Source organism: Lates calcarifer, linkage group LG4 (assembly GCF_001640805.2).
Source record: "Lates calcarifer isolate ASB-BC8 linkage group LG4, TLL_Latcal_v3, whole genome shotgun sequence".
Taxonomy (NCBI): domain Eukaryota; kingdom Metazoa; phylum Chordata; class Actinopteri; family Centropomidae; genus Lates; species Lates calcarifer.
The window spans coordinates 17,847,999-17,988,303 of NC_066836.1; the positions used below are offsets into that span (position 1 = coordinate 17,847,999).

At 40.9% G+C, this 140,305-nt stretch overlaps 12 protein-coding genes across 20 annotated transcripts in view; 8 read left to right on the top strand and 4 right to left on the bottom strand.

Moving 5' to 3' along the window:
- Nucleotides 1-9,559: 9,559 nt before the first annotated feature.
- Nucleotides 9,560-25,442, top strand: LOC108883795 (carboxyl-terminal PDZ ligand of neuronal nitric oxide synthase protein). Its single transcript, XM_018677276.2, has 10 exons — nt 9,560-10,119; nt 10,980-11,051; nt 13,444-13,536; nt 13,638-13,696; nt 13,819-13,927; nt 17,877-18,006; nt 18,500-18,624; nt 21,496-21,657; nt 22,330-22,498; nt 22,986-25,442. The coding sequence occupies exons 1-10, from the start codon at nt 10,015-10,017 to the stop codon at nt 23,516-23,518; spliced, it is 1,557 nt and encodes a 518-aa protein (XP_018532792.1). The 5' UTR covers nt 9,560-10,014; the 3' UTR covers nt 23,519-25,442.
- A 4,072-nt stretch (nt 25,443-29,514) lies between these two features.
- LOC108883796 (discoidin domain-containing receptor 2) lies at nt 29,515-41,070 on the top strand. Its single transcript, XM_018677278.2, has 17 exons — nt 29,515-29,730; nt 30,638-30,745; nt 31,935-32,037; nt 33,015-33,252; nt 34,944-35,091; nt 35,290-35,392; nt 35,593-35,776; nt 36,273-36,513; nt 36,636-36,701; nt 37,204-37,340; nt 38,115-38,325; nt 38,422-38,645; nt 38,958-39,085; nt 39,208-39,426; nt 39,531-39,765; nt 39,935-40,084; nt 40,297-41,070. Exons 2-17 carry the CDS (start codon nt 30,661-30,663, stop codon nt 40,429-40,431), a joined length of 2,607 nt encoding a protein of 868 aa, XP_018532794.1. The 5' UTR covers nt 29,515-29,730; nt 30,638-30,660; the 3' UTR covers nt 40,432-41,070.
- A 192-nt stretch (nt 41,071-41,262) lies between these two features.
- LOC108883797 (3-keto-steroid reductase/17-beta-hydroxysteroid dehydrogenase 7) lies at nt 41,263-46,225 on the top strand. Its single transcript, XM_018677280.2, has 9 exons — nt 41,263-41,431; nt 42,254-42,457; nt 42,605-42,697; nt 42,844-42,958; nt 43,357-43,551; nt 44,098-44,202; nt 44,343-44,399; nt 44,512-44,610; nt 44,718-46,225. The coding sequence occupies exons 1-9, from the start codon at nt 41,397-41,399 to the stop codon at nt 44,850-44,852; spliced, it is 1,038 nt and encodes a 345-aa protein (XP_018532796.1). The 5' UTR covers nt 41,263-41,396; the 3' UTR covers nt 44,853-46,225.
- Nucleotides 46,226-48,107: 1,882 nt separating this feature from the next.
- On the top strand, nt 48,108-55,243 carry serbp1b (SERPINE1 mRNA binding protein 1b). 2 transcript variants are annotated; one of them, XM_018677284.2, is made up of 9 exons: nt 48,108-48,490; nt 49,240-49,420; nt 49,711-49,851; nt 50,297-50,368; nt 50,834-50,908; nt 51,224-51,401; nt 51,926-51,991; nt 52,294-52,482; nt 53,522-55,243. In XM_018677284.2, the coding sequence occupies exons 1-9, from the start codon at nt 48,235-48,237 to the stop codon at nt 53,579-53,581; spliced, it is 1,218 nt and encodes a 405-aa protein (XP_018532800.1). In that variant the 5' UTR covers nt 48,108-48,234; the 3' UTR covers nt 53,582-55,243. The 2 variants fall into 2 exon arrangements, with proteins under 2 accessions (XP_018532800.1, XP_018532799.1); XM_018677283.2 differs by having other exon boundaries at nt 48,211-48,490; nt 52,297-52,482.
- An 855-nt stretch (nt 55,244-56,098) lies between these two features.
- On the top strand, nt 56,099-59,196 carry LOC108883800 (UDP-N-acetylglucosamine/UDP-glucose/GDP-mannose transporter). Its single transcript, XM_018677285.2, has 13 exons — nt 56,099-56,368; nt 57,093-57,126; nt 57,207-57,293; nt 57,391-57,458; nt 57,546-57,617; nt 57,721-57,789; nt 57,886-57,988; nt 58,072-58,164; nt 58,251-58,318; nt 58,405-58,483; nt 58,572-58,654; nt 58,738-58,790; nt 58,897-59,196. The coding sequence occupies exons 1-13, from the start codon at nt 56,175-56,177 to the stop codon at nt 58,905-58,907; spliced, it is 1,014 nt and encodes a 337-aa protein (XP_018532801.1). The 5' UTR covers nt 56,099-56,174; the 3' UTR covers nt 58,908-59,196.
- Nucleotides 59,197-59,342: 146 nt separating this feature from the next.
- mier1b (mesoderm induction early response 1b, transcriptional regulator) lies at nt 59,343-67,512 on the bottom strand. 2 transcript variants are annotated; one of them, XM_018677282.2, is made up of 13 exons: nt 67,440-67,512; nt 66,606-66,630; nt 66,007-66,155; nt 65,488-65,673; nt 65,226-65,355; nt 65,027-65,094; nt 64,514-64,586; nt 64,249-64,400; nt 63,541-63,622; nt 63,298-63,392; nt 62,817-62,863; nt 61,824-61,951; nt 59,343-61,240 (listed from the first exon to the last, which is right to left on the bottom strand). In XM_018677282.2, the coding sequence occupies exons 1-13, from the start codon at nt 67,446-67,448 to the stop codon at nt 60,924-60,926; spliced, it is 1,461 nt and encodes a 486-aa protein (XP_018532798.1). In that variant the 5' UTR covers nt 67,449-67,512; the 3' UTR covers nt 59,343-60,923. The 2 variants fall into 2 exon arrangements, with proteins under 2 accessions (XP_018532798.1, XP_018532797.1); XM_018677281.2 differs by having other exon boundaries at nt 62,817-62,944.
- Nucleotides 67,513-69,689: 2,177 nt separating this feature from the next.
- On the bottom strand, nt 69,690-71,567 carry dynlt5 (dynein light chain Tctex-type family member 5). 3 transcript variants are annotated; one of them, XM_018677294.2, is made up of 5 exons: nt 71,489-71,567; nt 71,010-71,169; nt 70,741-70,829; nt 70,252-70,376; nt 69,690-70,156 (listed from the first exon to the last, which is right to left on the bottom strand). In XM_018677294.2, the coding sequence occupies exons 2-5, from the start codon at nt 71,120-71,122 to the stop codon at nt 69,953-69,955; spliced, it is 531 nt and encodes a 176-aa protein (XP_018532810.1). In that variant the 5' UTR covers nt 71,123-71,169; nt 71,489-71,567; the 3' UTR covers nt 69,690-69,952. The 3 variants fall into 3 exon arrangements, with proteins under 3 accessions (XP_018532810.1, XP_018532811.1, XP_018532809.1); XM_018677295.2 differs by having other exon boundaries at nt 70,252-70,340; nt 71,010-71,148; nt 71,489-71,552; XM_018677293.2 differs by having other exon boundaries at nt 71,010-71,148; nt 71,489-71,552.
- A 738-nt stretch (nt 71,568-72,305) lies between these two features.
- Nucleotides 72,306-92,488, bottom strand: sgip1b (SH3GL interacting endocytic adaptor 1b). 2 transcript variants are annotated; one of them, XM_018677288.2, is made up of 23 exons: nt 92,113-92,488; nt 87,022-87,085; nt 86,826-86,871; nt 86,037-86,093; nt 85,623-85,680; nt 84,822-84,997; nt 84,621-84,632; nt 84,042-84,053; nt 83,609-83,633; nt 83,435-83,498; nt 82,034-82,104; nt 81,862-81,936; nt 81,701-81,769; nt 80,843-81,607; nt 79,200-79,321; nt 78,872-79,022; nt 78,206-78,317; nt 77,355-77,510; nt 77,003-77,135; nt 76,725-76,927; nt 76,320-76,384; nt 75,784-75,948; nt 72,306-75,671 (listed from the first exon to the last, which is right to left on the bottom strand). In XM_018677288.2, the coding sequence occupies exons 1-23, from the start codon at nt 92,120-92,122 to the stop codon at nt 75,649-75,651; spliced, it is 2,634 nt and encodes an 877-aa protein (XP_018532804.1). In that variant the 5' UTR covers nt 92,123-92,488; the 3' UTR covers nt 72,306-75,648. The 2 variants fall into 2 exon arrangements, with proteins under 2 accessions (XP_018532804.1, XP_050926083.1); XM_051070126.1 differs by lacking the exons at nt 84,621-84,632; nt 84,822-84,997; nt 85,623-85,680; ... (2 more) ...; nt 87,022-87,085; nt 92,113-92,488 and having other exon boundaries at nt 75,784-75,942; nt 84,042-84,601.
- A 19,296-nt stretch (nt 92,489-111,784) lies between these two features.
- Nucleotides 111,785-117,885, top strand: LOC108883804 (phosphatidylinositol 3-kinase regulatory subunit gamma). The gene is made up of 10 exons (XM_018677291.2): nt 111,785-112,156; nt 114,154-114,265; nt 114,373-114,471; nt 114,596-114,776; nt 114,883-114,999; nt 115,140-115,282; nt 115,401-115,577; nt 115,711-115,785; nt 115,900-116,070; nt 116,187-117,885. Exons 1-10 carry the CDS (start codon nt 112,102-112,104, stop codon nt 116,458-116,460), a joined length of 1,404 nt encoding a protein of 467 aa, XP_018532807.1. The 5' UTR covers nt 111,785-112,101; the 3' UTR covers nt 116,461-117,885.
- Nucleotides 117,886-123,793: 5,908 nt separating this feature from the next.
- On the top strand, nt 123,794-128,970 carry ipp (intracisternal A particle-promoted polypeptide). Its single transcript, XM_018677290.2, has 10 exons — nt 123,794-123,878; nt 124,287-124,711; nt 124,815-125,026; nt 125,241-125,460; nt 125,611-125,766; nt 125,891-126,058; nt 126,149-126,286; nt 127,115-127,237; nt 127,387-127,607; nt 127,693-128,970. Exons 2-10 carry the CDS (start codon nt 124,369-124,371, stop codon nt 127,915-127,917), a joined length of 1,806 nt encoding a protein of 601 aa, XP_018532806.1. The 5' UTR covers nt 123,794-123,878; nt 124,287-124,368; the 3' UTR covers nt 127,918-128,970.
- A 1,084-nt stretch (nt 128,971-130,054) lies between these two features.
- Nucleotides 130,055-132,830, bottom strand: LOC108883807 (transmembrane protein 69). 4 transcript variants are annotated; one of them, XM_018677304.2, is made up of 3 exons: nt 131,952-132,830; nt 130,950-130,995; nt 130,055-130,818 (listed from the first exon to the last, which is right to left on the bottom strand). In XM_018677304.2, exons 2-3 carry the CDS (start codon nt 130,986-130,988, stop codon nt 130,111-130,113), a joined length of 747 nt encoding a protein of 248 aa, XP_018532820.1. In that variant the 5' UTR covers nt 130,989-130,995; nt 131,952-132,830; the 3' UTR covers nt 130,055-130,110. The 4 variants fall into 4 exon arrangements, with proteins under 4 accessions (XP_018532820.1, XP_018532819.1, XP_018532818.1 ...); XM_018677303.2 differs by lacking the exon at nt 131,952-132,830 and adding an exon at nt 131,193-131,378; XM_018677302.2 differs by lacking the exon at nt 131,952-132,830 and adding an exon at nt 131,182-131,378.
- The window catches only part of gpbp1l1 (GC-rich promoter binding protein 1-like 1), an 11,436-nt gene continuing 2,696 nt past the window's right edge, over nt 131,566-140,305 (top strand). The window contains exons 1-7 of the mRNA XM_018677296.2: nt 131,566-131,676; nt 133,491-134,874; nt 135,437-135,551; nt 137,854-137,983; nt 139,207-139,535; nt 139,932-140,007; nt 140,127-140,305. The exon at nt 140,127-140,305 is cut by the window's right edge and continues 18 nt beyond it. Coding sequence (XP_018532812.1) covers nt 135,492-135,551; nt 137,854-137,983; nt 139,207-139,535; nt 139,932-140,007; nt 140,127-140,305 — 774 coding nt within the window. The 5' untranslated portion in view covers nt 131,566-131,676; nt 133,491-134,874; nt 135,437-135,491. The remainder of the gene's footprint in view (nt 131,677-133,490; nt 134,875-135,436; nt 135,552-137,853; nt 137,984-139,206; nt 139,536-139,931; nt 140,008-140,126) is intronic.

Below are 140,305 nucleotides of genomic sequence, written 5' to 3' on the forward strand. Positions count from 1 at the left end.
TAAAATATAGTGTGTGTGTGTGTGTGTGTGTGTGCGTACATGCGTGCGTTTCTGTGTCTAAAAAATTAGTTGATTTTGCTGAGAAACCATCTGATTGTGAGGGCATGTTGCCGTGGAGACAGCAGCCACCTACTGAGCACCTCCACAGGCAGGTTTGTTTACTACCTTAGCAGCCACTCACAGTCTGTGAGTCACAGCAGCCCCCCCGTAAATCAGCCCCTTCCCTCCATTCTCATCACCACCTCCTCCCCTCTCTCCCCTTCCCACGCTCTCTTACCACAACTGATCAAACATTGAGTCTCTAAAGAGGTGAGGGCGCAGTCATTAAGGCTGACACTCACACATGGAAAATGGCAGAGGCTATCTCCCCACTCCTCATTCTCTCCGTCATTTTCACCCAGAAGTGATGTGTAATGAGGCCTCCTCTGACCTTGCACATACAGTAACTAAGATTAAGTGAAGAAACACTGATGTGTTTTTTTTTTTTTCTTTTTTTTTTTTGGCTCAGCAAACTGAAACTCTTTTCCTCAGGGAACAGATGGACTTGACTTTTAATTGTCACTCACTCTTTGCTAGAGCACCTGATGTTACACATACTGTGTATGTATGAGTCTGATTTTCACTTTGTGTACAGCCTTCTGTTTGGGCAGATGTTCGTGATTCATTTCCAAGTTAACATATCTAATTGTAAGATCATACTTTGGGGGGTGGGGGGTGGGGGCACGTAGAGACCTGACCAGGCTCAACTGCATGTGGGTGAGCAGAACTTGTGTAGACTTTTGTTTTGGTATAATTTAATATTGTGGTATCACAAGGGTGTAGTCTGGAACATTTTAAACTGATCTGATGATAAATGAAAACACAAATATCACAGAGCAACAGAGAGGAAAAAAAAACTGGATTAAATTAAATTATGTTTATGCCTGTAGAAAAATCAGTCAATCAGTTAATAACAACTTGGATTAACATAACAAATATGCCAATGTAAAAACTTCTGAACATTAATGTAACAGCTTCTGGCTGTAGTGTTCCTACTTTAATCAAATACAGGGAGGAAAATTTTTGTCTATTGTGACTCAAAGCTATACAACGTGTAACTACAAACAGATGGGTGGACAAAAGATCTCATACTTTGAAAAGTAAACTACAGGTAAATCACATTGAACTGAAATCCAGTCAGAGCGTGACTGGACTTTAAGCTCATTTCCTGTTTTTTTTTTTTGTTTTTTTGTTTTTTTGCTGTTTTTCATCACTTTCTACAGTTATAATGACACAAAGAGATGCTCTATGAGACATTCCACCCATGCCTTAGCACCATTTATGTGATAAATATCGTCATCCTTCCTCCTTTTTTTTAAAGTTACAAGTTAGTAGTAATAACAAGTAAAAGCTGCAATACCACAGGGTAAAAATACAAGTGTTGAATGTGAGTATTAGCATCAAAATATAATATAATATAAAGTACAATTTACAAAAGTAAAAATATAGTGCAGAAAGGCCCATAATACATATTATATTACTGGATTATCACTAGTGGATGCAATAATGTGTGAACATTGTTATTGTTACAGGTAACACTTGAAGTGCCCTATTAATAAATGAGTTAAGTGAGTGTTAAATGTAGTTGTAAGCAGATATAAGAATATTTTTCTGTGTTTATTAATGTACAGTATTTGTCAGCAATTACACACATGGAAAACGTTTTATTATGTTGTCATTCATTATCTCTGTATACAGCAGCCCCTTATAACTACATTGCAGAGCATCATATACCATTGTACTACTTATGAATAATAAATATGGAACTAGAAGTGAAGTGTTGCCATGTTGGGAAAGATGGAGCTAATTTCACTTACTTTATATACTGCTGGGTAAATTAATCCATATCATAATTCATTTGTTCAATCTGCAAAGTAGCATGTAACTAAAGCTGTGCAATAATTGCAAAATGAAACAAAAGCAAAAGTAAAAAGCAATAATTATGCATTAGCATTAACTGTTACAGAGCATCCAGTGAAGCTGGAAAAGCAATAGATACTGTATACATACAATTTAAAACAGGTGATGTTATCTAAATGGATCTGGATCAGGCAAAACACTTTAGGCAAACATAAGGAATAAAAACCATTGTCCTAGACATTATCACACCATTAACACAAGGAAAGGGAGAATGTAGAGGGATGTATCTGACAGTGTGTGCTTTGACTCTGATCACCACCAAATGTGTCCATTTCCATGCTCCAACTGGAAAAACTCTGACAACAGTGGTTGATTTCAGTGTTTTCCGACATTACAGTAAATCTTTAAGTCATTTTAACAGAAAATTACCCAACGTCAAACTTTTAAAATTGCATAAAAAAGATCAAGTAACATTATGGAAATCTGCACGCTTGGAGCTCAACTTTATTGGTCTATTGTCTATTTTTAACTTCTGGAGTTTCTTCTGGCAACAGAACAAGAAACAGCAGGCCAAACTAAACTATAACACGGAAAATCCACTCGGGGCTTCTGACAGCTACTTAAAGTAACATTGAGAAAATAATCAGGGACACATGCTGACAAGATCTAAGAGAAAATACTTTTTATGGAAGGCCTCTTTACAGTAACTCAATTAACAATAACGTAATTCTCAGGTATTACAAATTGATGATGCTGTAAGGCTGCAACTGGAAATATAAATCTTATTTTCCCCTTCCATAAAGCTACAGGTAATGCAACGTCTCTGAATAGAGTAAGCGAGGGACCTTTTTTGCCTGTCATCCCTCCCCTCTCTCTCTCTCTCTCTCTCTCTTTTCATTTCCTGGCATCACTATCTGCTATCAAAACACGGGGCCAAAATCTCCCCCATCAAAATATAAAAAGAAAATACAGATACTGTGCTGTAGAGTTGCTTATCTGAATAAATACAACAGCCCAGAAGCAAAACAAGACTCTGCTCCAAGATGAGATTTCATCCCATACAACGGCAAAATTACTGAGCAATTGTCCTACCAATTTCTGTGACAGACAGGATGTTCATTCTACCATAATATATTTTTTACTTGTTTGAAGACAGATGGATAATCATCATGTTCAAGTTTAAAATAGCTGTTCCACGCTGGCTAGCCAGGAATAACTGTAATGTGTTTGCATGTTGCATCTGCATGAAAAAAAATAAGATAAAGTTTTATTTCAGTGCAGTGTTTTCTACTCATTTAGGATCATGTATTTTATACTGTTAACACAGACAGGTCTACACGCCTGGATGAGCTGTCAGGGGAGAGGCTAAACCTGGTATTTTTGTTACATGAGTGTTTCTAAAGTGCGGATTAGGTTAACTAGACAGCTTTAAATGTCAGGAAGGTGGGAACATAATGTGGCCCAAAAGAGGTGGAGCTCTGTTGAAATGCCGGTTTGGCTCTAGTTCACTGGTAGAAATGAGTCAACATACTCATATTAAAGCATATTTGCAGTGTGAGTGGTGATTAATATCATTTCCAACGGTGCTTGAACTTGGTAGGGCGCTGTAAAAACAAAGAGCTGCAGTCATGGATACCGAGTTACCAAGGGAACAAACCCAGCACGGCTGAGTGGTCCCATCCCAACGTTCACTCTAAATACTCTATTATACTACAAGAGCTTAAACTCATTTTCACTTCATTTGGTTTGCAAAATAAAAAAAACAGGTCGCTGCAAATAAACTCCTTTGTGTCCACTTGTTGAAAATAGCCTCCTGTTGAGCCACATAAACACTTAACAACGTGTTTATAGGTGGTATTAAAACACAAGTGTGAGATATGAGAATATACTTCCTGGTCTTGTTAATTCAACATCTGCTGTGCATTATTTAATTTCATAATGCCACATGAAGCCAACAGGAAGAAGAGCCATGTACAGCAAATAATGACTCACCCCAGTGAGGTAAAGCCGCATGTGTTTGTCATTAGTGTAAACTTCCAGGAAAAGTGATGGATAGCTAGCGGAGATTTAGTCTGACTTTTCTCAGTGACGTTTCTATGGTGTTCATGTGTTAGTTCTGATTTCCTACAGTGTGAGGACAGGCAGGACACTTTAAACTGACCACAGGTATGAATGTAAGAGTGTGTGGTGTGGTTGTCTGTATGTTTAGGCCTGTTCAGGGTGTTTCCCTTCACTACCACCCAGTGTGGGCTGGAATAGTTAGACAGAAACATTAACAAAAACAAAAGTCATAAAAGCAGTCAAATACATGCAATGAATTTGAAAAATATACACATACTAAGCATTTAAGAATCACCTTTGTGGTGCTTACAGTGACTCAGGCACTTGCTTGATCTTTCTAATTTATGTGATAAATATTTCTTGCTGGAGTTTCAGGAAACCATCTCCTCAGGGAAATGAGCCAATTGTCTATTTTTCTATTAGCACACAAGTTACAATACCCCTTTTCCCACAATCCTTCTGAGAAATTTACTTCAAATTCACTGCAATTAATAAAGCAAGTAAATCTTACATTGGGTCTTGAAACAGCACTTCCCACCATGTATTTGTCTGTTTTGTTTACTATTCCTTTACTTATTATACATTAGTAGGACTTGACTTGAAACAGCATTGTGGAAATCATGAACCCTTTGATGCTTTATATCATCATGTTGGACAGTTCAGACATTAATCTGACACTGAGTACACAGCTATAACATCAGGATCAAAGTTCATGAAATCACCCTCTTAAGCAGATTATTTGAGTGGGAATTTAAATAAGTCCTGTGACCAAGTAACCAAGTAAATACATGCAAACAGTCAAACTGAGGCCAACATGCTCAATAACGGAACAGTTCCACATTTTTGGAAAATACATTTATTTCTCTCCTTACTACGAGTTAGATGAGAAGCCTGACACCACTCTCACATCTGTCTATTAAACATGAAGCTACAGCCAGAGGCCTGTAAGCTGCTTGCTGGCTCTCTACAAATGTAGCACAATCCACCTAAGAGCACTTCTAAAACTCAGTAGTGAACACATCATAGCCCATCTTTTAAACTGTACAAAAAATTGCAATCAGCTCATTAGTGACTGCACCCAACAAATAAGGATCTGAGTGTCACGTGACACATGACACCAGGAAAAGCCTAAGCAAAAACGAATAGCGCTGGTGCCGATTTCAAGCCCTCAGAGTTCACTTCACACTTTCACACGAGTGTTGAGGCAGAACTTCTCCTACGAAAGATTGTAGCAGTTCTAAACATAGGCTTTTTTAATCCCACATTTATTTTTGCGTTGTTTGTTGTTTGTTGTTTGTTGCTCTGTGTGTGCAACAAGTTAAAATCCATGTCCACCATGCATAGGTGTAAAATGCCTCTAATAAAATTGATCTATTAGAAATCATAACAAAAGCATGTAAAATAAACAAGATGGTAAAGTTAGGAAGAGTTGGAGGCTGAATGTTTTGATTTCTGTTTCCCCGTTTCAAGTATTTGTGCCAAGCTCAGATAGCCATCTCCTGACTGCATAGCTCAATATTTAGCTGATTAACATGACTGTGATATTGATCTTCTCAAGAAAACAAATAGGCATATTTCCCAAAATGTTGAACTATTCCTTTATTTTTTATAACTTCATTTAGATGAAATGTGCTTCTGTACACATTGTCAACGTCTCTGCACTTAATACAATATGTTGCACATTGTCAATACTTAAGTTTGTCTGCATCAAGTCAAGGGAAGCCTTGGTAATGTGATGACAAGCAGACAGAAGAGACAGTTGTCTGTTCAGGATGGAAAATAGCTCCCTTGCTGCCTCCCGCCCACTCCCTGTCACCACTATCGCCATACACTTGTCCATTCTTTTCACAAGGCCTGATTTCTCTTTCATCAAGCAGATACAGGTAGTGTCATAGTGTTTAGGTAATGTATGAGGTCAGAGTTCACTGTTAAGAATTCTGGGAAAAGCACTGATGAGCCAAGAGAGATTTTTGTAAAAAGGAATAAGGAGTTTATTTATTCCAATAATGCACTGATTGTTGCTTACTGTACTGGATGTTATGTGGTTTAGTGCTGCATCCATACAAATAATCCTTCAAATCCATTTTGTATGTGAAGCACAAAGAGGATGCAGGAAGCAGTGTGACATATGTCTACTGCATCCACATGTCTAAGTGAGAAATAATGGGAAGTGTGTGTGGCAATAACTGTGGATTCCACAGTGACAAGGTAATTAAAAATAAATGTTAGCTTTGTGCTGGGCCACTCTGACAAACACAGCAGGCTCCGTGTTTATTGACCTACAAAGAGCAATGAATGCCTCAAAGCAGCTGATCTCAAGTCAGTTTGTCCTCAATCGCGTGTCAGTTTGTAGATTTCAACACGTGATCTCTGTTATTATGTCAGCTATACAAACAGATTTATGCCTGGTTTTGTGATAAAGTGCAAATAAGAAAGACAACAATCAACATGGTGATACTGATTCAGCAGCTTGTCTACAACATGTGCTTTTTACTTTTACTTACTAGTTTTCTTCTTTTATACTTTCTGATCCTCTGAGTTTCTTAGCTCTATGAAGGGAAATGTCAGTGTGTTGGACAGTTCACCACTTTGGTCTACACTGAAATATCTCGACAACTAGTGGATGGATTGCTATGAAATTTGTTAAAGGCATTTGTAGTCCCCAGGAGATGTATCCTACTCAATTTGTTGATCCCCTGATTTTTACTCTAGTGCTACCATGAGGTTGACATCTGTGATGGTGAATGAAATGTCTCACCAACTATTGAATGGACTATTACTAACAATGCTATATGATAAGTTTTTGTTATAGCTATATAGCCAGTGTTTACATTAAGAGCTGTCTTCTTACCAGTTTAGAAGAAACATTGCAAGTTCTGCAAGCAACCAGAGATACTTTCCACTGTCACTTCTTTCCTTTTACTGAAGTTAGCATGCTAACCAGTTTGCGATTGAGAGTCCCTGTAGCATCCAGTCTGTCCTCAGTCCAACATGAGAGGATGAAGAGGTAGCGCTGCTATGAGGACATAGTCCAACTTCTTGTCTTGTAAATGCAACAATGGCTGAAGCTCTTGGTAAAGGAAACAGCTGTTAATGCTAACAATAGCAAAAACTTACTCATAACACCTTTTTGGTACACACATTCATGTTCCCCACAGGATGAACTATAAAAACTGTGGTGATCCTTCGATTAGTTTAAATCATCAGGTTGACATTCTAATTTGTCCAATACTTTGGTTTATGACCATATATCTCCAAAACTAATAACATCCTTGTCAGCCTCAGCTGTATTTTGTGTTTGATGCACACCACGACCAACACAGTCCCCTGCACTGGCTGGGCACCAGTGACGTACAGTCTTTTTCATCTTTTTGAAATACAATGAACAAATCAGTTAACAAATATAATGTGACAAAAGGAGATTTGCTGAAAGAAAATGAAGGTATGTCAGCCAAAATTGTCATTTATTCGCTTCAAAAACTAATTAAACATAAAATGGTGAGTCACAGTGGGAAGGTAAAGCCATTGTGTGTCTGTTGTAAATACTGTACAAATACACAGCAAGATAAAAACCACACAGCTTTCATTCCTCACGTGGCGAGTGGGAAGCTGAGAGCGCAATTAGAAAATACACTGAAGCCATTCTTGACCCTATTTACACATTCTCCACCAACTACCCCGCAAATGACTGAGTTACCTGACGCTGAGTGTCAAAATAACTGGAGCATCTGACGCACATGCTTCCATTCCCACTCATCCTGCAATAAATTAAGCCGGTAAAGTGTTACCATATGAGCTGTGTCACCAGCCACTGCAGTGGCTTGGACAAGCTGACATGTACAGACAATAAAAAGTCATTCAGGCAGCAGGAGCTGGAAGCACCAAACAAGACATCACCTACTTGAAACAAGGCGCTTTTCAGCAGAGGGCCTCCTCAAGCACCTGGTACAGTACCTCTGCTCTTTTCAAGTATGATTTCAGGGTACACTTTGTTCCCAGGAAACTGTGGCTCGACACTTCCAAAAAATAAAGGAGTGAATGGGGTGATTTTCTCAAGTGACAGAGCACTTTGTTCATTTGGACCTTAATGGAGTCTCTTTGTGCCTTACATTGAGACCAAGGGTACAACAATCACACCGAGTGCTTCCTGAGACAGGTCAACAAAAGACAAGTTGCACAAAAAGATAAAGAGGGATGTGTAGGAGCATCCTTAATGTATAAAGTGGACGTGTGACTGTCACCTCAGCTTGGTCTTGTGCTGTTACAAGCTTTACATCCTGTAAAATACAAAGAGCTCTGTTGCCACCTGCTGGGCAAAAAGCATAACTGATGTTTTATCAGAAACAAGAAATGTGTTATTATATTGATAGGCAAAGCAAATATTTAAAGATTTAGGGGAAAACAAAACTAAGATACTATGAGAACATTGAGAGTGAACCAAAATATAGTAGTTGCACTGAACAGCTAAACAATGAGCTGAGGAGCTGTGTGTTCAAGTGATAATTCTTACTGCTTCATCACTATAGCAATACTGTCACATTGTTCTCGCACTGTATTTGATACATATACACATGGATGACAAATTAAAGGAAAAACCAGCATACAGTGTCATAAGGTGCTGGGCCAACACAAACCACCAGAACAGCTCCAGTGATCCTTGGCATTGATTCTACAAGTCTCTGTACTCTACCTGCCTGATTTGGTGTTTTGATGATGGTGGTGGAGAGCGCTGTCTAACACGTTGGACCAACATCTCACTTATTTGTGTCAGCTTGGTTGAGATGTGGTGACTGAGAGGGCCATGACATAAGATTCACATAATTTTCATACTCATCAAACCATTCAGTGACCCCTCCCGCCTTGTGGATGGGGTCACTGTCTTTAAATTTCACCAATGTATATAGCCACTTTACTATGTCATAACATGCCAGAGAAAGAGGCTGCATTGTCTTGTAACTAAAGCCAGACAGAAAATAAAGTACAATTCAGTATTTCATCACTAAACCCGATTCTGTTTCTAAAACTGCAGAGCAGGGTAAAAATGTGCTAGACATTAAAAAAAATCAATGCCCATTCAGCAGCTTACAGTTCATCCTGTCTTTGTGTAGATTCCAAAAATATCTCAGGGCTGCTTTCATGTCATTTGACCTGAAATAAGTTGCTACGGTGTCCCAGCTCCACTTATAATGGAGCTACAGAAGCACACTGCAGCCGAGAGAATAAAGGTCACAACAGTCAGTGTGTCAACACTTAGAGAAAGATCCACTAACACCTCAGAGTGTGTCTGTATGTGATGGAGCTTCACCTGGTTGTGTTACTGTGTCAGCTCATTGTAAGACCACTAATGCTTCCTTCATTCAGTTTGTCAGAGAAATATCATCTCTGCTGTCTACCTCTACTGTAAGTGCTTCAGTTTCTCTGAAATTATTGGCAATATTAATCCTCATTTTGATGAAGGGAACTGAGAGCCCTTTCAAGACCCCTGGGGGGCTCCAGGAATCCAGTGGGAGAAAGTGATTTGGGGATTTGTTTGTTCCCTGTGGTGCCACTAGATGTCATACAACCAAACACCAGCTGTAGCCGCTGATAGAGTGTATACAAGCATAACCTGGCTTCATCTGTTAGATCTTACACCCAGTTTCAAAGCTAATAAGCACCCACTGCTCCTGAATATTGATCGCTCACTCAGAGAAATCAGTTCCTAGATTGATGGCACGGCGCTCCGAGGAAAAAATAATCGTCTTGAGATCCGTGCGTCATCGGGACCCCGGCGGCGACGGCGTCGGTGGCGGCGACGCGTACTGTCTCTCCGTCGCGCCTCAGACCGGAGCGAAGGGGTCAGCGAGCGCACACACCGATCACCGGTCAGCGCGTTAGTCTAAACAAACAATTCGTCGATAAGCGGGAGCGCCTCAACCCGGATGACCTCCGGAGTGACGCGTCTCTCCGGTGAGAGTGCGGAGGGGGGCAGCGGCGGAGGAGATGCGCATATCTGCAGGTCTCTAGCGCTGTCGTAAAACGAGAGTCGGGAGCGAGACAGTTATCATTAAAGCGATGCCAGGGGTAACCAAGTACAATTTAGTAGATGACGTGCACGATTTGAGGATCCCCATGCACAACGAGGAGGTGTTCAAGCATGGGGTCTGCTTCGAGGCAAAGGTAAGGACCCACTGCAACAGATAGTTTGTGGATGGCGGAAGGATTAAGGATCAGAATGTGTCAAATATTGAGACGGGAAGCGTTCAGTCACTGCTACTGGAACAACTATCACTACACTGTACATTTACCCATGGGTTTATGTAATGTTGATGGTGTTCACCGACCTTACGACACTTGGATTTTGTCTACTTCGCAAGACTTTAAAATGTTTATGCATTCAATTTTTTAGAGCTAATCAATTGGTTAATCGACAGAAATTCTGCAACTATTAATCAATAATGATAATCAATTAACCGTGTCAGGCAATTTTCAAGCCAAAATGTTTCACATTTGCTGGTTCCACCTTCTCACATGTGAGGCTTTGCTGCTTTTCTTCCTCGTAAATGATAGTAAATGGAACATTTAGGTTGTGGACTGAAATGAATGTGTCACTTTCTCTCTGGGAAATTGTGATGGATACTTTCACTATTTTCTGACATTTTATAGTCTGAACGATTAGTCAATTAGTTAATTGAGAAAATGATTATGACATGAATTTCTAATGAAGCCTTAAAATTGGACATTACTTGCATGGAGAAGTGTAAAATTGCTGACATGATTTATTTATTTTGTATAATTTATGGCAACACTGTGGAGTGCAGAAAGGCTGAAGATTTTTGTCAATTAAAGTTTTCATCTTTGGCCTCTGAGTGTGTTAAAACTCTCCTCATAGAGGGGAATATTTGCAGAAATGTATAAAAAAGCTGTTAAATCTAGTACATTAGGAATTAACAACCTGCCAGCCAAACACTCACCAAGTAATCAGTGGTATTCATTCCCTAAAATTGCCAGTCTTTGAACCTTTCTCTTACATTTTGCAGTACATTGGCAGTTTGGAGGTGGGTCGCCCCGGCAGTCGAATGGAGATAGTCGCTGCAATGAGGAGAATCAGAGTAAGATACTTAAATATGTGTAACATCCCTGAATCGGTTCACTGAACTTGACCCCTGTGACAATAGCAGCCCAAACATGTAAACAGTGACCCAGCGATTGATGATGGTGCATGCACATTAATCCTCTCTCTCCCTCTCTCATGCTTTATGTTTCACCTTGTGCACGGTGCTCAGAGGATCTTTACTCCCTTCAACAATCCTCCTTTCAGATATATCACCAGTCTGCATAAGAAACTACACACTCTGCAGATCCAGTGGGCTGTCAGGAGGAGTTTAAATCACGGCAAGGATTCACAGGGCAACTCAAATTTTATGGCTGAGGAGAGACACAACACACAGGTTTATATGTGATACCATTAGGAAAACCAACATCTCTCAAGCCCCCCCGTTATTTAGAACCAGACAAGGCCGCTGGAAACCCTGCAATGCCTTGTCATTACACATCACTGCAGAGGCGCTGGGGAGGAGGGGATTTAGCTGTTGGTCAGCTGCTATATCTAATCTAACATCCAAGTTATTGTGTCACTCTGACATTGGCCACATCCCCAGTGACACCCAGGAAGAACTTAATCCTGATCCTCTGAGTTTAGTGCAGGATAATGATTTACAGTAAGATTTAGTGAGTTTTATTTATTTATTTATTTTCAGATTTAAATTTTTTTTATTTTTTTATAATACATTCTAAATGCCTGCAGGTTTGAGTGGATGGCACACACACACACACGCACACACATACACACAATTCAGCAACTCAAACAGAGAAAATATACCCACACAGCACACAGGGTAGTCCAAAGGCCACGTGATTGCCTTGATGGTCTCCAAGTTTTTTGTATTGTGTACCCTTTGAGAATTTTCATAGAGTAATAAATTCAAAGTAAATATCTGTATTATGTAGCTCTTATCTAAAAGCTGAGTTATCAAAGTGCTCTTCTGTTAGGATATGAGGCAAAAATAATAAACTCTAAACTCAAAGAGATAAAAAAAAAATAGAGGAAAAGAAAATGTATTAAGAGACAAATAATGACATGAATAAAATAAACAGCATAGTATTAAATGTGGTTGAGAACAGATAACATAAAAGCAAGTCTGTAAAAGAGTCGGGGCTGTTCGGGAGCTCGGTAATGGCTCAGTGATTAAGAGTCTCTACATCTGGCGGAGACAGACTCTGAATATTCAAAAGCTGACTTGCCCTGAAAGTACTCACAGTGGCTTAAGAGATAAGACTAGAGGTGAGTTGACACAACCTGTGGCATTGGTTGTGCTTGGGGGCATTGTAAGTGTTAGTGAGTGGCTGAGGCTGATGTGCATGAAAATGCAGCATGAACACATCTTGTGTTCCACTTCATCTCCCTCTGACTCGTGAGTGTGTGTGTGGAAATGGATGGTCCGCTTGTCCCAGTTTACGTGGGGCTGCATTAACCTGGATAAGACACACGCTCATTAAGGGAGTTGTGTCCTTCACCTGAGCATCTACAGCCTTGGATGCATGTGAGGGAAAACTCCCACGCAACAATAGGACAGATGAACTGGATAAGAGCATATGACAGGGAATATTAAGTAGAGGGGCTCCAGTGAAGCGCTTCCCTGCTGAATGTGACACAGGTCACAGGCTTATAGACAAACTGCTCCACATTCATCAGCGCCAAAATCACCAGATATAACTTGTCATGTTGGTAATAACAACATCTCTCCTTTTTCTTTTATTCTGAAATGTCAGTAAAAGATTGAAAAGACAGCTCCAATCATGCTGAAAATAAAAGACAGCACCAGGCTGTTATTTTTACACAAACCAAAGGAAAGATGACAGAGAATATCCAAGTCTGCTACGCAGAGCGGGTGACGGTTCATCCGCCCAAGAAGACTGGTGATTTTAACAGAACTTCATCTGATCAATTAATCATCTGATGTTGGACCTTGTGTTTTTTAAAGCGAGAGCCGTGTTATTTCACATAAGTCCTGTTTGTTCTTAGATCTCTCGGTCCTGATATTTGGAGTCTGCGCCTGCAGTGGAGGCAGAGGGTACAGGCTCCAGCATTAATCATGGAGAGGGATGAAAGTGTCCCACACATGTCTGCCTCCCTCTGGGAAGCCTGCCTTTGAAAGCTTAAACAGCTTCCAGAAACAAACTGACAGTTTCTCAGTGTTTACTCAATCACTGATTCCCCCTGAGAAGAAGAAAGTCAAAAATATCTTCTATCTACATTATACCTTCTCTCTTTTCCCATGTATCACTTACCATGTATAAACAGCTGCTCTGCTCTGAGCTGTCTCAGTGAGACAATGCGATATTTAATGCTGGTCACACCTTGTAGCATAATAATCAGCCTGATTTAATTCAACCTTTGGACAGCCTTAAAATGTTAATATGGATATGATCCTTCCTCCACAGTATGAATTCAAACTGAAGAACATAAAGAAAAAGAAGGTCAACATTGTTGTATCCACCGACTGTGTCAAAGTGATTTTACGCAAAAAGAAGAAGGTCAGTAATGTACATTGTGATTTTATTTTATGAATTATATCTCTCGTCTTTTCAAAACCACCTTTGTCACTGTTAACCCATGTGTTCCTGTGTTGTAACAGAGAAAAGGGTGGTCATGGGATGAGAATACCATCTTGGTGACACAGGATCCTATTTACAGGTAGGCTCCTCCTGATTATATTAAATCACAGACGTCAAATAACCAGGCGTGTATCCTACTTGATGAAAATCCTAATCAGAAAACCCATCAACCTGATTTCATGTATTGTCTTGCCTCCACAGGATCTTTTATGTCTCACATGATGCTCAAGACTTGAAGATCTTCAGTTATATAGCGAGAGATGGACAGAGCAATGTTTTCCGCTGCAATGTGTTCAAGTCAAAGAGGAAGGTACGTTTCACTGGGAACCAAATACCTTAGCTAAAATCTGATAAACTGTAGCTTCTTCCTGTGTGACTGAGACCTCAACTGCTGTCCAAAAGCTATTGAACACACAACACTCAGTGCATTTTATCAGGATTACCACACTAACACTGTAGTCTTTCAAAGTAGTTCCTCATTTGCTCTCAAAACAGCCTTAGTTTTTCATGACATGGATGCCACAGGGTGTTGGAAATATTCCTGCATCACATCATTTATGCAGATTTGTCAGCTACACATTCATGCTGTCAATCTCCTGTTATCACACCCGAAAGGTGTTCTGTTGGATTCAGATCTGGTGTCTGGGGAGGCCACTGGAATTCACTGAACTCATTGTCATGTTCATGAAATCAGTTTGAGATGACATGGAGCATTGTCATGCTGGAAGTAGTCATTAGAAAATGGTAAACTGTGGTCATCACCAATGCACAGATAGGCTGTAGCATTAAAATGCTGATTGATTGGTCCAAAGCATGCCAAGAAAACATTTCCCACCTTTACACCATCACCACCAGCCTTGACACAAGGCAGGTTGGGTCCATGGATTCATGTTGTTCACATTAACTGAAGCTCCTGATCTGTGTGCTTTTATTTTATGCATTGCCCTGCTGCCACACAATTGGCTGATTGGATTATTGCAAACTTCTCATCCAACTCTGCAAGAAATTGAATGCATGTTTCACAAAATGTCAAAGTATTACTTTAAAATTGTACGTCCTGAGTAGGAATGACAGTCCTTAGAGCAACAGGATGGGGCAGCTGCAAAGTATTAAGAGAGAGACAACACATTGTTGGTTTTGGTCTTACTGTAAAATTTTTTGATTTTAACAAATGTATAGAATATCTCCGGCTTTATCCTGCAAACAAATATGAACAACAACAAGTCAGCTGTTGTGATTTTTTTTTCAGCTCCATGGCTTCTACATATACTGCAGCTTCTAATGGTGATATTTATGCCCAGTGCCTCAGTGATGTATTGCACTGTTGGACCCACACACATGGCCAGTTAATCTGACATGAAAATGAAAGGCATGTTCTTCTCCACATATCTGCATATCAAGCAGAGACCATTTTTCCCCTCTATGACAAAGACAGAGCATCAGTGAGGTTGACTCCCATCCCTTCACCATGGATACCAGACAGACAGTGACTTAGTGAAGCTGCATACTAATCATCCTGGTGGGAAGAGAAAAGAAGAGGGTTTTTTTCACTTCAACACCTAAGGACATTTTCACCAATGCTGAACAAAACACCCACCACACGGTCAGGGACACAGTCAGTGGTGCCTCAGTACTTCCCCGGGGCTGTGGAGCCTTATCTGGGTGTTGCAGACTAAGCATGTGTGCTGAGTAGGAGGAGATGGACCAGCTGATAAGAGGAGATTTGATTTATTTTCATCACGCCGTTTTGGAGCCCAGCAGGGCTCAGATGTCAGCTCCGTACATCAACAGAGCCTTTTGTGTTTGGCCTTGGGAGGCCTGGCTTTTTCACCCGACAGTTAAAAACAAAATTTAATTTTGTATTGATAGAGCAAAAATAATCCATTTTATGACTTTATCCCTGTGTTATTTTTCTGCTTTTTCACTTGATTGAACTACTTACCTTGACATATTGACTGAAAGCCTGGAGGCAGGATGATCCTCTAGAGGCAGATAGCAATAAATTTATTTCAATGCTGCAACTGCCACTATTCAATACAGAAAACACAAAAACTCACCTTTAGTGAGAGTGGGGAAGGACATGGTGGATAAAGTTTAATTCCAGAGGATTTAGTATGCTAGCACTTGGCTGCATATTAGGGCTTTAAGGAAAAAAAGAAACCTTGAAATCGATCAGGGAAGTGCTGGTGTCTCAAAGGCCACACTGAATTTTCTTGCCCGTGTGTTTCAGCTTAAGAAATACTGATACCCACATATAAGCCAGAACAAATTTTATACTGAATTTATTTTATAATGAAATACAACCTGAAAAGACTTTATGAAGACAATAGAACATTTAGGCACATAAGGGTAACAACAAAGAATTCTTTTCATTTTTGATTTTTCTGCCATCACTTTCAACGTCAGTAAATAATCAGAAAAAAATGGTGTATTAAATCTGTCAAGTCAGGAGTGGATTTTACAGGAGGTCTCTTAAGCCCAAGGCAATGTCTTTAAATTGCTTGTTTTGTCCGACCAATAACTTAAACCCCCAAAGATATTCAGATTACTAACTGATAAGACATAGCTAAGGGACAAGAACACATTTGGCATTTGTGCTTGACAATGGCTTAAATGATGAATCAGTTATCAGAATACTTGCCAAATAATTTTCTGTCAATCAACTAATCATTTCAGCTTTAAAACATTATAAGTTGAATAAAGCTATTCTACAATTTTAAGAGGCTTTTATTTAGACTATAATACCAATTTACCACATAACCTACAAAGAATCTTTACGGAGCTTTATAGTGAGTATCAGGTCATTGTTTATCTGTCAGGCCTACAACTTCAGTGTTTTGGTTCATTCTCACCGCTGTCAGAGCATTGTTTTAGGTAGTGTTCATTTTCTCAGCTGTTTTTAGATTTAAAAGTCAGTGTTATAGTCATACTTTATTTTTAGTCAGTTTTAGTCAACTAAACTCTGGACATTTTGGTCTCATTTTTGTCAAAGAAAACCATGAACATTTTAGTCTATTTGCTGTCCACAGAAACACTTGACATTTTAATCTTTGTTTAAGTCATAAGAAGATTAGTTGCCAACAATGTTTTGAACATTTATTCTAGTTTTAGTCAAGAATAAGAATAAGCATCTTAGTCAAACATCAGCAAACTGCTTTCAGATGAGATCTCATCCAACTGATTTAAGGCTAAAAGAAAATAAAAATGCAAATAAGCCACAAAATGACAGATTGTGTGATTAAGGATGCAGCTTTGCAGAGAGAGGGTGTCTGGTCTGATGTTATTAATTTAAGCAATACGCCCAGACATGAAAGAGAATAAGACAATGACATCTGGAAAGATGCAACAGCATTAGCAAATCTAATGCAGTTTTAACTCTTGCAATATAAGTCATCATTGCTGCGATTTAAACTTTCCGCTTGATGATACAAACTTTGTATCCAGACAAGAGGAAACCCTACCAAGTCAGTCAGAACCCTGAACAACAGCTTTACAATAAATCCTACTTGTATAATGTTCTTTCATACAGTCAGTGTTTATCTTACTTTAATACATTTGTAAGGTAAATATCTCTAATTGGCTGGCTCCAGTTGCTGAGTTTCAAGGCTCTATGTGACTCCTCATAGGAGTAAGAATCATGGGAATGATTTCTAACATTAAGTTCTTCAGACAAACAATTTACATAAAGCTTTACTTTGACAAACAGGATGTGTATGTGTGAGACATCCGTAGCTAATTTTTGAGTTATTGCAAATTAAACTATCCCTGATTGATGACCTGATGTTACAGACACACCTACCGAGCTTCCTCCAATAACAACAAACTTAATCTTCACTCCCTCTGCCATCAAAGCTACTTGCCTCTGAAATAGGCCGATCTATCACTGTGACAGCAGAATGTATGCAGAGCAGATAGACAAGGACAAACAGCCGAAGCTCTGCGCTTGTAATATCATCTGACTTTAATTTGGTCTCTGTCTTCCCTCCTGTTTCTTTCTGTCTTCATTTTTCACCTCCCATTTTGCCCCAACATACCCCATTTTCTTCCTGCCTCTGTTGTGTCTTGTTACCTGTGCACAATTGCATACACGCACACACTCAATCTGCCCATCCAATTTCCCTCCTGCGCAACTCCTCTGGCACATCGTTTTCTCCCCTACTGGGTTCCTTCATTTTTGCATCCTCCTTCACTGTACTCCTGCTGCTGCTTTCCCCCGCCCCTGCTTTCCCCAACACACACACGCACACACACACACACAGTCTCAGGCCATGAGGATCGTGCGGACGGTGGGTCAGGCGTTCGATGTGTGTCACCAGCTGACCCTGCAGCAGAAAAGCGATGACCAGGAGGATGAGGAGGGGAAGGCCGAGGAGTCTGAGGCAGTGCCAGGTGACTCATATGTACCTACACACACGCACATATACACACACAAAATTCCCCCCACCCCCGCCTCTCTCCTTCCCGTTCTTCTTCTGTCACACACACACAAACTCACTCTCCTTTTATTCTCCTCACACAACAACAACTCCCCAGGCCTCCTCTTCCTCTCTCCCTCTCGCCTTTTCTCTCTCACACAAAAAAAAAAACGCTGAGCGCCTGCAGAAACAAACAGGGGCAAGTGAGCTCACCTCTCCGAAAAAAAGATGTCATTATCCACCGCAGATAGTTTTTCTTAGCAGCTTGCCATGCTGCAGCTGCAGATTGGTTTTGGTAGATTGTGAAAGCCATTGATCAAAGACCTTGCTCGTGTGGGCTACAGCCAGCCCTTGGCCCACTGCTGCAGCTGCTGTCACCCCCTCTACATGTGTGGTAAACTATAAAGCACAAAGTAAAAACAGCATGAAAATCCCCACCACCATACATGTATCTGGTCTCTCCACAGCAAAGAAGAGGTTTGCATTATCAGAAGAGACAGACCTTGAAGCCACTACAGAAGAGAGCATTGAGTGTGTCTCATCAGACCTGGAGAAGAGCAAAAAGGACGAGGCCCTCGGTAACAATGGGAAGGTAGAGTACAGAAGTTGTCCTTGATCATTTCAGTGTCGCTCATACAAAGCCCTGCTATTTTCCCACTCCATTAGAAACCTGAGGTTTTTATAACCCTGCAGAGATGAAGCCAGGGCTGCAATGTGTGATTTATGGATGCTTCTGGCACCAGCACAGCAACTAAAATGCAGGGCAGCAACTAATTTTTATTATCAATTAATCTTCCATTCATTTACGTATTTAATCAATTAATCATTTTGTCTCATAGGATAGTGAAAAAATAACCCTTAGAAAACTATAAAGCTTTTTCAGGTCACCTTTTGTGCAACCAGTGGTCCAAAAGCCCAAAATCTTCCATTTACTTTCACAGAATAGTTTTTTAGAAGCAACAACCTGTGAATATTGCCATTTTTGCCTTTAAAAAATGACTTAAAGGGGCACTCCACCAAGTTTACACATCAAGTTTAATTTACTCATTAATATAAGCACCATCAAACTGTGTAAATGATTGTTTAATGCTCTCTGTGACCGTGGAAAAGACCTTGTAAAGCCAGAGAAAAAAAACTTGTCATAGTGATGTTATCAGGTTTAAAGCTTTGTAACAGAAAATCTACTTTAAAACTATGGGCGTGTAGTTTGAAAGACATGGGTGTTTACCAGGCAGGGATAGATGCTGTCAAGCTGCATTATGGGAAATGTAGGATGCCGTATTTGTGGAGTTTGACCCATACTTCGCTCCACAGGTTTTGTTATAGAGGTTCTTCTGAGTCCCCTAACTTTTTGAATGAGCTGTGCTAAAAAGCTGTAGAACTCATTAAAACCCCTTCTTCCTGTTGTTTGACTCATTGATTAATCCACTGTTTGTCTCAGCCCTACTAAAATGCAAAACAGTTCTCACACCTATAAGTCCAACTATTGATTTCAAGATTCAAGTTATAACTTGGCATGACACAACCAAGTTAAATAAATGCAACTAGGACAAACTGATTGATTTAATATGTTCAACCTACTGAAGAAACATCTGAGGACAAACAGGATGTATTTTGGCAGTGTATGTTTTCCTAATTAAATCCATAATTCTGTGAGACTCACAGCTTTCAGAGAGACATGATGAAAGTTTGGCCTCATAAAAACTTGTGTGAAGATCAGAAAACACCACTGAGGAATGTATAGTGAGTGCGCCACATCTTTAGGGGTTGTTTGTGAAGTAATGCTCCACAAGGCTTGTCAATATTGATGGGATCATATGGTTTACTGATGAAAGTACCTTTTCTAGTGCTGCTCTGCTAATCAGCTAATATCTGCACTCTGATATTTGTCAACCAACCAAGTCTATGTAGCGCTTTAATACTCCAGAGAGAAAACTAGTGTTGTTCCAGTGAGGAGTTAATTAGTTTGAATGGAATCGCTATTACATCCAATTACATGGTTACATGAGAACAAGGAAATTAGTTTTATAATTGCATTTTTTTAATGTAGTTCTTCCTAAATAAAACAGCAGTATTTCATATGTTCAGATCTCCCATGAGTACATAGAAGGTCAAGTGTTCTTCACAGTGTAGTAATAATGAGAAGAATGTCCACCATATTGATCTCCCATCTCAGATATGACAGATAAGTCGAGTCCTTCATAGCTGCTCTTCCAGCTGCAGCAGTCTAACATAATTGCGTGAGTCATAATTCACATATGGCCAAACCAACTAACAACAAATGAGTGTGGATGTTGTTAAATATGTGTTTGTTTAGTTAGTTTGCTAGCATGTTAGTCATATCAACGTAAAGGAAGGTGTGAGGTTAATTCAACATATTTCCATCCTCAGCTTATACAATGGCAGCAGAAAATGATGTAAAGGTCAGTAAATGTCAAGCTGTGGTGTCAGCCCCTAAAACTCAAACACCAAGCTCTTATTTCTAGTCTCATCTCACAGTTCATCTGTAATTCAAGTAGGAATCTATCACAGAAGCCGGCAGAGACACACAATCCTCCATCAACAGCAGCCTTAACAGAACAACCATGGCTTCTTTATCGATCCTCATTTGGTGTGAAAAATAGCTGCCTGTTTTTGTTTTGTTTTTGTTTTTTCTTTATGTATACAACTTGACATGGTAGATGTATCACCGATCTCTCTCTCTCTCTCTATCTAAAAGCAAACAACATTTCACCCTATGCACCTGCACTACAGCAGCACTGAACAGTGGGACCTCAGGCAAAGTGGAAACATGATATACATACATTTTAAGGTTTCAAAATTTCTTCTGGGGGCTGTGAACATCAAGCTGTAATGATGATATCTGGCAGTTCAAGTACCCATCCCTGGTTTTTTTTCCTGTCAGGATGAAAGCAGCCAGGCTCGTTGCTGCCAGTACAGCGTCTCTTTACAGTTCCCTCCCTGAGGAGCTCAGGCTGGCAGAGACTGTCAGCCTATTAAACCACTTCTTTAGTCCTGTTTCTACACACACATGCTTTTATATATTTTTCTTTCCACTTTTACTCTATTATTTAGGACCCTGTACTTTGCTTTAAATTCTGTCTACTGTACAGCCAACCCACAGTCATATGTACTCTTGCTTTGATATGTTGTCCTCTGTTTACTTTATTTAAAGTAGAAATGTGCAAGATTTATGTTGTTTGACAGCATTGCTCATGGCTGTGGAGGTTTTCCACTGCTTTTTCTTGTATTTCTTTTGATTGAGCTTGAATTTCTGTGGCTGGTGTTTACATTTCTGTGTGGATTCATGGTTGGCTGTGATCACTCCAGCCAGCAGCCTTTCCTCTGTTAATTGATGAACAAACATTTAAAGGGCTAAAAATATCACAGGCTTTCACAATACTGTAATTTGTTCATATTGTTAAAAGTAGTAAACCCTGTTTTGCTGTCATTCTTGCCATAGGTGTCTGATGACCCATCTTTTCTGCTGAGCTCTCCCGTCCTTGGGGCCTCTGTGTCGGGTCAGTCGGCAGCAGAGGCTTCCTGCTCTGCAGAGCACCAGGTCCAGTTCCTCCAGAAACAACTACAGCAGCAGGAACAGCAGGCACTAGCAGCCTCAGCACAGGTAGAGAGGACAAGAGATTTCTCTTTCTTAAACTGGAACCACTTCCCCAAACTTTGTGTTGCTTGATACAACACTTTCTGAGTGCATTATGAAACAGGAAAAAAAAAACCCACAGGAATCACAGTTTCATCTAATCTGGAGAATGATAATTGGAATGATTTGCTATTTCCATTTTCAGGCAGTGGTGTGTTAAATAGGATGTGACGAGATATTTTGGGTTACTTCCTGCTTCTCTCATTTCTATACAGTTTTACTTGGACTTTTGAACAGTTTCACATCGAATTAAATTTGCCTGAGCCATAGTTTCAAGGATGTTGAAGATTTGAAGTGAACTTTTTTTGAGTTTTAGAGTTTCTGGCTCACTTTAGCCAACCTCACTGATGGAAGTTGATTCTTAATCCTGACCAGCTGGTTTTCAGCCTGTCTCCTCCAATGTGGCTTCTGAAGAAAACCAACGCCTTTCCTCAGTCACAGTGAAACTCTTGACATAACAAAGCCAAAACTTAAGAGTCATTGTGGAACTTTATTAGCAGTTTCCCCTGAACAACAGAATGGATTTTCATAAGTTATTATGTAAAATGAATAAGAAGACTAATAATGAAACTTTTTGTGTTTGTACACACCAGTTTCTGTCTGTTTTATATGTGCAGCAGTGTGTTGTTGTGTGTTCAGGTTCATGTCCTCCAGGAGCAGCTGTCAGTGGAGGTGTGTGCGCGGACCGAAGCCCAAGCCCGAGTTCAGAGGCTGCTGCAGCAGAACACCGACCTGCTGCAACACATTTCCCTGCTGGTCAAACAGATCCAGGAACTGGAGCTCAAAGCTGCTGGCCAGTTGACATCTAGTGAGCAGAATATTCAACTTTATTCTCCACTTACCACTCAGCTTCCTTTTTCATTTACACTATATATGTATTTTGTTTGGTTGCCTTGAATCTCTCTTTGTTTCTTTGTTTTCTCCTTTATGAATTTCTGTCATAAAATCATTCTTTTCTCCCTGCATCTATTTTATCTTGATCAGTTTGCCCCTTTCTCCTTCCTCTCTTTGTGCTTCCTTTTCTCATCCACTTCTGGCACACACATTATCGTGTGGCAGCCCTCTCAGAGGATTCAGTGCTGCTCTCTGCTCTCCCCTCCCTGCATTTAGCCAGTGGCAATATGCTGCCATATAGTCATGAATTATCAAATCCTGTCAGCACAGACGTCATCCCTCTCTACACAATCTCATCTGCTTTGCTCAGACTTCTTACATGTTCTGTTTGCGTGTGATAACTAATTTTTTTCCCACATTATCTATTGCTCTTTCTTCTCATCTCCTTTTTTTGTCCTCAGTGGGCTCCCAGGACAGTCTCCTGGAGATCACTTTCCGTGCCAAGCCCTCCAGCGTGCCCCGTGATCCCCTTACCCCTTCGTCATCCACAGGCCCTTTAGCCGCTCAGTCCCAGCTCCAGATAAGCGACAGCCCCTGGGCCTCTGCCCTCCCCGGGCCCTGCTCCCCGGGCACCATGGGTGCTGACACCAGCCCGCTAGGGCTCAGCGGCAGCGGAGTTCGACTCGAGTGCTTCCGCTTCTCCTCCCGGGGGCCTGACAGCCAGGAGCAGGGCCAGGACACGGGGGAGACTCCCAGCGACGGCGCCCCGGATGAGAGTTCACTGCTGGGGGAGCAGGTCCTCGGAGCCCTAGAGCTGCTGCGCTTCAGGGAGTCAGGGATCGGGTCGGAGTACGAGTCAAACACAGATGAGAGTGATGATCGGGACAGCTGGGGACAGGGGGAGGGCGGGGGGGGCGACGGTGCAGCTAGACTCATGAACGTGCTGAATGCAGAGAGTCTGCCGGACTGCTTAGGGGATGAGATGGCTGTGTAGCGGTGCTCTGAAAGCTGCGCTAGGCAACTTTGCACTTATGCACCCACCCCAATGGGAAACTAGTAAAATTCAGAATCTGAAGGACTTCATCACAGAGAAATCCTGTATTGTAAACAGCATCATTTGCTGGTATAAATTATTTGTGGCTGATAGCTGGACAGAGTGCTCACTCGCCACTGGTCTGGCCTGGACTGGTCTAAATTTTACCTGATTCGTCTCTTCCTTTGCACAGAGAACTTATATCAGTGGTGGAGCTCATAAAAGTTAATAATAATAAAAATGCTAAAAATAGAATTAAAATGATACATCTTAGTCTAAAAATGTACAATGATTTGATAAAAACTAATTTGATTCATGAAATTTGCTAAATTATTATGTATGTATATTATATATCACCAACATAAAACATCATAAAACATAAAGATTTTTACCAAGTCAGGTTTATTTTAAAGCCTTAATGTCTTTATCAAATATGGTTAAACAAGACTAAGAGTCTACTGTCATGTTAATGGTATGTTAACATGCGCATATACCATCTTGCTTTAGCGTGTTAGCATGCTAACATTTTCCAAAAACAAAGTACAGCTGAGGTCCACATTCACTGTCAGTCTTAGAGGTTTGTGGTCACAAATTAAAATATCAGACTAAATTAACATTTTGACTTGAGAGTAAATTTATCAATCGAGTCAGCGATTAAAGCTTCACAAGCTCCACACATCGGACATTATTTGCTGTAACTGGGGAGAAAAGCCAAAAAAAAGGATACTCTAAGGTACTTCTAGATAAGAATTTGGCACAGTGCAGCTTTATTCAATCCTGTCAGATAGTTTAAACACTGTGGTGATTCAGGTTCTGTCTCTCTCTCTGCCATCTGTTAATATATATGTTACATACTGTGTGTGTGTGTGTGTCAGTCTGATGATTGTTGCTCCCTGACTCGGTGCTGTCGTCACTCGCTGGGCTTGTTACACTGTGGTTTTTGTCTGTGTGTTTATGGATTTGTGACACATCTGGCATGGACATGGTTGTTTTATCTGTTATCTAATGCAGATTTATGAAGAAAAAATTTCTTTGGCAAATCTGTCTTGACATGCTAACACTTTTTTTTTTGGAGTGTGAAAAATTAAAACCTTGCTGTGCTTGCTACGACTCTTAATCTGTAAATTACACATGGGTTTAAAAATGAGCATGTATCTGTCATAGTCTGATTTCTTCTCTTTTCAATACATTGTACAAAGTTTGATTAACTTTGATGCTTTGCCTACAGTACATGGCATGATTTTATTCACACTTTTCTTCATTCTTTTATAGTACTAAAGAACATTTCTGATTAAGTGTTGTGTAAGAGGGAAACATCTCACTGTGTGCAGGTGCTGCTACAATTGTATCTGTGCTGCTTAAAAATGTAGCCACCACGTACTGTAAGTATTATTTATTAATGCTGTACTGCGGCAGCGATAAACTGCTGCATCACTGTTGCTCCACCCTTCAGAGGAATTGTTTGGAAAGTCCTGAAGTACCAATTCAGGGAAAGATGGAGGCACATAGAAAACTTCTGGACCCTTTCATAAGCTTGCAGCCAGCTGTCGTACCAGCTCCACCACACTGACTGTGAGCCAACTCTGTGAATCACTGAATTGGGGACGTGTCTTTGAGCTCTTTCCAAAATCGATTAATCTCTTCCTGGCCCGCCTCTCCCCCTTTCCCTCTAACTCGCTCACCTTCCTCCCCTCTTTTCCCTGAAGCTTGTCACCTCTTTGCCACTCTCTTGCACTCGCAATCTGTCTGCTGTATCCATCTATCCATATTTCTCTGTCAATCTCTGGCATTTCTCTCTCCAAGGTTATGTCTGTTCTCATGAAGTGTACTAAAAGTGAAAGTGCACTTACATCGATGTTTCTCCTTGTGGAATTAAATGCCCTTTCTCAAATGTTGTGTGGTGTCATGGTATGTTCAGTGCATTTGGTGTTACTTACTAATTGCTGAAATGTGTCCAGGGGTGATTTAAACCGAAATATGTTTCTGACATAATGATAAGAAGCACCAGTTCCTGGGCTGACCTTTTCAAAATGATTTCCTCGTTAGTATTTATAACTGCTTGAGAAAATGGGATGTGTGCATGCGGAAGGTCTTTTGTGAGGGTGATGGCTCTCTATTATCATTAGAGATACACCAGCTGTGGTCATTAAACAGGGTCAGCTCCCATCAAGCCCACTGTGTGTGCTTACAGCAGCAGCTTGATGTAACCCTGCAGATAAGCTGGAAAATATGAAGAATATCAGCCATTACCCACCCACATCCAGCCACGACACCCTGCAGCTCTGCTAGTACAGCTGCTGCTGACACAGATAGTGGGCGGCCTCTACTTTCATTTGCTTGATTATAATGAAAAATGGTCTGTAGTGTCACTCTGCTCACCCCCTCCTGAATCTATATCAGTATTATGCTTTGCATTCTGCGGGTCAAATGAATTCAACAAACACTATTTCACTGGACATGCCGTGTTGTTTTTGCCTGCTCGTTTGCTGGTTAATCAGACTGTCCGGAATTTTGGCACAAAATGATATAAACATCCATGGTTCTCAGACGATGAATCTTTCTGATTTTGCTCCCCTGGCTTTTCGTCTAGCACCACCATGAGGTTGATGTTTGTGGTTTTAGCTATACTAGCACACACATACTAAGACAGTGACTGTAGTAAACATTACCTGCTAAACATCAGCATGTTAAAGGTGCTATATGTACATTTTTGCCATTGCTACATAGCCAGCGTTGGCATTAACAGCTATTTACTAGCAAGAGCTTTCAGCCAACATTGAATTTATGAGTGAAGAGGTTAGAATATGTCCACTGGTCAGCACTACTTCCTCATCCTGTCCTATTGGACTGAGGGCAGACTGGACACCACAGTGACTATCACAAAGTGGTGTAGATGGTTAGCATGCTAACTTCAAGAGAAAAACAGAAGTGATAGACATAGAAGCAAAACAAGAGTTAACAATGGTGTTGTTCTCCACAGCTACAGACAGCTCTTGGTGAGTTAAGGAATAAAGTTTGATGCTGAACTCGCCACATTTCTTCTAGACTGTTTACTTAGTCTGGTTTACCCAGGTTTTGTGTATAGAGTTTGCACATTGTCCCTGTGCCTGCGTGAGTTTTCTCCAGGTACTCCGGCTGCCTCCCACAGTCCAAAGACTTGCAGGTTAATTGGTGACTCTAAATTGCCCATAGGTGTGACTGTGAGTGTGAATGATTGTTAGTCTATACCTGTCAGCCCTATGATAGACAAGTGATCTGTCCGTGGTGTACCACACTTTTCACTTAATGCTAACACTGGCTATGCAGTGATAGCAAAAACGTACATATAGCACTTTTAAAGGTGCCCTGAGGTACACTGAGTCATTCAGTGTTACTTAACAAAAAACGTGTGTGCTTAAGCTCAAACAAATATATTGAATGCATTTCCTCTCTCATAACAAAGCTGATTTTCTGAGTTTTCTAAACCTGGCATTGTTTTTATAGTTGTATGCAAAAGTTTGGGCATCCATGGGCAAAGTACATATTTTTCTGATTTTTTTAAGTGAAAATAAATAAATAAAACCACTGCATAAAACAGACAGAAACATCCTTTCTTCTAAAATGCAGCTGCTTTATATTTCATGAACTTATACATAGAAAAAAATTGCACTCTTCTATTTATAAAATACTCAGGACTTCATTAATTCAAGACCTTAATTGACTCATTAGGGCTCATGAAGAAGGTCAAGACTTGTCATTAAGAATTTTCAGGTGATGATAAATTCTCTGACCTTGCAATAACACTCAACAACCATGGGCTCCTCTAAGCAACTGACTGAGCCAACGGATGTCTACAAAGCAGGAAGAGACTATAAAAAGATATCTGAGTGTTTCCAGCTTGCAGTTTTCACTGTCCAAAATGTCATCAAGAAATGGCAATTAAGGGGAACTGTGGAAGTCAAGACAAGATCTGAGAGAACAAGAAAACTTTCTGCTAAAACTGCACGTCTGCTGGGCAGAAAGACAAAGCAAAATCCCAATATGACTATGAAGGATCTGCAGGAAGGTTTAGCTGACACTAGAGTGATGGTGCTGTTAGCCTGTGCATATGAAGTTAAAATTTAGCTTTTTGGTTACAGCATGCAAACATTTGCAAGCTGTGATATCTACTGAGGTGGGTGGGGAGACTATTAAGTGCTGACTTTTTAAATGTCTGATTGCTTGCAGGGGGTTGTATTTACCTCTTTTAACTTTAAAAATCAACAAAATATGTGATTGCCCAATGATGCCCTTTACCTGCTAGTATACCATGTCACCTGTGCGTACAAGATAAACAAAACAGATTCAGATTTGCAGAAAAACAGCTCCACTAGAGGTCACTGTGGGCATGTTAGCATGTTGACATTAGCATGTAGCACAAAACACAACTGTGCCTTAACTCCAAAGAGGTGCTAGAAGGTAGACTTAGCATTTTGTTTGTCAAAACCTACTTGTATTCTCCCACCTGCTTTACCAGTGCATCATGACATCAGTCATTAGTTGAATCAAACTTACCACCTGTTAAGATGCTATTTATGCTCTTCTACAGATGTGAGTAGGCTTGTGAGCTACCAGTTTCTGTGCATCATATGTCCATGAGTACCTGAGGCATGCTGCAGCCTTTATGATGACTCATGAAACTTTTCATCTCTCTCATTTTCTTCCTGAAGAGTAAGTGAAACTCTGCTACTCCATAATGGTCATCTTTAATAGTGAGAGACACGTTTAATACTGTGTCACATTAAATGATGGCAGAACTATTTTTTAGTACACTATTAAAGTGATATTTTGACATTTTGGGAAATGCACATATCTGCTTTCTTTCCTAAGAAACATCAATATCTCTCTTGTTTGTAGCAAACAGCTAGCTGTTTGGCAAAAAGACTGGAAATAGGGGAAACAGACAGCTACGTTAAGCTTCTGTAAGCTAACAATGCTAAGCTAAGCTGCTATGCTAAGCTTTCAGTACCTTAGAATGAAGACTATATTGGAGGATACAACTTGACTTTGTATTAAGTAGTTTCATAACTCTTGACAAGAAAGAAATTTCCCCCAAATGTCAAACTCTTCCTTTAAATGAATATGAACTTAATAATTACCATAGACACATTTCAGTGCTGTTTCTTTCATAATTCTCAGTGGTGAATCACAGGTCACATCACATCACAAATGTACCAAAATACCCTTCAAAGTGTTGTGGTTTCAAAAAGACATAATGTGTTTAATAAGGGATGTGTGGCCTTGAATATACAGTAATACTGAAAGTCCTGTTTTTTTCTGTTTCTTTCCTCCCACAACTACATTTACATCAGTCTTTGTTTTCATACATAACATCCTGAAGGAAGCCTTTCATGGAAACTTATGTTGCTGTAGCAGCAGTTTTAAGTGACCGTGAGTAAAACATTTTCAGTGTTTATCGCTGCATGTTAAATTCATGTCAGTTTTGGGTTCTTAAGGGTGAATGAAGGTATTATACTAAAAACATGAACATGATCTCTAATTGTTTGTTAAAATCTTTGTTCTGTAAGCCTTTTTAAGTATTATGAGGACATCAACCCATAATTTAAAATACACATTATGTCTTTTTCCATACTGTAAAACCACTCTGATTATTATTTTGATTTCCAATCATCAAAGCAAGCTTCTGCTTTTTGCAATAACCACTGTGTCCATTTTACTTTTAATCCCAGGCATGACTCATCCTGTTTGTATCCAGTGATAGTTTTTTTCTAAAACATCATGTCTACTTCAGTAATTAGCAGGTTCTCCTCTGCAGGAAAATGAACTCCATTCTGTTTTTGTCAGTAGCCCTTGGTGGAAGCTGCCAGTTACTGCTGCTCTCAGCTGCCTCTGTGGGCCATAATTGAAACCATTTGTGGATCAGGTGGAATTCTGGGATTCTGGCTTCATCTCAAAATCTGAAGCGTGTTATTTTCTCTCTCTCTTTCCTCGGGGCCGGGGAGACTGTTACATCAGCCTTCGTTTCCCCCCTCTCTCTCTCTCTTTCTCTCTCTCTCTCTCTTTTTTCCATTCCCAGAAAGTCCTTCCGAGGAAGAGGTCAGCGACTTGCAGAGCTGAATGCATCAACTCACAGTAGATGTGGAATATTCCCTGAGACAGATGGTTTCATAATAACAAGAGAAGAACTTGCAAAAGTAAGTTGAATCCATATTTTTCTCATATGTGAATATTAACTCTAAAGTCCATGTCGACTTTGAAGGAAGTTTGTCAGCTCAGCTTAGTATAGAGAGTAACATCATCAAGTTTAATAACAATACATCAATCTATCTATGAGTATAAAGATTAAGAGGGATAAGATATTGTATTATTTGTATTTTATGTGTATTATTATTCTAATCAGTCATCCACATATTCACACTCAAGTAGCTGTTAGACCAGAAAGTTAGTCAGTGATCATCATGTTAGCTGGAAACTCTAGAGAAAGATGCATTTCAGGCATGTGTGGTGTGATACACATGATCTTAAATTTAATGTATAATGTTCCTTTATTTCCTCACGTGTTATAAGAAATAAACACAATGCACTCTTAGTAAGTACTTTTCACGTTGGCACAGAGCTACGCTGAACCCACAAATTTTTGGTGCATGCACCACGTGAATGAGGGTAAGTGCACTTTCTGAGCAGTGAGAGCGTGTTCAAGGTATATGTCAGTGAGAGGCTTTTACAAGGTAAATAAAATGAGAGCTCATACTGCAGGTACTGTGGTGGGAGAGAGCAGGACTCTGGAAGACTGTTTGTGCATTTACCAATGCGGATCTCCACAAGGTTTTTGGGAGATATTTAACTCCAAAGAACCAGTTGTACCATCCTACTATCACCGAAATGTAACTGTTATACTTAATGTATTTGTAAGTAGGCGTAAGAGTATGCCAACCTGAATATGAGCACATATATTGTTTGTGTAGGTGACAGATAAACCCTCTGAATCCTTTGATTCATCCTAAATATAAAACACAGGATTTGGTGTTAAGAGTGTGTTGTTGTGATATATGAAAACTGCTTTACTACTCATCTCACCCACAAACATCCTGAAATGTTCAGGTGTGCAGCTCCCTAGAGAAGAGATGAAGCTCGTGGAGGTGAAGCTGATCACACGTCATGTCTTCTTTATCCTGCTGGCTGCCACTGCAAGAGCTCAAGTCAACCCAGGTAGATATTTATCTTTTACAGCCAAGTCCTTTTTTTCCTCAGAGCAGGCAGGAGTTAAATATCTTAATGGTAGGAAATTTTGGTTGTTGCAGGGATCATACCTCAGATATTTCTCAAACCACCAGTCCACTCCTGCTCATTGCACATGCAGTTAAACAATCTGCATTAGAATGAGTTTAGCTTAGTTCATGGTGTGTGATCAGACCCGAGTTATGAGCCAGTCCATGTGGATGTGTCATATTTAAGCTTAAAATAACCTCTTTATATTCCTGAGGGACAGGCATGTTGACAAGATGGAGAAGGAGAGCAATTTTAGGTGGGTGGGCTTAAAATGCAAGAATGTAATGTGTGTGTTTACGTGTGTGTGTGCATCTATGAGAGTGTGTGTATGCGGTTTACCTAATGGTCAGACAGCAAATATCCTCAGAACAGGCAGACCTTTCACAAGCGGGGGGCATTCACAGAAAAAAAAAAAAAAGTTTGAAAATTTGTAGGCGTAGTTGTAGGCAACATGCACACTTACTCTCTCACACACACACATGGACTCATTTGACTTTTCCACTTTGAATATTTTCACAGTAAAAGGCTTATTTGTTCTGCTGCTCTCTCAAAGAACATGTCAGGGAGTTCAGTGGGAAGGTGAATAAAACACAGACGTCCCTTAATTACCAGGTAGCAATGGTGAGAATAAACAGTAATACTCTGGAAGAGGCAGTGAAGAATCTGGTCTGGTAAACTAAAATTTTGCTTCTGGTGTTGTCAAACTTACTTATATTTGTTTTTTTTATTTTTTTATTTTTTACATGGGAACATAGATGAGAGACACCATATGGCTCTAAAGTCAAATAATTCTCTCACGTGTCTCTGGTAGAAATTCTGAAAAGGGATGTAAAATGAAGAGCAGGCAGCTCTGAGGCCACTCCCTTCTCATTTTGCTTAGACTGGCACCTACACAGTGATGCCTCTGTTTGGCTTTAGATGCCTTTGCGGGGCTGCAGGAAGGGGACTGAGGTGGGGGGGAAGGGACAAGCCCTTGACCACTTTACACTCACCTCCTCACATTCTGAAAATACACAATAAGGATAAACATAGATATGGCATGTGAAAGTACACAGGTTTTACACTCGCATGAAAGACATATTCAAAATATGAGCAGTGTGTATATCAGTGATGCTTTGTGTGTTTGCAGAAATGTGTCGTTATCCTCTGGGTATGACCGGTGGGCAGATTCAGGATGAGGACATCTCTGCCTCTAGTCAGTGGTCCGAGTCAACGGCTGCGAGATTTGGCAGGCAGGTTTGATTATTCGCTTCTCCTCTTTTATCTCAATTACGTGTCATTTAGTTTGGATAACATACTTGAAACATTCCATCAGTATATCATTAGACAGCACGCAAAGTGATCATCTGTGATGATCTGTCAAGTTTTGTTTCTTTTTAATTGATAGTCTGACATCCTGCCCTGGTGGCCGTCGCTGTTCATGCCAAATTCTTTTTCCGCTTATTCCAAACTAACCACTGCTCTGGCTTCGTTACATCTTGCATGCACAGAGGGATTTTTTTTCCACCAGGAAACTGCCTTAGACTTGGGGTTACAAACAGCATATGTGAAAGAAAAATGAATCTCAAGGTCCACTTATTAACTATTCTTGAGCTTTTGTTCAAATCAGATGATCTTCATCAGCATGTGGATTTGGCTCAGTTGTCTGTTGAGCTGAGCTAAGTCGATAAATGGACTAAATGGACCTTGAGAATTGTTTGGTCAACTGCTCTTTCCAAGGTCAAGAATGAACTGAATATAAAAGTAATTTTGGGGTTGAAATTAGGACCAGGTGAGGCACAGATCAACATGTTGGAAATATACTTCTCTTTCTTGCCAAGGGTGAGATGAAAAAATAGATACCACTCCCATATCTCTATGCTAAATATGAAGTTATAGAGCCAGCTGGTGGTTAGCTAGTTTGAAGCTCAGCACATGTGAAAGTTTGATGAAGTGGCTACATGAATAATTATAGTGCTGTTTGACCAGTGGCGATGTAGAGTAGCCGAAGATGTTCTCATGCATATATGAATTCATTAACATAGAAAAGATCATGCATACTGTAGTAGATAAGTTTGTTAGCTAACTATTCCCTCCTCACATATTCCCTCCACTGTCTATTTACTCTCCTCTTTACTTCCCTTCCTGCTTTTTCCCCCTCTACCTGAACTCTTTGTCCTTCCTCTCTTCCTCTGTCTCCTCTCTGATGTCTTCCTCTTCTTCTTTTCAGACTTGAGTTTGACAACGGAGACGGTGATGGGGCCTGGTGCCCTGACATCATGTCAGAGCCGGACGGCCTCAAAGAGTATCTCCAGGTGGACCTGCGCTCGCTGCACTTCATCACACTGGTGGGCACCCAAGGTCGCCATGCCGACGGAATGGGTAATGAGTTTGCCCAGCGATATATGATCAAATACAGCCGCGACGGCAGCAACTGGGTGGGCTGGCATGATAGGAAGGGAAGGCAGGTGAGCACGGATAGATGTTACTGTCTATATCTACTGTTGCTATTCTAGTATGATGTTGTTCTCACTCATCTGATTCAGTTTAGGCCTACATTATCATATCATCTTAAATGCGTCAGTTTCAGGTGAAGAGCTGGGGCAAAAACTGCCATGACAGGTGGGCCTTTGAGACTGGGTTGACTTTGTATATCACAGTATTCTATATTAGTTTTCAAACAGGCTGCCACGTTAAATCTGTGTATTCGAATTAAGATAAAGGGACCACTGATGTTTGTCTAATCTTGTGATTTAGCAAAATCCAGACAAAGCTATTTGTCAGTCCCAGTTATGGTGGCTTAGCTATCATCATTATGACATCCATTTACTGACTTTACAGACTGTGTCGTAATAATTGTAACAAAGTGAAAGATAGTGGTGGCATGTTGCACTTTACTTCAGTATTTCCATCTTAGGCAAGTACAGAACAGGCAAGAGGAACCAGTCTTCAGCATGAAAGACTCACCATCTGGCAGGGAGCAGGTGGGACAGGCAGGTTTAAATACTGGCTAGGATAATGAAGAAACAGGTGTGTGAGTGGGCTGGGAAGAGCAGGGGTTACTGCAGGTGAATGTGGATGTCAGAAAACAGGGGTCAGAGGGAGAGACTCAAGGCATCTGGTGAATGGAGAACAGCAGGAGACTGAATGGCAAAATTAAAAGGCCAGAGAAATCACAACCTTATAAAACATCATGCACTGATACAGATTAAGGTGCTATATATTTTTCACTATTGCTAAACAGCCAACATTAGTATTAATTGCTGTTTACTTACCCATCTAGAAGAAACATTGCGAGATTAGCATCAAACTTACTCTCCAAGAGCTTTCTGAAGCAGTGGAAATTTCTATCACTTCTTTTCAGTTATCATGCTAACTAGCAAGCCCCAGCCCAACCAGCCCGTCTCGTCACTTTCCGATAGCAAGTCACTGTAGTGTCCATTGTGTCCTTAAGAAATGGCACTGCTCATAGGGCGTATTCTAACCTCTTGTATTGTAAAACATGACAAACAACCACCACCACTACCTGCTCCTGGCAAAACATGCAGCAGCAGAGAAAACTTACAAATAGCTCCTTTAAAGCTACAAATCAGTGCATAAAACTTGTTCAAATGAACCCCAGCTCAACTAGGTACAGCAGTAAAACATTAGTTATACAGTAATGAATCAGTTATAATTATCCAATAATATATATATATTTAGTGTAACACACACAGGGGGCATTTTCCTGAATTATGAATATTTTTACTGTTAACACTTTAAGTTCACGTAGCTATTAACACTTTTATTCAAGTAATATTTTCACTGCAGGACTTTTACTGTACTTATGATAGAGTATTTTTATTGCCAAGTATCGCTACTTTTACTAAAGATTCACCACTGCTGATAGATGATGAAGACAACATCTTCTTTGTAGCAGATTTCATAGGAAATGTGGTTAAATTCCCAATTTGGCTTCATAATTTATTTGACAATCACATATTTATGCTGATAAAATGCTATACATAGCAAATTTGTCGTTCAGCAACCCCAATTCCCTGCAGCAGAGTACAGAGTTCTTGTTCAAATCTTTAACACTGTGTATACTTAGATGGTTTGATATCCATCCCTGACACGTTTCTTTCAGTCAGTCTGGTGTAATCTGCCTCTCCTCTGCCAGGTCATTGAGGGGAACAGGAATGCATATGATGTGGTGCTGAAGGATCTGGAGCCTCCCATCATAGCTCGCTTTGTCCGCTTCATGCCTGTGACAGACCACTCCATGATTGTGTGTATGAGAGTGGAGCTCTATGGCTGTGAATGGCTGGGTTAGTCATTACTTTACATTCTCCACAGTGCAGTGTCTTCATCTAGCAACATCTAGTTTAAGTTTCTGTTAGAATTATCAAAGCCTCTTTGACAGTTTTGTTGTGATTTGTGACATGTCATTTTTGATTTTGTTTATTGCTCTAATATCCTGTGAGGAAAGCAGTCATAATTGTTCATTTTTGATCTGCCCCTTTTAGATGGCCTGATGTCTTACAGCATTCCAGATGGGCATCAAATGATTTATAGAGGCCTGGATGTCTATTTTAATGATTCTGTGTATGACAGAGCATCAGCTGAAAGGTCTGGATTTTACTGTTAGTTCTAGGGAGAAAGACTCCAATTACAGAAGGGGTTATTTCTGTCATCGTTATCATTTTGCTTACCTCCTGTGAGTGCAAGCTAATTGAGGGTATAATGTTTTTTCTTTGTACTAAAATAGCAATGAATTCACAACCTCCCTAAAAATACATTTTCAATTCCTCTATCCATCCCTGCACTAGACTAACAAAGGGCCTTGGTCAGCTGACAGATGGCACCTGGGGTCTAGACGATTTCCTCCACAGCCACATCTACGGCATGTGGCCAGGGTACGACTACGTGGGCTGGAGCAACAAGAGCTTCCCCAAAGGTTACGTGGAGATGATCTTTGAGTTTGACCACGTCCGAAACTTCACCTCCATGAAGGTAAGAAGTTCAGGGGAAGAAAAAAAACTTTCCTGGTAGTTCAATGAACAGCTTAACAGTGAAAAAATTGAATATTCTTAAATCTGCTGAGCCACCACTATGCTGAACTGAGCTGTGCTGTGCCACGCTGGGCAAGCACCCATCTTCTCCTAATGCTACTGCAAGTTTTATTGGGACATAAAATTTATAAAACGATGCAAAATAGCATAGCGGTGTAAAAATTACATTTTCTGTATAATTAGCCTATTTGTCATGGGTAAGTGCCATGGCCAGAATTCAGAGATGGATGTTTTTCAGCTGCAGCACAGAGACAGAGATTAGTCATCAGTACACCTGCTCTTGCATCATCTCCCTCTTCAGATTCTGTCCATTTTAAGCACTTTTGCACCTGCTCAGCAGAGGAATAAAATACATATAGATAACACACACACAATGCAGTTTTAAATTCTTTAATCGTGCTTTCCTGTAATTACATATCCCACTGTCACCCCCACAGGTTCACTGTAATAACATGTTTAGCCGAGGGGTGAGGATGTTCAGACAGGCCACCTGTTACTTCCGGTCAGGCTCAGAGTGGGAGGCTGACCCCGTGACCTTTAGGCCCACTGTTGACCGCATGAGCCAAACCGCTCGTTTTGTCACTGTGCCCCTCGGGGACCGCACAGCCAGCGCTATCAAATGCCGTTTTCACTTCAGTGACCTTTGGATGCTGTTCAGTGAGGTGGCCTTCCAGTCAGGTAAAAAAGGGTCAGGTGTGGTTGTAACACCTGGATATTTATTATGCTATAGCTGTCTCTTGTCTCACTTTACCATATATCCTTCAGCTTTGTTTTTCTTCATTTGTTTCTTTCTCTCACAGGCTCGGCAGTGTACAATACATCTCTGACCCCTCGCAAACCTGGACACCCTACAAACACTCTCCCAGGTCAGTTTTTCTTTACGCAGTGGCTGTAATTTTGGTGAAGTGACAGTCAGGCAGTGGAGAAAAATGTTGGCAGACAAGAGCACAGTCTGGTTTGATATATGGTTGCTGGGAAGTGATGTGGCAGTAAACAATACACGGGCTGAAATCTTCAGTCAGCCACAAATATAAACACTTTATTATAGATTTTTCTGTTATATGTTTAGATTATTTATAAATATAATTTTTACTCATCTGTCTTGGTGTTGTACATCTGATGTGCAATGATTTATTTCAATTTAAAAGTGCAGGTAATTGCACAGTTTCAAACATGGTGTCACTAAAATGTTTTTTGGTTAACCAGTGCCCCCTGGTGACAGCAGAAGATAAGTGCCAAGCTTCCAACTGTAGTTGAAATGAAACATGAAGGGGATTATGCAATGAGAATGTAATTATTTGGGGATATGGACTCTGATGGTTAAATCGAACCCACCCCAACTCCCAACTCTCATCTTATCTTTAATAGGGGATGATCCCACTCATAAAGTGGATGACAGCAACACCAGGATCCTGATTGGCTGCTTGGTGGCCATCATAGCCATCCTGTTGACTATCATAGTCATCATCCTGTGGCGTCAGGTGTGGCAAAAGATGCTTGAGAAGGTGAGAAGTGTTTTTTTTTTTTTTTTTTTTTAATGTATTTGATGTGTTAAAATCACTTGATATAATGTGTAGTGTTGATAATCAGTTAAAGGTCCATGTTCTTAATGGTTCAGCCTCAGTAATTCAGTTAGAGGAGCGGTCGTCCATGGACTCAAATTTACAAGCTCCCAAAAATTTGAATATATAATGTCCTAACCAATGGGTCATACGGGACATATGCAATATACATTTTAACATTATTACATTTTTGTAACATACTTTTAAAAAGAAGAAGAAGAAGAAGGAAAATGTGTACAACTTAGAGATCATACACGTGAAAAGACAAATCAGTAAGAGGTCAAGTGCCATGGTTTGGCTCCAGGAGAGGCATATCATCAAATTGAGGGTAAAGGAAATTACATTTTGAATTTATTGCTTTTATAGGAAGCAGCAGTCCGTTCTAAACAGGAGAGAAATGCCATCAGTAGCCTATGGTACACTGATACTGACAAAGTAAAAACACTATCAAACACTGTTTTACCCCATGGTTTAAATTAGGGATTGGATATAAACCTTGTACAACATTAAACATTAAACATCATTAAACATCATGTGTTTTTATGTGTGTAGTGAATTGTTTGGGGATAATGGGGAAAATGATATTGCGCCTAAATGGCTGAATAACAGTTTTTGGATAAATCAACACTGTTGTCACCCAGCAATCTTGAGAGGGAAACATTCTCTTGCTTATTAGCAACAAATAACAGACGTCATCTCACACACTCACTCTCTCAGGCATCCCGTCGCCTGCTGGATGATGAACTCACAGCCCGTCTGGCCGTCCAGACCCAGGCTTTCTCCTTCCACCACTCCTCCCTGTCCAGTGAGGGTGGCTCCACCTCCAACTCCACCTATGAGAGAATCTTCCCCCTCTGCGCTGATTATCAAGAGCCTTCCCGCCTCATCCGAAAGCTGCCTGAGTTCGCTCAGTCCACAGAGCACCTCGGTAGGACGGTTAAAAGGGTCGTGCAATAAAACCCGTGGAGGTTTTTTATAGTTACAGCTGCTGTACTGTGTGGATTTTGTGTTTGTTCCACATCAGGACCAAGCACCTCCTGCAAAGGCGTCACAGCCGGTGGTTCAGACAGTGCCCCCCACTATGCGGAGGCCGACATCATCAGCCTGCAGGAGTCTTCAGACAGTAGCACCTACTCCATCACAGCCGTCAACATGAATCTCTTTGCTGGCACCGATTCATCCATGAAAGAATTCCCCAGACACAAGCTCACCTTCAAGGAGAAACTGGGAGAGGGCCAGTTTGGAGAAGTATAGTTTCAGCTTTGCAGCTCTAATGTTTGTTGGCATTGATTTGGCATTTTAGCAATATTCTTGGGTATTAGATTCATGGGGCTGTTCTCTCTTTGCCACTGTTATATTGATGTATCTTTATAGCTCACATTTTTTAAACTGAATGATAGATATTGTTCTGTGGTGAAAGCACCAGAGTGCGAAATGCAGTAACTATACAATATATGCTGACAAGCAGGCAACACTTAGTGGTATTAAACAGAGCTAAACAGATGGTTACAAGTGTTGCCAAGTGGATGATCGACTGACAAAGTGAATTTTTTTACCCAGGTGCATTTGTGTGAGGCCGAGGGCATGCAGGACTTTTTGGATGAGGATTTGTCTATAGAGGGAAACAATGAATCACCTCTGCTTGTTGCTGTTAAAACACTGCGGGAAGATGCCAACAAGAATGCAAGGTAAGGAAAGTTTTAGACAAAGGTGTTGTGTATAGTTAACAGGCTGAATATCTCTATAAGTGTGTCTGTCTCCAACTGTCAAGCAGTGAATTACAATTGTTTGTGTCCCTGCTGTGCTGCAGGAATGACTTCCTGAAGGAGATCCGGATCATGTCTCGTCTGAGGGATCCCAACATTGTCCGTCTGCTGGCGGTGTGCGTGGACTCTGACCCTCTGTGCATGATCACTGAGTACATGGAAAATGGAGACCTGAACCAGTTCCTGTGCAATCTCAGGCTCAAGGAGGCTGCTGATGAAGACAAGACAGAGCAAGAGGAGAACGAGGGGAAGAGTATGGTCAGGTAGGCTCATATCTAAACATTAAATTAAATGATTACCAGGGATGTAACAAATAGAGCCAACAAGACAACCTTATATGACCTCTCTTTGTTTGTGGTCTCCTCAGCTACAGTAAACTGATTGGCATGGCTGTGCAGATTGCATCCGGTATGAAGTACTTGTCCTCTCTGAACTTCGTCCACCGTGACCTGGCCACCCGCAACTGCCTGGTGGGTAAGAACTACACAATAAAGATCGCTGATTTTGGCATGAGTCGAAACCTGTACAGAGGAGACTACTACAGGATCCAGGGCCGGGCCGTCCTACCCATCCGCTGGATGTCCTGGGAGAGCATCCTACTGGTGAGTTTGCTGTAAGGAGCTTGGGGCAAGGGTGATGTATAAGTATAAGCCACCCATTAGTCAATGCTGGTGATATTAATGCCACCAAACAATCCAGCATCTTCTGTCCAGATTGTTTGCATAAGTCTATGGCAGACTGGATTTTGGTTTAAGTTGTCTGTTCTCTCAGGGTAAGTTCACTATGGCCAGTGATGTGTGGGCGTTCGGTGTGACTCTGTGGGAGATTCTGACTCTGTGTAAAGAGCAGCCCTACTCCCAGCTTTCTGATGAGCAGGTCATTGAAAACACAGGCGAGTTCTTCAGGGACCAGGGCAAGCAGGTGAGCATTACAGGGATTTCAGCTACAAATTTGTTAATGGTCTCAGTCATGGTCAGTCACAGTTTGTTTGAAGTAATCACGCAAAATACTTCATATTTTCCCTGCCTCTGTATCTCTTAGTGCCAATGTTTGCTGCTAATGCCTTGCAAGTTTGCTTTCATGTTTTCAAAAAATGAATGATAAAAATTTACATTTTTGCCTCATGCTCCCAGGTGTACCTGCCAAAGCCGGCATGTTGTCCCGAAAGAGTCTACGCCAATCTGATGCTGAGCTGCTGGAGGAGGAACGCCAAGCAACGGCCGAGCTTTCAGGAGATGCACGCTCAGCTGATGGAGAGTCTGGCGTAGCAGATGGGATGTACAATTTCTCTCTGCCATGCACTGTGTTGTTTGATGTCTTCAGTATGGATTTATTTGGAATTAATTTGGAGTCAGAAACAAACTCATGAAATGTTTTCTATCTATCTTATGCTTGCCACAAGGGTGCTGTAAATAAGAGGGAATGAGGAGAGGGTATACACTTGAACAGAGTCTTTTATTGTAGATAAAATTCTCATCCAAATTAGCACTATTCTTCTATTGTATCCACACCTCTGAGTATTTATTGATTTCTTTTTGTTTCCTATGCTGTGTGTATTTATAGATTACTCTAAGGTAATCCTAGGTTTTTCTATCAATACAGTTGTGAACTGTTTTTAATTTCTTTTCCATACATACAACTAACTCTATTGCACATTTATTAGAGAATGTCAGTACAGTTGTGTGACTGAAATGTTTCAGTCTGAGCAAATGACACGATAATGCCTGTTTTCTGGATGAGAATGTGTTTCAACTATGCAGAAGCTCACTTACATACTTTATAAACATGTTTATGTCCTTTGGCAGAAATAAATTGTATATTGTTGAAGAGTAGCAGAGAACAAAGATTGTTTTAAATAGCTGTCAAACCAAAGAGCCTTGTAAATAAAGAAAAACAAATATTCGCTACTGTTGTCACATGTTGTTCGTCGTTTTCTTCTTTTATTGGAGTTCCACATAAAAGCAGCAGAATATTTCACAAGCGACGCTTTCAACCGTTGCGCCCTTTTGCCGTTTTGGTCCTTTTCGCTCTCCGTAGTGGAAGCTGATTGGCCAGCAGTTTGCTGACATCCAATCACACCACGCACCAGCTCGTGCATATAGGCTGCTGTGTTTACACCCAGAATCGGACGATGGGCTGAGCGTTATGGTCCGTACGCGGTTACAGAGAACTCATACCTGGTCTGAGACTTTGTCCCGGTCCTGGTCTCCTCCACTGCTCACCCCGGTCAGACATGGAGAGAGTTGTCATTGTAACCGGCGCCAACAGGTGGGTCCGCTGATACACAGACACGCAGTTAGTCTCGGTGTTTGACAGTGACGCTTCTCACTATCTGATAAACACTGTGTATTTTTATTTTTTGTATTGTGTGTGTTCGTTCGTTCACTTTACAGTAGAAACACTGTAGCTTCGCTGAGGGAGACATTCCCTCCTGTTAAGAGACGAACTGCTGCTTTGTGACCAGCTGTAATTATGTTACCTGTGTGTGTTTTAGTCATTTTCATTTTTGACAATTTCATCTATGTCAGACATACAAAACACTATCATAAAAAATACGTGTTAAAATAGCATTACATTAAAAATAAAGAAAAAAGTAAAAGCAACAAAATATATTAAAAGTGAAATAATCACAAAGAAAAAATGAATTATATATTTTATAATTAGTTAGGCCAATATGTCGAGCAATATTTGAATTTAATTGAATGTCCGTGTAGATGAGATATTGGTTATATCAGGAAGTGAACCTTACATGTTATTATTTGCGCTGGACAGATGGATAAACTATAAACAGTAATCACCTCTAAAACCATTTTACATTTATGTTTGTGTACAAATAAGTGAGCTATAGAGATGCTGGTATGTGTATGTGTACTTGTGCAGAGAATTTAAAAAATACATGTGGTATATAGCCCACCTTTTTTCTCACTCTTTAAGTTATATACAGAAACAAATATACCAAACATAACTGGAAATTTATCCTTCCTTCTCCCTCTGACTTACATAATCTGTGTGATGATCCCTCAGTTCCTCTGGGAAAGTTTGTTTATGTGTGTGAATGATTGTGTTTGTCTGTCGTCTGTTTCTGTGCAGTGGCATTGGCCTGGCGTTGTGTGAGAGGCTGCTGACTGAGGACAGCCGGCTTCGTCTGTGTCTGGCCTGCAGAAACATGCAGCGGGCCGAGGCCGCCCGCTCCGCCCTGCTGTCCTCTCACACCGACGCACATGTGGAGCTGCTGCACCTTGATGTGGGCTCTGTGCAGTCAGTGCTCACTGCTGCTCAGGAGGTCAAGGCCAGGTGAGAAACCTATGATACACTGACTGCTCAGTGCTCAGTGTTGTATCCATGACACTGCTCATTTTCTCCTCTATCTATGGTTTCAGCAACTATGAATATGGAATTGGAACTGATCAATCTTTGATGCACATTTGTGTTTTTCTACAGGTACAACAGAATTGACTTTCTGTATCTAAATGCAGGAATTATGCCCAATCCACAAGTGGATGTCAAAGCTTTTTTCACTGGTCTGTTTTCCAAGTAAGTATCTAAAGCCAGTTCCTGACTTAGCTTAGCTTAGCTTAGATTTGTGTCTTTTTTATTTTGTATGAACTAATATTGGTTGACAATGAGCTGGCCGCCTTTCTGTCTGTACTGTTGTGTAATGGTGTACCTTCTCACTGCAGGAATGTCATCAACATGTTTGCAACAGCAGAGGGTCTCTTAACTCAACAGGACCGCCTCAACTCTGATGGACTGCAGGAAGTTTTTGCCACCAACCTCTTTGGTCATTTTCTTCTGGTATAGCTCAGACTGCACACATACATGAACTTAAATCTAAAGATAGATGATAACTAATCCCATAATTTAGCATAACATGGTTCTATTACTATATATGTTGTAGCAACAGATTGATGCAAAATAGATGCATGAATTGTCACATCAGCAAGTCATAAAAACAGTGAGAAAACCTGAAGTTGATTTTACATTAAAGGGAAAAGCCATTCAATCAAGTGCTCCCATTTTGTTAGCCTTTCTTGCCCTGTGTGTAGAAATAACAGTATATATAGAGCATAATGAGGCAGCTGTAACGTTCTATAAAAACTTACAAGTCAAATCAAATACAAATCTTGACAGTTTTCTCTTTGTAGTTGTCATGACTTGTCTTTTGGACCTGATTTTCATGTCTTGTGTTCCAGATCAGGGAGCTGGAGCCTCTGCTGTGTCAGGAAGGTCATACGTCCAGGGTAGTGTGGACCTCTTCGAGTAATGCCCGTCGCTCTGCGTTCAGCATCGAGGACATGCAGCACAGAAATGGGACAGAGCCGTACAGCTCCTCTAAGTATGCTTCAGACATGTTGAGCCTGGTACTGAACAGACACAAGAACAGCCAGGTTTGTCTGTCATACACTCTGCAAAGGACTGGCACAGTAATGCCTATGTCAATCTAGTAGTCTGCATTGTCACTGGCCATTAAAGACAATAATAGTGAGAAGAGCTAACAAGACTAACACAACTCTGCAGTGAACCAGTTGATGCAATTTTGGTCCAAACTGTGAAACAGGAAGAGAATTGGCAGGATAACTGGTCTATAAGAAACTGGGCCTTATCTAAATGTTCTTTATTGATGATCTGTTGCACTACACACTGGTTTTGGCCATGACAAACCCAATTTTTAAAGGATTACTCCCTCTAATATAATCCAGTTAGCATCATCTATCTATATGCTCTTTATGTTCTTTAAAATACTGTATAAAACTCAACAAACTAAACTAAAGCTACTACTTTAACTTTATCACAACTTCTATTGTTTACACCCTTACTACAAATGATAAAAAACAATATTTTATTAAAGTTAGGGTTATGAGCATTACATATATCCTTTCATTAAACATTCATCTGTTATAATAGGTATGATTTTTTTCTCCTCTTTGTGACAGGGGCTGTTCTCCTCTGTGATATGCCCAGGACTGGTGATGACAAATCTGACCTATGGTATCCTGCCCTCATTCTTCTGGACTCTCATCATGCCCATTATGTGGTTGGTGAGTGGTATTTAATTAATTCATTTATTATTTATAATTCTGGTAAAAGTATCCCTGGTCAGTGTGAAACATAATTGAAGTTAAATGGAGTTTGAAATGTCTCATGGCTGTGTGATGTATTTTTCTCTTGTGCTGAACAGATTAGGATCTTCACTAACACATTCACACTTACACCATACAACGGAGCAGAGGCACTGGTATGTTGTCAGCTTGTACTATTATTGTCTATATGACAAGCACTTTGGGGATTCATATCTCTACAATAGATGCACTTTAAACATTGATTTTTTTCTCTGGTCTTTTTCACAGCACTGGCTGTTTATCCAAAAACCAGAGTCTCTGGATCCAAGAGCAAAGTATCACAGTTTAACGTCAGGAGTTGGAGCAAACTATACTCAGCCTCGACAGGTGAGTAACTAGAGACCATAGACATGGAAAGGTAATGTGATATGCTGCTGCTTAAGATGCTTTATTTACATGTAGCTAATTCAGATTCATATGTGTTCATGTTTCAGATGGACATCGATGATGAAATGTCTGAGGTCCTCTATTCAAAACTTCTTGAACTTGAGAAAGTAGTCAGAAGGAAACTGAGTGAGAGAAATGCTGATAACAAAGCTCGTCAACAGTACCTCAGTGAGATAGAGTGAGTCTCTAATGGAGAGGTCTGAACCATGTGCAATCTGTGGTTTAAGACCAGCAACAGTGCTCTTATTCATTACATTCTTTCTAGTTGTAGTTTTGAAATATGTTTGTTTTTATATGTGAATGAAACAACCATACTTCCTCTACCTCGGTCGATATCACAACTTTGATTTGTGTAGCGTGATCATGTCGGCTACAGGAGTAAAGCTATTTTTGAGGGGACCACTTGGATTCACTGCACTTGTTACTCTAATGGTAATGAAATAAGCAACACATGACAGTGAAACACTAAATGGGACATTTTAGGCAATTATTTGTATTTAATTTGCAGAATGTTTCTAATAAAAGGAAAAATTATTGTGAAAATGTAACCTCCCATATTAGTCTTCACACAAGCTGTAACATTTACACAAATCCAAAATTACTTCCACAACAAACACACCTAACAAAAAAACATAACTACACAAATATTATTATTAAGTTTTTCACTTTATTTCTTAATTAAATCTAGTCTCAGCATGATGATGAGCTACAAAGCCAACATGAGCATTAACAGCTGTTTACCTACCAGTGTACAAGTGATGTTACAAGTCAAACGTCAGAGCTGTCTCCAGCATGCTAAGCAGCTAGCCCCAGCCTGGCCAGCCTGTCTCATCACTTTCTGATAATAACTCACTGTAGCATCTAGACTGTCCTAACCTCTTGTTTTGTAAACGCATCAATGGCTGAAGTTCTTGGCAAGTGACCATCACCAACACCGGCTCCCAGCCAGAAACCATGTTCAATGACAAATAGCACCTTTAAATTTGGTCATTCAGAAACCTAAATAATGTTATACAGATGACATCTGTCTCAAAAACTGACACATTTTTGCAATAAAATATCACAACTACCACTTTTTCATATTTTCATAAACAACAATGTCGGAGGCATGTAAGATCAATACCAGTCGGAGTCTCATCTGTGTTGCTCTCCTCTTGTAATGTGGATACCACCGCCTGATAGCTGCATCATGTGTCTTCTACGACAGGCTTCTCACATTACTAACTTTAATTAGCTGTTTGTTATGGTTTGGTTTCCTGAGGCCATCGACTAACCACCAGCACTACCATCAGCTGTCATCCGTGGCTCAATTCAGCACAAACTATGATGCACAGCTAGCTGACATGACTGTCTTTTTTTAATACATGAAACAACTGCTGTGTTCTGCAATGGGCCTATAACAAAATATATGAATGAATAATCAGGTTTCAGCTGATCCATAAGGGTGATGTTTGAAACTGTGTAGTGTAAGACAACACTTCTCATATGCAGAAGCTTTGTTTTAGTGTTATGCGCTTAAATTTGAAATTAAAACGCTTTAGGGATTTGCAAGTTATTTGCCTTTTTGCTAATTCTGTTCAAAGAGGACTTTTTTTCATCTGCAAAAACAGAAACATTTCTTTGTCTTCATCAAAAAGGGAAGAAGACATCAATTCATCAGAAAGATCACACACACACATACATAGCAAAAGCAGAGGCAGGTCGTGCATTTCACCTCCAGGCCTTCACTGATGTCCCTCTTGAATTAACCACAGACTGTAACCCACCTCTTAACACCGTCCTTATGATGTCATGGCTATAGAACCCATTAACAATATACAGAAACGCAGTTCAACAGACCTTTGCATCACAGACAGGCATGTCATGTAGCCACAATAAAAGCCATTACTAAAGCAATGCTATAAAAACCCAATTAACACAATTCAATAGGTCTCCAACACTGCTCTTGGCTGGCCTGCTAGATGGCCTTGATCTCGCCAACTCGAAATCTGATTGGTTAAAGGATCCAAGAGGCGACAGTTTCATTGCCATTCATTTTAAATTACAGGGGCCTGCACTGTTGATTCTGACGGCCTCAAGGCAGATTTCTTTTACCTTGGCAACGCGGGGCTCTAACATAAACAGACTGTACTGGAAGCAGTACAACCAAGAGGAAAGCTAAGCGATGAAGAGAATAGACTATTGTGAACATTTTAATACATATAGTACTGATGGGAAAAAAAACATGTATAGAAATATAATTCAGTGACTGTGACAGTGTTTAGGCCAGCAGAAAAGGCCTTGCTGGTCCTGACAGCCCACCACTGAGCAAAAGGGATAGTAAGTCAGATCAGCAGTGATAGAAAATAACTAAGTTCATTGTACTTCCATATTATGTTATTTTATACCCCTCTGCACTTCAGAGAGAAATAATGTACTTTTACACTAAATGTGTCAGTTAAGATGGTTGTGCATACAAAATATATGATCAGGCACAGTAACACATCAGTAGTAATGACTCAATACTTAAACACTCTGACAAAGGCCACAGGAGTACTTTTACTTTTGTACATTTTGCTGCTAATAAGTTGGTACTATTTTATTACAATGCCAGACTTTTACTTGAAACTAAATGTTTTTATAGTGAAGTATTGCTATTTTATTCAATAATAATAACTAAGGTTAGTGTTGGTCATTTTTGCAGTGACAGTCTGAGCCTGACTACATACACTACTACACTTGTGCTGATTTACTGTAGTGGAGACCACACCAGAAATTTTGATATTGACACTGTATTTTTTTTCATAAATAGATTAATCCTGTTATATGATAAAATCCTCATAGTCAAGCCTAGTGCTTGGAAAATCATCACTTCTAATACATGCTGAGTTTACATAAAGACCTGCTTTAACATATCTTCAGCACGCTCAGTGTGATTCTGCAGAGGACACACCTGTCAGATATGTTAGCACCAGCTGTTGCGCAGCGTGCTCCTACTGGCCCTGACCCACACCATTTGCTGCTTTTTATAAACTAAACAAATCCCACTTAATCTTATGATGTGCATGTCTTTAGCATCAGCATAAGGTCACAGCTGCGCATACAAGACACTGAGTTTTTAACAGCAATAACTGTATCAGTGCAGAGCTTACTTAGGTATTTCCTTTTAGAAATGTGTCTGTGAACTCCTATAAGCAAAACATGGAATAACGTGCATTTTTGAAATTACTGTCTATTTTTCCTGCAGTATCATGTGGTTTTACAAAGTAGGGTCCGGTTTTCTGTAGCAACACAGCTCTCCAGCTTAATGTAAGCTATTGAAAGCTTCCCTTGCATGTGACGTCCTCTCAGACATTAAAACCCGGATTATTCCAGGATGACATGAAAGCACATCGTTACATAATGTAAATAAAAACATTGCAGCCACCGTGTGTTCAGATTGGTGCGCGCTGCACGATGTCCCGGATGGTGCTCGCACCGGAAGAGAAGGGGCAGCTCTCCCAGCCATCTTGTGGCAGCATCCAGCGAATTGTTCGCATCAAGCCTCGTAGAATCGGAGGTGAATCCCGCTGAAGGGGCGCCATCATGCCCGGACACCTGCAAGAAGGCTTCGGCTGCGTCGTAACCAACCGGTTCGACCAGTTATTGGACGATGAGTCCGACCCGTTCGAGATCCTGAAAGCTGCTGAAAACAAGAAGAAGGAGGGGGCCGCCGCTGGTTCTACCAAGACCGCGGCTCAAGCCGCCAAGCAGCCGAAGAAGGAGTCACAGAAGGACAGGAAGAACCCGCTGCTGGACAAGAAGGAAGAGTCCCAGGCTCCAGTCCCCCTGAAGAAAGAGGGTAATGTTTTCACCTGCTCCCTCTCGCTTGTGTGCACTGCATGTTTATATTCGTATCATCTGTCATGTGCAGCTCCTGTTAGCTGCGTTAGCCGCTGCTGGTCTGAGCGAAACACAGCGTGAGGTCAACATGGACCCTGTCCTGTTGTTATTAGAGGACAGACTCACAGGCTGAGGCCAGCGAGACGTGAACACACGTCCGTGCCACGGAGGGTAACTGTTATGTTCAGATGTAACCCACCAGTGAGGTCCTGTGCAAACTAACGAGTCCGTGTCGCAGAAATGGTTTCCCCAAGCATCCGACAGGACGGTGTAGTGTTGGGTTACTGTCTGGTGGATGATGCTCCATGCACTGGCTACGCAGCTCTGTTGGCAGCTACAGGCTTTGCAAAGCAAATGCGCAGGATATTCACCTGCTTACAGGGCAAACTAGACAGACTGCTCTTTGTTTGGACTGATGGTGTCGTCTCACAGTGAACACTTTATTTTTTTTCCTAGCCTAGTGGTCCTAAAACGAATTCATCAATGCTGCACATAAATGTATGTAAAGAGGGGCCCACTGTGAGGCAGTTGCATCAATAGTTACAGTTCAGTGCTGTTGTTGAAGCTGCTGACAGGAGAGGTGACAGTCAGCAGTTTAGATAGTTCCTTTGCGTGACAGTTTGCATGTTCCTGCAGTAAGCGTTAGCATTTTATCACCTTTCTAACCCTTAACAGAGCTTAGTAGACTCATGCTCCTGTAATTTGCAGGTATCAGGCGGGTGGGCCGAAGACCAGACCAGCAGGGCCAGCCTGGTTCCCAGCACCAGGGTGGGCAGGGCGAAGGGCGACCTGGAGACAAGAGGCCGGACCGGAGACCTCCCCGAGAGCGTCGTTTCGAGAAGCCCGCTGAGGACAAGCCTGAGGGAGGTGGAGAGTTCTCTGCAGACAAGTGGGTAGCTGTGATGAATGATGAAGAGCATATATAAACATGCAGATTAGCCCAAGGCTGTCTGGTGCAATCATGGGATCAGTGCTGTGTGGGTAGCTATTGATATCATCTCCACTCACTTAACCTCAACAACACAGCTCAGCCATCTGTAATCTACTAGTTGGGCTGCTCTCTCTCACATTTAACATTAAGAGAACACAAGCATGAGTGTGGATGACAAGTGCTGATCCACTCCTCAGATAAGTCACGTCTTCACACTTCTTCATTAAGTGTCTCTTTGCGTCCGTCAGGCCTTCTGGAGACAGGCCCCCGAGAGGGCGTGGTGGCGGCCGGGGTGGGCGTGGTGGAAGAGGACGGGGCATGGGCCGAGGAGAAGGCTTCGACTCCCGTGGGAAACGAGACTTTGACAGACACAGTGGCAGTGACAAATCGTGAGTCAGTCTCGAACTGAGACCTTAGCAGACCAGCGAGTCCATAAATAGGAATGACTTCTTTACACACTCTCATTATCGAGAGATAGTTTGCCAAACCTAGGTTGCCAAACCTAGGTGGCACTGTTAACAAGTACTGTGTTTATTTGAAACTGAAAACTCACTAACCTAAAAAGTCTATTGACAGTTACACTATACACACTTATACTTTACTTTGAGCAACAGTCTGACCCAAATGTGTGTTTCTCAGTGACGGCTCAGATTAGGATCAGTTGTATTCTTTTTTCCAAGTTATGTACACTAAGATACTTTTCACTGCAGACTAGAGGATCATTGTTGGTTTTAGTATTTCTCCCACAGTTGGCTACAAGTATTTTTAGCCTGCATACATCAGTGTGTGTGTTTTGTTTTTTTTGTCTTCTGTGTTTGGTTTTTTTTGCTCCAGCAATCAGAAAACTGAGGAGAAGCGCAGTGGCAGTGGCTCACACAACTGGGGCAATGTGAAGGATGAAGTGAGGTGAGTTTTCACGAAACGTCACATGGCCTGTTTATCTGAGCTACACAGAGTAATGCACATCTGATATTTGCCCAGACGTTGCTTACGGAGTGTGGTCTAAAAAAAAAGTCAGTCAATAAAAAAAACGTAGTCTGGTGCATCTGGCATTTGTGGTTACAGCACATGCAATGTTAAACAGATAAAAATGTAAATGCAATCTTAAATTTGATCATTCTGAAATGTTAACAAATCTGTTGTAGAGTTTTTGTTTTTTTTTTTAATTTTCTTTAAGTGTGTAATAACATGGATGCAACACTCTTGAGAGTAAATCTTCATGTTTAAGCCAAAGACACTATGTTTATCTTTCTAAGAGGTATAAATGTGGTGCAGCTTAAGCTTTTACCTCTAAAATTGTACTGTTCTGTTGTGCTAAATGGTGTAGAAAGAATGTTTATTGACAAGGTGCCTGTATGTCTTTGCTCCCAGTGAGGCTGAACAGACTGCTGCTCCTGAGACGACCCCAGAGGGCGAGGAGAACGCACCTGCCGGCTCCGAGAACAAGTGAGTATCCATTTCCCGTCCGACGTTCAGGTGTCAGGTGATATTTGGATGTCTCTTTGTTTTAAGAGCTGCAGAAAAGGTAGCTGCATAGCGTTATCAGCATATTGGGTTTTGTCAGGTCTCCTGCGTCACAAACGATGTTTCCATGTGTGCGCCCCCCCACCCCCACCCCACCCCCCGCACAAAGCTGTAGGGATAAACATTGTCGCTGACCTCTTGGCCTCAGGATTAGATCGCACGTATGGAGCTAAGAGGATCGGCAGTTTGAGGTTTTAAGTTTGCTACATGGTTGGTGTTTGGTGCTGGCTTTTCCAGGGAGAATGAGGTTGAAGAAGTTAAGAATGAAGGCCCCAGAGAAATGACCCTGGACGAGTGGAAGGCCATGCAGGACAAGGAGCGCACCAAGGTGGAGTTCAACATCCGCAAGCCCAACGAGGGAGCTGACAGCCAATGGAAGAAAGGATACGTGCTGCACAAGTCCAAGAGTGAAGATGTGAGTGATAAACAGACACCTTTTCTACACTGTGATCTAAAGCATCCTCTAGTCTTTTTAAGTTTTTAAGACATTGTACCCCATCATCATTGTCTTCATTTGCGATTGTTTCAGTTTTCTAGCACAGAGCAAACAGGAAGTACAGACTCAGGAAACTTTTGTTGTGTCCTCTGAGGCATTGTACTCAGTCAGATGTTTTTGGTGCATGGCAGAAAGCTGATGGTTCAGAACAAGTGTGAACACTGACGGAGAGCATGCCTGTGTTGTTGCTGACATGCTGCCCGCTGGACAGCTAGGTTTTAGACATTGTGCTTTTGCCTTTTTGAGAAAAAAAAAATAGCTGATTTGTTCAAAGTTGACAGCACAGAGGCTTTGTGCCTCACTTTTCCTCTAAGTGGTGTATTTAAATGGAAATTTCAGTTTCTGGTTGGACTTCAGGGACACATGCTCAGGTTGTTGTAGAGGTGACGTTACATCTGTGAATACCTTTGCACTGATATTTGATGTGTTTGTGTGATTTCCAGAGGCCCGTTGGTGCTTTGATTGACGCCTCAGAGACGGAAGCAGACTCACACACTCTGTACCACAAGGTGCCTGCAGCTCTCACACTGGTCTTTCATCCACACAGTCCATGAAAACATTCAGGGTTAACAATGTGTATAAATCCACCCATTAGAAAATGGTGAGTGGCTTAATCTACCTTCAGATATTAAGGTTTGTGTGTTTTTATTTTTGGTGGAGGAAATTAAGAATCTAAAGACAGTGTACTAAGCAGTGCACACTAAAGGAAATTCACTTCACACTCTCACTTTATTGCTGTTTAAAAGCAAACCTCAAACTCCAGAGTGCAGTTAATCTCAGAAACACACTCATCATCATCTGCTCTCACCAGCAGGCCACCGCCGACGAGTCCAGTGACCACCATTTCCGCAAACCAGCCAACGACATCACATCTCAGCTGGAGATCAACTTTGGAGATCTTGGCCGCCCCGGCCGCGGGCGTGGGGGAGCGCGCGGAGGCAGAGGGGGCCGCGGCGGGGGAGGCAGCAGGACGGCACGCGGGGGAGGACGGTCCGACAAGGTAACAATAAAAGCTGCTGTTGGTGCCAGTAACAAACGGTTTAGTGTCCCTCACAAAAGATTGAGCTCACTGAGTCTGAACAGGCTGTAAAACCACTGACTTGGAAAACCTGCTGCGGAACACTGAGGCCCTGAAATATCAGACCAGTGAGCACATGCTCCATAATGGAAAACTCAGGGACTGACCTCCTGACAGTGGTGAGGTAGATCTGTGTAATGATAGTGCCTAGTTGTGTGAATTAGAGTTTATAATGTTTGTAGTATTAAGCTGTTGAGCTGTCATCAAATACCCACATAGATTCATACAGTCATAGTCTCAGGCTGCAACTAACAATTGTTTTCATTAGTAAACAACAGGACAGTTATTGTTTCTAGTCATCAACTAACTGTTTGGTCTGTAAAATGTTAAAACATAGTGAGAAATGCCCCTCACAGTCTCCTAAAGCCTTAGTTTATCTATTCAAAATGTTGGCTCTGTTTGACCAAGAGTCCTGTGCTCAAAGATAATCAGGTTGGATTCATAGAAAACCAGCAGAAATACACCAGTGGAAAACTGAAACCAGTATATGTCTGGCATCAGGCTTAGAAAAATTAAGTAATTACTCTAAAATCCAAAATTATTGCTAGCTAATTTTCTTTCTAATCACTTTGTGTATAATCTAATTGTCTTTCTAACATAGTAGCTATATTTCAATTAAACATTTACTGATTTAAACAATAATTTCACCAGTTGTAGGCAGTATTTTATTTGTATGGCTCCTAATGTTTAGACAACAAGAGATTAATTTGGATTCTTGTAGGAAAACAACTAGTCATTAACTTTGTCTGCCTGCTGTTTTGTGTTAGGGAGGTATTACACGATGAGTTTTTTGAGCTTTTTGTAACTGTGACTGTAATGTAATTCTGTTTGGGTTTATCACAATTAGAATCACTTCACATACGAGTAGTAATGTGATCCATTGTTAATATAAAATATTGATTATAGCAGCTTTAATAAGCACAGTTAACCTTGTCCTGGTTGTTGTGTGTTCTCTCCCCAGGCTAGTGGAGTGTCAGTCCCCAACGTGGATGATCCTGAGGCCTTCCCAGCTCTGGCCTAAAGGCTCCTTTTCCACCACCAGCCCACCCATCAGCCCTTCCGGGCCCCTCCTCTACGAGGCTTGCATGCTTACCACATCTTCAAGTATATAAGAAAACAGAGAAAAAAAAAGATTTTAATGACAAAAAAAAGACTGTCATCCCATACCACTCACACCACCAGAGGACTAAAATTTTACCTGTTTTAAAGGAGAACAAAAGACAAAAAAAAGGCGGAAAAAAAGGACCTCTTGTTACACTGAAGTTTTGTATTTAGGAACATGAAAGCAGGGATGTTTTCATACTTTTTCTTTTTTTCAGAGATTATGCATACTTCATTGATATTTTTTGTGCTGCTTGAATTTATGCATTTCTGCAGTTAGGTTGAAGTGTGAGTATCTCTTCCCCTGAAGCTTTTGTGCTTTTTTTTTTCCTCATGAGCTCAGTATTATGGGGTCATCTTAGAAAAGACTTTCTACTGGAGTTTTTTTTTTTCCAGTAATACACACTGATGTGGTAGCACTTCACTACATAGGAAACTTGTACTAGATATCTGAAGTATGGCTTAACATGCATTTAAAGTGTAATTACTCTGCTCCTGACTACCCATCCCTTTGCGAGGCACAAATTAAGGATGGGTAACCAGGTGAAGTGACTTCTTACTAAAGCTTGGTATTTTTCTGCTTGTTGTGCAGTGGAAGTAAATGCCTCTTTCCTGTTTTATTTTATTTTTTGATAGCTTGCCTTTTTTTGGTGGACCAGTGGTTAGTAATGCTTTGTATCCCCTGATCCAGATGTGCTACCTGTGTTTTCAGGGTGTCCCGGGGCCCAATGTATATCTTTAGGCTGGTCCTCTTAGGTCATACAGACTGTACTACTTGTAACTTCAGGACCACTAAGCAAATATTGTATTTTTTTGTTAAGGATATGTGTGTATGTGTGAATGTGTGAGTGAATGTGAGAGAGAGAGTGTAGAAGTGTGAGGTTGAATGTGTGACTTTGACAGCTAGTTACTTAGAATTTAAGTATTCCTCTGCTACGAACTTGCTGTTCTCAAACAGTAGACTGCAAGTTCTCACCTGAAGTAGTTCATGCTGTGTTTTGAGAAGTGATTGTTGAAATTTAGGTGAGAATGATAGGTAGACCGTGGACATATCTCGCTCTTAGAGTATCTGTAATGTCTTTCAGATCTCGAAGCACTTGGGTTTTTTTTTTTTTTCAGCACCAGTTCTCTGAAGTTTGTTTTTCCTCCCCCTTTTGTGAACCATATTTGCAGTTTTTATCTTATTTTTATTTTATCAGTGCAGCAGCACCAATGCATAATTTGTCTGAAAGAAATGTCGGCTGTCATTGTGGAACAATCATGAGCTACAGAATGTAATGTAAGGTAATGGTGCTTTTAGCCACCTGTGTCAGCATTTCCAGTGAGTTTTTTTTTTGTTTGTTTGTTTGTTTGTTTTAATGAAGCGGGTATATTTCAGTGGGGTGGGGTGGGGTGGTTATACTGAAGACATTAGGGAGTGAATTAAAGCTTTACATGCTGTGCTCTGCAAAGACTTGCTGGTGATGCACTGATACAGACGGCTGAAGCAGTTTTCTTGTAGGACTGTTTGAGCCACATGACGGTGAAACTTTCTCTGCAAACATCCCTGTTCTAATAAATTGCTTTAGAGGTGTTACATGTACTCTGCCAATGGCTGTTGGGTTGTTTAAAATCAATACTGTGATTTTAAAGATGTAAACAAATGTGCCCTTGACTCTTTATTGGTTTAGACATACCTAGGCTGTGGTTTGTTTCAAGGCCACAGTATTCCCAGTTTAAATTAGATGTAAACAGTCCAGAAACTGATTTACACTCCGTTCCCAGTTTATCAAGCAGGACTGCAGCTTAATGGACAAGGAGGTTGTAGTTTGAGGCACATTTTTCATTATACTGAGAGCTGTGTCTAATATTTAATCTAACCTCATTTATATCAATTATTTGGAGAGCATAACTCAAATTAAGTCACGTGAATAGTTTCGACTAAAATTAAACATTGTAACCCTCGTGAAGGTCGGATATGCTGCACGGCTGTTGTATTAGACTGTAATAGTTTTAGCAAGCTGTAACACAGCTTTGAAACGTGTAGCAACTGACTTCGTTTGTAGTTATTCGTATATATATACTCTGCACCTACAACTTTTTAAAGTCAAAAATGATGTGTTGTCGTTTCTATAGTGAGACTTTAGACCAAACTCTGTTTTGAAAAGTAGCTAGCGTTAACCGTACATGTGCAGCAGAAATGTATTAGGCTTATCCATGAAAGGACCTTTTAGAAAATCAAAACAGTAAAATTACTCAAATGTGCCACTCTACTAAATTATTTTTTATGCCAATTACAGTTTAAAATAGACGTTAGCGGACCTCTCGTGTTGTTGCCAGTCACGGTTTACGGAGTTACACTTAGTAATTCTCAGAAAAATAATTTTATGCTTATGTTAAACGTATTGACTCAAGATGTTTCTCTTCTTTTCATTTCCGGCTTCGCCGACAGAACTTCGTATTGCCTCGACTGGACGGTTGTACGCATGTGCAGAGGGACTCATAAGCTTCCGTTTGAACTTTGCCGATAAGTGATGGCAGAGCTGCACAAACGTCGACATGAGTTCGGCGACAGAAACCTGTCACCTGAGGGAGCATCGTCCAGAACCAAAAGCGACACATCTGGTGACAGCCCCGCAGTGTTTCTGAAGCTGCTGGCTGCGGGCTTTTACGGAGTTAGTTCGTTTCTCATCGTTGTTGTCAACAAAAGCGTCCTCACCAGCTACAGGTAAAGGTACAGAGTCCAAGTTACAGGAAGCCTCGTTTCAGACAGTTGACCATTTTTATATTAGCAATAACAACAGGGACTAGAGATGGCAGTTTTAATGATGGAGATATGATGTGTGCAGGGGACGAGCTCTGGACTGTTAAGATAGATAGGAAGAAGACAGAATAGAATAAACAGATAAAAATTAACTTCCTCATTTAGTTTGGAGCAGCCAGAGTATAGGCTATGTATATTAAAACAGTTTGATCACCTTGGAAACAGAGGCCAGATGTCCCTTTTGTGTGTCCCATCCACTTTAAAATGTTTGACTTGTCATCAACCAAACTAATGAAACATTGTAGTATTCACAAAAAAATCTACATTTCCATTCGTAAACGCTGCAAATGTTATCTCTCTAAACAGTGATGGCAGAAATGTGCTTAAAGCGAGAATATATAATTTTGTCAGATAAAATAACACGTTCTTTATCTTACAAATTAAATGTTGAATTCATAAGCAATAAAATCCACCCTTTCTCTGTTCAACACTCTCAGGGGTTTTGCTGTAACATCCCTCTGTGGTCTGGTGTGACCGGTAGCTCCTGGTGGTGTTTTCCTTTAAAATTGTAATCTTTAAAGTGACTTTAACAATCAGATAAATGTAAAGTAGAAGTAAACACTTGCACCACACTTGTAAGTATTTGTGTTAAGTCATTTTCCTCATTCATCGTCTACATGTTTTACAGATTTCCATCGTCAACATGTGTTGGAATCGGCCAAGTAAGTTTCTCTTACATTGAGTCATCACATACTGTGTTTGCTGTCCACCTAAACAATGCTGTGTCTGCCTGCCTCTGCAGATGTTGGCTACAATTGTAGTTCTAGGGATTGGGAAGATGTTGGGCATAATCTCATTTCCAGGTTTGGATCTGAGTATACCACGCAAGGTGAGGAGTGAATTGTTCAAGATGATATCAGATATTATGAGATAGTTTTCATACTAAAGGTCAAAACTAACATTTCATCTGCCTCCTTGCGTTTCAGATGTTCCCGCTGCCTCTGCTGTATGTTGGGAATCAAATATCAGGACTGTTTGGGACGCAACGACTCAAGTGAGATCTTATAATCCATTATTTGTCGTATAATTGTGAAATATACTTTAAAACAAAATATAACACCATGTTGTTTTCATTTCCTAGTTTACCTATGTTTACAGTTCTGAGGAGGTTCAGTATTTTTCTCACCATGGTGTTTGAAGGAGTTTTGTTGAAGTGGGTTAAACTTCATCTTTCCTCTGCACAGTTAAACCAAAATATTCTTGCACATGCAAATAAATAATATCAGTAACTGGGAGCCACTTCCTTTTCTTCACAGAAAGACTTTCTCTGCCTCAGTTAAAATGACAGTGTTTACCATGATCTTTGGTGCTTTCATTGCTGCCAGGTGAGACAGCTGATATTATCTCATTCCCAGGCAGTAGACTGTATGAATGTGTATCTCATTCCTAAGCCTGTTCTGTGTTTTTTGTTTTTTCTTTAGCGCTGATTTAGCTTTTGACCTTGAAGGATACATATTCATAATGATGAACAATGCTCTGACAGCGGCCAGTGGGGCGTATGTGAAGCAGAAACTTGATTCCAAGGTGAGCAGAGATGCTGATCTCATAGCATGATGCTTCCTGTTCTGCAGAATTTCTTAAAGAATTACATGCTGCTGTTCCCGCAGGAGCTGGGCAAATATGGGCTTTTATACTACAATGCTCTGATCATGATTTTCCCCACTGTGGCCTATGCTTACTACTCAGGGGACTTGCAAGCGGTAAGGGAGAAATTGCTTTGTATAATTTATCGTCTGGTGTCTTGAGTTAATGCTGAGGATCTCTATTGTCTGTGTTTTGAGTACAGGGGTTGGATTATGATGGATGGTCTGATCAGCTGTTTGTTGTTCAGTTTGTGCTCTCCTGTGTCATGGGGTAAACTACACGCCTAACTCCTACTCCCATTATTTGTTAGTACACATCGCTGCTCTTGTCTAATTCTTCTCCAATCTGTCGTACAGCTTTATTTTAATGTACTCCATCATGTTGTGCACACAGTACAACTCAGCACTCACCACCTCCATCATAGGCTGTATTAAGGTAGGTTATTTAAAGCCGATGCTGCTCTCGTATTGGCTGATTGATGAATGCAGAAGTGTGTAGTGACTCCTCTCTGTGATTCCTGCAGAATATTGTTGTGACCTACATTGGGATGGTGTTTGGTGGAGATTACATATTCACCTGGACTAACTTTATAGGTCTAAACATCAGGTAAAACAGAAACAATGACTGTGTTGTTGAGGAGCTGATATTTTCTGTCTGAGAGCAGATTTTATCATCTTTGTTTCCCACAGTATCGCTGGCAGCCTGGTGTACTCCTACATCACCTTCACACAGGAACAAACAAGTAAGAACAGTTCAGTTAATTTCAGTTGTTCAGTCAGGTTTTGTCTCCAAGGTTTCCAGCAGAAATGGAACATGTTTCCTGAAATGTTTTGCATCAAATTTAACAGAAAAGGCGTAAACCGCAGTTTCAACCCAACACTGAAGAACAAAGAAAACGTCCAGAACACATTTTACTATCTGCGTACTGTTTGTAGATATATATCATTTTAAATTCATGCTGTTAAAATGTTTTACAAACATTTTTTATGTATTTTTATTTCTGTTGCAATCATAGAAAGTTGTTATCTGCTCTTATATCTGTAAAGACGAAGAAGAAGTGCCTTAACTTTTTAAAAATAATTATATTTCACTGATTAAAAACAATGGTATGAGAATTTATGAGAAATCAATAAACTGAAAGGATAGAGCTTGGTTTTTTTTTTTTTATTTTGAACCACAACTGTTTCAATGCACATACTGCATGTATTTGAAAAAAATCTAATCTATATTATGAAGTGTTACTTCTTCTGAACTTAAATTTGCAGTATGGAAACTCACAATATGACAACCCAGCTTCATTAATACATTTATTAAATATAGCCAATGTTATTCCATTCATAGCCAGTCTTGGAATACACTTCATTTTTATTCAGATCGTCATTTACAGAGAAAAAAAAACAAACAAAAAAAAAGAAAACAAGACATCACTGTCAAAAAAGGGAAAGAAACAGACTACATGGATCAACATTATTTGAGACAAACTTATCTTAATTTGTGAATGTAAATTCAAAGCTGGAGTACAAAGTATAACACTTAAGCATTAAGTTGAACAGCTACTGTACCAAAACAACTCTTCCAGGTCACACCCCCCCCACCAGGTCAACCTGGTCTGTTTTCACTGCTGGAGATTCACTGTTCCGAAGCCACTTATTGAGGAGAGATACTGATTGAAACTAAGCAGTTAAGAGTTTTTAAACCAAAGGTGAGCAGCACACTCAACCACAATGTGGAGCTTTTTTTGAACAACAGATGAAACTCCGCAACAAACATGACAGACTGAGCAGGGTCACACAGGAATGGGAAGTGCTGCCAAACAGAGAGGGAAAGAGGAATGGCTACTTTTTTATCATTACATCCATCTCAGAGCAACAGAGCAAAGATTTCTCAACAAAAAGCAAAGCCTACGAGGAGGACCAGAAAATACAGAAATGAACAGAGTTATAAAAAATGTACCAACTGCTCAAGGTAAGAAATCTATACAAACTTTACATTAAAAATCATGGACATTCTGTCTAGTAAAAACAAAGCGTTGAGCAAAGCACTGACTATGAAAATCCAAAAATACAGCGATCTTCTACATGATGAGTTATAATACAGGACATCACTGATGTCAGCTGCTTTACACAAACAAACCTGCAGGGGGACTCACCCATTGGTTTATTTATCATAATCAAACAAACAGCCATGATAAGAGGCCAGAGCCGGTTCAGAAGCAAAAGTGAAGGAGTGGAAATGTAATTCTGCTGGGTTTCGTCACCACTCCTCATCAACAATGAGAAACATACAATCAAAGTGCAACTAAAGTGAGCCAGCGACAGCACCAGCCTACTCATCTTGGTTTAGCCTACCTTGCCTCTTTTTGCCAACTTCAGCACATAATCATTTAAAACATGTCCCCTGTTTCATCAAATGTTCAAATGGCTTGAACAGTAATTACCCATTATAGATTTTTTCGTTAAAAAATATAAATATCTCTTTGTGTAAAAAAATATCACAGGTGATTTATTTTCTTTGAATACAAATAGAAAAAGGAAATTCTTGGCAAAATTTTGTCTCCAAAAAGGGATAAAGTCGATGGGCAGAAGATGTTTTGTAGGACATGATGGAGCTGTGGTACTTTGGGATGAGCTTTGCAGGCAGTCAGTATATGGATGGGTTGGAGGGTTGAAGGGGGGATGGGGCGGTGGCTTCCCCGCCTGGAGAACCAGCTGCATTTTGGTCAGCTGTGTTCTTCACGGTGTGATTTTCAGTGACCTTTGACCTTATTAAAGAGTTGAGTCTTTGCTCTAAGGAGATGCTGTGCTCGCAGGCCAAGAGAGGCTCTTCAGCCTTAAGTAGGGAAAATCAGTCTTATTTGTTGACACCACCAAGCTTTTCAGTTCTCCTGTGTTCTAGATGGTTCCACCTCAGTTTGACCCAAAGGCTCTGCCTCCGTCCTGCACCTCTTGGCCGGCCTGTCGTGTGCCACCGCCACTGTCTCTCTGTGGTCCAGCGGAGGCTCCAGAGAACCATTTCTGTCATGGCTAGGCGCTGCGGGTTGGCTGCAGCCGTTGGAGTTGTTGTCTGAAATGGGAGGAGATTCTACTGGTGGATGGGAGGGACCGTTGGACTGAGCTGGCTCAGATTTGACTTGATTTGCTGGAGGCAACTGAGCACCATCCACTGGGTGACTTGAATTGTGGCTTGCAATACCTGTCAAAGAAAGATGACAACTGAGTCATGTAAAATAATCAAGACATTTATAGAGAATTCAAATAACAAAAACTGTAGTAGTATCCCATTAAAATCAATTAAAAATGGGATATCCATAGTAACGAGTACACTGTTTATGTTGCTGCAAAATTTATTAAATATGATTTGCCAACACTGTGAGCTCCACAAATGAAACTGCAAACATTTCCCTTGAAAAGAGGTAGAGGTAGAAACCTAGGAGAGACATCTTAAAACCAGAGCAATAATAAATAAATGCATAATTATGGTTTAATACTATTAGTGGCAAATGTAATTTTTTGCTGTTGTTGTTGTAATTTGGGAGAACAGAGCCTTGAGTGGGCACATATAATATCCCTATTTGTTTATTTGTTTTTCAACTCACGTATTTGCCAGAGACATAACAACAATGCATTTTTGTATATTCCTGTACTTTGTTTTGTTTTGATAACTTATCGAGTGCTCTGGAAAAACACCTGCCTCCAAGTAGTCTGGTTTAGATCAGGTCTCGAAACTTAAAACTTACTGTCTGTCTCACAAAAGTTCTTAATATTCATCAGCTCACCGTTCTGACTGCTGCTGTCCTCCCTCTCGGAGTGGCTGGCGCTGCTGCTGGAGGTGGTGGGAGGAGGCGATGCCGCCCTGCTGGATGTGGCACTCTCTGTCTCATCCAGTAATCTGTCCATGTAGTCTCTGATGACACACAGCAGCGCAGCCCGTTACACACAACCTCAGCTTTTTATGTGGTGATACAATGATTGCAGTCATACAGTGATAGACTGTAACACTGTACGCTGCATTGTACTTGTTTAAATACATGTCCTCAGTCCCAACAATCTGCTGTGGAGCTGTGCAGTGCTGTGGTTGTATATTAGCCCCAGTGTGGATTGCCTGATTTAAGATTTAATTCTGCCTTCACCACTGTTACATTCAAGCCTGGCAGCACATTAATGTTATACTATACGCATAAATTATAGTGAAAGACTACATGAATGTAATTAATACAAGCTGACACAGGCTGCTATTATGTCAGGTTAGAACTGGTTACGCAGAGCTTAGGTTTGCTGTTGCTCTACACATTAGACTCCTTGTCCTTCCTCATGCACAATGGAAATACATTTTACTGGCTATTAAAAAGACGCTAATAAAAATTATTTTCCCATCACGATGCCTGAGGCAGCAGTATGAAAGGGCACCACATTTCAGAGGAAGCATGTTTGTTATCAGAGACTGGTAATGTCATAAACTCAAGTAGAAGTTCTCCAGTATGCTAATACTTCACCTTAAAATTGCCCTATTTTCACACTTACTGAAGATCTGCAAATATGAACAAAGCTTCATGTGTGTTGACCAAGAGGGACTCACTACTGGTTGACTTATTTTAACACAAAACAAAAATGAGAATCTGTTTACATTACTGTTTGTATTGTGCTTTTGAATCAACCTCTCTTTGAATATTACAAACACACAGAGCCAAATGATTTCTTCCATCAATTAATTTACAATGTCTATATTAGCAATATCTCCACAACTGTTTATATAAAAAAATAAAACTCACGTGACACCAGGGTGAAGGTTGTATTTCCTTTTCCCAAGTCTGGTTTGCTGTGCAAAGAAATCATAACGCTCAGACTTCTTCCACATGTAATAAAAGGCCACACATTCTCCTACAGACCTAGTTCTCACCTGAAAGATTTAATTCAGCAGACATGAAATAACCATTATTACCATCGTCTGAAGAGATAGATTCAGCACAATTTCAAATAAGAGACAAATCAAATTACTGTTTGGGACTCTGATAAAAGTCATGTGATAAACAGACGAAACATAAGAAATTTGATTTGTCTCAAAATGCAACAAGGTTGAAATGGAGCAAATTCCAACCCTGAGCATCCAACAGCCACATGACAGGAAACACATTAAAATAAACTTTAAATTAATGTCATGATTAACAAAATTATTTTAATGTCATCAATATGTGGTCATGACATAATAATCTGAATTGGCTGATTATTGTGGCTTTTTAACTCTTCTCTTACCTTATTGGCCTGTATTAAATGAAAGTCTTTTCCATAAGCTTTTAGTCCTTGTTCAAAGTTTCTACATTCCTCTTCAGTCCAGACAGATAGCTCCTCTGTTACAAATAAGATGAGGGTTAATGTTGCATCAGTATTATGATCTTTTAAAAAATAAAAGTCAAACAACCCAGATCAGTTGTGTTACATCTGAGAAAGTTGTCTTGAAAATTAAAATCAGAATGTGATGTATGACAGTCTCTTTACCTCTGGCTGCTTTTACATTAAACCTAAGTCTTCTTAAAGCTTCCTCTGTGTCAAAGTCGCATTTCACCAGCTCATATAAAGCCTACAGGGAAATCACACATTTTCATTAGCCACAGGGAAATTATATAACATTTAATACATCATCGAGACTGATCGGATTTTAAAAATAAGGCTGGCATTGCTCTGAATTTCTCTTACTGTCAAAATAATTATGTGAGAAGCCCAACAATGTTAGTTTGTCTCTTCATACTTTCCGAATCTGTCTCTTGCTATCAGCTCTGAGCCCCTTTAGTCCTACCCAGGATGTATTTTTTTACATCCTGGGTAGCAGCTGGGCACTGGACTTCTGAGCAAACCTTACTCAAACAGGAAGAAATCGTTCATTTCTTGGAGACTATTTTCAGCAGCAACTACACGTGTTGCATAAGTAAGTATTTCTGCAGGACTGTGTGAGAACAGAGTCAGGGCTCATTATAATGAGGAAACATATCACAGTGCAATGGTGTGCCTCACTGATGTATTAAATATTTTTGGACAACAATAGAGCTCTATAATACAGAGGAATAAGCTAAATGAGGGTTTGGATGAAAAAACGTAGAGGGATCAATTGATTGTTTTGCTGTTTTCTTGACAGTAAGAAAAATACAGACTATGACCAACCCTGTCCTTGAATACACAATATAGATGCTACAGATGTGTTGATCTTACCTGTTCATTATCTTTGATATGAGATCCTTCGGGGATCGCATCTACTCCCTTCTCATCTCCTGTTCGCCTCGATGCCTCTGTCAAGAACTCCACTACTTTGCCTTCAGGAAGACATTCGGGGTTCCACAACAGCTGGTCGTCATTTTCATAAACTGCAGGGCAAATTCATGGATAGCATGCAGTGTGACCTTATGTCCACTATACCAACTTTAGTCTCAGTGTTGTAGCCTAAATATGCAGGGAGACAACAAACCAGCCAGCTCACCTTTTTCGTTATCTTTATATTTACACAGGCCGACAGGAGTTTCTGCCTGATACATGGAACCCACCATAATCTCCTGTTGGAAATAAACACACGGTTTAGACTGAGTGTAGACTGGCAACTACTGACAATTACCTCAGTTTATTAAAAATATGAAACCTGTTTGCATCCTATATAAGTCATTACTGCACACAGTTGGATTTTTGAAGATATATTCCTCAATTATAAATATTTCTAGTTGTTGCCTTAGAAAAAGTTTACTTTGCCTGAGAAGTTCAGTATATGATAAAATTGCCATAAATCCATCAGTGAGAGCCAAATTTGATTGCTGTGTATTTATATTATATTTTGACTTACATTATTACATAGGACAAAAGGATGAAAACTGACCTGCATAAGTTGTGATTCAAGACATTCAGCATTTAAAAGAAACTAACCTCTCTGTTCAAACAAATGTCTTTGGGAGTGAAAAACAAATCCAACAGTTTAACACTGACAAATTAAGTTCTTACAAACCTTTTTCCAGTCTTCAGATGGAACATAGTCCTCATCTTCATCTGACTCCTCCTCTGCATCATTATTGCCTAAAACACAGGGTGACATCCATTTAACCAGATAAATCTCACGAGAAAATATATAGTGTTTTCTAATGTTATTAGTTCTGAAACACAGGACAGAGCTGCAACAAAAGGAAAGAAGAGAGGATGGCACATACTTTCAAAATACAATAATTTCTGGGGACGAATAAGTTCTGCTGTGCCAAGGGACCTGACTGAGCGTGTGCGTCCTTCTGAGGTTGCCTGGGCCTCATCCCCCTGTCCTGATGAGTTCTTTACACCCTCGCCCTAAAAACATACACAAAAAGTCACCATGGTTACCAGTGCTGCTGAGATTACACACAACAATCAACACAACACAATATATCAGGTTTCTGGAAGCCATATCAGTGTGGAGAAACTCAAGAGACATCAGTATACCTCATTTCTTTTCAACTCGCCAGTGCTTCTGCTGCTTTCATCATGGTCAAGGTCCTCTTCCTCATCCTCGTCTTCATCATCCTCTTCCTCCTCAGGTTCTTCTTCCTCCTCCTCATCCTCATCTGCTGTTGAGCCGCCTCCATAGCCATACAGACTCAGAAGCTCATGAATGGGCATCTCTCCCTCCTGTATTATTTAAGAAAAGAGACACAATCAAGTAAACTTTATTTACATAGCGCAGCATCACAACAGAAATTATCTCAAGGCACTTTTAATATAGAGCAGGTCTAGAGTGTACCCTTTATAATATTTACAGAGAGAAGCAACCATTCCCACCATAAGCAAGCACTAGGTGACTGTGGCAGGGAAAAACTTCTTTTTACAAGGCAGAAACCTCAGGGCGGGTGGCCATCTGCCTATTAGAGTTTTAAAGGTAAACTGAGGAAGACACTACCTTGCAATTTTTTCTACCAGAGAGGGCAGACCAAACCAAATATGTGCTGAAAGCCCTAAACTCACTCGAGCAAGGTCTTCAATCTCATTGGCATTGGTCTCGTCTGCTGCCTCCAACATTTCCTCCTCTTCCAGGGTGCGCTCATCATCAAAGTCATGGACAAGCATTTCTGCTGATGGGTCAAAATCATGGTCATCGGAACCTGCTGAACCTCCTAGAAGAACAGCCCCAAAATAAGAAAGAAAGGTACTGTAAATTTAGACCAAGAATATGACTGACATTAACATTTACTTAGGGCAATTCTAAACAAATCCAGTGCAAGCCCAGTTAATATTTTTTGTCTGAATACACTGTGTATGTTTTTATAACACTATAGAAAAATCTCTGGTTGTTAGTATTTATATACTTATGTAAGCATTTAGTGTTTTAAAATTAATCATGATTAAACGTGTTTTACTGTTGTTTAAAATCATAACTGGTATAAACAAACGACCAGAATTTAATATAAGTTTAATATAATAATTAACTATTATTATTTACATATTATTTACATTTATACCATAACATTTCCTTAAAGCATTACACTGAATACGTATTAAATGTAAGTCTGTACAACAAATTTCAATCCTATGTCTTGCACCAAAACAACTGAAACTTTATGTACCTGGGCTCGAATTCCCGAGGGAGGGCTGGAAAACGGAAAAGAGGAACATGAATAAAGTTAAAGAACTGTGTCAGAGGCAAATATCTCACCAAACGTACAATTAGAAACTGTTCCTCGCTTTAAATCACATGACATATTCAAGTTAACTCTGGCAGGGGGGCACAAATGGGAGGCGGGGGGGGTTCAGAAAAAAGCGCGCCCGACCTTGTGCCCTAAAGGCTGACTGCAGTTCAACAAGAAAAGAAACAAAGAGAACTGTCACCACTTCCTGCGGGAAACTGTAGATAGCAGCTCAGTGATACGAATACCAAGGGTACAGTGGTGTTTACCGTCTGCATTCAACCACACTTGGCTTAGCACAGCAGGCGAGTGCTTACCAGGTTAATTAACTCAACTGGCTAACTTATATTATAAGTTGCAAGCTAGTAGTCCTTTATACATTTAGCTAACGCGTTCAAGTTGAGGTTGGTATCAACCACCTGCGAATAATGACTAAAAAACAACACATCAAATATTCCTACTCGTGAAACTACCGCTACATATCCAATTTAAAACGTTAATATGGATAGTTAAGTATTCTTAAACAAAACCGCGAAGTAACATCGCTAACGCCGCAGCTCCCGTCCGTCAGGGCTAGCGCAGCTAACGTTAGCTAAATCCGAAGTTTACTAAACATTTTTGTGTCAAGAAATGGCTGTTATCTAGCGACGCAAACAGTCGGTTCTTAATTTCATGTATTACAGCTACAACACTCAAACGATGTACACATTCGACAGAACAAACTATCCAGCAGTGTAAATTTATTTTTTCCGAATATTTATTTCTCTGTCTTACCTCCGCCATGTTTGCAATCCTGCAGGGTCACGTCAGGGGTCAGCGGCAGTTCCCGGATGTAGAGCCCCGCCCACCTGCAGTATCAGAGACACGATGATTCCAGAGAGGAACACTGAGGGACACTGACATACATGTTATCATGTTCTGATTGCAAGATTATACCCATAAAATCAACGATCACTCTTATAAACGATGTGTACATTGTTTAAACCAAGAAGTGGGTTAAAACAATCTACACAATATTTTTTTAAAAGCTACAAGACCATGTACTTTAGAATTAAAATTGTATAAGGAAATCAAATGTATTGATTAAAAAGAGAAATTAAGTAGCTCCCAAATAAAATGTATTCAAGTGATGCTGTTCACTCATACCCCGATCCACTGATATGTACAACAATGGATACATACATGCTGTTTCAGGCTGTCAGAATTATTTTTCTGTTGTCAAGATTCAAAACATTGATCCATCTGCCATTTACTGTAAAAACTAGAAAACAAAGAAACTAATCTAAACAAATATGTGAAGTGTATAACAATGTGAAATTCCAAAAAGACTTTGCACTTGATATTCACTCAAGATCCTACACCAGAAGCATTAAAAAGTTCTTTTGTATGTAGGCTACTGTAACTTCACATGTCCTGGTTGTGATGCTAATTATGTAGACAAAACTGAATGTTGTTGCCCCCCAGATTAAGTGAACCCACAAAAGGAAACATTTAAAATCATGTAGCAAATTCAAATATCTTTCTATTATGAAACTTCCAGAAGACATTACTTGTCTTACATGTACTTGTCATAGCAGGAAAAGCACAGATATCACTAATACAATTACCAATGACTCAAGTGTGTTTGTGACATCATTAAACTAACTGATGCACAACTGGTATTTATTGTTTCCAAACACCTTTACCTGTTGATGGTTTTAAATTATTATACTTCTTTATTGTAGTAACTCCACTCAAATTCTCTGTATATTTGGAACTAATTGTAGCACTACCTGCATGTTTATTGATCAGAGTTCCTTACAGTTACCAGGCGACATTTGCCTCAGTTGTCACAGTACCACCAGTCATAAGGACCTCAGCTCTAACTTAAAGCTGGGTCCTTGGCGATTAGAGAATCTTAACTACAAGGATGAGTTAAACAAAAGTCAAATGTTCATGTAAAACACTGGGCCATGAACTCATAAACTAATTTCAAGACCCGAGGAACATTCAAAATGCTACATTCATTGAAGAAAGGTGTTTTTGATTTTGGTTTCCAGCCTCACTTTTATATTTAGACATGGGCTGGTAATGACTGTTTTGAGGTCAACTCTATTTCATGACAGAGTTCAGTTTGACTTGACCAGTAAATGCAACTGTTTCTTATCAGAATCTCTGATTTATGTTCATGATAGTGGCCACATGCTCTACTATGTTGCTATGTAGAGAGCTATCACCTCAGTTTGTTGCAGGAGGGATATCTCCTGTGATCCATTAGGAGACACTTTACTAAATCCATGGCAATAAAAACCCTGCAGTTCAGACATAAAAGTGCAATTCTTTCTCTTTAACATTTACGAAAATGTGGTCCATCAGTGATCCTCACAATGGCCTAGATTCCCACACACATCCCGAATGGCCAGAGTGACATCCGCTGTTAAAAGCACTCGATGGTCAACCAAGATAACGCACGCCACTTCCTCAGGATTTACCTGGGACAGAGTGTGACATCACCGGAGACTCGAGATAAAAGGGTTGATGTTTTCTGAGAATCAACAAAGGAGAGTGTTTGTGTGTGAGATATCTTGGCGCAGTATCTCAGTATCTTTTAGCGCCATGAGATCCCTACTCCTGCTTGCGATGCTGCTGTGCGTGTTGTGTGTAGCACAGGTTCAGACACAGGACAACACAAACACACTGAGGCTGTGCGGGCGGGCGTTTGTGCGAGCGGTGGTGTACACATGTGGAGGATCCAGGTGGAGAAGACTGATAGGAGAAGAGGACACTTTGCCACGCGGTCAGTACACAGACCTTTGAATTTTTCTTTCACTTAGTGAGCTTCAGTGTTAACACCACAACTCTAAACTAAACTACAAAATATCTGATATCTCTTTGCAGGCATCAGAGAGCCAAACCTCCTCAAGACGACAGATGTGCCAGCAGTAGACCGTTATTGGCGTGACCAAAACCAAGCACTTATAACAGTGTGCTGTCAAGTAGGCTGTCGAAGGAGTGACCTCTCAATGCTCTGCTAGAGGGGAACATCCAAAGGAGGTCATCATCAACCTGTCACAGTGATTCATTAGCTGGAAATATAATCTTCAAAATACTGTAATTTCATGTTCCATGATAGCAAAAATAAAATAAAAAAAACACCATAAAATTTGGTTACAAATTCTTGTTTTATCATTTTATACATGGCAAAATAAACATAGATAAAGAACCTTTTAAAAAAACTTTTTTGTGTCAGAAATGCATAGCTACAGTGATTCCTGTGTATTTATCAGTGTGCATGCAATGTCTATGATTCACTCAATGTAAACAGCATAGACAGTTGCCACACCATACAGAGAGCTATTCTTGAAAGAGTAAGAGGCAAAGGTGTCGTTAGCTGCATCCCACAGACAGCGGCTGCTTATCTGCATGCTCTGCCCAGTGAGCTGGCCAATGTGGACCAGGACAACTATCTTATATCTGGGGATCATAAGGTCCTTCACACGTGCTCTTATCACCTGGAGGGGGCAGATCAAAAGAATCAGCCTTAATAAAGCAGAAATCCAGAAGTAATTCAAATAGTGCTGAACGAATGACATTTTTTTTTTTTTACCTCACATATTGTTTTTGTCATTTTTTGAGACCACTCTACTTCATATTTCTCCTCTTGGAGGTAAGAGGTGAGCACATCCTTCAGTATGTCTGTGACAGCGGGGACAGGGAAGCGTTTGTAAGGTCCTGTGGTCCAAAGAGCAAACACAACAATACCATGACAAATACATTTTATTTCCTGTGTAACGTTTTGATTACTAAAATATTGTGATCCAATGATTTGATCCTGGAAAAAAAGGGCATCTGTCAAAAAGCTGGGAAAGATTAAAATAGCTAAATACTGAATCAAAATATCTCCTGCTTTGACATGTTTCTGGTCCCCTCCTACTTCAACCAGCAACACATGCTAAACTTTGGCAGTTTGAGGTTGAAACTTTACCTGAAATTTGAATCTGCTGAAAGAATGAAACTCACCATGAATGTTATGAGCATTAAAATCGCATGACAGTGATGATGGTGTGGTGCAGAGTGTTTGTTTTTAAGGCCTCACCCATCTGGTAGGTGTTCTCCATTGTTACAGCCGTCCGAGCGTTGTCATCATGGTGTAGTTCATCCATGCCTGACACAGTACTTATAGAGCTGAAAGACAAGATCAGGTTGAAGAAAGAAAGAAGGGCCATGGTATATACAGACTGTGGATATCTCTGGATATCAGAAGCAACTTGTGCCAATTAGATATGATTAATGAAGATGACTCACAATGATACAAGAATGATAAAAGGTGGATACTGGCCCATGTCATTTGCGCAGTCTACTCACTCCTTAGTCTTTCCAGTGGTTTCCTTGCCTCTGACTCCATGGCTTCCCTCTGAGGGCACCTTAACTGTCTTCTTCTCTTTTCTTTGGGATTTGTCTTTAAGCAGATCGGACATGGCAGCTTCCCCTTCCTTTAGTTTGTCTTCATAGGATGATAATCAAGCTTAAATATATGGACGTTAGCTCACTTAATATCAAAACACAATGTGGTATAACTCCACTTGGTGCATTTGGAGTTATCTATTATCAAACATTTATTAAACATTTATTAAAAGTGTAACTCGGGATGCTTTTAAAGTGACAATACCGGAATATATTATTTAAATAATCGTAACTTTGCTAGCTCAGAAGTTAACAGGCGGCGCTGGCTCGTTTGTAAATTTACAATTCGATGTGTTTACACCAACTGGATAAGACTGGACATATCGCGGTGAAATGGGCCGTAGAAAAATAATAATGAGGGAAATTTAACACGTTTTTACCGAATTCAGTTCCTCTTCAACCGAGCAGAGCCCTGTAGAGCTTGGTGTTGCCATGGCAACCGTCAACCATTAGTCAGAGGGAGGGGTTTCCATGCACGAGGGCTTCCTGCTGAAGCCTCGTGAAGTGTTTGAATTAAACGGATCCAAAACGAAAATACTGAAAGCCTGTAATGTTTTTTATATAATTTTAATGCCTACATATTAGCAATGACAGGGATTAACACTAAATCAGCAATGAGGCCTGCAACTAACATCTATTTTCATTATCAATTAATGTGCTCATTTTTTCTCAATTTATCATTAACTGTTGGTTTCCTTAATATATATTAAGAAAATTGTGACAAAATGTCCATGGCAGCTTCTCCAAGACTACCTCAAATGCCTTGTTTTGGCTGACCAACAGTCCAAAGCCTGGAATATTTTCATTTTACTATGATTTAAACTAACTATTTTAACTATGATTTTTTCCAAAATCAAGAATAAACTTTGAACATCATCTTTCAAGCCAAAATGGATATATGTGTGCTCCAAAAATGGGCCTTGCAGCGAAATTATTTTCTTAACTAGCTTAGCAATAGTTTGTTAAGATATACTCTCCTCTTTGATGATTGTCAGTTGACCCAAGTGGCACTTTGTGAAACTCAGGATAAATCATGATTACTTGGGTAATTATACCCAAGATATATATATATCTGACTATCTTTCTAAACGTACATAATATTGTTTTAAGCAACTTATGGCTAAAAAAAAAAAAAAAAAAATCTTCTTTTAGTTTGTAAAATTTCACTTTTATACGTTTGAACAAATGAGAGGGAGATAAATCTTCCATCTTCTTTATTACCAAGTAAAACAGGTATTACATTATATTGATTTTTTCATATATTTACTTTCAAAATCTTTGGATGGGAAATTTACATGAAATGTTTGCATATTCTGTGTCTAACGCAGTGAAAGGAAAACAGCCAAAAGTAGTAGAAAAAATAAACTTACAGAAATCCTCTGATAACGGAGGATTAAGTGTGTGCTCAAAAATAAGGCAAAGAAAAACATAAGCATTGTTAACAGAAACACTGTGAACTGTTGCTCTCAATTAACTCAAAGAACCATGTGTGTGTGTTTTTTTCCCCCTTTTACTAAGAACTAAATTAAATATTACATCCAGGCCCAAACTGAGTCAACACATTAAAACATTCTATAAAATGTGATGTTCAAACACGTATCAACATGTGTGATTTGTGACATGAAGCCATGAATTGTTTTATGAATGAAAATTTAAGGTGTGTTTTGTGTGCAAGTCAAACACAGGAGAATGTCAAACACCTATATCAGATGCATGGAATGGGTTATCTTAATGAACACATGCCAAATTTATTGACAATGAGCTTTTGAAGGTGCATCAACAGCAAAACCGAGAGTGGAGGTTTAAGTGAAGGCAAAAAGTCTCCTCTCATTGCACAATTACACAATAACACACATATCATGACCTTACTGAAATGGATAAACTGGTATTGCATTGATAAGACTGGTGATGGACAAATGCAGATTTCATGCGGCACCATTTGGAGTTATTCATCAACAGTAACACTTTTTTTGTACAAGAAACCCACATGTAAAACAATAGATGAAGAGAGTGGTGGTGGTGTTGTTACATAGAACCTAATGCATTATGAGTGCTGACATCAATTAACCAAGAGACAATCACAGACACATCCATATGCCCAGAGAAATATTGGAAACATAGCTTTTATGTACACTTTTTACACTTAAGTTCTTAAATATTGCTATTAGAAAATGATAAAACATTTATTCAACATGGTGGAAAAGGAAGAAAATAAAACAGGGACATGAATAGTGCTGTCTTCTCTATAGACTTGTCATTACTCTGAGATGTCCGTGTCAAGACCTCTATCAAAGATCACTGTCAAAGAAACTGGCCAAGTTTTTAAGCAGCATCGAAGGCAAACTCCTACAATCCTCAACCCAGGTCCCTCTGTTATTTCTCCTGAAACTTAAAGCTCCTTCTCACCACTGTATGGCACTCACATCTGGATCTGTATCTATCTAACATCTTAAGGCCCTTTCAAACATAAATTCTGTAACATTATCAGAATAATTTACTCAAACTGTTCCAGTGAAACTAGCAGCTTCCATTATTCACACAACTATCGCCTTACTGTCACAAAATCTCACACACATCACCACAAGTTACCACTAAAATCCTGTGATGGGAGAAATGTGATGTATCTCAGCTTTGCACTTGCCCATAGTGTAATGCTTTTGTTCTTCAGCAGGTCAAACTGTTATGACTGATTTCCTGCAGCTATCGGCTCGCTGTTCACATGACCCGTTAATGGCAAAGTGCCATCAGTAGTAGTGTTAAAGGCTGCATGTGTGAAAGTATGGACATTACAAGTGTACTTCAATCCTCGGCACAGATAATATGATGTTTTCAAGTGCATAAACTGTATTTTATAGAGAAATTATCACACAAAGAGCAAAATAAAATGTGTTTTGTACTCAATAAATGTATTTGTTTGTTTGTAAGTGGTTTAATCACAAATGCACAATAATAACCTCTGCCATGGTTTCCACTAATCAGAAGTTTTAGATTTTGTTTTGTCTCAAATCCAGCTGCTGGTAGGCAGACATCAGTATTTCAGAAAGTTTTGGTTGCTTGCCTGATTTTATGAGCATTTTTGAAATTCTGTTTGAAAGTTAGTCTCTACTTTGTTAGCTTGCAGACTAGCTATCTTGGCAGGTAACGAGCTAACTTCTGCTTGATAAATAATAGCTAACTAAGCTAAGTTAAGTTGATATGGTCAACTTGTAAGAAAACTGTTTCCAACAGATGTACAGCAACATTAGAATTCATTTGGAGCTGTGTTTCTGGGCACCTAATTAATGTATTTCCATTACTGACTCCCTTTTAGCTCTGTTTTTGGTCTCCTCTAACTAAATGTTCCACTATATTCACTGACTACATTTAGCTAAACTCTGGTATTCATGATTCTCTGTGGCTTCATCACCATGAGAAAATCTTTTAGATGACTTAGACTAGGCTTTATTGATCCCTTTGGGATGACTCCCTCAGGGAAATTAAGTCTTCACATAAAACAAAAATATTTGAGCCATTATATTTAACATATTGACTATAAAGTTTTTCAAATTAAATTTGAGATAAGGCAAAAGGGGAAAAGGTTGTTATTGATATAACAGCAAACGAGCAACTTTACTGAGCACAATAGTTTTGTTAGTTCAAATGAAATCATCTTTCCCTGATGACATTATCTTTACAAAATATGATTTATGTGCAGGCAAACAATATTTTCCTGTGCTCAAAATGTCCCATCATGCAATTGAGGATTGAGACACAAATATAATTCCATTTAAAAAAGCACCTTCAGATTAAATGTGCTGATGTTAGTCCAGCGCTGCAGGTCATTTTGAACTGTGAACTGACCAATCACCTTTAATCACAAGACTGATAGAATGGGCTGTGACATGTCCAAGGCTCGTCTAAACAGAAAAGAAATTCTGCTCAGACGACAATAAAGATTGGTCACATCACACATGGTGGAAAAAAAAAATCTGATTTGAGGTGGCAGTGTAAATCAGATATTACCATGTAACCTATAACTTATTGGAATACAACTGCAAAGCAATCCTACACTACACATTTTTTTTTGTTTTTTTTTCTACATTTTCCATTCTTTTCCACCTTGTTTAAGATTGTTTTAATATTATATAATCTATTCACATTATCTTTTACAGTGCATTTGCAATGACAACCAGTTAGATGAAAGAAACTGAAATGAATAAGGCTGGATCACTGCATGAATCCACAATTATGTTAACAAGAACAAAGAATCAGGGTTTCCCTATATTTTACTCCATGTAAGCCCATAGGTTTTCCAAGTGCACAAAACTAATGATTTGTTTTTACTTGCATAAACTCAGCAGCAGTCAGTCTACTGAATATGATGTTATGAAGTCAAATATCATCTCTGTGTGTGTAATGGTCTCTTATTCAGTTTAATCTCAACCATTAATTCTAATGGATGCTAAAGATAAAGTTTCAAATGCACTAAACATGGGATGGATCCATTGTCTTCACAGTCAAAAGCCATTGATTCTCTGTGTTCCCTTCACAAACAGGTCCACTAATTATCCGCCAAATATTTCCCTGTGAAGAGAAATGAGACACATCAGAGAGTGAAGAACAAGTCATTTCCTTTTTCAAAATAAAGACATTCAGCCTCTAAAAGTTCACGCACATTTTGGATACTAAAACTGACCTGCAGCAAATCTCTTCTTGACCAACGATAGTCGGTAACCAGTGCCAACCAGCTGGATGTCACACCCTGACAGGGTGCTTCCCTCGCTGGTAAACTGTACTGACAGCTGGGAGGGTTTACAGGGACCTTCTGTCATCTGGAACCGGCCCAGGAGAGCCCCTACTCCTGCAGCACATAGACAGCTGTAAGTTGACTATGCTACTTGGTGTTATAGGACAATAAATGCATGTACAAAACATTTTGTACAAAAGACAGCATAAAAAAATCCATCCATTTATCTAGGAAATCGTGAATGGAGGGTGTTGATCATGGATTTTCCAAGATGTGGTTTCAGAGTCAGCAGCTTGTCAAGATGAGTGACAAGTGTCAGGGCAGGAAACTTGACCGACTGAGCGGATAAAGACTGTCATAAACAATAAACCTCCAGCCTAACAGCAGAAAGTTGCATACTGTAACTGAGATTCTAGTCTCATGATTCAGTGACATAATCTTTTTATTTAACAAGAAAATTTTATAAGAATATGAGAAACACCCACCTCCATTTTCGGATCTATGAGAGAGGCTGGGAATCTTCCATTGTATCGTCTGCTGCTCTGGATTCCTTAATGAGAAAATAATTATGTTACAAGAGACATGTTGTCTAATGTGCATTAAGCCATGATAACAGAGAAAATTTTGAAGACAGTGTTTAAACTTTTTAAAGTTTTCATTCCACAGTGGAATCTTTTGACTGTTCTCCAAATGCACACTGAATCTCAGAAACAATATGAGAATGCTCATATCTCAATTATTAGGCATGCATTGGTCATTCAGTCAGTAGCTATATACAATTTCCACCATATAAATAAAGACTACATCAACAATATATGTCTACATTATCTAAACATTGAGTATTCTGGTGGAGAGGTGGGAAACCAGGCCTGAATATATGCAATTCTCACCAGGTGGCAGGTGGGATCATGGCCTGGAGTTTGGCTATGCCTCCATCCACAGGTACCAGGAAGTGAATGTTGTGTAGTGGTACAGGGGCAGCCATTGCCTCAGTGTTGTATTTATAGTCTATTCTAAGGTCAGTGTTGGTGGCATCACCTCGCCAGCTCACTGCCAGGTTCAGAGGAGTGGACTGGATCCCGTCTGCCGACACCTGAGACACACAGAGATACAGTGAGACAGAGGGATTGATAGATACAACAGACAGATACAGTAGATAGATAGATACCTGATATTTGATCATATCCACATTGTAGTAAGTTGCCTGAGGCTTCTGTTCAGCCACTTTCCTCAGGTGGCTCATCAAGTTTGGCATATTCACCCAGAACTCCTTGGTGTCTACACTGTCTTTTGTGGAATCACTATGGGATGAGAGGTACATATTTGATTCAGATGTTCTCTAATTGGATATTGACTGTATAATATTATGTATTATTTATTATATAACAAAGACCAGTTGTTCTTTTCACCCCCAATTCTTTATTGACTGACACTATCTTCTGAAGATACATGATGACTTGATCTACAGTATGTTCATAAACTTTTCTGTGCAAATGTGGCTTTATTATGTAGTTTCCTACCAGCACAGCAGCTGTGGATTGGGGAGGACCTGCTCTAGCCGGTTGAAGTTGCTGATGCTAAAGGTAAGGATGGGTTGAGTTGGGTGACTGGCAAAATGCCTGGTTATGCCAGCAGGGAAGGACAGCACCATCTCCCCTGTGATCTTCACAACACATCTGGGACAGTGAGAGAGAGGCAGTAGAACTCGTAATGCTAAACAAAAACCTTGTCAGTATCAACAGTTGTAGTGCAAGGTGTATGGTAGCTACCCAAAATGTATACTTAGTCTTTAAAAGTGCTATATGTGTTTTTGCTATCGCTACATAGCCAACTTTAGCATTAGCAGTTGTTTACTTAACCATCTAGATGAAACTTTACTTTATTTGCCAAGAGCTGTCTCCAGTGGTGGAAAGCAAAGCCAATGTTAATTCTTGTTTTGCTTCTATTTCTACAACTTCTTTTCTTCTACTGAAGTTAGCATACTTAACAGTTAGCCCTGTCTCATAACACCACTTTGCAATACTGAGTCAGAGTAGAGCCCAGTCTGCCCTCAGTCCAACATGAAAAGATGAAGAAGTAACGCTGTCCAGATTGCGTATTCTAACCTTTTGTCTTTGTAAATACAACGTTGGCTGAGCGTCCTGATAAGTAAACAGCTGTTAATGCTAATGTTGGCTATGTACCAATGGCAAAAACTTACACATAGCACCTTTATAAAGAGACCATAAAAGTCTCTCCTCAGTCTTTCCTCAACTTTTTAAAATCTTATCTTTTCTTTAACATTACTACCACATACGTGCTTTACCATTCCCCTAATGACAAAATGATAAATTGTCACATGTTCCAGACAAAAAAAACCATGTGTGCTTACTTGCTGGGATCAGCGCCTTTAAAGTAGGCATTGATGGTTTCTGTGAAGGCAGCTGCCACTGGCAGAGTGTCCTGGGGACCCATGGTGAGTGGACTGGGTCCTCTGGAGCATCCTGAAGAAAACACACACACAGAGAAAAGGTTCTTCTAAAAGAAATCGAAACATAAACCACATCGAGTCTCTCAGATTGTTTCCTATTTGCTCAAAAGTTCAGCCATGGGTTACACGCAGAGGACAGGGGAGTATAAACAAACAAAAGCAAACACATAAAAGCAAAACAGAGCCCTCCATTTTAAATCTGGATTCTAGGTGAGTGAGCAGGACATGGGATGGGGTGGGCAGCAATATTTTGGCTCACTGAACATGAGCGTGGACAGGACCGCAGGTAGAAACAGGGCAGGTGCTCTCAGTGCATGCACTGGTGGGACTACAGTAGCATCGTGGCTCGACTCACCTTCAAAAGCTAAATAAAACCTGCCGTGGTCAAACCATACCAGAGGCTGTGAGGCCTCTGAGAGAGCAGAGACATGAGGAGGAGAGAATCATGAAGAGGGACAAGACTGTGAGGCAAGGACATGGTGAGGAGCGACAGACAACGTGGACTCAGACTGAGATGTGAGACTACAGGAAAATGAAAAAGACCAAGTTGCCTTGGTGGAAATGTACCTGCAGTGGACATGTTAAGGTCCCTCCCTAAGGTTGGAGTGGACGCTGCACTCTGTGAGGTAATGGAGGAGATGGAGGAAGAGCTCTCTGCCCGGGCCAAAGGGGCGAAAGGTGGGGGGCTGCCTGAAACCGGGGGGCTGAAAGGTCGAGTCTGGAGACAATACACATACTGTGAATCTGCTGTCTATGAGTAAAAATGAAGAAAAGGAAAACTCATACAGAATTCATTCACCTATTTCATTTCAACATCAGAATAAAATGTCATGTCAAAGGAGGGGAAGGCAAAGAGAGACAGAGTCAGAGAAATGACAGGACACTTCACATGTACCAGGTCTGTGATTGGTTTCCCCGGGGGCAGCTTTGGTCGTGAGGACGGCCGAGGAGGAGGAAGCGGAGGGACCGGGCTGCCTCGAGACTGAGGCGTGGCAGGACGAGCTGGAGACGAGGGGCCTGCGGCAGATACCAGTGTCTGTGGTCAGCAGTGCCCTCAGATAACAGTGAGAGATTTTTATCCAACATGAGCTCCAACATTTCTACTCATGTCATTTTCACAGGGCGATAATGCTGCTGACAACCTCAGCATTATTGCTCTGCTATGCTTTGGACTCTTACTTATGTCCAAAATTCAATTTGTTTTCACTTCCATCAGCTCAACAAAGTTCTGTTAGTCTGTCTGAAGACGACCTCTGATGTTATTTCACATCCAGAATGAAATCAAAGATGTTGCCTACCACTACAAACACTTTTCAGGAGCAAAAAGAAGAAAGAGTGGTCTGTCTGGTTTTAGGATGCCATAAAATCACAGCTGAGCCTTTTGGAGATGTTGTGGGTCTGATTCATCCAAAAATCTGTGGTGATGTGCCCATTTGATAAATTCATTAACATGCTTGTCCCCACACATTTGACTTTGTAACATTTAGATTGAGTGGTCACTGAATACTATCTAATAAAGTTCAAGCATGTGATGTCTGGTATCTGTAATCACCACTTTTTTGTTTTTTTAAACTGGAGCTTCTTGGTCAATGTTCACTATTTGCTGTGTTCCTATGTTAAAGTTAAAGGAGGGATATTAAATAAATGTGTAATCTTACAGGATTAGAACAAAGGGATATTGGTGAGAATTAAGAACACAGACACTGTTGCCTTATTATCACACCACCAGATGTCAGTAAGAAGCCAATTTACTTAAAAATTAGCACTGAAACTGACATGTTAATTTGTTTTCAGTATGACAGACAGTTAAAACTTTGGAACTTTTTTCTAACATGAACCAAACCTGGTTGGGTTAGTTCAGATTTCTGTTCAGACAGCAGTGTCTTGTAATTGTCATTGCATAACATGGCTGCATTTAGTGCACCCCCATTTTCGATGGAAGGGTTTTTACAGTTTGTGCTTTGTTCTATACTTTTGGTAGGTACTAGGCATCTGTCAGACTGTAGCTAAAAGTAGCATAAAAGTCATTCTGAAATATAATTTTAATTCTAATTTATTAGTACTGTAATTAGTGTTTTTGTAGTTGTGTGACTTTTATGAGATTACCAGTAAAGCTTTGATCTGTGCAAAATAACTTTTCAACACAATTATGTATATTTCTTGTAGCTGAACCTCTGCTAACCTGTTCAAATAACAAAAAATGAAAGTTTCCCTTTAAGTGGAAGATGTTATTTTGTAATGTAATAAATTACTTTATAAGTTACATTAACCAGCAACTCTTACTTCAAACAAGGTGTGATGAATTTAATTTACAACAATAGTTTGCATTTCTATTATATTATCTGTTTAAAAAGTGTTAGCAGATAACACCTAACAAAACGTAAAGGGTATTTCATGCATGTCTGTGATTTGACTGATGGCAGCATCATTCTCACTTTTTCAAACAAAGCAGACCCTCTGTTCGCCAGGTTTATACTGACAGCAGCATAACAGCAATTATAAATGTGTAAACATTTCTAGAGAGATCAGAGTACTCACTGCTGCCTGAGTAGGGCCCCGGGGAAGACATAATAGACCTGTAGGTGGTTGGAGGGAGAGGAGGTGGCGTGCCCCTGAAGCTTGGTGTCAGCTCTCTGGGCGAGCCCACGAAGTCTGGGATATCATCTCTCAAGTATGCACCCTCTGGAGTCCTCTTTCCTCCTGCACCCCCCAGGACCAGGGGAGAAGTGACTCCTGGGCGAGGAGACCTCCGTTCCGCTGGCAAAGGGGGCACAGGGCTGATGGGTGCAGGGGAGGAAGAGTACTCCGCAAACTGCAGGACCTCTTCATCAATCGCGTCCTCGTCGAGGCAGAGTGGGGGCGAATTAGAGGGAGAGAAGTCAGGAGGCAGGGGAGGGGCAGGCTCGTCAGGAGGGGGAGGTCCGAGCACAATGGAGGGGGGCGAGTCTGGTGGCGTGAAAGGAGGAGGAGGAGACCCGGGAGAAAACGGTGGGGGCGAAGGTGGAGGCTCATTCGGCGGTGGTCCCGGGGAGAGGCAGGGGGTGGAGGGGGTGGATGAGGGCGTGTCTGGGGGAGGAGAGTCCGGTGGCGGAGGGGGGGCAGGTTCGTCGGGTGGCGGTGGTCTGTCTTCAGTGAAAGTAACCCATCTGGGTGACACCGTGTCCTCACTCGTGTGGGGGCTGTCAACTGGGCCGAACACGTCGTCCAGGTCAGGGCCCGGGGAGCCTCGGTAAGAGGCGGGGGACAGGACGTTCAGGTAGATGGGGGCAGAACTGCGAGCTGCTCTTCCATTGGGTAGATCAACTGCAATGAGTGTGATGAAGCACTTAGATCACAGCTCTCATGGCACTCAACTGTATGCATAATATACAATGCTGTTTATAAAGCTAAATATACCAGCGGAGTCTGAAGGATAGCCGTAATGACTTCTTGCTGGAATGTTTTTTGGAGGAAGCGGAGGAGGAGCTGCAAGAAGGATGACAGTTCAGGTCAGTTCAACATTACAGATTACACATTTAAATATATACTGATGTAACTTGTGGTGCATTTAAGCTCACCTCCTGTTGGGAAACTTCTGCTCAGCGGTGATTCTGACCGTGGTCTTGAGTCTCCCCATACATCAGTAGGAACCACTGTGAATGGATAATGAGAAGGAAACAAACAGTGTCACCTCTGTAAAATCTAATGTCTAATTTACATTGAGTTATTTACTGTTGATAAGGAACGTACCATCATATCTGGCATATTTGGTCTCTGAAGGCAGCCCGAAGAAGGCAGGAACGTTCTGTGATAGCCTGTCACTGCAGAAGAACAAAACACAACAATGAAAGTTGATTGCTTGAAATTAAATAGGTGTGATTGATAAGTTTGTGGCCTAGAGTAGAAAGAGATGAGTCTAGTTACATGTACATTCAACTGTGTGTGTATGCATAAAGTTTGAAGTTAATAACATTTGTGGTATTTCTGTTTTCAGTATTTGGAAATCGCAAGTCAGCACTGCCTGAGAAAATGGACATCATTGGCCTTCATGCAGTCATCCGCTACCTCGGTCTCATGGGCTTATCACGCAAGGAGGTACAAGAGGACATGGTGACAACACAGAGGGAAGGTGCCATTCTTCCAGCATGGTGAAGAAGTGGGCTACTTTATTGAAATGTGGCAGGGAGGGTGTGGAAGATAACCCCTGTCCTGTCAGAAGGCGACTGACAAGATCCAAGACATGATCTTGACAGATTGACAAATAACACAACAGTACATTGCCACAGGTAAAAGGCTGTGTATCTCCCAGGAATGTGTCCATGCAGTTATTCACAACAACCACCAGGGTGTGAGCATGAAACTCCTCGGGCCTGATGAAAAATGGATTTGGAACAGCGTGTCAAGGGACAATCAGGCCACTTTTGAGGCAGATCTTCAGATTTCTCCAGCAATTCGTAAGCATGGATGAGACTTTGGTCCCCCACTTCCAACCAGAGATGAAAGAACAATTCAAACAGCAGAAGCACCCTGAGTCTCTGGCTCCCAAAGAAAGCCAAATTGGTGAGGTCCGCAGGCAAGGTGATGGCTTTGGTGTTCTGGAATACAAAGGGAGGGCTGCTGGTGGACGAACTGGAAAAGGGTCACATCATTAAAGGGGCCCAATACACTGACAAGACGACAATGCTGCAGCACACAGGTCCACAGTGGGGATGGCTGCCATCCGGGAATGTAGATTTGAACTCGTACAACAGCCGCCCTATTTACCTGATTTGGCAACCTCAGGCTACTACCTCTTCCCCAAGATGAAGGAGCTTAGTGGTCACCATTTTGACAGTGATGGTGACATCACTGCTGCTGTGGACTGCTTTCTGGAGGTCTGAGGCCAACTGCTACAAAGAAGGGATTCATGTGCTCCATGAAGACTGGATGAAGTGAGTAAATGTCGGGATGTTGAAAAATCAATGTGCTAGGTTTTCTAAAACTGACTCCTTCCACCTTAGCTCTCACTTTTCTCTGAACAGGATTATTACTATAAAGAGTATTTTGAATCCTGCTCTACCATTCATACTATGGCACATCTGCAGTAGTACCAATAACAAACAGACTGATAAGAAGGGACATTCAGTTTGTTAGTGGTGAGTAATCACAGACCTTGGCATCTCAGGGGCAGGACTTGGAGTAGGGGTGGAGCGTCTGGGTCTGGCAATCTCCTCACCTAAGAGAAATATAACAAAAACTCAGCTGTTATTCTTGCATTTGACCAAATGCTATGAGAAAAAATCTCACAGCTTCATTATAAAACAATGTACTGTAAGATGTACTTACATGACAAATTTCTTTTTATCTGTCCCTGTAAAGGAAACAATCCAAACAAAGGACATATTAAGGATACAGATAATACAGGGTTAAAGTGTATGTGTGACCATCTTGAGTCATTTTAGTCTCCTACTCAATGCTTCATTGTTGTTGTTTTTTTCTTAAAACAAGTGACAAAACACTGAGTGGTGGTTACAGACATCACTGATATTTTCAAGAATTTCCAGACCTTTTAGATCAAGTACACCAACTTTTCACTTGTTCTAAGAAAAATCAAATCTTCAGTCTCAGTTCTACTTTGTCTAAGATGGATTTAGTTTGCTGTGTATCCTGTGAAATTCTGCACTGCAGAGTTTAAAACAGGTCAAGCAGCAGAGAGTAGAAAACTGTGTTTTCAGGCTGTCTGCCTCCAAACAGCCAGCAGATGGAGTGATGAACTCACCGGGCTGCGTCTCTGAGACCAGCAAAAAGGAAGAGAGAACAGACCTGGGTCAGAGAGTGAGTGACAAATCAGTCAAATGGACACCAACTTAAAACTGCACACACCGCACCTCTTTACTGTCACCGCAAAGCCTTTAATAATGCAACATGAGCCATAACACCCTGGAGATTATGAGGACACTATGAGCATCAAACTACGACCAACACACACAGAGCTGCACACTGAAAGTAGCAGGTTGCTCAACATGTAAGCTCCACTGAGACCCTATCAATAGGTTTGGATCTTAGTGTGTGTGTGTTATGAATACCGTGCATTATGTAACAGAAACGCTTTGCCAGACTGGTTCAAGTAAAGCTGTAGCTAAACAGAAAAAAACTGAGTTGATAAAAAGAAGTGTTTTTTATCGAGGCCTAAAAAGGGCACAAACACTGAGGGTGAGGCAGCATGCAAAAAAATGGTGAAGCCATATAGACAATTTGTTAGTGCATTATCAGAGGAGGGGACACTTTATCCAGCATTTCCATTAAGTGAACTCATGCCATGCAATCTCTCTTGCATGAAAATGAATGACAGGCTTACCGGACTTCTCTTCTACAAGATGGCAGAGGATAAGAGAGGGAAAAACAAGACAAACACAAAAAGAGTTACACAGATAGGTGACATACTCTGAGTGATACAAATCAAAGGCTGTTAAAAGATATAAAACTGAAATGTGTGTGTGTGTGTTTTTGCCCCTCTGTGCTGTATAGTAGAACAAGAGTGCTGATCAGCAGCACTCACCAGGGAGGGAGAGAGTGCCAGGCCTCCCACTGAGGCTTTTAGCTCGTCCATAGATGGAGGGACACACTTGGCACTGTCCGACACCAGCGGCTTGATCTTAATTTTGAACTTTCTCTTGCTGTCCTCGTCGTCTTCTGAGTCGCTGGAGGAGAAAAAGTGCTTTCCTTTGGAAGCTGGTGAACGCTTGTCAAGGACAAAGTAGAAAAAGTACAAGATGATATATGAGAGTCAGACACTAATTCAGTCTCCTGCAGGATTTAAAGCAAATATATGCTTTTAAAAATGTAGAAAGTTGTCTCAAACACACTATTCATGTGCAGAGTAGCGCTGCAGTACAGGAGCGAGACGTCCGCTCTGTGTCTCCGACTGTTGATAACCTGCTGAAACTGACACTCCTGCTCTGTCTCAGCTAAATCATCCTGCTCAGGGGAAATCTCCCCTGCTCTCTATGAATCCAATTCAAACATATACAGTAGCTGCTGACACCTGTGGGAGCAAAAACTTAAAATACCAGTGAACTGTGGGTCAGTTGTTAATGAGAGCTGTGGCCAATCCAAATGTACTGTGGCTCTCACCGGCTGCCCTACTGCTCCTTTCTCTCTTTTTTCTTTCTTTATTTTGGCCACTGCAGGGACACACATGTGATGTGGCAGGAGAGGGAGGGGCTATTGATTTGGCCTATTTAATGCTGAGAAGCACTCATCCAATGAGTCACTCAGCCAAACAGGTCAATAGTTTTTCAGGAGAAGAGTCCCAAGACTGCGCCGCAGCCACTGTTTCTACTCTTCGCTGAAAGGATATTGTCGGCCTCGTCACCGGGCCGGAGGCTGAACCCCTCTTCATCCACGTCAGGAGAGGCCTACACAAGAGAGAGGAGAAAGGTGACAGTCATTTCTAATCCATCACACACTGTAACAGAGGAACCGCTAATCTCTTCCCTCTGACCAGCTCTGTATATAAATGTGGATCAGATTTCACAGATGTCTTGCCTGAGACACTCAGCTTCCTGGCTGAGGCTCCTTGCTGACTCACAGAATATGCAGCTATCACTCTCTTTGCACTGTTTACTCAGGAATTTTAAACTGGGCGTTACATGACACTGATTGCAACAGCACATCATACATTTCATGCACAAAACCTCAGAGTCTTTGCTTGGTCAGAAACATCAGAAAGAAGGGGAACAAGCAAAACAATGAGTAGGCTGTGCATACTTACATATCTGTCCCAGTCAATCTCCCCGTAGAAACCATTGGGCGCCCCATTGGCCTTTTTCTATCAGTGAAATAGAGACAAGACAGGATAATTTCACATTTAAGTTAACAAGTAACATCCACATTAAATGTGTAAGTACACATTCTTGAACAAACAAGCAATGAAAAGTATAATTTGTTACAACATGGGTTCTGGCCATTGTTACTATTGGTAATTATACCATTCTACACATCAAGTGAATTGTTGAGATATATAGGAAATCACTACAAATTAGTCAGACAGGGCAGAAAACACATGCAATCTGATGATCAGACATCGGGTTAGTTAACAATTCATTAATTTATTAGGAAGAGAAAACAAAAACAAATGTTAAAATTATTGAATCATTACCCAAACTTTTATTCACAATTTACAGACTGACTATCTCAGTTTTTAGCTTCAATACTTCCACATACAGTTTTCCTGTTCAATCAAATATCACAGACATTTTAACTGTGCTCATGTTTGGTTTCACCTCCAAATAAACATACAAATATAATTTCATCAGTTACTGTGGTGAGAACAAAGTTGTCAAAACAACAACTGATAATGAAATGATGAACTAAAAAAATATATATATCTTAAAGCCTGTTAACAGCAACATTGTAACACAATGTGAATCAGTAGCAATAGTACATAAAAATATCTAAACTATCGATTAACACTTTATCACTTCTGTATTTGTCTGTTACATGCAATATACGTGTCCAAATCTTCAAGACAATTAAAAGGGCATTTTAAAAATCTACATACATTTCCTTTCTTTCCACTGCCAGTTCCCTCTTTGTCAGGTGAGCTCCTGTTTGAGGTGACAAGAAAAGGGGAAAAAAATATGTTACCCAGTCTTATTCATACACATTCTCAAACTGATGAAAAGTCTTCAAAGTTGTAATGGTTATAACACCTTGCATGTTCGTTGTGTTACAAGTGTGCGTCAGAGAGAACTCACGTTGTGTCTGTATCTTTGTCTTTCTTTCGTAAACCCAGGGCTTTCCTGGTTCGGTTTTTCAGTCCTAACACAGTGAGAGAGAGAGAGAACAACATCATGAAGAAATCATTTAAAGTTTTAAAGCCTGATATAAAGTTAACTGCCTTGTCATTAAAATGCACTTCAAAGCAAATAACACAGACAGGTGACAGGCTGATGCACAGTAACTCAAGGATACATTCATCCTTGAAGATACACAGGAAACATAGCAACCACAATACGGTGATATATATTAATGCATCAATTTGGGGCACAAACATCCTGCCATCTAGAGAGGCCTCCACATAAAATAAAGCAGTGCAGACGATGCAATCCCCTTAAGTGTCCCCCTCCCTGACAACATAAAATGGAAAGGAAACACGAGCAAAGGTTGATCAATCTGTCCACTTCATTAGCGAGATTCGAGGGAGAGCGGGGAGAGATCTACTACAGCAGCCCGTCAGCCAAACTGGATGCCAACATCCCTGCAGCACTGACGGTTGGCACCGCACAGCACTGAAATCAAGACAGCTGGGAAAACCAACAAAGAAACACAACTGAGAGTGCAAAACCTAAAGGTTTCTTGTAGAAGTAAATAACAGTGGGTGAGATTACAGTGTAATGCTTCATCTGTGTTTTTTCATCCTGGTTGAAGAACTAAGAATTTGACTAGCTTGTGGAACAAGACAGCAAGTCAAAGGACCACCATGTAAGTAGGATTCATCCTCTAGGGACAATGAACGCTTGTACAAAATTTCATGGTAATTTTTCTGATAGCTGTTGAGATATTTCAGTCTGAAACAAAGTGGTGGGTGGACCAGCCAACCACTGACATTGCATAGGGCCATGCTATTAGTATAACTAAAAAACAAATATTATTTGCATTTGATTTTGAGTATTGATTGATGGATTGTAGACAGATTCTCTGTCTGACTATGGCATAGTTTTCCAGATAGCAAACTCTCACAAGTCAGTTGAGCTTAGCTACTCGGTTGGCTAGTCAGTGTTGATTTGCCCTGATCTGCACTAACAACAAGACAGACAAAGACAAGCCAAGACCCAATAACTTGTTGGGCATTTTGTTTTTTGAGACATTGTGAAGCCTAATGGACAAGCTCACAAATTCCCACACAACTTTTCTCAGGTCAAAGGTCTAAATGCAGCTTGATTCCATTATGTACCTGAACGATACAGGAAAGTACTTTTCCAGGTTCGTGAAAGACAGAGATACTTTCCATGTAAAGTAATATGGCAGACATTAAAAAAAGACTAATATGTAATGGCCAAAGAAATCCCTAAACGGACATTTATCCCTATTTTCTTTTTTATGTATTGGCTTGTGATGCATGTTTTGGCCCAAACAGACAACTGACAGGTTTACGTAACAGTGTTTTAAACGACCAGTGAGCACAGTTGATTCTCACATCCATACTAGAGCGACAGGGACACATGTGATGGACAGTTGGGTGGATGAACATTCTGTGCTATTCAGAGGCAGCTCAGTTCGTCTTCTTCTTCATCATCTCTTTTTTCGATCTGTGAGCTGTGTTTTAAACTGGAACATACTGTACGCCTTAAACAGACATTTTGGATTGTCAACGGCTTATTTTATGACAATTTTTTTTTTTCAATATAGAGTCCGGTCCTAAATGTTGTGATGTTTTAAAGCTTATTTGAATTAATCTGACCTCAAAATCAAAATAAATATTGATTTGGTGAATTAGCACACTCTCGTTGAAATCCTGATAACAAGGCTATTACTATAAATGTGAAGGAAGAGCATTGTGGCTCATACACTTGGGAGGAAGCTCTCCTGAGCACTGAAGGACATGTCAGGGCCTGTGATGTATTAGTAGCTAGCTGGGCTGCTCAATAGCACAGATTATTCCTGCATCATGGCTCTTCATCAGTGTAGACAGCTCTGTGCAGTGAGCCTTCTGTCCAGTCCTAATCTGCATGTTTCTTGTGTGTTGAGGAATAAAAATAGAGAATCCTGACATTGATACGTAGCAAACCTTCTAAACTATATGATACACACTGAAGCAGCATGGTCAGATTTTTTTTTTCCTCAATGCAGATCACATTGTACATCAGAGGACGACTTTTGTTTTTGTAACCCATTTACAAAGTTTGCCTGAGGAGAGCCCTAAAACACTAATTTAACAGATGGATTGTTGTAATTAATGATATTAGCTGTAAATATAGTTGAGTTTGGCTAATTCACAGAAACAAGACTTTCAGACAAATTTCTGCTAAACTTTTTAAATAACACCAGAGTGGTTATTTCTCTGAACAAACAAATGGCTTACTATACTTAACATGACTGCTGACCATTTGTCAAAATAGCATAACATGATGTACCTAGATCCTTTTGCATAGCACTATCCTTCAACTCTCTCTATACAGTTTCAAATGCATATTATCATGCTTTTAGACAAATGCAGACAATGCTGGTAAAACAGTTGCTTAGACTGATTTCCAAATGTGTAGGAAGCCATTTCCCTCTTTGGGCAATGCTCAGATGTGCTGGTCTAAACAACTGGTCTAGGTCTAGGAAGCCATTTCTCTTAGAAACATTTGAGACTTAAGATCCAGTCATTAAACAACAACTTTTAAAATCGAAATAACTTTCTTAAAAAAGGTAACTGAGTCCATACTGGTTTCTCAATAGCCTTGCACTTACCTGGATTGCATGTATAATTCTGTCACAGTGTAATCCTTTTAATGACATCCAACCTTTTAACTTAAAAAACTCAAGGTCCACTTATGGGATTTCTTTCAGCCGCATCTTGACACAAACTCTGGAAGAAATCTAGTGACTGATGTAAGATTTCTTTCAGAGCTTTCAGCTGCATCTGGTGGCCTTCATCAGTGCATGTCAGAGTTACTACTGAAGGCTACCAGATGATATATGACTGAAAGCCCCAGAAGAAATGTTGCAAGTGGACCTTTATTTAAGAATTATTTTTGTCAAACTGTGCCTAAGTTCAAGAATTAAACTTGAAATTCGACTTTCTTACCATTTGTCCTCTAGGTGTGAATTTCTGACACTGTACGTGTTTCTCTTTTCAGCAGCTGACTCTCTGATAAATATCTGAACAAACCAGCGAGAAGAACAAACCAGAACTCAAACAGTCCCCTCTGTCACTGCTTCAGAAGAACGTGTCCCACAATTTTTGCAAATTCCTAAAACAGACTGTCAGTTTTCCACGCAGGTTGTCAGTTGTGCAAAGGTGTGAAAATTCTACTCATCATTTTATAACACACCTGCATCTGCTACAGCAACGTTGCCTGCTTAACAACACCATGTCTCAGCTGTCAGAGATAGACAAGAGGTTTGAAATAAGTAATAAAGACAGAAGCAGAACAACCAAGGTCAGAACCAACACATTCTGAACATTGACCAGGACAGATTTGCTCAGCATGTCGTAGCACTGATACAGTTTTTACCTACGCTCCATCCCTGCACTACAACTGCATGTTTAAAGGCACGTCAAGAAATATGAGTACCTTTGTGCCCCCTGTATGTACAGTATTTTCTGTATTGTTGTTCTGACCTTGATTCTATTTTTAATTTGAGAGTGTGAAACTGTAGAGCTATTTCATTTTAACACTATAATAACTCAACTGAACTTCTTCTTTGGCAGCTGGCAAACAAATGGTACATTACCTCCACATACTGATCTCTTATAACAATGAATATCAGCTGGTTACACCATAATTCTGCCCCTTTCTAGGATGTCCAGCATTTACACCTACTCCACTCCATTTGGTTTTCAAACATGATCCATTGTACACTTTCTCCTCTTTTTCAATGTTCACCTCAATGGAGCACCTACCTCAAGATGGTTTTAAAATTTTGGCATGTTGATTTTCATGGAGTCCATTATGGTGTTAACTGCAAATAGAGGCCAGCTGGAAATCTAACTAACACCTTGTTGCAAGCTCTGGGAAATAATCAGCAGTAATATGATGTATGTGATACTTGTATTTAAGCGGCTAAAACATGTAAAGTCAACTATATTGCTCCTAAAAGTATAAACATACAGTTCAAAAAAGGGTCATTTGGCCAAAGACAAAGATGTTGTCTAAGTAGCCTACAACTATAATCCATGTTTCTGAAGAACTGTTTTTAATGATACTGGTAAACCCACATGCAGCATCAACAAGGAGGTGGTTACTGCAGCACAGATAACATGCACTGAATGTCCCTAACTACACCTGACAGCCTTTACTGTCTAATTAGCAATGCACGTGTAGCTAACAAAGGCTATGATGAGCATGTGACATCTGTGTTGAGTGTAGATTTCCTTGAGCTGAGTACAATATCATGGCAGGCTGACTGCAGGCCTTTTGCTAATAATAGCCACCTTCCATTACCACGTTGGCATTAATGGATGGTAAAGGCCCAGCATCTGTCATGCAGGGTTAGATCTTTGATTTAGCTCTTGTATCGCAGTTTATGATGCATTCCAACACTGTTAACTTTGATACAGCTTCATCTATGCAACACAGGTGCCAAATAATGTGTGGTTAAAGGATTACTTCTCCTATTATGATATTATGCACTGATAGCAACAGCAGCAGAGGTATGAATGAGTGCAGCTTCCTGGATTGCTCAGATGTCTCCTCAGATACACATCTATATGACACAGCCTGTAACTAAAGACAGAACTATAATCTGCACATGCACACAGAGACACACACAGTCACATGTGTAAACACACACAAACACAACAGGATATCAGCAAGTGCAGACCTACACTGCTATGAGCATCAGTTCTTCTTACCTCAACACCTTCGCTTTCATCTTGCATACATTTTCTCTTAATCTGTCACCAACGTCTCACACACACACACACACACACACAGACAGACATACACACAACAGCCACATTGTCACACTGGTAAGGCAAATAGCTTGGTTGTTCCAGAGGTCCGCACAGCACGACAGATCACATCACTGTATTCACTGGCTTTAATGGCCCAGCAGGACACAAGAGGGCAGGAGGAGGACGCAAGGGTACAAAACATGGAAAATAAAGGAGGAGTAGGAGTGCACAGATAATTCACCTTGCATCATGACTGCAGATTTTCATCCTACGTTGCCCTCCGGTGTGCTGGTGAACAGATATGGAGATATCCGGCCGGTCAAAGGATGCCTGGGCAGGGCATAGCTAATTCTGCACAGCTCCCCCAGCGAAGCACGATGTTGATTCCCTCCACCCCCAAGGGCCCAACTCCCAGACACCCGCACAGGGAGGTGGGGTGGGGGCAGAGAGCTGAAAGGCAGCAGCAGTGGTGGAGGACAGATTGAGAAGAGACACCCGAGGAATATGCAGTAAATCGGGGGAAGGGGGTCCACTGTGCGTGCGTGTTAGGCCCCAGACGCCCGAGCAGCACCGACACACGCCATCTCTGAGAGGGGGGATGCTGAGGAAAGGCAAAGGAGGAAAAAAACTGAGCGGTACAGAGAGAGAGAGAGGCTGAGAGAGGAAGAGAAAGACTGGGAGAGAGAGGGGAGGAGGGAGGGAGTGGGAGGCTCGCTGATGTCACATCTGCACTAAACCAATCCCTGCAACCATGGTCACATGGCTGCTTTCCCCTGATGCCTAAGCACCTCTCAGCTTGCCTTGAGCGGACACTCCACAGCCAACTGCATACATGCTATATACAAGGTCTCACGTGATACAATGCATTATTTGGCAAAATATTTTCTTAAATTTTATTCTGAATGCATCTAAATGTTTGCTTTGATTGGTGGTTAAAAAAAATTACAAAAATCATACCGCTGGATTCAATATATTTGCGTTTGTTAGTGGACATTTTTGTACAATCACTGACATCTGATTTAAGTTTTGTTCATGATTTTAGGGCTTTTTAGCTTTACAGGGCAGTGAGGAGTGAAGCTGGACAAACACATCATTCACCCACAGATATAAAGACAAACACAGGACAAAAATAACAGGTCAGGCACAATTTAAAAGCTGATAAGAAGAAGAGTATTTCAAGTCCTTTGTTGAAATCTTGAATAGGCTGTAAAATCTAATAGAGGAAAAGAGGATTCCATGATTTTCAGGCAGTTACTGAACCATGTGATTTTGTCCTCCAATGTTCGAGAGATAAAAGCCTGATGATAAAAAGGCCTAAGGTTTCTTGGGGAAAGGACTTTAGAAATATATATGCTAGGATAAGATCATACAGTGCTTTTTTATTAAAGTATTCAACAACTAAAATAGATCCAGTGAAGGGAGGAAATAACAAAAGCAGTTTTTCTTTTTCTGATCTTGTTAGAGATCTTGCTGTAGTGGCCTGGACCATTACAGAGGTTAAACATATAAGCCCAAGTGGTACCAAAATATGAAGCATGGATACAAATAACTTTCTCAGAATCACAAAAAGCACCAGTAGTGCTGTGAAACCAGGTTTTCATGAGTGGATGCCTGTGTTGTTTGCACATGTGCATTTACATGAACATAAGCGATACTACACACATTCTTGCCAAAGTTTTCACACTATTCCTCTGATCTACAGGTGGTGGTAAAGTGCCAAGAAATGCAGCGATACGCCACCAAAAGCAGAGAAAAAGACTGCTAGCAAGCAAACATGGATGTAAACAATGCAGGCTTTAAAGTTATCAAATTTTTTATGTTTTTAGGATTTGTTTTGGTGAGTAACAGCAGATACAAACAGAAACATTCAAGAAAAATTCCACAGGGCACCTTTAAATAATAACTGAGGTTGAGTTGAGTGGGATGAAATAACTGATTAAATTTATTCAGCTGGAGAGAATCCTGAGCCACCCAGTGTTTAGGGAGTTACTGAAATCTGTTATTGAACTTTAAAGGTGCTATGTGTCAAACTTTGCTATGACTCCATAGTACTCCTCTTCATGTTTGCATTAACAGCTGTTTTCTTTTTTAAAGTTACTATTTTGGGCTTTTATGCCTTTATTGGATAGGACAGTGAAGATACAGAGGAAATGCAGGGAGAGAGAGTAGGGGAATGACATGCAGCAAAGGTTCGGCTGGATTGGGAGTCAAACTGGGAACTCGCTGCTCAGAGGACTAAGGCCCATGTGGTACATGCCCTAACCATTCAGCTATCGGGTCATCCCAACAGAGCCGATAGCTGGTGAGTAGAGAAGTTAAGTTTAACGCTGAATTCACAATGTTTTGTCTAGACTGGTAAATAGACAGCTGTTTGGCTATGTAACAATAGCAAAAACTTATAAATACACCTTTAAAGGCCCCTTTTTTTTTTTTTTAGTTAGGATGGTTGCTTATTTAGGCATTAATAATTATCTTAGATGATGTTATACAGAAATACAGTTTTCAGGGGGTTTAAAGATAAATGTAATCAAATGTCAACAAAGTAATAATGGAAGAGATATTGTATTTTTGCATAAGAAGGATAAATGGGGCAGACTGATGGAAAGAAGATTGGACAGACAGTCAAGCCTTAGGGCAGCCTGCAGGATATGGAGGATGGAGATGAGCAAGAATTCCCACTGGAACTTGCATGAAAGGTTTGTATTGGATAAATATGAGGAAAAACCAGCCCAAAGCAGAACCAGAGAGACACTTGTGCTTTAGCCGATGCATTGGAATAATGTGGTCTGCACGTCAAAGGCTGCAGTTAAACCTAAGAACACAAGGATGCCAAGAGGAGACTGTTTGTCCAATTTTAGTGGGATGGATTTTGTTCAGTGGAAAAACACTGAGGACAGACAGGATTTCCTTCAGGACGCAGTTAGCTGAAAACGACTTTTTCTAGCACTGTGGAAACAAAAGGTGAACATATTGACTCCACACAACTGCAAGTGGCAAGATTGTTTCTACTGTTAAAAATGTGTCACACTGAAGGACAACAGTGTGTCTACCACCGCAGAGTACACACTGTCAGCTATAATCATGACACAAGCTCAGTGGGAGGAGGGGCCTCACATTTTAGCCTGAGAGAAAGAGAGAGTGGCACAGGACGAACTATTCCTACTACTGTTATAGGAGTGTTACACTTCAGCAGGAAAACTGAGATGCTTTGGTGAAAGCAATGGTATGATTATTCAGCTGCTTTAATGGCTGCGGATTGGGCTGTTGGAGCAGAGTGACTCACCCTCACTGAAAGGACAGATGGGGAAGGCAGTTAGAGGGTAGTGTTTTGGTGTGTATTTGTGGGTGTGTGTTGTTTCTACTGTGGAGGTCGTGTAATTTTGGCATTAGCCTTTACACATGGTGTGTTTTCTCTCCGTCTGCTGCTTCTTTTCTCCCATGGTAAGAGGCTACTGTATGTCAGCGAGGTGAGTGAAACGTCACAGAGTGTAATTGGATACGGACACACAAACCCTGTAGTCTACATCATACTGTTTGTTTAAAGCACAGTAAGTGTCACATTCAATATCCTTGAGACAACTGAAGTAAACACATCCCACACTGTAAAACCAGGACTATTTAGAAAACTTCAGAACCAAACACCTTCTTCTAGTCTCATGTTTGGTTTACTCTTCCCATCACTGAGGTTTATTTGTAGCTGAACATCCTGGTAGTAACTGTTAATGAGCTTACCTAACCTGGCGTAACAGATCACGGGCTGCTCCCGTGTGCTTTCCTAAACCAGCTCTTTACATAAGATGTCACCCAGGGGTCAGAGGTGATGGCAGCTGGGATTAGCAGAGGAGTGGTGGACAGAGGAGAGCACAGGGAGGAAGAGTTGTGAGCTGTGAGCCTGACATTGCTTTTACTATTGGATTCTGTGCATCAGCTACACAGGGGTAAATGACAGGTGTGAATAAATCACAAACATTTCTGAGATGATGAAACAGTGAAAAACACTTTAAATGAAGCAAACAAGTAAAGACTAAGCTCTAATGTGTGTGTCTACATGTGTCAAAGTTGTACAGATATGTAAATAGATTCAATTCAGTATAACAAAACACTATGGCACAAAATGATGGCCCTCTCCGAGGCCTGTCTGCTGGAACAGTGATAGGATTATTATGCACTGTAAATCCTTTGACCCTATGTGGCTCATTACTGCCACCTATTGGATAAAGTTAGTAAAGGGATTTTTCACTCCGAGCTCCAAGCTAGAGCATTACCCAGAAACAAATTCTATCAAGAAAATCCATTTAGTGTATGAACACTTTTTTGGTTACTATAGTTTTTGTCTTTTTGCTGATATGATATTAACATGTCGCTTCAATGCCACTGTAACAGACATCTATATCATTATTTCTCATTATTATATCTTGCAGGTTGCTTGTCACAGTTGTAACTTGTGAGAATATTTAGCATTTTTTCTGTAGAAAATTAACAATGTTCCCCACAGTGCAGAACGATACAGGCGTGAGAGCAGTCCTGCTAACAGAAATTAGCAGTCTAGATCTGTGTATGCACATTTCCATGTGTTATAGGTACATACAGCATCTTTAAAACAAGTTAACCACAAATGCACATACACCGTATCCTCCATCAGTAGCATCACAGATAATAATGTCTGCCTCTTTGGTGTCTTTGCTGCAGACACAGTTTGTGTCCTTGTTGTCCATGTGTGATCACTGTTGTCCATCCTCTGGTGTCAAAGCAACATGACTCCTCAGGGGCTGACAGAGTGATGGCACATCAGTGTAGGTCATGCTGGTGCTGTCGGCCATGGTGAGCTGTTATAACCTTGCCACCGCTCAGTCTCTCCTGCCTGGAGCTTTGCCACCAGAGGACAGGAGGCTTGGTCAGCCTTGACAGATGATAGTTAATTACTCACCAACTTTAAATCCACTTGCATGTAACAAAGGCAAGAGGCAACCTTTAATGACTCTTCATTTTTCTTCAGAGAAATATAAATGTGCTAATAAAGCAGCCCATCTCATATTCTAATTATAAATATTAGCTTTAATGCAGTAGTATCACAAGTCTGGCTGTGCTGGGCATTAAGTTACTAACTTAAAAGGATTTAAAGAGAATGTACCACATGATTTAAAGATCCTGTGGGTTTAAGTAAATGGAACGACCTGACTTTGCAGGAACTCTGGCCTCCTTGAGTTTCTTTGACCTTCTGTCTGTTTTAACATTCTGAACATATACAAAGTGCATATTAAAAAGATTGTGTCTTTTAAAGATTGCTCTAACTTGCTGTGGCAGATACTCTGTGCCTGCTGGCAGCTGACAGGAGACATGGCTCCCTGCTGCTGTGCCAGTTGGTGCACCTGACCAGAGTCACATTAATGCCTAAAGTGTCCCTGCTCACACACACACACACACACACACACACACACACACACACACAGCAGGGTGACACAAAAAGGAAGGGAGTGCTTCTGATGTTGCTTCATTTTCCTGACTTTTATCCAAATGGTTACAGGTAATAAATCTGTATATTTACACTGTGATAGTAAGGGGAAGAGTCTGATTGTCATGGGGGAAGGTAGTACAGTAGTTTTCTATTACATTTCAGGTTTTCAGTCTGTAAGAACAACTATACACTTGTGCTTAACTAGTCCAACATAAACACAAGCAACACACCCACAATGAACTCTTTTCAAACAGAGTAAGTTTCAGGTAAATTACACTGAAAGGTGACTTTCTTTAGCACCTTGCTACTGTATCATAATATAAGACAGTGAACTGTTAAACTATTACATTTCTACATTGTGTTACATAACCTTCATTAACAACATGACAGTTTTTTGGTTTCTATGAACAGAGATATTGTGTGTCGGCTTTGCAAACCCTAGAAGTGTGAGCTGAAATCTGGAGTTAAAGCCAGAGAAATGTCTACAAAGCATTTTTGTACTACTGCAAAGATAAATGTAGCCAAAGCCTACATGAACTCTCAAACTACCTCCCAGCAGGAGGATCAGTTAAAGGAAGTCTGATATGTTGTAGTCAAAGTGATTCCCAAACAGCAAGAATCCAGTGATATTAGCAGCTGCTTTATTAATACATTATGATGGTAAGAAAGGCCATATTAAAAGAGAAATGCAAGCAGAAATCATATCTAATCTAAAATAAAACCTTTTGACCTTACATATTATTTTGTCGTGTGAGGCCTAAAGAAACATTTTAAAATGGCAGATTGTCCAGATTTCAGCTCACACTTCTAGGGTTTGCAAAGCCGACACACAATATCTCTGTTCATAGAAACCAAAAAACTGTCATGTTGTTAATGAAGGTTATGTAACACAATGTAGAAATGTAGAAATGGCTCATCGGTGTCTGATGATCACTGTAAACAGACTTAGTTTATTCCTGCTGGATAGCTTCACAGAGGACACTTGCTGCTTGACAAGATGCTCAAGATTTATTTTAGTTTCTCCAAAAGAATTTTGGGTGAGCAAAGAGGAAACTGCCTCCTCCACTTTTTACAAGATCTGATGGAGATGCCATTAAATATGAGACATAAGCACTGATTAAACAGTAACTGTCCTTAATGATCACTCTAAATCGATAAATAATGACAATATAAGACTGCCTTGTGAAACTGTGATTAGAGCTGCAACAGTTAGGTGATTACCTGACTGGTCGGTCAACAGAAAATTAACTACTGAAACAAAACAAATGAAATGTGAGGACTGGATGCTTTTCTTTGTCATATACAATAGTGAACTGAATATCTACATTTTTGATCAATGGTAAAATACAACAAGCAATTTCAATACATCACCTCAACCTGTGGTGAATTATAAACAGGCATTTTTCACTATTTCCTGAATGACAACAAACCAACTCCTGTCCTAACACAAACACCAAGTTACCACAGCTATAAATGCTATAAATGTTTTTTCCCAGTATAATACAATATCATCACAGAATAATAATCAGCCATGGCTTCACTAAACACAAACTGCCATCTCACTAAATAATTAAACAGTTACTGCAAGCTTTCTTTGTCTGATCAGTTTCTCAGTGACAAACGCATTAGACTTTCAATTGCTATCTTATCAGCTGAGACACAGATTGATTGAGCTGGATGCAGTTATTGTTATTGGATGTTGTTTGTAAAACATTTTCCCCCCGAGGATCAATGCAGAAGATCCAAATCTGCTTCCTCCAAAGAATACCTGACTTGTTTCATACTTTTTCAACAAGAGTGCAAATCAGAACACTGTCCTTCCTTTTGTTTCTCTATAATTATGTGAACTGGGCATGGAGAAACTAGACATCAAGTTTTGATGGTAAATTTGAGTTCCAGCCATTATGTAACAGCCTCTTAACAAATGTACAAAAAGGCTAGAAGTGAGGGAAAATAAGATTTCCTTATAATAAGAAGGCAGTTTTGTCAAACAACATCTCTCCATGTTGAACATTCTTCCCCTCCAGCACCTGTTTTTATGGAGCTGTTAACAAAGAGACATTAAGTGTTCATGGAGGCAGTGGTGTCACGGCCATCTCTTAAAGTCACAGACTCGTGGATGTCAGCTGAGTCGGCCAGCAACACAAAGAACCACTGAAACACTCAGTCTGGTGACTTAGATAAAAATGATCCAAGAAATATACCAGTAATCAACAGGTCACAACAAGCTGAAGTTTTACACTGCTCTTAAGCAAAGAAGTGGACATTGTGGCTGAGAGTATATCATAGCAACACATACTGTATGACTGCTGTAACAATAAGATTCATTCTTCCTTTCTGCCACTAGATGGCGCAACAGCACTATCAACACACAGCAGGCATCAACAGTATCTCCCAGTCAACTCAATGTGGACTAATGATGAATAAAGCTCTTGCATCTGTTCTACATTTTCTTACCACTGATGAAAAACTGGCTGCATGTCATGTGATAATGAAACCAACAGTCAAAACAGCGATGCAGCGAGCCAGGCGAAGAGGTGTGAGACGAACAATGTCAAATATCATGACAAACTAAACATGCCACTGAAAGGTGTGTCGGCTTCACAGATGGGCAATGGTATTGTGGATCAGGAGGTGGCAGTGTTATACACTGGTGAATTAACCAATTGTCTCTGGGCAGAAAAGGCTGAACACTGAGAAATGTGGTGAAGGAGAAAAAAGGAGCATAGAGGATGATGTAATCCTTTAAAGGGACATTCACAAAAAATAAAATATGGTAACAATGGACACAAAGCTGTAGCAGAGCTGAGGTGACCATACAAACAACATACAACTGTTCATGACAATGCAGGGCTGCAAATGAAAATTATTTTGTTGATTAAAATGTCAGAAAATAGATAAAAATGCTCATATCCCTGTTTCCCAGACCCTAAGGTAGCATCTCTGTATAGCCTGCTCTGTCTGGCTTACAGTTCAAACACTAAGACATTCAGTTTTCAGTAATATGTAAATAGTTGTTGGAGGAATGACTTTAATGATTTGTTAAGTGTTTAAACAGTTGATTAATTTTCTGACAACAAATCAGTTCTTTAAGTGTCTACCTGCTCATGCATGTATCTACAGCTGTAATAAAGTAAACATTCAGATGCATGCAGGAATGTGATGGAGATTTAAGCAAATTAGGTGCAATGGGTGAAACTGCACTATTAATAACAAATCTTAATATCCTGAAAATGACAGTCATGGAGTTATGGACATCAATGTGCCTTGACTTGACATTCAATCATAAATTCAGTGGCTTAGAGGCTTTTAGAGTTATTGTGGCATATAGGTAGGTAAACACAGGTGAATGCATTAATGCTCATCTGAAAAGACTTTTTATATATGTCGTAATATTACAATAACATTATGTGGCATACAAATGAGTTTTCAGTAAGGATCTTTGTAGAACATTTTTCTATATTTGGAATAAGATACAGGAAACTAATGAATATGTAGAAAAAATTACCTCTCATCTAACAGTTTTTCCCAAACTTCAATTTGCATGCATTTTAAACAAGAAACACATTGCAATAATTAATATCAAATATGTGCCAGGTTTAGTGCAAATTGGTTAGTGAGTGTTATGGAAAACAATATCATATTATAAAATGCAAATGAACATATAAATAAATAAATAGGCAGTCTGTGGTGGCCAGTTGGCATGTCTCTTTCGCATGAAGTAGATTAAGGGTGTGGTGCAACAGTTTGGGTCTTTATAATGAGTAAAATATTACATATCTTGATAGACTTCAATTACAGAGGCTCATGTAGCCAGTTAAAAACACATTTTATGAGGTCCTTGCTCAATATGTGTAAGATAAATGATGAAAATTTAAGTCCCAGTGATTTCATGAGCCTGATTAAATACATGGAGCAAAAACTTTTTGCACCATAAAATATCCGAGGCCCAGGATCTGCCTTGTTTGCATATGACCTCAGCTACAACGCCTTAGGCTAAACAGAAACACCATCCATTATGAGGAGTGGTTAACCAGCTCTCTCCCAAATTACAGTGACTCTGGGTTCCCATTTTACTGATTTAGCGGTTGTGTGGTTCCCCATCTCATGTTACTGACTGTTATAGTGAGACGCACTCACGCAGGCCATCCTCCCCTTGTAAAAAGTGAGCGAAGCATTTGTTGGCCATTTAACAGGCACCGAGCAGGCACCAAGTAAAACACAATTAAAGATCCGTGACAAGACATTATTTGCTTTATTCTACTAAAGTACGTTTGTGTTTTTAAAATAATATCAGAGCTTGATTATACTGATCTAAACTGACGAGTGGTGTTTCACTGTTGCTTCACAAACGCAGCCTCAGGCTTCTCGGGTGAGATTTAACCACATCCTCCGACAAATGCAGCAGGAACATTTTACCACCCTGACCAAGAGGCCACTGCGCAAGGTTTTCGACAGAGCTGGAACATTTCCTGAGCATGAATGACTGCAGTGACTGAACCTCTGTCTAAATCCCCTGTTTAAAGCTGCCGGTGACAGGTCATCAGTCTCACTGCAGTACGACTGATTGTGATTGGCAGCTGTGGAGAGGTACCCAGATAACACTCTGGTTATAGAGTTGACCCTGCTCTTAACCCGCTGGCACACCTCCTCTCTTCACCCCCCGCTCTGCCAAACTCCAGGCCGATCCTGACAACATTTACCCAGCGCCTTGTGCACCACTCCTCCACACCAGCCTTCTCAGGGACATCTGCCCGTTATTAATACTGATCTTTGACCTCTCAGGCTAAAGATAAGTTAACCTCTTCTGCCCTGTCATGAAGCTACCAACATGCTCTCTTGTAACACAGTTTTGTTAGAGCACATGTGCAGTATCTGAGCCTTAAGAAAACCCAAGTAAAAATGTGTTTGTCCCTGCTTTAACAGTAGAAGAGCCAGGACTTGGGAGTTTAAGAGAGAGTCTTATGAAAGGAACAAGCTTTGTCAGAAGTGTGAATGGCTGCAATGCTATTTCCCTCTCTCTCTCTCCCACCCTCCTGCCAGCACCAGTCAAGGGATTTTCCTTCCCACCATCTCCGGCTGGAACACTATTTCCGGATTGTGTCGTTCATTTACTTAGTTCGCAGAGCACTTGGGAATGAGAGGCCATGGAAAACTGAGTGTGGCAATGTGGCTAGAGTGGTGGGGAGAGGAAGACAGAGAAATGGAGAGAGGTATATGTGTGTGTGTGTGAGGGAGAGAGAGAAAGAGAGAGATGAAGAGAGTGCAACACAGGGCTGGAGAGGACTGGATCGTCAGAGACAAGCCCAAGCAACGGCCTTTACCAAAATAGCACAAGCAAGAATCTCTGTGGGTAACATAAATTTGAGCATGATGAGTGTAATCAAACTGAGAAGGGTTAGACATGCGACATAAACTATCTTCATGACCATGTGATGTTGAGGATTCCTTTGTCACAACTGTATGTTTGCCTCCCAGCCTGCCTGCCAGTCTGTTTGTTTATCTGGCTGTCTCTCCGTCTCCCAGAACATCCTATTACACTACTACGTCTCTGCAGTTAAAGCCTGGGCACAGGCTGTTAGTGACCTGTTTACCTTTTGACATTTCCAGTGTCGATTAAACCAACCCCCTGTAACAGGTGTAATTGTCAAACAAAGGTGGTCATACAAGCTTAAAAGGCCTTTGACCTTCAAGCTGCGTGCTCTATCCTCATTAGATGACCAAACAGGACTGAATCCATTCACTAAGCTCATCTTTGTCTTGACTCCAGGGGGCTTTACAGGAAACGTGGGTCAAGAAGAACAAGGTGCATCTGAGCTGCCTTATATCCCACCAAATTTCATTATGATATTTTTTACTTAACCAATTACGCTAACGATGTAATTCATTAAGCTAATAAACACATTCATTAGCAGGTATTTTCACGTCAACATACCTGTCTTATACCGTGGGTGCTGACATGAGTGCTGAGTTCTGGTAATTTTAAAAACTTTTTCTTAATTAGAAGGGCATACCATTGATTTCACACATGAAGTTTAGTTTACTCATCAAAATTGGCATTTCTCAGCCTGTTAAAAAAAAAAAAAAGTAGTACAGAAAAAAATCTTCTGTGACCTGGAGAAAATTTCAAACAAGACAAATGCTTGCAGCATTTGCTAATCAACACTAATCACAAACTACAGCTGAGGCTGATGGGAATGTCATTAGTTTGGCAGGTACTGGTCATAAACCAAAGTCCTAGACAGACTAGTGGCATTAGATGAAAGGTCAGGGGATCACCAAAGTGACTGTAATTCATTCTGAGGGAAACATGAATGTCTGCAGAAAATTTCGTGATAACCCATCCAATGGTTTTTAAGATATTTCAACAACTATTCAATTTGCCCTGAAGTTTTGTACAGACAGTCATGGAGACTTTGCTGATTCACTGACTTTTCCTCTGGTGCCACCAGGAAGCTGACATTTGTGGATTTTACTGAAATGTCCTGATAACTATTGGACGGAGTGTAATGAAATCTGGTGCAGACAATCATGTTCTCCTCAGGGAGAATTATAATGACTTCTCAGGTCAAAAGTTTCATTTGTCCATTACTTTTGTTTATGCGTAGAACAGAAAGGGTGATCATGGTAAGCATTACACCTTTGTTGCATCAGCATATTAGCATTGTCATAATGACCATGAATTTAGCTCAAAGCAGCTAAATCTTAGACTGGTTTAATCTCTCTCTTGTCGCTGCTTAAACCTAAATCACTGAAAAAGCTTTTTTAAATCATCCACTCTACAGGGAAAAAAATGTGTTCACAACACTGAGTCTACAGAGACACACACACAGATGTCTCCACAACATTCTGGTGTCCCACACATGTACCATGTACCATTGTGGTGGGACATAAAAACACAAAGTAGGCTGTTAAAATGGGTGAGAAAATTGGACTTTCTTAACCAACTTCCTCTAATTACTTTCTTCATTAAACTGTGCCAGGCTCCAATAAAAGAGAGATTCCTCTTTTTAAATTTTTTTATTCTATGTTTTCTTCCTACCATTAAATCCGACTGTTTAACTGTGTTGCATCATATATATTGTTGGATTTTTTTCTTGTGACTTCTTGTTCATTCATTATAGTATACTCGTGAATTAATGTAGTGTATAGTAAGAATCAGATAAAATAACCATCCTCTGGTATAATTATCTCGGGTCACCATGACAATTTCACCCTGTGCAGTCAGCAGTTTTACAGTTCAGTCATCTCTCTTGCGCAGAATCTCTCGTACCGACGTTGACTGTGTGGTGAAAAGGCCACAGGGTGCAAGTATGAAGTGGAACGATGACAGTAATTTGCGTTAAATGTTATGACAACAAATGTAATCAGTATTTTGGAACACGTAGCATTGGTACAAGCTGTTTTAATAATGTAAATTAGCAGTGTGTGTGTGGGAGGGAGTTTATGTGCCGTTAATCATCCAGAGTGTATTCAGGTTGTTGCAGAGACTTCAAAGAACAGAGTGATTCTTGATAATTTCATTTTTACTGTGCTTTCATGTCAGAAAATGTCTTGTTCTTCTGACACTTTTTCCTAAATTGAGAGAACTATTTTGACTAGACTGGAAGAGAAAAAAAAGGTTCATGTATTGGAATTTGATTATGTTCATGTACACTGTATTCGACACAATAGATTCATACTGTTTAAAAAGACGTACTTTAGTGTGTATTCAGACGTAGTTTAACTCTGTACTCCAACTAAAAACTACTAAAATAGGGCACAAAGTAAAGTCAAACAGATGATGACATTCTGGGACATATAACCCAACCTATGGCCTTAAAGCACCAAGGTAAATCCCAACCCATGACGCAGAAAATTAGTTTACTTGCTCCCCTCGTGGCTCAAGGTTGTCTCATTTACACAGGTCACCATGCTGCTATTGTTTGCGCAGGAGTTGTGTAATCCTAGATTCTTTCGTCCCGTCCTCCCATTGTTATGGCTCCTCACCGAGTGCTTAACAGATGCTGGAATAACTTCCTTAAGACCTATGTAAGCAAATACCATTTAAAGAATTTGTACATGAGAGTGTGCATGTGTGTGTGTGGGCAAAAAGGGAAGGGGGCTTCTTGCGTGTGGGACAGGGGTGGTTTGTTTTGTCAGCAAAATGTCAATCTGTCTTTACATGGTTATCCCATATGATCTCCCTAAATACACAGGGCTTGGTTGTCCATCTGGTTGGCAGTTGAGAGCTAAACCCCCCACCCCCCCACCCGCCATTAACACCCACCACCGCTAGCCCAGGTCTGGAGGTCTTGCCTTTCTACCTCCCACTGAGACGATATGAAAAGGCCGACAAAGCTTTCCATTCTCTTCTTTTACTGTCAGATTTTTGGATCAGTGTAATCCTCAAATGGCTGCAACACGTGTACAGCGGTTTGGTTGCTCCCTAACAACTAACTTGACAACTAAACAATGCAACGGTTCTTACTGAAAAGGGACACTCAGAAGAATTTTGCACGTCCAGAAAAGATCCAGACTCTTTTACGTGCACACACACGCGCACGCACACACACACACACACATTCACACAGCCAGGCAACCACCCAACATCCAAAAGTCCAAAAAGCCAAATCTGTCCCCAATCCAAACTGCCTTGGGCTCCCCTAAGCTATTCAGCGTGTGCAAATGAAAGATGTGTCTTGGAACAGTGCAAGCCTCTAGGCAGAGCAGAACTAGCCTCGTGCACAGATATACACAGCAGCCCTCTGGACAAGTTTGGCACCCACACCAGCAACTGTGGGCCAAAACTCATGTTGCGTGCTAACTCGCTCCCTCCCCCATCCCCTCATGCTATCCCGCTCTGCAATTATATGCTACGCTCCCACCCAAACATGCAAGAATAGGCCTTCTCAGTCAACAGACAAACCGAGTCATTCTGTCCTCAAACCATGACATCATGACCATTTGACTTTAGCGTGAAATTCAAGCTTAATTTAACTTTGTCAGGAAAAAAAAAAGTGGTGTGTGTTACACTGGCAGAGCGCTGCAGTGGTGTGAACAGTAACTTCATGCAATTCTGGGAAGGCACAGCTAATTTATTCTCCAGAATATCAAACTCCTGGGGAATATGTGACTCATGACAATCTCACACATCATGTTTTACTGTAAGTGGCTCAACTGGGCTTGTGCACATTCAGAATAGACCTGGACAATACCGACCAACTCATGTACATATAGTCATATTTTGACTCACAATCTCAGTTGATTATTATTATACAATATTTAATATAAACTTAAAAAGAAATTCTTAGAAAGGCACTTAATAAGGACAGAATCATATTAACTCATTTTATAATTTAACTATAACACAGCAACAACAACAAAATAAAAAATCTCAGATGATATCTTGACTTATTTCACAATAATGATATCATAAAAACATGTTACCAACTTAGGTTCAAAATAATGTCAGTGGCCTCCAGTTTCCTGAAGTTTCACAGGGTTTCGAAGCCTGAGAGGCATCTGTCAAACTGCTGACAGCTATTGTGTGTAGCACACCTCATTTCCAAATCTGCCTCGCAACAGAGTCCTCTCCTCTGTCCTTGCAGCTCTGGGAGGGGTTCTTAATAGTTTGTGAGCTTGCGCTTGCGTGCACGTGCATGCGCATGTATATATGACAGAACCGAACCAATGACAAGCACCTTAGCCCAGCCCAGCCCTCGCAACAAAGAGGGCTGGTGGGTTTCACCGCAGCCCCACTCTCTCTCCCACACACTCGTAAATAACCATACAGAGTCTCTGCCCTGGCCAGGGGGAGAAAAGGGAGAGAAAAGAGCCATTTAGGCAGCTCCTCTCCTCTCATGCCTTCCAACTGACCTTTTCTAAGGGTCAATCAGTCCAACCACAACTCCATACTCTGACCCTCCTCCCCTGCTCTTTCCTTGCTGACACTAATCTGAATCGTCCCAGCATTGGTGCTGGGGAGAGAAGCCACTTAGCAGGCTTGGGTCATTGTAAGGGAGCATTTAAGACCTGGAAGGCATAAAACCTCACAAGCTCTCAGTCCCAGAGCATGTGAGATGGCAGCCGGGGTCAGAGGTGAAGGTCACAATATGGGAGGAGGGGAATAAATCCTGTAGCATGGACAACAATGGCTGCAATCCCCACTGACAATGATGCCATTGTGGGCTGTGGGTTGCTTAGTGTGTCCTGGAGCTGTGCCTAATAGAGTTATAGTGCTGATGTGATGGCTCTGCAGCTGAGGAGAGTAGTGTCCTTTTATATAAAGGGGGGCAACTGCAGAGGAGCTTGAAAGAGGTCTCGGCTTCTCAATTTTGCTTTGCATGAAGCCTGGGATTGTGTGTGTGCTTTTGTGTGTGTGTGTGTGTGTGTGAGAGAGAGAGAGAGAGGCTGCTAGCATAACTTCACCAAGCTTCCAGCCATGAATCCTTTGCTCGCTGATGGACATGACTCCTCTCTGTAAAGAGTCATGAGTTGAGAAGATGTGTGGGTCCGCTGACTGCAACATGACTTTTGTGAACCTATTGGGTTACACACTGAATCAGAAATAATACACTTTACAACAACTGGGAATTGATCTTACAACAATTGGGGATTTCACATTAGTTATTAATGTTGCTGAGTGATGAGTAGAATTTTAATAATCTACTAATTGTTTAAATCATTAAGGAAAATACTTTGTTTTCTGTGTTATATAATTACAAATTGAATAGCATTGGGATTTGCACTATAGGGCATATAAATCAAACAATGTAAAATGCCACCGTTGGCTCTTGGAAACTGTGATGGGCATTTTTCATTATTTCTGAAACTGAAAAACTAACACATTATTAAGAGGTGTTAATAATCATTAACTGCATTTCTACAATCTACTCTGATCCATGCTTTATGATACAAAGACGGAAAAACTGACTGCATCTCATGGATGTAATCTGCTTACACTTCTTATGGTCAGGGCCTTTATTTGACACTCCACTTGAGCAGAGAGGTGGGGAAGGCCTCTGGAGAGACACAAGCCGCTGATACCACAGGATCATCATCCTCGGCATAACTCAGCTGGTAGACGTTATGTGGTGGCATGCCACGAGTACCTCAGTTGTCACCTCTGTTAGTAAGATTAGGCTCAGGCAGAACGGAGTGACAGATGATGAGTGGTGGGTATGACCACCGGGTGCTAATTCAGAGGACACAGGACACAGAGGGAGACAGCTAGACTTGACAGACTGAGGCAGACAGACAGACAGTGGAGCATATGGAAAAATGGTATGTCAATTTTGCTGATGTCTATAGTAACAGTAGCCTCCAATTTGACATTCCCTCCACCAAACATTGGTTTTCTGTTTTTTTTTCCTTCTTTTTGGCTTCTCTTTGACCTCCTTAAAAGAACAAGCTATGTTTCCCAGGGCCCAGCTATTTGAAGCTCATAGTTTTGGTCATCCAAAGTTTTTCTGTTCCAACTCAAGCCGTTCAGACACTGTCCCCACTTACATTTCCACAATGGCAGGGTCCTGGGGGCCAGACCATAGCCTCTGCCCACTCTGCCCACAGTTGAGTTGCCTCTGGCAGGACTACTGCGTGCTTTGTGTGCTGGTTCTGGCCACTGATCAGGGAAACCCCACAGTCTCTCCATGGTGAATGTCGAACGCCCTGCCAAGACCATTATGCATCCCTTCAATGGCCGTGAATAGCAGCACACTACAGTACAGAAGATTTGAGAGATGTGCGATTCACCCAGGGCTACAATGCAAGACCATGACACAGATACCCACATCGGTGAACTGAACTAATCCCTGACATGGTTTCTCTGTGTTGTGTCTTTGGGTCTTTTCTGATGGACAACAAACAAAACAAATCCTGATAAAAACGTGTCCTACATTGCCCTGCACAAGAAATATGAAGACTGTTGATGAATAATATTCCTTGACACAGTTATTGATCTAAGTCCAAACAAACATCGCTGTAGAAAGCCAGGAGATTATTCGACTCGTTCTGCAAATATTGGTTGTTGTGACTCAGTGTGGCTAAGTGAATGACAGCAGGAGGCCTATCATGTACACATTTAACACTCTTAAATTTGGGGATTAACGCTCTTTCCATAATTTCACCGCTGAGTTCATGTACAACACACTGAACCACACTGACCTAATAATTTCTAGGACACAAAAACCATCCTGTTTGCCAGCCCCTCTGTCTCCTAAGCTCTTATGTATTTGTATTCTCCTTTCTCCAGGTACTGCCTTCCTGACCAGAGAAATGACCAAACTATGATGTCTCTGCACCTACACTCCTTAATCTGTGTTACCTCTAACAGTCCCTCTGTAGTCAGTCTAAATTTCAGTGTCAAAAAAATTTAATCTAACAGAATAAGAGTTTAACTGTTATCTGAATTTAACACAGAGGAACATCTGTTCATTAATTCAAAACTCATGCAGTTTCCCAGCACTCCCACAGTCCAGTGGCATATTGCGGTGGTGGATATCAAGATGAGTCACATCAGCTAGCAGGCAGCTGGCAGGCTTGCAGTATCAGCCTATCCTGTTAATCTTACGATTAGCCTTCACTGATCCCATCAGGACTGCCTGGATCTGGGGTGCAGAGCCTAAAGGTTTATCCTGAAAGTCGTCCCTCCCTCACCCTGGCCACTACACGCACACAGCGCAAATGGGGCGCACACACAGAAATACACAGCACACCCTAAATATTTTTGGCTTTTCCTAATACTGATCATAGAGACAACATATCCCCAACACAAAGCCCAGAGATCGGAGCTCATCATGTCTATGCCATAGTGCCCCCCACCCCCCACCCCCCAACACGTCTGGAGCCCCAGTACGATGCTGTTGTGTTTCAAGAGGGTGATGGTAGTGAAATGTGTCAAAAAGGTCAGGCCCAGAAGTTAAGAGGGCACATTCTGTGCTCTTCTGACACCGAAGGAAGGGGAGGGGGGGAGGGGTGGGGTTGGGTGGCAGCCAAGTGACATGCCATGACAGGCTTCAAGGCTTCTTAAAGTAGGACCGCATGGAGAGGACACGAGCGGATGCTCATACACTGCACCCACAAATACACACAGACACATGTGAGCACATTCACCCATGTGCGTACACACACCCACACAATTACATACCTGTCAAATGGTGAATCTAATGCCTACAAGAGACTTGCCAATGCTGATTTTCTTTTTCTAAAAATGTAAATAGACTTGTTTTGTGTTTCCTTGATTTACATACTTGAGCATGTGTCCATGTGTATCTGTGAGGCATGGTTGTGCCTCTCTTGGCCTAATAAGCTCCATCGTGGCAGTTAGTTTAAGACGTTTCATGGGCACTGATTGGACACAGGAAAGAATCGTCTTACTGATGAGAAAAAGGAATGCTGGAGGCAATTACCTCCCCTGACTCTCTGTCCTTGGGTCAAAAGGGGACAGGCCATAAACGCCTGGACACCAACAGAGACAGACCTCTGACCATGCAGTCCTTGTTTCACTCTCCCTGCAGCCACTAGTGTCAGCTGGCAGAGGAGTCTCTGGTTGTTTAAATTTACAGCACAATGTCATTCTGTGTCATGAACGAACAACAGCACATGTATTCATCCAACATAAGCACACAAGGCGAGAGTATTGCTAAAACACAGGCCATTTTCATCACATGAAGACAGAAACACCAAATTATTTTATTATAAAATAATCAAATCTCTCTCCCCTGCATTCATTTGTAAGCCACTGATGTGTACAGGTGTCAACACACCTGCTATTACCTATTGTGTCTTCAACAGGATGATCTCAGCAGCAATAATTACGAGTGGTGACAGTCAAGATTTTTTGCGGAACATGTTTGACAAGCTCAACAAGAATATAATACACACTTGCCAACTAGGCAGGCTATTCTGTCGCCTCTCAGACAAAAGGGTCTGGTGCTCTTTAGATGCCAAACAGCTGAACACAGTTTAATTATCATAAAACCTAAAGCATGATGTCATTTTATTGCAACCTATTCTCTCACCGAGTTAAATTAGACCACAACTAAAGTGTCAGAAAGCGTTTCAATTCCCATTTGTTTTAAATATAATAACATATAAGGTGTAGGTTGGATGATGTTCATTTTTTTAATGATTCAAGTTAATAGACCAGGTTTTTCTTTTCCATTCATGCCCTGCAAGGAATTTTTCAGCTGTTACAGTGCAGCCGAAGAGAGTTGAATGAAACGGTCTGGAATGTACCATTAAAATTTAGGGGCTACCAGTATGTGCTACACTCCGCATCTGCCTGTGTAATTCACCAAATAAAATGTTGTTTTGCGAATTATACTTACTAATGGTTGTTTTTGTTTACGTGTGAAATAAAAAAAAACTAAACTGGATTTGTTTTACATGATAAAGAATCCTGTACAGAAAAGAAATCCCCTACCGTAGCAGCAGGTTGGACCGTACCAAGATGATGTTACGAACAGCCCTTTAAAGTCGCTCCACTTCCGAGATGAAGTAAAGTAGAGCTGCACCGCTCAGCGAGAGGGCATGGACTGACAATCTGCATCTCTGAAAAAAAAATCCCCAGTTAGGCAGGCTATGTTTAGGGCAAACATTTGGACACTGGGATTTTTGTATGGACACGGAACCGAAGGAGTTTCCTTTTTGTCTACATCTATGTAGGACGTGGCGTCTTGCGACTGCATTGAAGTAGCCTAAATTGGGTTCATTTGCGGCAAAACATAACGTGCATTGTTTAATATTGCGCACAAAGACAGCGACAGCAACCTGGACTACTCTTGTGAAACAGGAATGGTTTATCCTCCCGAAGGTTTATTCTACATCGAAATGGATCAAGCACCACCAGGTAAGTTAGGGTTAAAGGCAGCCATTGTCTGAGCTGCGGGGGGTCGGAAACCGTTTTGTTCTTTTTTTTTTTTTTTTTTTTACCTTTCTTTTTCTTGTTGGCATCATCTTTGTTAATGTCTGTGATAAAGTTGACGTCTGACAAATGTCGTGCAGGTGTAAGTAAAACGTTATAATGGCGAGGTCCTCGGCGCTGCGCTCCCCCAGTGGCATTGCCCAGGCATGCATAGCGCAATTCACTTGCCAATTACGTAATACCTTTCGGTGGACCAGGCGCAGTGGCTTTGCCTCTTTTCTTTTGTCCCGCCGCATATGACAAACTTAGACAGAAACGCGCAGCGGTTTTGCATCTCCTCTCAAACCCAAAAAATGTTTAGTAGAGGAGCATGACAGTGTGCAGAGTGCATTTTGAAGGTAGTATAGTTGAGGGTGCCTTAATGAGCGCCGCATGAAACGACCGCTTTGTTCTCCTCTGCAGCCAGCCGTGGTTAATTCGTGCGCTAGCTCTGAAAGTAGGCTAGAGGCAAGCAGACTAGACAGCTCGTCTCATGACTTAGCTCCGGCAACTCACCAACAGTTAGTCTTTTATTTACATTTGTCACTTGACCGCGGTGTTATGACATTGTCCTAACAATGAGTAACACTTGCATGTCTAGCTCGTAACCGAGCGAAATTAATTTGACTTAACCTAACTGCACCTTAATTTTATTTTACTTTCATACATTCATTATTTTAAGCTAATTATTGGTGACTACAGTTGATAAAACACAGTAGAAAATGAACTTAAAATGACTGCTACTGACACACCATAAGAGCCACACACATACCCTGTACTGCTCCTTTAAAGTCTATGCTGTGGTAATGTTTTACAGACAGTTCCTGAGTGTAGTTATTAAGACTTCAGCTGTATGTATTTTCTGGATTGGACACAATGCAAACTACACTGTATCTGATGTTGATATTTTTTATTAATTTAAACTTAAATTACGTGCCTCTTGTCTGCACTGGTACACGCATGTGGGTTTTGGAAGCCAGGAGAGTTTCTTGGCAGCAGACCGTAAAGGGGAAGGTGTGCAGATTTAATTTTGCTGAGTTCAGGAGCCGCAGCTTTTCGTTTTTGTGCCTGCCACTGTGCTGCTGCACCTGCCTTTTGTTTATTTTAAGGTCAGAAAAAGAGGAGAGCGGATGGTGGGAGAAAACCACATTTTCTCCTCTCTGAGGGTGCTCTTGTATTCTCCCTAACTGCCTCATGAAAGGCACTTTTGTCCTGCAGTGAAATATATCGCCCTTCACCTCCTCTTGATGCGGTTTGCCCTCCTTTTTCATTTTTAGGAAACCGCTTAGTCTTTCGGCCAGACACACAGCTCACAGGTTTTTCTTTTTTTTTTCCCTGGAAGCTTGATGGAAAACTTATGAGGATCAGTAAGCGTGCAATGATTAAGAAATGGGAGGGGTGGTCCAAGAGGCTCTAAATACAATTTATGGTCTACTTAATGCTTCTCATGCAATTCAGGACAGTGCCAAAGTTTAGGAATTGGACTTTAAACTACTTTGCAAGAGTTGCAGGCAATTGAACACTTAATCATGATGATATTTCAAATAATGAAAGGAAACATGTCTCATAGTTGTTGACTGATAGTCCTCAGAAATGAGGATACACCGCCACATTTCCTTTTTTAAGTGCTGACCACACTTGATGATGATTTGGCAAGTGATATGTGTTGGAGACATGCCTGGGCTAGTCCTCAGATCTTGACAGGCTCCATCAAGCAGAGGTGTGACAGAGAGTGTGTGTGTGTTGGGGGAGGGGGTGTGCATTGAGAACACACTATTTCCTTAAGACACAGGCACAACCTTGATTGCGCCAGTTATAATATTGCAGGTTGTTTACAGTACTTGATGTCTCAGCTGATCAATGTTTTGCCATTTCTGACTGGTCTCTACCATCCTCATCCTTTGCATTTCATTTTCTGACCAGTCTTTCTTTTCTGCTTGCAGCTCTCCCTCCCAGGTCAACAAAGCCAGCGTCTTCCACCATGAACAACAACTGCCTTTCGCCACCTACGCACTCGCTACAGGACGCTGAATGGTATTGGGGAGACATAACCAGGTAAGGTATCCTAACCTTCACAGTCCTAATTCAGACATGCAACACATATTAAATGTTTAATGTGCTGGTATGTCAGACCTGTTAACTGTTAACTGATTTTCCCTCAGGGATGAGGTGAACGAGAAGCTCCGAGACACACCTGACGGCTCTTTTTTGGTGCGTGACGCATCCACAAAGCTGCAAGGGGACTTTACGCTGACATTAAGGTAGGCAGAAGGGAATGAGAACGGAACAGTTGCTCCCATCACAACACCATCACAAATATTATCAAAGGTGTTTAATTTTTATTTCACTCTAATTGTCTAATTTTGGGATTTGCTGTTTTTATAGGAAAGACGGGCACAACAAGTTGATCAAGATTTACCACCGTGATGGGAAGTACGGTTTCTCGGACCCCCTCACATTCACCTCGGTAGTGGAGCTCATTTGGCACTACCAGCACCATCCGTTGGTGGAATATAACGCCACACTGGACCTGATGCTCACCCATCCTGTGTCCCGCTTCCAGCAGGTAAGTTCTCATTACTTTCTGTAAGAAAGCTAATGATATAGATTTTTGTTAAATAGAGAGGATTATGAATTGTACATATTTGACTAAGTGGTATTTTCTACATTAGGCGAAAGAGGACAGCGTCGATGTCGCTGGAAGAAAACTGAAGGAGGTTCACTGTCAGTATCAAGAGAAGTCAAAGGAGTTTGATTGTCTTTATGAAGCGTTCACAAAGACCTCACAGGTAAAAACTAATTTTGAAATTAACTATGATGGTCTCCGTTTTCTGTGCTAATCCCAAAGTATCAGTTCTTTTCTAAACAGTAGAATTTCCGTTCAACTCTTGCAAGTCTTTTCTAATTGGATGTATCCACTGTGGTGCAGGAAATCCAGATGAAGCGAACGGCTATTGAAGCCTTTAATGAGACAATGCTGATCTTCGAGGAGCAGTGTCGTGAACAGGAGCGCTACGGAGAGGAGTTTGAAAGGAACAATCAGTCCGAGGGAGCCGACCCAGATCTGGAGAGGTACTGCATTACATCATGGTCCAAAATGATGTCTCCAAATGTAGTTAAATTTACATGCATGTAGACCATTTTCCCTGAACTCTGCCCAGACCCGTGACCTTTCCTTTTCCCTCTCCAGCTTTCTGATAAATTACGAGAAGCTGAAGTGTCGACTCGGGGAGATCTACGACAGCAAAATCCATCTGGAGGAAGACTTGAGAACGCAGGTGGAGGACTACAGAGAGACGGACAGGAAGATGAACAGCTTGCGACCTGACCTCATCCAGCTACGCAACATCAGAGACCAGTACCTCAAGTAAGAAGCGTTAATATATAGTTTGCAGTCTCTGTGGTTCATCACTGCAGGCTAATTGAGGAGAAAAAAACATCTTGTTTCTTCTCTGTACTGTATGGTAAAATTAAACTTCCCCTTGCACTTCTCCTTGCAGCTGGCTTAATCACAAAGGTGTACGGCAGAAACGCATAAATGACTGGCTGGGGATACAGAGTGACAGCCTCGATGAGTAAGTTCCAACAAATTCTTTATGGAGGCAATACTGAAGAATGCAACTAATAACTTAACCAGGACACACAGAATTGTTATGGAGGTGTTATAACACAACTCTTTGTTCTTTCAGCACATATGTGTTGAAGGGAGATGAGAAGAATCTGCCACATCAGGATGAGACGAGTTGGTTTGTTGGTGAAATGAGTCGGACGCAGGCTGAGGAGATGCTTCAAGGCAAAGCTGCTGGAACGTTCCTGATCCGTGAAAGCAGCAAACAGGGATGCTACGCCTGCTCTGTTGTGTGAGTATAACACTTTGGAAAGCTATATCAGAAGAATGGCTCAAGATGAATATTAAACATGATGTAATTGTGTGACACTCATTGATGGGATTTTTCTTTTCTTCGTTTTGTTTCAGTGTGAATGAAGAAGTGAAGCATTGCATGATCTACAGCACGCCGCATGGATACGGCTTTGCTGAGCCCTACGATGTCCATTGCTCACTGAAAGACCTTGTCCTGCACTATCGCCTGCACTCTTTAGCGCAACACAATGACGCCCTGGACGTTCGGCTGACACATCCAGTGCATGCCAACGCTGCAGCCACGCCTTCTCAACATATAGAGGAACACAAACTCTTACAGACTCCAAAACACACAGCGGGGCTCCCGCCTGCAGCTCCAGAAATGTAATCCGACGGAGAGAGAGAGAGAGAGAGAGAGAAAAGGACATGTTTACTGTATCCTGCGAGAACGACTGCATCAAGGTGCATTGTGTAAAATTTTGCACTACAGTGATTCCATCAGTTTTTGTGAATGGGATTTCACAGATTGAAGTGGGACCGGAACTTGAATGTCAGCTTGAACTTTGTTTTTGTTCGTTTGTTTGTTTTTGTTTTTTTGTTTTTTATTATTTTATTTGGTTTTCAAAGAGACTGTTTAAGCTTTCGGAAAAAAACAAAACAAAATTTTGTACTTCATTTATTGCCGTTTGTTTAATGGACACTTTCGGTAGGGATGTTGACAACCAGAAAATTGCTCACTGACGTCAGGTGCTGCACGTCCAACTTATACAACTAGAGTTGATGTTGCTAGACATGTCTGTTTCCCTAGTTAAAATTTATTCAGTTCTGAAAATTTGACCAATACGTTGGATATATATTGAGTTACTATTAGTAAATAAAATTTGTGAGGGGAATTAATGGTGCTGTAAACAGGCTGATTCCGTCACTTTGGTTTGGTGGACCAAAACATTTTTGGGTCTATGCCAGGTGTGAATATGTGAAAAGTCGTGGTGCATCTTGACAATTTGCCCCTTTCTTAATAGACGTTCATATACAGTGGATGATTATGTAGCATTAACATCTTGTAGAATACCATTGTAAGAGCATACTCAATGTTATACCCATTGACCAAAGCACTTAATAGTGAGCAAAACTACATCCCTGTTTAGTCCGGTAATTGCATTTGGGCAAGGGGAGGGCAATTTATGTACACCTGCTGATGTGCTGATCAAAACATAATCTGAAGTACTGTATGTTATATTCTGTTACTCAAAGAAGTATAAGCTTTTTGTATTCTATATATATTTTTTCTATAAACATGCCACAAGATGAAAGCTTGAAGAAAGTGCAATCCAACAGTATTTCTATTGTTGCAATGTATGACGATGATGATGGTGGTGAAGGTAATGCTGTTATGAGAGGTTGACATTTGCCACAAAAATGCACTCTCTTTGGTGGTGTCAGTGTGATGTGGCCTCCGATGTTTGTGTGAACTGCCAGAGGTCCGGATGTATCCAGCCTCCATTACTTGAACTGTGGCATTGCTCGAGCTATGAATGTTTTTCATGACATGCAGCCTACATAGCTTAAGAGGAAAGGAATCCATGTTGAACTTGGCACATTTTTCAAGTTTGAGGACAATAGATACTCTGTACAGAGAAACTGTAAAATGTACTTCTGAGGTTGGTTTATAGAAGGCGGGTGATTAAGCCTCTTATAAAAATATAACTCCGCTGGGGGATTGAGGAAACTCCTCGCGTGAAGCTAAGCAATGTGAGATCCTGACCTTTTTCTTGCTGAAAGACAATAAACTGATGAGGGTTTTGTCAACTCACCTAATCCGTTGCGTTTTTTTCCACAGTCCATTGCTGATACTGTGCAACCAATGCACAGTGTCATTTTTCTAATCACTTAAGGTAGACAGAAGATTTTAGGAGCTATTTTTGTATTTTTTCTCAGAATAATGTTATAGTTTTATGATATGGGTAGAAAAATACCAAATACAAAGCACAAGAGAGATAATTCTATCTAAAATTTACCGTCTGTCTTTGTGGTGCCATTGTAGTCTGATGAGCTTATCCTTGGGTAAGCAGCAGATAGGAGGCATCGAGGCCACTGGAGGACACACTGTGGACAGATGGAAGAGAAAGGAAGCGATAAAGACAATAGCAGGATATGTGCAGGCCCTTTCCCCACTCGGTCTGGCCGCCGTTGAGTCACTAGACAAAAAAAATATTGAACCCACTTCACTGGAAAACACACAGCATTTTGAAACGCAACTTTTTTTACGCTCCTGTGAAAGGAATGCAGCAAGACTGCAAATATGTGGCACCAGCCAGCCTCTCCCGAACGTTATCACACAGTTAACACTGTTGTTATCTGATAATTATACAAAAAACAATGTGTTTCAGTTTTCCAAAGTAAACTCAAGCTCCATCCACAAAGAAACACTTGTGTGAGCCTTTGGACGTGGAGGGCACTGATGATGTTGATGATGACCCTGGGTGACACCATCATCGGCCCTCCGTGACCAGAGCAACAGGTGGCCTCTTTCAACCATCACATAAGGCCTGTGTTAGGTAGGGATTAATGAGATGCAGGAGGCAGGGATGTACCAGGGGAGAGCCTCAGTTCCAGGCCACGGATTACTCCCTCTTACCTGTGTCAGCATAGAGATCTGGTGGACAGGCAGCATGCGTGCCCTGCTAGCATGGACCAGATGCAGGGGAGATAGATAGATGGGACAGACTGTACCAGCAGCTGACTCACCCTCAGCCTGTGCGAGTGTCCAAAAGACAGGGAGAGAGTGGGTAGAGAAAGTGTGTGGGGCAGGCAGACAGGAAAAGAGGAGGGACAGGAAAGAGTACTCAGAAAGCACATTTCTCCAACTCCTGTGCAGGATAGTACAAAAAAATGAAGGCTGAAAAGGTCAAGCTGGGCCTTTCCTACATTTCCTTTAACCTGAAACACACTCCCACTTAGCTATTTGCTTTTACAGCAGTTTAGCTCGCACTGCCCAGTCTTATTTTCCTTAGCTCCTGGAGTCTGAGTTTAATCTATGTAAAACCCAGCCCCCACGTCTTTTTTTTCTCATACATACACAGACTGTCTCTGCTTTCCTCCCTTTCTCTCCTTGTCAGCAGGCCTCAGTTGCAGCACTCGCTTGTTCAAATTCATAGTAATTTTGCTTTATAGTTCTCAATTTAAATAAGTCCTGGCTAGTGGGGGTTGGTGGGGCTTGGTGGTGGTGGTGGTGGTGGTGGAGGGGGGCAGCGGGACGAATTACCTTTGGAGTCACGCCTAAAATACACACACCATCAACTGTCTCGCAGGCTTTCAGAATAGGAGGTTTTCGCTTTCAGTTTGGCCGCAGCCAATCGCCTCTCTCCTCCCCTCTGTCTCCGTCCGATTCCACCGTTTCCACACTACCCGATCAGCCAATCGGCGGCCGGGAACATGCAGAGCGTTAGCCAATCAACGACCAGTTGCTATGTTGGAGGCAGAATCGATAAGAGAGGGATTTTTTTCCCTTTCTTTTTTTTACTAGCTCACATTATAGCTGGCTTATAGGCTGAAGGCAAGATCCTGTTGCCTGCCAAACAGCATGTATGCCACAGACTGAGCCATTAAACATAAGAGCTCCACATTTCCCACATTTTCTTTGAAGCCTCTCTAATACCACCTCAAATAAAAGCTGAACAGCTTATCTGGATATTGTGTATGTAGTTGTATATGTACACAGTATGTATGAATGTATCAATTTATTTTAAAATTTTAAGTTCACAGACTGATCACCCAGCGAGTCTTTGAGGTCATGGAAAAGTTAGAAAATTAAACTGGAAAATTCTTTCCAAGCCTGAAGGAATTATGGTAAATGATGCATATCAAACAAGTTTCAGACTGAAATGATGTTGACAAAGTTTTTGCATAATCTTTCCCCCCTCCCTTTTCTGTAATATTTTGGCTACCTTTTTAAGGAATTGTCCACAGAGCAAAATGTCTGATTACCCACAGTAACCTCCAACATACAGTAGTGGCTAGACGAGACCTTGGATACTGCAGCAGGTACTGTTGGGTACTCAGTCATTCAGGTCATGGGTATCCAACACGGGTTGAATTGAGGGCAACTGCACTAGGCTGTAGAGACCTGAAGATGTTTCACTTCTCATCTAAGAGGCTTTTTTTACTTGAAACATCTTCAGGTATCCGCCACCAAGTCTAGTTACCTTGAATATAACCTTTTTGAATGCTGCATATATTGAAATACATATTTAAAATAATAAAGTGCCCAGGGATTGTCCTCTGGTTTAATCTTGCCCAAGGCCTCTTGTTTTTCTAAACTATGATCACAAATAAAATCAAGAAAAAAATTACATTGGATTATCAATCCTGAGTCTGATCGGTGTATAATAGGGTGCAATCATTATTGCACCTTCACCTTGTATTTTACATTGGCTAAAAGTGAAATGACATTAAATTATTCTTTTAAACAAAAATTAATGATAAGATATAGGGTTGTCACAAATACACTGTACTATCACTTCATACTAGTGCAATGGACACTTCCAAACCTAAAATGATCATTTGTTGGTTATTTCACTGACCTCTGGTAACAGTGATTGGAGTAAAGGGCTTAGATCATACACTGAGACAAGAAGTGACGATAAGGCAGCTCTTATAAGGGGATAACATACTACTGCTTGCTGACAAACCATTCAGGAGAAATGCCAGTCCAGATCCACAACCAAACCACAACCAGATTTGCAGACAGCAGCTTAGGCAGGGATGATGGAAAATGATCCCACCTCTTTAAAACAGGTAGAGCAGGACAGTTACACCACTCTAAAATAATAACTTACCTATTGGATGAATGCCCAACAGTATGCATGACTTCCTCCTAATTCAAGCTGAGACATAACATATTATGTTGTGCTTCTATTTCTCAAGGAAAAAGAAATCCTCACTAATAATTTCAGCTGTAATAAATGAAGGACCTCAGCGTCCCTCAAGCTCTCAGGACAATCTCATTGTGGGAGTTCAGCTCTCAAATAGATTAAAAAAGAACCAGCAGGCACATGGCCAGCAAACCAATGTGGCACAGTGACTGACAGACACTGGCTCCAGTGCAGACGGCAAGGGAGCTTCAGAGTTCAAATCAGAAACCAGCTCCGCCTGAAAGCATAATACTGTACGTACACTGCAGGCGGTGAACTCAGCCAACAGGGTTACACCGTTCACAAGTCCTGTCAGGTGAAGACAGGAGCCTCGTCTGGCAATATCAGAGCAGACGCAGACAAGATAACATTTACAAGTAGAATGTATTTATAATGAGCGGAAAAGTGTATTAACATAAAATAAAATACCCTCATCATACAAAAGGGATTTTTATAGTCTAAGTTATTGGCAATATTATGGAAATAATGAAAAAATCTCAAACCACAGAGCACTGTAATTACTTGTTTTGCATTATCTGGTATAATTTAAAGCCAATCAAAGCACTCAGTAAACTCTGAACTCTACCTACTCCCACAAGAGCCCTTAAGCTGTCAGTTTCATCTCACAATGTTTTTCTTTCCTGGTGAAAGCAATGTCTCGCCAGAGGAAAAAGCCCTGATGCAAAAGTCAGACATACCCTGCACTTTAAAACAGAATGGTAATTATAGTGACCACTTTCCATAGGATGACCCTCACACTATTTACTTTTTCTCCCACTACACGGGAGATTCTAGGAGCATGGCAACACTTCCATCGCCACAATGCAGAGATGTGATGATCAGTGAAAATAATTATCAGGTTCTTGACAAGCAGAAACATTCCCTACAGGAGAAAAAAAAATGAGAGACCACTGTCTTGCCTAACAGCTAAAGAAAAAAAAGGCACAATCACACTAACAAAATAATTTTCACCACAAGACATCTGTGTCACTACATTCAAATTCACTTAAACACCTCACCTACTTATTAAAACCTGTTTTACAAGAGATGCCTGCCCAAGCAGCAGCATAAAGAACAAAAGGGGGGGGGACTCTTTAATCTGACAAACCATACACATAATGCCTAAAATTCTTTCTTGAAGTTGCCTTTAATAATGGAGACAATGGTAAAAATTAAGAATCTGAACATCTGAATGAAAAGTCTTCATCAGTTATTTGAACTTTTGAACTTATTTTCTTCTGTTGGACATACTGTACTATCATGCTGAACCGGCAGAGAACATGTATGTCCCTCACCAGCATGTATCATCTATTGAGGATACATGAATGGGTTGTCACACTTCAATGAAACGCCAATGAAGCCCTTGAATTGCAAAACAGCACTGATCACCTCACGACTGCTAAAAATACTTAATATGATAAACACACATTTCAGCCTCAGACCTTATTTGAGGATGAAGAATACAATCGAATACATTTTGATAATTTCTGATAAACATTTAAGTTAAGGCTTTTTGATGAGCATTTGATTAATTAAAAAATATATCATGTTAAATTGCAGACAATACAGGATAAAACATTTTAAAGTTGGTTTTATGTTTACTCATGGAAAGAACTGTGCTGAAAATCAGTTGTGAAAAATGGAAACACTGAACATGACAAAACTTGGTGGTATTGCCATTATGTTCACAAACTCCTTGAGTCTCCTCTGGTGGACAAGTAACATTTTAAGTCTAGATTTTCACATTCCTTTCATTATATTTCATTGCAAAGAGGGAACACATTACAGTGACAGCTTGTTCTTTTTTCCAAAGCTCACTCAGGGTGAGCTTTGTCTGATATTGGCTTACTAAGAGTCCATTTAACTTGTATCCAATAAGCTAATTGTTTAGAGGGGATAATGGCCATGGTGATGGTGGACGTCCTTTAGGGAAATAGGACACACTGGAAACTTAACAATACAGGGCAACAAGAGGGAAACCCATCCAAGGGTGTAGCTAAAATGGTGGTCAAGTTGGCACATTGAATTTTAATTGGGCAAATGTTGGTGCCACCACATATTCTCTTGTACACCACTGGCTGTTTAATTCAGTGTGACACATTGAAATAGCTGGAAATACAAGTCAAGTGACAGATGTTACAAGACTTGTATTTCATGTGTGTGACATATAATCTTACTGGATGTTGCAGTTATTAACCCAGATATTTTAGAGTGCAGAGGCGTTTTTCACCTCAGTCCAGTGGACCAGACCGGTCTAATGAGCCCAAGCAGCGCTACAGTTTTGAATGTAATAACAGGTTTCCAACATAATATTTAAACTAATTTGATACAAGGCTACTGATTAAAACAAACCGGACTACCCATTGCCACTGTCTAAGAGTAGGCTAGGTTGTCGGCTTGGTCAAGTCCCCAGTGGAAGAGTTTGCAGCCAACACACTGGAGGACAGCAACATCTAAAATTATCATTCTGCTGGGGGCTGACATGGTAAGAATACTATGATAATTTACATGGTAGGTTTTTGTGGTTTGTTGTCAAGGTCTTCCATTTGTGTAGCTGCTTGCTCAAAGGCAACGCTGCCATCTGGCGTTGGAAATTGTACAAGTCTTGGCGTGTATTTCCAAATTAAGTGCCCCAAAACTATTAAAAAATAACATACAAATATTGAAACAAAACTAAATAAGTCATACCCCCGTGTCATTTAAGTTTTGCTTCCCAAGAAGAGAGAAAATCCGGGATGCTTACCATAGACTCACAGAAAATGCTGCATTCACAGGAATTGATTAGTTATGACTGGCCCTTCAACTGCCAGGCCAGAGCAGTCGACCCAGAGAAGAGGATTGACAGTCTGCAGGGTGACGGAAGTTGCCTGCACCTTCATCAGTAAACTTATGGGTAAGTCGCACCTTAAATAATCTGAAATGTGTCCCTTTTTGTATACATGTCCGAAATTCTCAGTGAGTTGACAGGTTGAGTGGGGGTTGGTTGAGCAGTCAAGCTGTCTGGTGTCAGATGACCGTTTTATTGTTAAACATGATAACTGAACCCACCCCGGAGAGCTGTCTGTTGGTTAGCATGCCTGGCTAACGGCGCCGGGAGGTGTGTTTTCATAGGAAATACAGTAACAGTGAGGTGGACACTGACTTGCCATTGAATGCTTTAGTGTGGTTTAGCATGGGGCAGTCAAGACTGACACCCTTTACAGGTTTATTGTTCACTATTTGCCGATAAAGCCAGAGTTTTTCGTTACACAACAGTCGTGTGTGTTTTGGTGTTCATGCGGTCAGCTCATGTGTTTTTCAGGCCTGTTTTGTGCTGAGATTCTCTAAAGAGGAGGGTTTGGGGATCCTGGTCTCCATGGTAACACGGTCCTGCCCCAGCTGTCATGTCCTCCATCTCTTTGTCAACATCCCCTGGTTGTGGTGGTGATGCTGCAGCAGCTGCCATGGCAACCCAGGGATCTGAGCCGGCTCTGCTGGCCTCAGACCGCTATGCCAGGCTCATCCTTGCCCAAATGAACAAAATGCGGCTCCGCACCGACTTCTGCGACGTGGGGCTGAAGGTCGGCACCAGGGTCTTCAGGGTCCACAGGTTGGTGCTCGCTGCCAGCAGCCCATACTTCTCTGCCTTGTTCTCTGGGGGGATGAGGGAGGTGGATAAAGAGGAGGTGCAGATCCTTGGCGTGGAGACTGAAGTCTTTGCGGTTTTGCTGGACTTCATATACACAGGTCTGCTTCGATTCTGGTACACCATTATATCGCTGTTTTCCCTAAAATCTATATAGCTTTTCGCCATTTTCTCAGTAGAACTGAACACTGTGTGTCCTATCAGGCGTTATCAGCGTGACTGTGGAGAATGTTCAGGAGCTGATGGTTGCAGCAGACATGCTCCAGCTGAACGAGGTGGTGTCTATCTGTGGAGAGTTTCTCAAGGGCCACATGGACCCATCCAACTGTGTGGGCATCTTTCAGTTCTTGGAGCAGATTGCCTGTATGGATATGCTGGAGTTCACTGAGAACTACATCCATGTTCACTTTCTGGAGGTATGAACGCACAAGCAACACATTAAACTTTCTAATGTGTTTCTCCAGTAAATTATCATTTTACATTTTTACAGTCAAGCACCATCAGCATCTTTTCAGAATTGTATTTTTACTGTTTATATTACTACATGTGCTTCAGCTCTCATTGTAATTTACAAGTAATAACTAGTAATTTAATGCTTACAGATTGCCTTGTTCAACTGCCTATCTTTAGGTTTGTGTTACTGATGAGTTCAGGGGCCTGACAAAGGATCAGTTGGTGAGGCTGCTGCGAAGTGAGGAGCTGAGGATTGAGGATGAGTACCAGGTATTTACTGCAGCCATGGACTGGGTTCTTCAAGATGTGGCAAAGAGGAAAAAACACATAGTGGAGGTGTTGGAACCAGTCCGCTTCCCTCTGCTTTCCCCACAGAGACTCTTCAAGTACATAGAGGGTAAGAAAAGTATGAAACTTTACATTCCACTTTTATATTTTACACTCTTTAGGATTTATATTTAAGACATACGAGAAAACAACAGAAAGAATATCCTGAAACCAAAACCAAAACAGTAAACCATTTTTGCCATCTTGCCCTTCCACAAAGGTATTACTGACTTCAGCCTGAGGGTGGCACTGCAGACTCTGCTGAAGGAATATACTGAAGTCACTAAGTCTCCCAAAGAAAATAAGATGTACAGTCAGCTACAACCAGCCAAGATGAGACCCAGAAGAAAAGCCAGGAAATACCTCTACGCCATAGGTTCTGTATCAAACCTCCTGTTTCAGTTTGTGATGAATTTTGGTGTTAAAATGAAAACACTCCCGGAGATTTTTCAATTAGAAGTGTTAGAAATGCAATTTAATTTCGGACCTTGACTTTTTAGGAGGCTACACTCGGTTGCAGGGTGGCCGCTGGAGTGACAGCCGGGCATTGAGCTGTGTGGAGCGCTTTGACACCTTCAACCAGTACTGGACCACTGTATCATCCTTGCACCAGGCCCGCAGCGGCGTAGGGGTTGCAGTCCTGGAGGGTATGATCTACGTGGTGGGAGGTGAGAGAGCTGAGGTTGTGCTCTGTATGTGTTACAAAAAAATAAAACAAACTGAATTATTAGCAGTCTGACATGTTTTTTTTTCACCAGGGGAGAAAGACTCAATGATTTTTGACTGCACGGAGAGATACGACCCAGTGACCAAGCAGTGGGCTGCTGTAGCGTCTCTGAACTTCCCTCGCTGTGGAGTTGGCGTCTGCCCCTGCCACGGAGCTCTGTATGCACTTGGTAAATATCACAGTAATACTAGTGCCATGTTTAAAAACAAAATACATACAGCACAAGCTGGTAGTTGAGTTTTAAAGGGGTGCTCCATCGATTTCATACATGAGGATTGGTTAACTGGTCATAGTTAGCGCTGCTCAGCCTGTGTTGTATAATGTCTTCTGTGGCTCTGGAGGAGCTTTGTCAAGTCAAGTCAAACTGGGGACATCAAGTCTGAAAGACATGGGCATGTACCAGTTAGGGAAGGTCTAATGAAAGATGGTGCTGCATTTGGGATGGACTGTTTTTGAAGTTTGACCCATATTAGAGAGTAAAGGTCAGGATAACTTGGCCTCTGCTGCTATTATTTGGTAATAATTTATGGCAGTGCAGTACTAGGTTACTGGAGTACCCCTTTAAACACGGTGAGAGAACATAGAAGCATTGTTATTAAAGATGAAAGAAAGATTTTAATTACTAACTTAAGCACAACAACGGTGTTATTTGGAATCCTGTTGAAAATTAAGATAGACTCTTGGTCTAATAACTAATAACCAAAAACTTAAACAGACATAGACATGTGGTGCTTGTAGACTGTAGAAGAGGAGACAAAACAAAAGACAGTATCAAATGATATCAGGATTACAAGCAATGACATGACAGGAATGGTTGAAAGTATCTCATCAATATAACAAAAAAACTGAATATGGCAAGTTTAATAAGATAAATGAAATTATTTTGTGAAATGATAATTAAAAAAACTCAGTAGGAGTTAATTAAATCAATAATTCATAATCAGTATTTTGGGGAAAAATGCCTCCAGACTGCCATATTGTTCCTGTGTCTCTTCAGGTGGTTGGATTGGCTCTGAGATCGGGAAGACAATGGAGCGATATGACCCAGAGGAGAACAAGTGGGAGGTCATCGGCAGCATGGCCGTTCCTCGTTACTACTTTGGATGCTGTGAGCTACAAGGTGTGTGCTTACAACTGATTTCTCACATAGCAGAGATGTTTATCAGAGAGCATGAGAACTACAACTGTAAATTCTCCAGAAGCCTCCTTTAATTTCTGTGTGTCTGTTATTACATCACCTCTGAGCTGAATGCACTTGTTTCTTTCCAGGGTTCATTTATGTGATCGGAGGGATCAGCGATGAAGGGATGGAGCTGCGTTCAGCCGAGGTGTATGACCCCATCTCCCGACGATGGAGCGCCCTGCCCGTCATGGTCACACGTCGAGCCTACGTGGGCGTCGCCTGCCTCAATAACTGCATTTACGCAGTGGGTGGCTGGAACGAGGCGTTGGGTGCACTGGAGACGGTGGAGAAGTACTGTCCTGAAGAGGTGAAGTGTCACTAAAGACGCTTAATATCTGAGATAATTTTTCTTTCACTCTAACATTCTCCACATCTCTGTGCTTGTCTTTCAGGAGAAATGGGTGGAGGTGGCCCCGATGTCCACTGCACGTGCAGGCGTGTCGGTGTCAGCAGTTAACGGGCTGCTGTACGCCGTTGGGGGCAGGGCCGCCAGCAGAGACTTCTCCGCCCCGGTGACGGTGGACTCTGTGGAAATCTATGACCCTCACCTGGACACCTGGACTGAAGTCGGCAACATGATCACCAGCCGCTGTGATGGAGGGCTGGCTGTGCTCTGAGACACAGGAATGTTCAGATTCAAACTGTGAACATTCATATCAGCCCCTGAATCATCCCAAACCTGCATAAACTGAAGACAAGCTGCACCTTAAAGAAAACACACAAGTGTGTTTTTTCTCATGTAGGCTTTCACATCATCATTTATGTTATTTATACGAGAATTAGACGTGTTTTGTCCATTACATTTGACATCATTGAAAACATGAATATAACAGCATATCTTCAACTGGAAAACTGCCAAAACTGCTTCCATTAGTGCTGTTACATCTGGTTCTCGATTTTACAAGAATGTTAGTGTGGCAACACTTGTATTCCTCTCCTGTGTATTGGAAGACATACTGATTATGAGGATAATTTTTCACAGCTGAGGAATCTATTTTTGATTGAGCAGAGACTTTTCTTGCAAGTGTCAGAGTCCTGAAGGGACTGAGAATACTGTTCTAGGCTGAGATGTGAAAGCACTGTTCTTTAGTTTGTTCTCTTTTTATTTTTCCTCAGAGGAATGTTTGAGGTGTGTGTGCATTGCTACTTGGAAAATGTATCAGACCACTTTGAGCCTGTTTGATAATGGAACCAAATGAAACTTAGAAGTGTTTTAAGTTTCTGTAAATAATTATGAACTTGAACAGCACACTACTGTTGTTAACATCAGTGCAGTGCTCGCTCCGTTTCCACTGGATTATTTTTGTATATATGATTCTGTAAATAAGTGTGCCTCTGCCACTATTTACACTTACAACCCGTTGAGTGAATACTGTTCATTTCACTCATTGGTTAGCACCTAATATTACTAGAATTTACATTTCAACCTTCTGATGTTAGTAATTGACAATGCACATGTTTAGAAATGTGTTTACCTTGTTTACATTAAGTACTGTTAGTTTCCTCTTTGGATTTTGTCACATTAGCGCATATCACAATGAGGTGTTGCACAATGACAGTATTGTCATGTACTGTTATCCCTTTGCAAGGAATATAATATTAATGTTACACAAAAGTAATTACATCTTTTATTGTTTGTTTTTCATATTTAATAAATTTCATAAAGGTGGTGTGTGTGTTCCTGGTTTGAAATTAGATGACCTCTTTTTTGTACTTAAGATCATTAAAATTTAATAACTTGAGATTCCCGTGCAAACATTAGTACGTAGGATGACATCATTACTCTCATAACTATCTCTTCTTTAAAGTCACAATACCTCCTTGATGTTTTAATCGATGGTATGGATGTGTGTTAGGTCTGTTACGACAAAACTCATATGATTGTTTGTACATAAAGTCTATGGCAAACACATCCTGAGTTCACTGTACACGCTGTGTGCAAACAAACCACTGCACAGTAGCAGCACTTACTCTGTGAGATTACATTTGACACCTGACTGGATTTGTGGCTCCTCATTAAATGAAACTGTACTACAAAGTGCCCTTTTCATTAAGCTCCACATTCATCTGTTAAGCTGAGGTGTGCCACTGTAAAGCATCAAGGTTGTTTGGTATCGATGTGGCAAACTTCAAAGACAATGGGAAATGTAGGATCACTATCCTCCAGCTTTAATTTAATTTAGGATTATTTGGATCTTTGTTCTAACTGGATTTAGATGTTTCTTTTAGATGAGAAAAAAAAGTTCTGATATTCCCTCTCATTTTTCATGAAATTATTCATTATCATGAAACAATTTGAATCCACTGTCTAAAATCTGGACATGTGAAATTACCATATTTGATTTATCCTTTTCAATTAGGGTACATTTAGCTTTTCACAGCCAAGAATGTAATTCCACAAATATTTTCTAATAAATGACAAACATTTCCTTCACCTCATCAGAATCAGAATCAGACTTTATTGCCAAGTGAGTTTGCACATTCAAGGAATTTGTCTTGGTATATTGGTGCTAAAGAACAGTAGTAGTCAATAATAGTCTGTCCTTTGCTACATTTGGATATTTTAATCTTGAGTCTAATGAGTCAGACATGTCTGTCTATATTTTGCAACTAAGAAAACTGCTTTTATTTATTTTCTAAATGATATGCCATACTTATAGATGTCAAGTCCAAATAATTACTAAAAGTTACATACATAAAAATCTTTGCTGTGAGTTGTTGTGCAACAAGAACAAATGGTCTTCACACTGTCACTTAATTTTACACTTTTATTAAGTCTACATGAATCAAAGTACAACTGTTCTCTTAAATCATTTCTGAATATCTTTGATCTTCTTCTCAGTACAGAAATTTTTAATTGTCAGTGTAGCCACCAGTGAGAAAGTTGCGACCAGAGTGAGAACAGTTCGCATGGCTTTGAACCAGGCAGGGTAGCCAGGCAGCAGGGTAAGGTCGTAATGCAGTGACAGACCCAGACCCATGATGACCACCAGGGCTCCCTCTGCAATATTGTCCCTGCAGACCAGTGCTAGCCAGGCCAGAAGTGAAGGTACCACACTGTTGCCTAAGTTCATCCAGTCTGGCTGAGCAGGACTGCCAGGAGGGATGGCAAACCCCCAGCGGGCACCTCCAAGGAAGGAGACTATCGAGGCTCCGTAGACGACTTGAGCATATGCCACTTCAGGGTAGAAGGACTGTGTGGCAGCCATCAGGAGAGGGGCGGACAAGAAGGGGATGAGCCCAGAGAAACCGAGGTAGAGAGCTGGTTTGGGAGCCTGAGAGAGGGCCCTTAAACTGAAGCCCTCCTTGGTGTTTCCTCTGTCTGAGGTGCCTGCTGAATCTCCATGACAGAGACGGGAAGCATGCCAGCTCACGGGCCTGATGCTTAGCAGCCTGTTGGTGGAAGCTACTCTAGATGGCTTTAACACTGAGGAGCCCTGAGAGTGAAACAGCAGCTGAGCTTCTGTGGAGTAGTTTGTTGCTCTCTTTATCTGCTGTGGATACCTCCATACTGAAACCTGAGAACATAGTAGAAGTGCAAAAACATCATGACTGCTTATTGTTAAATGCTGCTAGCACATACATATTATCTCTTAATTCATTAGTTAACAAGTTGCACCGGTCAAGTAACATTTTCTCTTAGACTTACCCCAGAAATGATGCGTCTTCCAGATGCAAATCTTAACATTTCCGATCTGAAAAAGACGTGTTATCAATTAGTAGTAACACTCTCCTCATAGCACATGTAGTCTGGAATTTTTAGCTATGTTATAATCACCCCAGGCTAACGATGGTGCTATTATCAGTTAGCACTCCTTAACCTGATGCAATACATAGCTATCTTACTGTAACAACCAATAAACCACAGTTGCTGCAATTACCCCAGCGTTACCCTTTAACTGTTTGTCATTCAACGGCTTGCCAGGGCCACTGCAGGTATGATAATATATAGTTGATCGTAGCAAAGTTAACATTAACTGGCTAAACTATAAACTAGAGGTCGTTTGCTGGCTGCTTTTGTGTCGTTGCTCGATTAAATGCCTGTCCTCTAATAGTCTCAAACTGAGACGAGATCTGTTATCAACTGGTTTGGCTGACGGCGGCGGGGAAGGTATTAAGTTATATTCAAGATGTCAAAACCCTTCTATACGTGCCACAAACACCGTTCTCCACGATTTATTTCGAAACATATGACATTTTAATTCCAAGTATAGATATGCTGTTTCGTTTGAATTTAATGTATTTCAGATAACCTGCACTGTTGAGCTATTTTATCACTAACAACAGTGTGGAACCTCACTAAGTTGCATAATCACGACAGATCTTGAACGTAGCACCGTCGAGGCTGTTCGAAACCCTCAGTGCCAGCGCCAGTGGTAAGCGCTCCGAAAACCCAAACAAACATCAATAGCTGTGTTATTAAGAGATATATAGTTGCCAAAAAGTTTTATCTCATTAGTGTTTGCAAATATAACGTATATTTGAACCACTGTACACCGGAGGCTATCTTGCTCAGGAGAAGGTACACGGTATCGTCATGAAATACAGCAAGTTAGCTCGCTAGCACTTAGCAAGCTGATGAATGTGTGCTGCCGCTGTTAAGGTAGCCATTTTGAAACTGTGTTGTTCCAACGAAGCCAGGTCTGTTTACCTCTATTGTATGTTCGTGACAGCTGCGTAAATAGACAGTTTTAGCCATCGTGAGTGTACTAAAAGCAGGTTTGCTTTGCTAAACCCTTCAACTTTACTCATTCATTTAAACTATCTTGCAGGTTTCGTTGGCTACTTAACAGGCTAGGTAACGCCAGCTTTAGCTAACAGTTGCTACGCTAACGTTAACGTCAGTTAACTAAGCAGAGTTAGCTAACAGCAGAGTTAGGACAGGTCCGAAAGCGTTATTAGTTACTGAGTAACGTTTACTAGTTAGCGCCTCGCGTCTTAAATGATTTCGAAGCACTTTAACCCACAACATTACTCAGCTAGTTAGCTCAGTGAAACGAGCATGTAACGTTACAGTGTGTTGAATTGGTCTGCTGCAGTGTTTGTGGATATCCATGGATTTCCCACGCTGAGTGATAACATTAACCAGGGGACTTTCCACACTTAACAGTATTTGTGTATCCATGAGTATTGTTTGACAGCGAAATAAATGTCTGTGCTGCACATCGTAACCCTTGTCCGTGGTAAACTCATTGATGTTGAGCTGTTATGTAATAGTTCAGTGGGAATACGTTAACGAGACTATGGCAGCTCTGAGTTGGTGCATGAAGGGTTTATTTTTGTTTTGGTGCTAAAGCTGTATCATAACGCGTGTTTGAGCATTGTGTATGACTGAGACTGAGATTGTAAACCGTAGTTTCATCCAGTGTGACACACGCTGCCAGGCCTGTTTAGATGCGCAGCAGTCTGAGGAGAGGCACCGAGGAAGAAAGTGTTCAGGTTATTTTTGCAGGGGTATAAATATTTCATTTACCAAAGCCGACACAATTTTATAAAGGAGCCAGCTTTCAGCATGAAATCGTGCTGAGATCACTGAGTCATGATTTTTCTCTCAGAATGTGTTTGAAGTGTCAAAAGCAGTTTTGTTTAAGGCAGTGGTTGTCTCTTGAATTGGGGGCTATTATAGGGCGCAATAAAGGTATTCAGCATAATGTCTGACATCCAGTGCAGCTATTTGAAGTAACACAGGTATAGAGATATGAAGGGAAATGTTGGTTCAAGCTTAATTTTTCTGTGTTTGAAATCTCAATATGTTCTCAGTTACCACTTTAGTAGGCACATCTATCTAATACTAAAACAGTATAAAACAGAAGCCCTGCCATGTATCTATTTTAGTGATGTGCTTTATGAATATGACTTTATGAATATTTTGGAAGCTGTAGATTGTGTTGCTGTTGCATCATGTTGCTTCATACCGAGGCTTTTTCCTATATTTTGATGATGTTTTGTCCAATCTGTGTGTATCATTGATGGTGGATTAAATATTAGAAATGCTTAACAATAAAATTCAGCAGCACCACAAGCTACATAAAGTTGAGTTTAACCTCATTAACATTGTAACTTTCATAAAAGAAGGGTTTATTGCTAGACAGTTATATTAGTCTATGCCAGTTAACCCAGGTGTACTTTGTGTGTGTGTGTGTGTGTATTTTTGAATCTGGAAGGCTAATACTGTCTATGTTTAATGCAGGTCCAGTCTGTTCCTGTGCAGATATCCACACACTATCATCAAGACAACCAAAAACTGCACTGAAACTTCCTGTGTGAGGGGAAAAAAAACTCATTCAAACAAGAAAGGAAAGACCCACTTGACAAATTTGGACGCATGCTATTTTTCAACCTTCATTTTTTTTCCCCAGAGAAAAAGACAGTTGATTGAGCTGTCCAGAGGACTGTTTTTTTTCTTGGACAAGTCTAATTGTTGTTTATGGACTCCTGTGGATCACATGACACAAAGACCTTTTGGGTTGTAGAAGATTTTTGTTTAGCTTTTCAGCGTGCATATCTATGAAATCAGAGCTATACCCTATATCTGCTTCAGTCAAAAAACTGCAGATAATTAAATGGGCATCTTACAAATGTGATATTAAAACATATAAAGACAGAAACTGCATTATAATGCATCACTCAGCAGCACATCTATTTCACTAACCAAAACTGAAAATGACGGCAATGTAACATAGGGTTTTGCTTCCTTCATTGTCATGTGACTTTGAACCTTTGAGCATTATTTTCTTCAAACCCAGACAGTCTTTTCACCAGTTTAATGAGGTGAGCAGTGGTTTTCAGTACCTCCATTGCCAGTAAAAGACTGTCTCTGAACACATTTTTCTTTTCTGCATGCGTTTACGTAGAACTTAAAATGATTCGGTAAGGTGAGTCGACACAAAAACATACTGGCACACAGTGTGGCAGGACAACGCCTGTCTCTTTCCCCCCATCTGGTGTCAAAGTGGAACTGCTACACAAACTGCTGTCCATGTTTAAGGGCAGACAACTTTCACAGACTGCTTCCTCATATTAATAATAAAACAGCCTGGCTTTTCCTCACCGTTGGGACAAATCACCTGTCAAATTAATTTGTTTTGCCAATCAGCATAAAGTCCAATCAGGTTTTGAGTTTTACTCTTGATAATAAGTGCAAATGGTTCAAATAAATTAGCAAAGGATTCAGTCTGCCTGGGGTTACCTGGACTGGAAACAGTTACACTCAGTCCGTGACCGGCACGGGAGCTGCCTGGGAATCTGGTTCAAGAAGGAAAAATCGGTCCCTCATAGACCTCTGCACTTCCGCTTTCAAATCAACTTCCTGCTTGTGCCAGTTCTCTGGATCGCCATTCCAGATCATTCCTGCAACCTTTTGACCTATCTCCCAGTGTTTCACCCTGGACGAAGGGATCTGCCTCTGGGGAAAGGGGCTGTGCTGTCCTGGCGGAGGTGGAGAGGGGGTTGTCGGTGTGCTGCTCCCTGTCTGTCAGTGCACACACTCTGTGACCAGTGCCAACAGGCCTGAGGAACCGAGCCCAGCCGGACCGAGAGAGGAGGCAGAGGACTTCAGAGCCACAGACTCTGGGGTAATGATAAAAGCTTCACCTCACTGACTTGGCCAGGGCAAACATGCATGAATGTACTCAACAGCCAAGAAAGTAATTGCTGTGGTGTCGTCCATTACAAGTCATTTGTCAACACTTTGTGGGTAGCAGGTGTTAATTTTCCACCTAATACACACAAAAATGTTTTTAAAATCAAAATAGGGAGTTAAGCTAAATACAGCATGATGACTTATATATGTTTATTACATACACACACTGCAAAATAATACTTGCTCCTGCACAAGATATTTTCCATCCAGGCTGTCAACCAGTTATCAGCTTCACAGGCACAGCTGCAGCAAGGCGAGCTTTGTTGTTTTCTGCTAAGAATAGGACTCTTTTTGGCTTGTCTTGTGGGAGACGTTTACGCAGCGAATTTCTAAATAACTAATGTTAGACACAAAACTTGAAAGAGATGACATGAAATCAAAGATTTGATTATGGGCATGAAAGGGAATTTGTCGGAGATTCACGTTCCTGTGCTGGAAATTTCCGAAGCCGAATATTAAAAATGTCTTTTCCTGTTGTTCATTTCTTCCATTAGATCCTGGCCATGAGGTTTGATGCCTCGATCCACTGACCGGAAACACTGGACCTAAATGGCGCAGCATGACTTTGTCCCTGCCTGGCTTAACTTCTCCACACCCCAGCCTGCCAAGGTGTGTGTGTGTGTACTTTATGTACTTTAGTTTGTGCTGGATGATCACATGAGATAGACAAAGCTTGAAATTGTAACTGTCAGAATCACACCTTTTAGTGAATGTGTGTCTGTACACCTGAGTGTGTGTGTGTGTGTATGATTGTGTAGTCAGCGACAAGTCACCCTCAGGGACTGACAGTGCAGTCAGTACACAGTTCAGCAGAGGGTCACCTAGACATTGTGAACCGCTAAGAAGTAGACTGATAACAGAAGAAAGGAAACTGTTTTAAATAACATCAGATGACAGCTGGAGGTCGTGGTGGAGGATTTAATGGAAGTTTTCATGGTTTTCTTGCATATAAGATCATTAATAAATTTACATGGGCTTTTCTAAGAGATCATGAAAAAAAAAAGTTGCTATTTTTTGGGTGGACATTGGTTGAAATTGCAGATATAAACTATGGAGTGGTTGAATTAGCTGTGATGTGATGAAGTTTTCTGAACTTAGTTGAAATGGACAACAAATACATGCTCAGCTATCTTACCCACATTATCAGTCTCTTATCTTTCTGTTGTTTTGATATTCAGACCAAATAGCAATTTTATTAAAATTTCAGTCTGGCTGTTCGTGGCAGTTTTTTTGTTTGTTTGTTTTTTTGGTGAGGATTTGGTTTTTACTCCAAACAAAAACTAGTGACTGGCACAAATGGTGCTCTATTTTTGAAGTTGTGTTAGCTGTTTAACAATTATACTAAGTTTATAAAAAGCAGCAATCAATATTCCATCCCGTATTACATAATGTGTAATAAGGTGCCCTGATATAAGAAAATAACCGACAGACAGCTCTAAGTACCTCTAAGAGTTTTCCATCAGTCCCTTCATTTTTTCATGTGCCTGGGCATCTTAATCACCATTGTAACATGGACACTAATGAACAAAACAAAGGGGAGACTTTGTTTAAGTAAATCAAGACAAATATTTGAGCCAATTAAGTAGATTTATTGAAGACTGCTCAGCTTAGACAATGGCTAAGAAGCTGGTTGGATAACATTTGCAAGCCAGCTCCCAAGGAAGCCAAGTTGACTATTTCCTTTTATTTACTAAAAAGGGGCAGACATTTAACCAGAGACTGGCTGTGGATGCAATGAATATGGATATGATATGGTTTTTGGCAGGAGAAGGATTGTAACAGTAGTAAACATGTTCGCTAATTTAGCTAGCAAGTATATCGGCATTTGTCTGTTAACACGTGTGATAAGAAAAAGTAAAGCATGAGATCAAGAACATGTTTTGTTTGTTGTGATTCTGTATTTACATACAATTTAAACATCATGAGCAGTAATTAAACTGAATGTACTGACCAGTTGACCTGTCTTTAGGACCGGCTGACTTCACAGCTCAGTAATGTCCCCAACCAGAGTTATTTAAATTGATAGGCATGATATGAGAGTAAAGTATTGCCTCTTAATGGGGATGGTGGATGATTAGATTGATTTTTATCCTTTCTTTAAACGTGTTAAGCTGTCTGACTGTCCATCTGAGACTCTGAGTGTGTTTCTGCCCAGTGCTCAGCGTAATCTGTGAGTCAGGAGGTTGTCCAGCTCAGTGGCCTGTCTGTGAAATCAAGAGTCGAGACAGAAAAACAAGTGTACAAGTCACTGTCCTGCTGACACAAGGCTTCACCTCATCATGTCATTTGTCTAAGAGGGATTAGTCTGCATATTCTTGCCAGGGTTGGAGCTTCAGTTTATTCTATTACCGTTGTCTTTTTCTTCATTATGTTGTTGTTTATTGTCTATGGAAGTTATAAAAATTCTTGGGATAGACTGAAGAACACAATCTAATGTGATCTTTGAACCTCAGCCGATGACAAATTAGTTATATAGAGCTTAGCATTTGCAGTCAGCGTTGTCAAATACACAGCTGTGTCAATGCTGTGACTTCAGGATTTACCATTCTCAGGATTATGTACTTTGTGTTTTTCTGATCCTATTGGCTTCCACAGCAGCACATTTCTTGCAACAAAGCATCCAAAGAGTTTTTTTGGTTTGTCTTTTTTCGTACAGTTTAGTTGGCTCAGAATAGATCCTTAACACTGACGTTTTCACTTTAAGTTTTCTGAGGGAGTATGTTAGGAACTCAAAGCATGCAAAGGAATAATGCTAATCTAAGATTCTACACAAGGACAAATATGAAGTAGGGAGAAAATGTCATTGAAATGGTCTGGGGGCAGTTTTCTGTGCTAAGATGCATGTAATTGTCCACCAGCTCTGTTTACAGTCCCACTTTTCTAACATTGTCCTCCCCCTATCCTCCTGCAGTCCCCTGCTGCCAACCTTGACAAACAAGGTGAGCCCCACCACCACAGAGACGGCAGAACCGCAGTAAGCCGCCGCCGCCACAACTCCTCTGATGGTTTCTTCAACAACGGCTCCCTGCGTGCTCCAGCAGGTAACACCAGCTTCCCTATGAGTGTTAACTGGGTTATAGCTGTTACAGAGTTTAACTGTGTAAAGGAAAGCAACAGTGAGAATGTGAGCAGAAATAATGAAACTCTACCTTCTAACACTATAGTGGTGGTTTAGTGCAGTGTAAAAACTTTCAGAAAAATTATTGTGCTCGACCTTAATTGTGTGAACTCCTCTGGAAGAGGTTGCTGTAGTGGAAAAGGACATAATTGAGGCCACCTGCTCAGAGGACAATGATGGAGATAGTGGTGTTGTAGCAGCATTGTAAGCAGCAGACAGGTGGCATTGTTGAGGTTTTCTTACAGACGTGCCATGTATGGCCTCAAACCACCTTACCTTTCACTCCAGAATATGCACATTATTATTATTTCACTTGCTCTGCTGATGTTTAGTCCTGCTGTTCTTTGTCTGAACTAAGAACAATTGTAGTGTGGTGCCAGTTTTAAATGGCTGTTGATTGTTGTTCCTCTCCTGGAGTCGTCGTATTATTGTGAAATCTCACTTTTCTATTCATCCATCCATCCGTGTGTTGGTGATCAGGTTTACTGCAAAGATGCATTCAGCTGTAGAGGCTGTAGTCTTCCAGTTTGACAGGTTCTTCACCCATTAGAGTCCCAGGGGTGTCTTCATCATTGTCCCTCCAATCCCTTAACTGTTAGCGCTTTTGGAGTGCGATGAGAACTGTTCTTCCGAAGAGCTTCTGCCAGTAGTCTGCGACACTAACTGCTGGTGTAGTAGTTCATGCAGTAGTTTTGTACCCTGTAGGTCTTTGGTTGGAGGCTGTTGGGGATCCTTGTTATGTTGTTATCTTGTTAAAAGTTTAACATATTTTGCTGTTCATATACAGGAATACAGATGACTGAACTGAGTCAATGATAAGATTCAAAACCTCTTCTCACAATAAAACCAGCTCTCAGATTCAAGAAAGAACCCTTTTCTGGCTAAAGTTGCTAAAGTTTTTTACACATTTTCAGATACTAGAATCTAGAATCTTTATCATTATCATTATCATTTTCTATCTTGTTTTGGACCCACACCTGCTATGTGTTTTCACTTTGGAAATAACACTAAGTTTCAGCTAACATGCTGTTCGGGATTGACAGAGACTGGAGGTGTTTAGATGTTATTTCAGGGAGTTGACTGTTATTCAGCACTTACTGAAGCAGAACAACACCATTCTTATAAATGCTGTATATTTCTCTGGAGGTGACGGATGGCAGCAGCCCTCTCTGCTTCTGAGGCATGACTCAGTGGACTCGGGGGTGGCCAAAGGAGGACATGGTGGGCTGGCAGGGGGCTCGTGTTGGAAGGAAACACCCAGCTGGCATGGAGCCCCGCGGGGTGCCCAGGACGGCCACCACCACCAGGGACGCCACCCCAAACGGGGAGGAGGCGACAGGGACAGGCAGGGGGGGCACCGGCAGCGCAATGGTAACTTCCATCCCCGCAAGGGCACCTCGTACCAGGACAAGTTTCCCAACGAGGAACGCAAAGACAGCAAGGACGACAAGCTGAAGTTTGTGGAAGAGGACTTTGTGAGTAGATAACCCTGCTTAATTTTTAAAAATTATTTATTTCCTTTCATAAAGCATGCCACTGACCTTGACATAGTTGTTCTATGACAAAGCTCGTTGAGAAGATAAGATACGCTGAGTCAATGGCAAAGCTGTTGTAACTGTTAAATAAAGAATGCAGTCAGTTATAGATATAGCCTTCATTTTTGGGAAAATAGTAGAGACTTTTCATACTTCACCGAAACCCAGATAATGGAAACAGAAATAAGAAATATTACATTTTCTGGGCTGGCCTAGAAGGCTTAATTAATCCTGTCAGTAACACCATGCTGAGATTTTAGGAAGTTAACATAGCTTGTAAATACAAAATTTGAATGCTAAGGTTTATAATTCAAATGCTTGATGTTTGTCTCATAGCCTTCCCTCAACCCTGAAACAACTGGAAAGCCTGGGAATCAGATGCGAGCAGTTGCTCCCCACGCTGGAGTGTGGGGTAAGAGCACCCAGTGCCAGTGTGGATTTAGATTCTTGGATAAATAAACGCTTAAAAGTTAAAACTCTGCTCAACAGTTTCTCTTCCTCACTTATGCAACGTTACTGATAATGTTTCAGAAAACCCCCCTAGTGGCAAACAGATGGTGTCCAAAATGCTGGTTATCAAGAAAGTTTCCAAGGAGGATCCCAGCACAGCCTTCTCTGCGGGGTTTGCCACTGCCAGCGCCCTGCCCACCAACGGCAACAAAGCTCCCATCGCAGGCTCCAGTGTCTACAAGAACCTGGTCCCAAAACCT

Coding starts and splice junctions, on each gene's coding strand:
- LOC108883795 (XM_018677276.2), top strand. CDS start 10,015: ATGCCAGGGGTAACCAAGTACAATTTAGTAGATGACGTGCACGATTTG. Junction 13,928..17,876: donor TGTTCAAGTCAAAGAGGAAG/GTACGTTTCACT, acceptor ACACACACACAG/TCTCAGGCCATGAGGATCGT. Junction 22,499..22,985: donor TGCTGGCCAGTTGACATCTA/GTGAGCAGAATA, acceptor TTTTGTCCTCAG/TGGGCTCCCAGGACAGTCTC.
- LOC108883796 (XM_018677278.2), top strand. CDS start 30,661: ATGAAGCTCGTGGAGGTGAAGCTGATCACACGTCATGTCTTCTTTATC. Junction 39,086..39,207: donor GATGCCAACAAGAATGCAAG/GTAAGGAAAGTT, acceptor GCTGTGCTGCAG/GAATGACTTCCTGAAGGAGA. Junction 40,085..40,296: donor TCAGGGACCAGGGCAAGCAG/GTGAGCATTACA, acceptor TCATGCTCCCAG/GTGTACCTGCCAAAGCCGGC.
- LOC108883797 (XM_018677280.2), top strand. CDS start 41,397: ATGGAGAGAGTTGTCATTGTAACCGGCGCCAACAG. Junction 42,458..42,604: donor GCTCAGGAGGTCAAGGCCAG/GTGAGAAACCTA, acceptor GTTTTTCTACAG/GTACAACAGAATTGACTTTC. Junction 44,400..44,511: donor ACAACGGAGCAGAGGCACTG/GTATGTTGTCAG, acceptor TCTTTTTCACAG/CACTGGCTGTTTATCCAAAA.
- serbp1b (XM_018677284.2), top strand. CDS start 48,235: ATGCCCGGACACCTGCAAGAAGGCTTCGGCTGCGTCGTAACCAACCGG. Junction 49,852..50,296: donor CACAGTGGCAGTGACAAATC/GTGAGTCAGTCT, acceptor TTTTTGCTCCAG/CAATCAGAAAACTGAGGAGA. Junction 50,369..50,833: donor AATGTGAAGGATGAAGTGAG/GTGAGTTTTCAC, acceptor CTTTGCTCCCAG/TGAGGCTGAACAGACTGCTG.
- LOC108883800 (XM_018677285.2), top strand. CDS start 56,175: ATGGCAGAGCTGCACAAACGTCGACATGAGTTCGGCGACAGAAACCTG. Junction 57,618..57,720: donor TTTGAAGGAGTTTTGTTGAA/GTGGGTTAAACT, acceptor TTTTCTTCACAG/AAAGACTTTCTCTGCCTCAG. Junction 57,989..58,071: donor AGCAGAAACTTGATTCCAAG/GTGAGCAGAGAT, acceptor CTGTTCCCGCAG/GAGCTGGGCAAATATGGGCT.
- mier1b (XM_018677281.2), bottom strand. Junction 65,674..66,006: donor AGATTGAAGACCTTGCTCGA/GTGAGTTTAGGG, acceptor TAAATAATACAG/GAGGGAGAGATGCCCATTCA. Junction 65,356..65,487: donor GCGAGTTGAAAAGAAATGAG/GTATACTGATGT, acceptor GTATGTTTTTAG/GGCGAGGGTGTAAAGAACTC.
- dynlt5 (XM_018677294.2), bottom strand. CDS start 71,122: ATGTCCGATCTGCTTAAAGACAAATCCCAAAGAAAAGAGAAGAAGACA. Junction 70,830..71,009: donor ACCACTGGAAAGACTAAGGA/GTGAGTAGACTG, acceptor CTTGTCTTTCAG/CTCTATAAGTACTGTGTCAG. Junction 70,377..70,740: donor GGAGAACACCTACCAGATGG/GTGAGGCCTTAA, acceptor TTTGGACCACAG/GACCTTACAAACGCTTCCCT.
- sgip1b (XM_018677288.2), bottom strand. Junction 77,136..77,354: donor AATCCACAGCTGCTGTGCTG/GTAGGAAACTAC, acceptor CTCATCCCATAG/TGATTCCACAAAAGACAGTG. Junction 75,672..75,783: donor CAAGAAGAGATTTGCTGCAG/GTCAGTTTTAGT, acceptor TTCTCTTCACAG/GGAAATATTTGGCGGATAAT.
- LOC108883804 (XM_018677291.2), top strand. CDS start 112,102: ATGGTTTATCCTCCCGAAGGTTTATTCTACATCGAAATGGATCAAGCA. Junction 114,266..114,372: donor TATTGGGGAGACATAACCAG/GTAAGGTATCCT, acceptor ATTTTCCCTCAG/GGATGAGGTGAACGAGAAGC. Junction 115,578..115,710: donor ATCAGAGACCAGTACCTCAA/GTAAGAAGCGTT, acceptor TTCTCCTTGCAG/CTGGCTTAATCACAAAGGTG.
- ipp (XM_018677290.2), top strand. CDS start 124,369: ATGTCCTCCATCTCTTTGTCAACATCCCCTGGTTGTGGTGGTGATGCT. Junction 124,712..124,814: donor GCTGGACTTCATATACACAG/GTCTGCTTCGAT, acceptor GTGTCCTATCAG/GCGTTATCAGCGTGACTGTG. Junction 127,608..127,692: donor AGAAGTACTGTCCTGAAGAG/GTGAAGTGTCAC, acceptor CTTGTCTTTCAG/GAGAAATGGGTGGAGGTGGC.
- LOC108883807 (XM_018677304.2), bottom strand. CDS start 130,988: ATGTTAAGATTTGCATCTGGAAGACGCATCATTTCTGGG. Junction 130,819..130,949: donor GAAGACGCATCATTTCTGGG/GTAAGTCTAAGA, acceptor CTATGTTCTCAG/GTTTCAGTATGGAGGTATCC.